At 53.2% G+C, this 137,591-nt stretch overlaps 6 protein-coding genes across 9 annotated transcripts; 2 read left to right on the plus strand and 4 right to left on the minus strand.

Annotated features, from left to right (window-relative positions):
- Positions 1 to 12,409: 12,409 nt before the first annotated feature.
- TOB2 (transducer of ERBB2, 2) lies at positions 12,410 to 28,121 on the minus strand. 3 transcript variants are annotated; one of them, XM_036759871.1, is made up of 2 exons: positions 27,801 to 28,121; positions 12,410 to 16,282 (listed from the first exon to the last, which is right to left on the minus strand). In XM_036759871.1, exon 2 carries the CDS (start codon positions 16,186 to 16,188, stop codon positions 15,151 to 15,153), a length of 1,038 nt encoding a protein of 345 aa, XP_036615766.1. In that variant the 5' UTR covers positions 16,189 to 16,282; positions 27,801 to 28,121; the 3' UTR covers positions 12,410 to 15,150. The 3 variants fall into 3 exon arrangements, with proteins under 3 accessions (XP_036615766.1, XP_036615765.1, XP_036615767.1); XM_036759870.1 differs by lacking the exon at positions 27,801 to 28,121 and adding an exon at positions 25,554 to 26,075; XM_036759872.1 differs by lacking the exon at positions 27,801 to 28,121 and adding an exon at positions 16,700 to 19,643.
- A 5,291-nt stretch (positions 28,122 to 33,412) lies between these two features.
- PHF5A (PHD finger protein 5A) lies at positions 33,413 to 42,366 on the minus strand. Its single transcript, XM_036759007.1, has 4 exons — positions 42,255 to 42,366; positions 41,579 to 41,602; positions 40,903 to 41,069; positions 33,413 to 34,098 (listed from the first exon to the last, which is right to left on the minus strand). Exons 1-4 carry the CDS (start codon positions 42,304 to 42,306, stop codon positions 34,009 to 34,011), a joined length of 333 nt encoding a protein of 110 aa, XP_036614902.1. The 5' UTR covers positions 42,307 to 42,366; the 3' UTR covers positions 33,413 to 34,008.
- On the plus strand, positions 42,091 to 74,644 carry ACO2 (aconitase 2). The gene is made up of 18 exons (XM_036759006.1): positions 42,091 to 42,854; positions 61,549 to 61,691; positions 63,718 to 63,976; positions 64,903 to 64,995; positions 65,390 to 65,548; positions 65,666 to 65,816; positions 66,330 to 66,434; positions 66,940 to 67,031; positions 68,231 to 68,336; positions 69,016 to 69,173; positions 69,315 to 69,388; positions 69,519 to 69,630; positions 70,269 to 70,391; positions 70,634 to 70,789; positions 72,148 to 72,339; positions 73,058 to 73,190; positions 73,635 to 73,756; positions 74,217 to 74,644. The coding sequence occupies exons 1-18, from the start codon at positions 42,819 to 42,821 to the stop codon at positions 74,349 to 74,351; spliced, it is 2,349 nt and encodes a 782-aa protein (XP_036614901.1). The 5' UTR covers positions 42,091 to 42,818; the 3' UTR covers positions 74,352 to 74,644.
- Positions 74,645 to 76,054: 1,410 nt separating this feature from the next.
- POLR3H (RNA polymerase III subunit H) lies at positions 76,055 to 84,854 on the minus strand. 2 transcript variants are annotated; one of them, XR_005010436.1, is made up of 8 exons: positions 84,785 to 84,848; positions 83,935 to 84,066; positions 82,796 to 82,892; positions 79,169 to 79,255; positions 78,566 to 78,629; positions 77,746 to 77,947; positions 76,690 to 76,894; positions 76,055 to 76,520 (listed from the first exon to the last, which is right to left on the minus strand). XR_005010436.1 is itself a non-coding variant. In XM_036758551.1 (7 exons), the coding sequence occupies exons 2-7, from the start codon at positions 84,043 to 84,045 to the stop codon at positions 76,841 to 76,843; spliced, it is 615 nt and encodes a 204-aa protein (XP_036614446.1). In that variant the 5' UTR covers positions 84,046 to 84,066; positions 84,785 to 84,854; the 3' UTR covers positions 76,055 to 76,840. The 2 variants fall into 2 exon arrangements, 1 of the variants encoding a protein (XP_036614446.1); XM_036758551.1 differs by having other exon boundaries at positions 76,055 to 76,894; positions 84,785 to 84,854.
- Positions 84,855 to 103,773: 18,919 nt separating this feature from the next.
- On the plus strand, positions 103,774 to 106,066 carry CSDC2 (cold shock domain containing C2). The gene is made up of 3 exons (XM_036761231.1): positions 103,774 to 103,952; positions 105,391 to 105,513; positions 105,904 to 106,066. The coding sequence occupies exons 1-3, from the start codon at positions 103,774 to 103,776 to the stop codon at positions 106,064 to 106,066; spliced, it is 465 nt and encodes a 154-aa protein (XP_036617126.1).
- Positions 106,067 to 108,902: 2,836 nt separating this feature from the next.
- Positions 108,903 to 122,572, minus strand: PMM1 (phosphomannomutase 1). The gene is made up of 8 exons (XM_036758419.1): positions 122,263 to 122,572; positions 115,609 to 115,726; positions 114,942 to 115,018; positions 114,423 to 114,514; positions 113,495 to 113,594; positions 111,681 to 111,756; positions 111,124 to 111,239; positions 108,903 to 110,166 (listed from the first exon to the last, which is right to left on the minus strand). The coding sequence occupies exons 1-8, from the start codon at positions 122,344 to 122,346 to the stop codon at positions 110,044 to 110,046; spliced, it is 786 nt and encodes a 261-aa protein (XP_036614314.1). The 5' UTR covers positions 122,347 to 122,572; the 3' UTR covers positions 108,903 to 110,043.
- Between the last annotated feature and the right edge of the window lie 15,019 nt (positions 122,573 to 137,591).

A 137,591-nucleotide genomic window follows, 5' to 3' on the forward strand; every position in this document is an offset into this window, starting at 1 on the left:
GCCCCACTCCCAGGCCCACACAGAGGGCAGCTATGTGGCTCAGTGGATGTAGATCTGGGCCCTTAGTCGGGAAGGCCTGAGTTCAAATCCAGCCTCAGACATTTGCTAGCTGTCAAGTCAGCTTCTATCTGCTAGGTCCCAGGGACTTTATAAGGCTCAAATGAAGTAGTTTTTTAAAAATGCCCGGCACACAGTAGGTGTTTAATAAATGTTTGTTTCTTTCTTTCCTTCCAGGCTGGAAGATTATTTAAACCAGAGCTCTTCTTCTTACTTGCTGTGTGACTTTGGCCAAGTCATTTCCCTCTCTGGCCCTTAGCTCTTCTCTCCCTAGGGTGACCTAGCTGATCTCTGGGGCCCCTTCCAGGGCCAGGTCCAAAAGCTCTGACCCTGAGATCTCCTCAATGGACAGATGATGAAACTGAGGCAAACAGGGTAAAGTGACTTGCCCAGGGTCACACAGCTAGTAAATGTTTGAGGCCTGATTTGAGCTCAGGTCTTCCTGTCTCCAGGCCCAGCCCTCTATCCACTGCCCCACCCAGCCCTTCTTCTACCCTATCCCCTTTGCTAACACTCTTCCCTAGCCCAGAATGCCCTCCTCACCCCTACCTCCACTTGTTCACGTCTTTCAAGGCCCATCTCAAATGCCACCTCCTCCGTGAAGCCTCCTGGGCAGAAGGGCCACCTCTCTCCTGGGCCCACCCTCCTTCCTCCTCCTCTTATACTGTGACCGATTTTATTCAATAGTTATTTCAGTGCTAGTCCAAATCTCAGCTTCAGGTGGAGGATAAAGTACCGCATTTAGAGTCAGGGACCAGCCTTTGACACCCCATCTAATAATAATAATGCACATTTATATAGTGCTTAAGGTTTGCAAAGGACTCCACAAACATCATCTCATTTGATCATCACAACAACCCTGGGACATAGTAATACAGAAAAGGAAACTGAGGCAGACAGAGGTTAAGTGACTTGCCCAGGGTCATGTGACCTCTGTTAGACAGCTTCTGAGTACCTGGGGTTGGATTTGAACTCAGGTCTTCCTATTCCCCAGTCTAGCCCTTTTCCCACTTCCCCATCTCCGAGCCACCTTTGCTCTCTTATTTCTGGTTGACACCTCCTGTCTACGTTGTCTTCCTGCCATCGGATCACAGATTTAGACCTGGAAAGAAGCTTGGAAATCAACCAATCAATTGACAAGCATTGATTGGGCACTTGGTCTGTGAGGCCCTTGGATCCCTGGGGATAGAAGGGCCAGAACCAAATGTCACCTCTAGTGGGGTTAGCAGGGGAGCCTCTTCTTGTAGTCTTAAAATGAATGCAAGGTAGGGGGGAAATGGAGGGTGGCGGCAGCAACTGGGACCAGGAAAGGTTTCAAAGAGAAGGGAGCCCTTACTAAGCCCCTTCATTTTAGACAGAGGCAGTGAAGGTGACTTGACTACCTGGGTAGTAAAGGCAGGGTTCGAACCTGCAACCTCTGATTCCAGTCTCCAGCTCTTTTACTTCTCCCTCTTGGGGACTGAGCTAGATTTGTCTCTAAGGTGGCTTCCCACCCTAAAACCTGTCACTGTCCAGGATTAAGTGAACACCAGCCCATCTAGGACAGCTCTCAGATCCCTGGTTCTAGGTTCTGTGGTCTCCCTGACCTCTTTGGGGTTCTTCTGGGGGCACCTCAGAGCAGGGTGGAGGGACATCTTGTGACTGAAGTCTGTTCTACTTCCTGGTCCCAGACCTACTGATGTGCCTCTTCCTTCCCTCAGTCCCAGGCTGCTCTGTCTTCACCTGCTGTGGCCCAACCTGGTCTGGCTTTGAGTCCCTCCCCCCCCATTATAGTAGAGCCTTACTAGATGGGGGTGGGGGCCTTATCTCAATGCCCTCTTGACCCTCAGAGGATGGCTACTTCTCCCCTGGAGGTTCTAGGGGTACCTCTGAGGGGAGGACTGGGGGGGATGTCTTTCTAATGCCATCAGCTCAAGCCCTCATTCCAGTGTTTTCTCCCCCCATATCAATTTCTCAGAACCTATTAATATCACCTTAATATCATCAATACCAGTTAACACTGATTGGCTTTTACAAAGGAATATTTACTTTTTAAAAATTTTTATTAAACAATGATAGCCAGGGAGCAGAGCCAATATGGCAGCTGGAAAGCAGGGACTTGCCTAAAGCTCTCCCCCAGGACCCTCCAAACAATGGCTCTGAACAAATTCTAGAACTGCAGAACCCACGAAATAGCAGAAGGAAGCAGGGTTCCAGCCCAGGACAGCCTGGATGGTCGCTGGGTAAGGTCTATCGCACCGTGCTGGGAGCAGAGTGGAGCAGAGCCCAGCATGGACCTGGACCAACCAGGCTGGGAGCCAGGCGGAACAGGCCCTAGTGCCCTGAATCAGTGAACTGTGGCAGTTACCAGACTTCTCAACCCGCAAACACCAAAGATAACAGAGAAGGTTACTGGGAAAAACTGAGGTGAGAGAACCACAGCTGCAGTTGCTTCCAGCCCCAGGCCCACCTGGTGGGAGGAATTAAGTGGTAGATCAGAGCAGGAGTGCAGACCCTGCTTAGATCTGAGTCACAGTCTGGGTTGGCAGTTCTTGGAGAAGGAGGAGCACTGGTGTGGCAGAGCTTGCTGTGTGGAAATAACTCCGAAAAAAACAGTGCAGCCACTCAAGCTTGGGTCAAAGTACTCTTTACTCTACAAGCAGTCATCCCCCCTGAAAAACTCAAAGGTCAAGTAGTTGGCTGGGAACATGAACAGGCAGCAAAAACAGACTCAGATTCAGACTCAGACTTTAGAATATGTCTTTGGTGACAAGGAAGACCAAAACATACAGCCAGAAGAAGTCAACAAAGTCAAAGAGCCTACATCAAAAGTCTCCAAGAAAAACATGAACTGGTCTCAGGCTATGGAAGAGCTCAAAAAGGATTTGGAAAAGCAAGTAAGAGAAGTAGAGGAAAATTGGGAAGAGAAATGAGAGTGATATGAGAAAATCATGAAAACAAGTCAATGACTTGCTAAAGGAGACCCAAAAAAATACTGAAGAAAATAACACCTTAAAAAATAGCCTAATTCAAATGCAAAAGAACTCCAAAAAGCCAATGAGGAGAAGAATGCCTTGAAAGGCAGAATTAGCCAAATAGAAAAGGAGGTCCAAAAGACCACTGAAGAAAATACTACCTTAAAAATTAGATTGGAGCAAGTGGAAGCTAGTGATTTTATGAGAAATCAAGATATTATAAAACAAAACCAAAGGAATGAAAAAATGGAAGACAATGTGAAATATCGCATTGGAAAAACCACTGACCTGGAAAATAGATCCAGGAGAGATAATTTAAAAATTATTGGACTACCTGAAAGCCATGATCAAAAAAAGAGCCTAGATATCATCTTTCAAGAAATTATCAAGGAGAACTGCCCTGATATTCTAGAGCCAGAGGGTAAAATAGAAATTGAAAGAATCCACTGATCACCTCCTGAAAAAGATCCCAAAAAGAAAACTCCTAGGAATATTGTAGCCAAATTCCAGAGCTCCCAGATCAAGGAGAAAATACTACAAGCAGCCAGAAAGAAACAATTTGAGTATTGTGGAAACTCAATGAGGATAACACAAGATCTAGCAGCTTCTACATTAAGGGATCAAAGGGCTTGGAATATGATATTCTGGAGGTCAATGGAGCTAGGATTAAAATCAAGAATCACCTACCCAGCAAAACTGAGTATCATGCTCCAAGGCAAAATATGGATTTTCAATAAAATAGAGGACTTTCAAGCTTTCTCAGTGAAGAGACCAGAGCTGAATAGAAAATTTGACTTTCAAACACAAGAATCAAGAGAAGCATGAAAAGGGTAAACAAGAAAGAGAAATCAAGGGACTTACTAAAGTTGAACTGTTTTGTTTACATTCCTACATGGAAAGATGATGTGTATGTTTCATGAGACCTCAGTATTAGGGTAGCTGAAGGGAATATACATAGACAGAGGGCACAGGGTAAGTTGAATATGAAGGGATGATATCTAAAAAAATAAAATCAAATTAAGGGATGAGAGAGGAACATATTTAGAGAGGGAGAAAGGAGAGATAGAATGGGGTAAATTGTCTCACATAAAAGTGGCAAGAAAAAGCAGTTCTGTAGGAAGGGAAGAGGGGGCAGGTGAGGGGGAATGAGTGAATCTTGCTCTCATCAGATTTGACCTGAGGAGGGAATAACATACACACTCAGTTGGGTATCTTACCCCACAGGAAAGAAGGAGGAAGGAGAAAAAAAGGGGGGATGATAGAAGGGAGGGCAGATGGGGGAGGAAATAATCAAAAGCAAACACTTTGAAAAGGGACAGGGTCAAGGGAGAAAATTGAATAAAAGGGGATAGGTTAGGAAGGAGCAAAATGTAGTTAATCTTTCACAACATGAGTATTGTGGAAGGGTTTTACATAATGATACGCATGTGGCCTATGTTGAATTGCTTGCCTTCTTAGGGAGGGTGGGTGGGGAGGGAATAAGGGAGAGAATTTGGAACTCAAAGTTTTAAAAGCAGATGTTCCAAAAAGAAGTTTTTGCATGCAACTGGGAAATAAGATATACAGGCAATGAGGCATAGAAATCTATTGTGCCCTACAAGAAAGTAAGGGAAAAGGGGATGGGGGGGAATGGGGTGACAGAAGGGAGGGCTGACTGGGGAATGAGGCAATCAGAATATATGCCATCTTGGAGTAGGGGGAGGGCAGAAATGGGGAGAAAATTTGTAATTCAAAATCTTGTGGAAATCAATGCTGAAATCTAAAAATATTAAATAAATAAATAATAGTTTAAAAAAAATGATAGCCAGGTGGTACAATGCATAGAGCTGTGTGCCTGGAATCAGGAAGATGTGAGTTCCAATCCAGCCTCAGGCTTTTACTAGAAGTCACTGGAATGGTATCTGCCTCAGTTTCCTCATGGGTAGAATGGAGATAATGCTAGCCTCCTCCCCTCCCCGCCTCCAGGGTGACTTGAAGATCAAATGAAATATTTGTAAAGTGCTTTTTGAACCTTAAAGTCTTCTACAAATGCTCTCAAGGACTATTTAAATATCGAGCAAGAAAAGCAAATCTGCCCCCAGATATGACCCAGGGCACGCTCAGTCTCTGTGAGGAGTCAGCCCAAACTTAAAATGGTTTCTTGGGAGCAGTTTGGGCAGCTAGGTGTCACAGGCCTGGAGTCAAGAAGACCTGAGCTCAGACACTAGCTGTGTGACCCTGGGCAAGTCACTTCACCCTGCTTGCCTCAGTTTCCTCACCAGGAAATGGCAAACCGCTGCAGTATCTCTGCCTAGAAAACCCCAAACGGGGTCACAGACAAGACTGACCGACAACAACACAAAGCAGGTGGGCCCCCAGAGTCATTCCCAAATGTGGCGTTACTGATGAATGAGCTCCCTCGATGACAATATCCGCTGCCTCAGCTCCTGGGGGCATCAACTGCCAGGCTGGCTCAGGCTGGTCACTTCTCAAAGCCGATTCCTGCCTAGGCCTGGCACATGGGCCTCTGGTGGCTCCCAGGACCTTTCAAAGACCTCACAAGGCCCCATGCCAAATGAAATAAGACCCTGCAGCAGACACAGGCTGGCCAAAGAAGCTAGATACCCACCATCAGCCCACTTCCAGCCCCTCAAGAGAGCTGGATTAAAGAGAACATGGAAGGGCAAGGAAGGAACAAGGGAACAAGGGCAGGAAGACCAGCGAGGCAGGAAGTGGGCAGGTTAGAAAAAGCTTTAAATGCTGGGGAACAGTGCCACAGTCAGAGCCACATAGCATATATGGGAGAAACCTTAGACCCTAAGAACATGGAATGTCAGAGGTGGAAAGGATCTTAGAATAGGGAATATCAGAGCTGAGAGAGACCTAGAACAGGGAATGTCAGAGCTGAGGGAGACCTAGAACAGGGAATGTCAGGGCTGGGAGGCGCCTGAGAATAGGCGATATCAGAACAGAGGGAGACCTAGAACAGGGAAAGTCTGAGCTGGGAGGGGCCTTAGAACAGGGGATGTCAGAGCTAGGAGGGATCTTAGAATAAGGAATGTCAGAGCTGGGAGAGTCCTGAGAACAGGGAATGTTCAACCTGAGGGAGACCTAGTACAAGGAATGTCAGAGCTGGGGGGGGTGTGGCTTTAGAACAGAGAAGTCAGAATTGGGAGGACCTTAGAAATCATCTAGCCCCGCATTTTACACGTAGGAAAGCTGAGGCCGGACAGGGGAAGAGGCCAGCCACTCCAGGGAAATCAGACTAAAGTTCTCGCTCTTCTCAGAAGGCAGAAGGTTTTAAAGCTATAAACTCTTAATCTCCTACACACCCACTATGTGCCTGCTTTACTCCACAAAGAATGGGTCAGTTGTAGGGGTCCTGATTCTTCTGTGTTTCTGTCTTGAGGCCAGACCTGGGAATGAAACAAGGAGTGAAATTTCTCTGTCAGAATGGGCAGTCATTGGGATCTGACCTGGTTACAAAATGTCCCTTTGTCCCAGGTGGGCCCAGGCTCCACCGCCTGGTGCATGACAAGCCCCCCAGGGGCCCAGGATGTGAGGAGGGCCTGTCCGCCTTCTCCTCCCTCCCAGAAACCTATAAACAGTACAAATTCCCTTCTAAAGCATGGGCAAAACTGTCAAATCCTAGACTGGCAGAGCTGGAAGGGGGCTGGGGAATTGTCTGGCTGAACTTCCTCATTTTCCAGGTGGGAAACTGAGACCCAGAGAGAAGTGAGTGCCTCTCACTCATCAAGCCTATGGTGGGTCTGGGAGCAGAGCTCAGTCTACACAAGCCAGCCAGCTCTGGCTCCCGCTATTCCCCTCTCCCAGTCTCTGCTTCTGGCCAGAGGGTCTTAGCTCTCAGCTTCCCCAGCGGGACCATTCTGCCTGGGCCTGGCCTGGTACCCCTGTGACTGAGACAGCTGCAGCTAAGCCCACAGGCCCCAGGTGAGCAAACTCTCTTCTCAGGGAGAGTCATAAATAAATAAACCTGGATCCCTCTGCTTCCTCCCTAGCCCTGCTGCCCTGTGCCCTTTGCCAGCGAATGTTCTTTGACCACATGCCAAGGAGAGGAGAGACACAGAACACAGTGTCCAGAGCAGGCACAGATGGGCAGTATTGAATGCCTGAGCTGCCCTCCCCTCATCCCTTGCCCTTTGCCTTTGAGATAAGAAAAGAGACCAAGCCCTTGAGGCGCCCACTGGACCCTTCCCCACCATGGTTGCTGGCACCCTGGGCTGCCTACTGCCTCCCCATTCTGTAGAACCCGGCTCCCAGTGGGCCTCCTCCTCCACCGGGAAGTTTTGCTATTCAGTTCGCTCCCATTGGCTCCCTCCCTGACTTAGAATCACAGCACTTTGGAGCTAGGAGAGCCCCTAGAACATGAGGTGTTGGAGCTGGGAGTGGGAGGGCCTTAGAACAGGAGATGTTGGAGCTGGATGGGGTGCCCTTAGAACATGGGATGGCTCTTAGAACAAAAGGAAAAAAGAAAGGGCTGAGGTACCCCTCACTGTCCCTCTGCCCTCAGGGGTGCTCCGCCCATTGTTCCTTCCTCCAGGAGCCACACGAAGAGCAGTAACTGTTAAATCTTCTACCCGTGTGACCTTGGGAAAGTCCTTCATGTCTTTGGGCCTCAGTTTCCTCAGCCAGAAAATGAGACAGTTCATGGGATCGTAGATTTATATTCAAAAGTCTATAGCATTTTACAGATGAGAAACCTGATGCCCACAGGTGAGAAGTCCCTCCAGTGGAAGAGAGAGGACTCGAACCCAGGGCCTTTGGCTCTAAGTGCTCCATGTGAACCATGCTGCTTTGTCTCTATGTTCCCCGTGACTCCCATTGCTAAATCCCACTGGCTCCCGGCCCTGGCCCTTTCTTAGCTGTTGACTGTTTCTGAGCTAAAGGCCAGACGGGGGTAGAAATAGAAAGTCTAATGTGAGAGCTCAGGGACACCCAGCCGAGGCCCAGGGACCTCTCAGATGAGCCGGAGGATCCTGGCGTGGCTCCTGAGACTAACAGGGAACATCCCTCAAGTGGGCCCTTTGGGCTTAGGGCCACTCACCGAGGCTGGAGCTCCCTGTCAGGTCCTGGCTGTCCAGAGGTCCAGCTGTCACTGTCCACAGATGAGTCCGAGATGAAGGCCGGGACCCCCTGAGGGGAGCTAGAGGGGCTACTTGGGGCAGAAGTGACTCTATGCCATGACCGGCCACACATGTTTGGGAGGCCCACTGAGACACTGGGCTTGATGTCTGCTCTGTGTTCAAATCTCGGTTCTGTTGTTTCCTAGGCAGGTGGGCTTGGACAAACTCTTCATTCCCCTTCAGTTTTGGAAGCCTGGGGATATCATAGTTCACAGTTAGGTTGGACCATGGGGCCCCTGGTGTCTGTCTCACCTCTCAGATTAGCCTGGCACTTGGGGCCCTTCCTGACCTGGGAGTTTCCCTCTGTTCTGACCACGTTGTCCTGACTCATTCCCTGCTCCGGTCCTGCCCTTGTGCACAGGCTGGTACCCAGGGCTGGAAGACAGTCCTTCCTCATCCCACCTGCTGAGATCCTTCAAGGCTCCACTCAGGCCACACCCTCTCTAGGGAGCCCTCCCTGGTCTGTGCTAAGTCCTCCAGTTGAACTTGCCTCTCTCACTTCCAGCTCATCCTGTCTCATGCCCTACAGATCTGTAAATGCCATCTCTCCGTCCACCTCGATGGCAGAGTGTTCCCTTGTTGTATGATGTCTAGCACAAAGCAGACGTTTCATAAAAAAAGCCTTGTTGGATGGGCTTGGAGCGGCTTGCCTTCAGCTGGGGGAGTGTTAGGAAAGGGCAGGGGTGGGTGGAGGAGAAGCAGCAGGTCAGCGGTGAAGAGGAGAGAGACCAAAAGGAGGTGAACTCTAGTCCTCTCTCTGACTTACTGGCTCCACCACCAGACGCTTCCTGCCCCAGGTGGCTCTCTAGGACTAAAAACGGTACAGCCGGGTAGCGTTTTTGTAGCCAACATTGTATACTATGGTACACTGTACGGTATAGTATGCTTATGTGTATGCTGTATAATATACACGGCTGTAGAGTCTGTCTCCGCAGAGACAATTCCCTGAATCTAAAAGAAATCCCACCCGAAAGGATCTCACAGACCATGTAGTCCAGGGATTCTTAAACTGGGATCCCCCACGGGGTCAGTGGGAAGAGTTCAAAGCGTCTGTGTTTGCTGGTCTTGAACTGAAACGTAGCCTTTCCAGAACATGATTGTTTGAAGGGTTCCCTAGACTTCCCCAGACTGTCTGACCAAGGGGACCATGACACACAAGAAAGCAACCCTCTCATTTTACAGAATTGGAAACTGAGGTCCAGGGAACAGAAGGGACTTGTCTGAGGTCAGCCAGCCTGGCTCAGGGTCATAAAGATGGTTAGTCAGGGTCACTGACCTGCAGCTGAAAGGATCTTGGTCTAATCTCCTCATTTTAACCTGAGGGCAGTGAGACTTTGCTGCTGACTTGCCCTAAGCCACAGAGGGAGTATCAGGGCGACATTTGAACCCAAAGCCTGTGTTCTTTCTATCATTCCACACTGCCTCTCTGGGTAGGTGGGGAGAGGGCAGAGCCTGGCTTCCAAGACAGGCTGGCACAGGTCCAGAAGAGACAGATGAGGAGGATGGGGCTTCAGCCGCTCCGCTGTCCAAGGTGCTGGGTGAGAAGGCAAACAAAGCGAAATCATCCTTTAAAGGAGACTTGGCAGGGACCAGCCTGAGGAATCTGATGACCTGTCTTTTCTGACCTTTTTGGGGGGAAGGAGTCAGTGGGTGAAGCAGCTGAAACAAAGCCTGGGAGATCATGAGAGGCAGTGTGGGAAGGAGAGGAAAAAGTCTGGGTGAAAAGGGCCCTGTTTGAGCCCTTCTGCTGGCCCAGTAGTAATTATACCAGGTCACACCCTACTCACAAAATTCTCGTGGCTCCCTGTTCGCTCTAGGATCAAAAATAATCCTGACACTTAACACCCTTCACGACTGGGCCCTAACTTCCTTTTCCAGCCTTATTACTTCCGTTTACAAACTCTACAATCCAGACAAACTGGTCTTTCTGTCCCTCCTACCAGACACTCCATCTCCCCCACCTTTGCATTGGCCATCTCCCATGGCTGGAATGTACCCCCCCTTCCTTAGCTCTAGCTTTGAAATCTCTTCAAAGCTCATCCCAAGCACCACCTTGTATGTTAAACCTTTCCTGGTCCATGTGCCTCCCTCCCCTGCCCTCCTACCCCACAGCTGCTGGGGTCTCCTCCTCTAAATTATCTTGTCCTTAAATCATAGTTCATTTTCAAAGAGGACCAAGGACTTCATGGTATGATGTCTTGACTCATGAATGAATTGAATTTAAGAGAGGCAGGGCTGCACAAAGTCATCAGCAAAGTCCAGGGACAGGACAAAAGTCAGGAGGATTGGCAATGGCTGTTGGGTGGCCTTGGTGTCTTCAATGTCTGACCAAGCTCTGAGAGCTCCACAGCCCTGCTCCCACCATTGTGGCCGTTGGGACAAATTGTTTTCATCTGCCCATTCCACTTTGGGAAGTCCTTGCAAGTTTGGGGTAGACATCCCCCTAACTTAAGAATGGGTTTGAGGCCTGTCCGTTATATTCAACCTGGGCTAAACCACCTGCCAAGATGGTTTTATGGACTGTGGTCACTGTGCATACTACAGCTATATTTATATTTGAACATGTCTCCTCAGAAAGACTAAGCCCCTTGAGGGCAGGGACTGTTGGCCTTCTGTCTTTGTATCCTCAGTGCCTCCCCCGCAGTAGATGCTTGTTGGTTGATTGACACTAGCCCTCTCTGAGCTTCAGTTCCTGGTAAATTGGGGATAATCCTCCTCACCCTTCCTATCTCACGGGGAAATGGTTTTGCAAATTGCAAAGAGCTAAATAAATGGAAGTTATTAGCACAAAGAGGAGCCTTCAGTCTGGCAGGGAGAATGGGTTATACACATCTCAGCCAAGTGTGACCATTTGTAACATAAGGGCCTTGAAGGCAACAGATCATCCTTTTTTAAAAATTTCATATTCCCAAAAACTAATACAGTGCCTGCTGCTTAGGAGTCAATTAATAAATGCTTTTTGGTTGATTAATTGTAGAGGAGTTAGGATTTAATGGGAGCAAGACAGCAAGAACTCTGCGATCCTCATTTCTCCTGCTGTGATTCAGAGGAAAGAATACTGGCTTTGGAGTCAGAACACCTGGGTTTGAACCCTGGCTCAGTGAGCCTCAGTTTCCCTACCTGTACATAGGGCCAATAGTACCACGGGATGCCTTGGAAGGTCTTCAGACAAGAGCTGCACGACCACATGCCAGTCAGGTACAAGTTGGACTAAAGGCCTCCTCTTCCCAATGTAGCCCGTGGGTTAGAGGCATCCCCAAGACAGCCTGGGTTCCCAAAGAAAGATGCTACCTTCGGGCTTGAACCTGGTCTCTGCTCTTTACTATGTGACCTTGGTCAACTCACCACCTTTGGACCTCTGTTTGGGATTGGGTAATGTGGGCAATGTCCAAAGGCCAGAGCAGCTCTCAAGCGATCATATCCAACCCCTCCTGCTGAGGGATTAAGCTTAAGCTCTGGATTTAATCGACCCATTCAAGCAGCAGGTATATTTCTGGCAAATGCCCAGCTTAAGAGCTGCCCAGTGATACAAAAGTCACCTGGTTGGGTGGAGGCAGGCTGGATGAAACCGGAGCTGGGAGACCTCAGGGGAGGGGAGGGAGATGGCATGAAATGGAAAGAATTGGAGCCAACTTTCCAAAGACGTAAGGAGAGGACAGGGAGGGAGGGCAGGGTGCCTCACCTTTCCCTGGACCCAAAGGTCTGGCAAAGCAGGGCCTGGGAGGAAGCAGAAAAATCCCTCACCTGGCCCTGGCCACCCAAGCCGAGGGGCACCTACAAAGGGCCACCATCGGGGACAACAGTGCACCTGGCACTGAGCTGTCATACCAGCTGTGTCACTTTGGACACCGGGCTTTGCCAGGCCATCAGCAAGATGGAGGGGAGCCGTAGTATAGCACGGGCATTGGGCCTGTCCTGTCCTGTCTCTGCCACTCACTGCCTGTGGGGACTTGGTGCAGGCCCGACTGAGCCAAATGGAGCCTTAGGAGCCAACTAGTCCAATCATCATAGAACAGGGGAGGAAGTATGAGGTTCCCCCCAGCTCTATACCCATAATCTTAGGATCTGAGTTCACATTCCCAGTGCATTTTTTTTTTTAGCTCTGTGGCCCCGGGCAGGGTCCCTGCCCCTTTCTGGGTCTCAGTAAAATAGGGGCCCTGATTTCCCAGGTCCCTTTGCAGCTTTGAAATTTGACGATGGAGCCCCTTCTCCTGCTTCCTTCCATTGCCCTCAACAAACATCCAGAAAATTTTAAAGAAGACAAGGAGACAGCTATTAGATATCATGCTTTTAATACAAACTTAAAAAAATCTGAAGCAATAGAAACTGTACAGATTTGATCAACCGCGTGTTTTGTTTCCAAACTAAATCTCCAAACACTCCAACGTCCAGTTCCAAAATATTGCACGACAGTCTGAAGACAAAACTCCCCATTGTATTCCTCCTTCACTAAAGAAAAAATAACTACCCTGCTCCCCACGCCCGCCCCCTTCTCCGAGGCTCTCGGCGCCCCTTCCCTGCCCTGGGGGCGAAGCAAGAGAGGATGAGCCCCCGCCTGGGAGAGAAGAAGAGCCGGAATTCTGGCCTGTGCTTCCAAGAACCCCGCCTTTACATTCCTTCTTGGGGAGCGGGGATGGATGGGGAGGGGGACCCAGGGGAGAAAAGGATTCAAGTCTCTCCTTTTTTTTCCCAAAGTTTTTTTTCCTGAAAAAATATTTTTTTGTTTCTCTCCTCTTTTTAAGAAAAAATCTCCAAAAGAAAAAAATTACAATTTTTTACGTTAGAAATATACATATATTATATATACCTCTTACATTTTACAAATGTAGCAAATTATTCATTACAAACGGACACCAAAAAAAATGTAAAAAATAAAAAAAAGCTTTCCTACGAAACCAGGTAAATTAGTGCAGGTCTGTTTTTTGTTTTTGTCTTTAAATAAAAAATAAAAATAAACTTGAAGATGAATGCCTATGTCTGAGATGGGAAAGAGTGAAAGCCCAGAGTTTTTCCTTCGCAGGCCTGGGCCCAGGGCCTGAGCTCCCTTTACTCGGTAGGTTTGAGACAGGGCTGGGATGCTGAGTGGAGTAAGGCAGCACCCCATCTTTCACAAGCAGCATGGAGAGCTAGTGCCATTCCGCCTGGGCCCCTGGCACCCACTGGGGGAGGCAGGTTCGTCAATTTTTTTTTTAGGGTGGAGGGAGAGAAGGGCTGCCCAGCCAGGGCTCAACCCTGAGTACAGTGTGGAGGGCAGGGGTGGGTGGTGCTGGGTCACCAAACCAGGAAGTTACCTGGCTGGGGGAGGTAGAGCTAACCTGCCCGACAGAGCAGGGTGGGAAAGGAGGGTGGCTATGCTGGCAGTGGAGACCTTGGCCAAGATGCCACCAGGGGCACAGCTTCATGTCAGCCTTGGCACCTGGGCAGGGGGCTTTGGTACATCCCAATGACTGAGGCAGGGCCAGGGAGACTCATTAGTGACCACAGGGAGAGGGCCAGCCTTGATGCCCTATGCCTACTAGGCCAAGGCTGGGCAGCGGGAGCTGCCACACATGCCTGCTCTCCTCTCTTGCTCTTAGAGGGCAAAGCAAGCCCTCCATGGGCTGATCTTTACTCCAGAAGAGGCCTGGGAGTGAGCAGGGGAGGGTGGGCTGAGGGCTCCTGTTCAGCCCCATCCTCTCTCCCCAGAAGGCAGCAATGAAGGGCAGGCTCTGAGGGGAAGGTGTAGCCAGCCCCACTGCAGCTTAAGGCCAAGGAAGGGCAGAAATAAACAGGGGGAAGAAGGGGAAGGAAAATGAACTCTGAATTCAAGTCTCAGGACACTCATTTGTCCAAGCCCCCTTGTGCAGGCACTGCTTTGGGACCCCTAAGCATTCTCGAGGGTCAGTCAGGGCCAGCAGTCTGCACCCTTGGCTTAAGGCTGGACCCCACAGGAGGCCATGAAGGCCCAGGCAGGCCGTGTGCTGTGCAGTCCTGACTTACTCACTAGGAGCAGAAAACCTTTGTTTCTTTGTATTTTTGGTCAGAGTCTGAAATAAAAGTGCAGGTAGTCTGGAAACCAGGCAGCTGAGAACCCTAATTCCACTCAGTGTTGCACACCCCAATTGATCTTGGGAGTATTCTAGGACCAACCCCCGCATAGGACGCAGAACCAACCCTCCCCCCCATCCCCGCCCTGCCGACCTCACCCCATCAGGAATACCTCAACATCCAGAAAGACGCTGCCCACCCCAGGATATGGCTTCATGGCCTTTCAATCCCCTGAAACAGGACGCACCCCCCAGCCCAAGAAATGGGGCAAGTGAGACACCAGAGAGATGCCCGAGCTGTGGAAGGCTGAGGGTGGCATAGCTCTCCTAGGGCCCCTGAGATCAAATGCTCAGGCAAGCTGGGAAGGGGTCAGGTGAGGGAGGCCACATGACTGAGGTCTCCTCCCCCCATGGCCTAAGCCTACTGGAGGTGGTGGTGGAGGCGGGGGGGGATAGGGCCCACTGCTGCCCAGCATGCCTCACTGGCCAGACCACAAAGGGTGCATAGCTTTGGAAGGGAAGTAGGGAGAGGCTGTGATCTGACAGGGAGATCCTCCCACCTCTCTCCTCTCCCCCAGGGGCCTAAGAGGTCTCCCCTCCCTTTGGGCCATTCTCTGGACAGCAGAGCCCCCAGACCAGGTGGGTACAAGAAGTGAGGGAGGAAGAGGAGACACCCATCTGGACCACTTTCAGCATGAGAAGCCAGTAACGATGTTAGGGGAAAACAAAAAAACTAAATTAAAAAAGAAAGAAATTCCAAACCCCAAACCAACCAAAAAAATTAGAGACAGGCAGGAAAATAGCAGGGGATGAAGTTAAAATAGGCGTTGGAGCTTCAGGGAGCTCCCAGCCCTGGGCCTGGCCTGTGCCTCTTTTTTCCCAAGAAGCCAGAAGGAAGAAGATCGGAAATCTTTTTGTATATTTCTATTTTTTCCTTTTTTTTTTTCTTTCCTTTCCTTTCTCTTTTCAGTAGCAGCCCCCTGTGGGTGGTCAGTTGGCCAGGACCACAGGCTGGAAGGACTGGCTGGGGTACTGCATGGTGTTCAGGTTGTAGCTGAGGCCCTCCACAAAGGGCGACTTCTCCAGGAAGAGGCCGTTGGAACCGCCTCCAAACACTTGGGTGACATCGAAGCCGCCACCGCTGCCGGAACTGCCGCTGCTGGGGCTGCTGAAGGGGACAGAGGCCAGGCCGTTGCTGGGCGGCCCATCGGCCCCATCGAAGAAGAGGCTGGGGGAGCCACCGTTGTATACAAATTCCTTGGCGTTGGGGGAGAGCTGGGACTGGGGGGCTGACCCCGCCCCGATGAAGTTCAGAGAATGCATAGACAGAGAAAGGCCCTTCTGCCGCAGCAGGGTGTTGGTGGGAGACCTGGCCAGGCGGGGTTGCTGTGGGGGGGGCTGCTGGCCTCCCCCGCCACCCCCGGCCCCACTCGCACCACTGCCACCTTTCTTCATCTTGGTGGAGCCAAACTTGGTGGCAGCAAAGGTGGCGGTGGTGAAGGTGATGGGCTGGGCGGAGCGGGGGATGAAGGTGGGGCTGGGTGACCGGCCCAAAGACGGGGAGGGCGAGTTGGACAAGGAGTTGTCTTGGCTGCCAATGGGGACGAACACCTGGGCCTCTGGGTTGAAGCTGCTCTTGATCTCCTTGTCCAGCTCGGCCGCGGCGCCGCAGCCCTCGCTGTCATCCAGGTACAGGACCTTGACGGTCCCCTTCTCCCCAATCTGGTAGGAGACCTCAAAGGGGTCGATCCAGACGCTCAGCTCCTCAGGCACATTGGCGCGCACGTCCTCCACCGCCAGGCCACTCCGCTTGGCCGCCAGCTCCACCACGGGGTCCACCATCTCCCCGATGTGCACGCAGCGGAAGCCTGAGCCCTTGAGGGGCTTGTCCGGGTACCAGTGACCTTCATACCTCTTCTTCAGGAGGCGCTCTAGCTCTTCGCCAAAGAGGTCCGCGCGGCGCCGGGGCAGCTTGTTGTATAGGTAAGAGATGATGAAGTTGAGGGCGACCTTGATCTCCAGATGCATATTCCTCCCGGCCGTGGGTAGCAGCTGGGAGCAGGGTGTGTCAGGAGCGAGGATGGAAGACACGAACGTGGGCAGGTTCTGGTTCCTGATGACTCTGGGGAAACAAGAAAGAGGAGGTCCCCCTGTAAATACAAGGGAAGCCAGGGGAAAGGAGGGGGTGAGCTCCCTGACCCACCTAAGTCATGCACAGGGGTGTGAGGGTCTGAGGATCAGGGCCAGGTCAGAGCGGCCAAGGGAAGTTAGAAGGCTCATGGAAGACTGTCCAGTACCTGGCCCCAAACAGTCCTGGGCTAAGACACAGGGGACACTGACTAGTTCTGCTCCACTAAGCAGGGCCAGCTTTCCACAGGGGGCTTGGACGGGAGCCTTGACCGATGTGTCACCTCTGATACAGGCCTAAAGGGGACGTGGGCAGGAGCATATCCACATATACACACATGTGTGCATACACGGTCTGGACAATGGACTCCAGAACAGAGAAAAGGCCTAGAATTTACATCCAAAGACACACCAAGTCAGTGGAAGGGGACATGGAGAGAAGCACTGCCCGAGTCACCGGGTGATCTTTATAAGCCAGAGATATCGGGCTGGGAACAGAGCTTGCTGTGTGGGCGGATAAGTATGTTCATGTCAGCACCGAAGCTGGACGAGACTCAGGTAGCATCAGAGGCCCCCCAGCCCTTCCTGGGAATCCTCAGAGGCCGACCGTGGTGATGACCGCAGAGTGCTCCCACCAGCTCTGGGCCTCTGGTTCACCCTCTCTGAGGCCCGTTGGCCACTCTGGCCTGGCATCATTTCCCAGAGAAAAAGGCCGATGCTGAGATGGTTATTTGGGAGTGATTCCCCACTGAAGTTAAAGAAAAAAAAATCAGTTCTCAAGCTTTCCTTATTTCTAGGTCTTATTTCTCAAGTTTTTTGGGGGGGTGACTTTCAATTTCATTGTGTAGGGAGCTGCCTGTGAAGTTAACTCCCTTCACTGGTCAAAATCAATGAATGAGAGGTCACACAGCTGGTCTATATCAGGACTCGAACCCAGGTGTTCCTGGTTCTGAGGCTGGTGGTCTGCCCAGAAGGCCTGTCCACATGGAAGGAAGGCCCGCTATTGGTGAGAGGACCAGGGGGTGTGAACAAGGTGAATGACCAGGAACAAATACCTTCGCTACTCTGGGCCAGTGTCCCCTGTAAAGGAGAGGGTTGGCCTTGGCGGCCTCAAGGGTCTCTCCCAACCCTGGATCTATGATGCCATTATACCTAGGAACCACCCTACCTCTGAGCCGCAGCATATAGCTGAGTCAGTGGGCCACTGGGGGCCCAAGGAGAGTTCTTGAGAAACTGACCTTGGATGGTTCTAGAACTGGCAGGAGACCAAGAGGGGAGACAGAGGCAAGAGGTGCTTCTCAGCAACTCCCTGGGCCATCCATATGCTACTCAGCACAGAGGAAGAGATGTCCCCCACGAATGACAGGTCCCTCAAAGTAGGGGGAATGGAACCATTCTAGGCTAGCTCCAGATGAAGATGCATCAGGGAGGGGGGTAGCCAGACCCCATTACCTTGGACTCTGGTTCCTTGACACTGCCCACTAATGGCCACAGCTTAGGAATATGGACATGGGGTGCTAGGGCAGGGGAGGGACCTTGAGCACCACCTACTTCAATGTGGTCATTTTTCAGATGGGGAAACCAAGGCCCACCCCATGCTCTTTCCAGTGCTCCCAGGCTTCCTGTACAAGGCAACTCGGGGACTAGAAAGCACATGGAATGAGGCCAGGTTAATGGAACTGGGGGTGTTTGCTCTGGAGGAGAGGAGGGTTGGGGGCAGGACGTGTACATGGCTGAGATGATCCCAAGGGATGGGGAGTAGTCATTCAATTATTCAGCATGCATCTACCCAAAGCTGAGGAGCAGCCATGAGTAGCGCGCCAGGGGCTGGGGGACAGAGACAGCCCCACTCCTTGCCCTTGGAGGTGAGGAGGAGAGCAGCAGATACCATGTTCAGAGAGGAGTGCCTAGTAAATGTGCACGGGAGGAGGTGGCATCGGGAAAGGACAAAGGACTGATCACTCTCATTCCAGAAGAAAATGAAGATCGATGGGGAGAAATAGAGGGCAGAGAGGTTACTTTGGACTCCCCTTAAGACCAAACTTCTCAATAATGAAGTGTTGGGGAAAGTTCCCTCAGGAGATGGAGAGCTCTCCATCATTGCCACGTGCTTGGGAGTCACTGTACCAGGGGCCCTTCAAGGTCGTTTCCAGCCTCCGCAACCCCTCGTAGCCTGGCCGCCCACCACCCAACACGATGGATGACAGACAGAACCACAGAGCCCTTGACAGGCTGGATCACATCAGTACTGAGAGGGTGAGATTCAGCAGAGAACAAGGCAAAGGCCTACGTTCAGGTGAATCGGATGCACGAGAATGAGACAGTTAGGCAAGGCTGGAGCTCCCACAGAAAGACCAGGGAGCTTTAGAACACCACAGGCTCAATGAGGTCAAGATAAGTCAGGGTGACACAGCTGTCCCGCCCCCGCAAAAAAAAAGGACGGAAAAAGAGTCTGTCACTCACTAGCTGGCAACCTGGACTTAAGTGATTTCACTTTTCTGGGCCTCTGTCCTTTCTATCAAATGAAGGGAAGGGTCTGCTCAGGTCCCTTCCAGCCCTAGCTCCTATGATGTTGGGCTGCATTAGTGGGAGTTTCCGAGACAAGGGAGATGACAGCTCCACTGCTCCCTGCCCTGGTCGGATCCTATCTGGAACTCTGTGTTCCACGCTGGACAACCAGATCTTGAAAAGCTCGGGTATATCCAGAGGACAGCCAAGATGGCACGGAGCAGGGAGCGGGTAATAGGACAATCATCCCAAGAAGATGGGAGGGATGAGACGGCTGCCTTCAAGTATCTCAGGGCTGCTGTTCAGAAGAGAGGCCTGACCCTGGCTCCATCTGCTTGGCCCAAGGGCAGAATCAGACTCAGTGGGTGGAAGCTGCAGAGGCAGACTGGGGCTGGCTAATAATCGGAGTTGTCTACAGGTAGAATGTGCTGCCTGGGTGACGGGCACCTGAGGAGGTGGCCAGGGAGGCCAGAGACAGACAGGAGGCCCCTTCTCACCTGGAGGCTCTGGGAGCCTTTCTAAGCACCAGCCAGAGGAAAAGATCTCTCTCCAGTGGACAGAACACCAGGTGTGAAGTTGGAAAGCCTGGGTCTGAGTCTTAGCAACGCCGCATGAACTTGGCTGGGCCTCAGTTTCCTTTCCTGTGAAACGGGGAACTAGACTACATGACTGGTTTCTAATTCCCTGACCCGAGGGAAGGACGCAGTCTGCTGGTGCAATGTCTCTGTCGGAGGGCTCTCAGCTGGGTCTGCAACTCTGTGGCTAAGCCCAAAGCCGCTTGAACCTGGGCCCAGGTGTGGGAAGCTACAGCCTCAAGGTCATGTGTGGACTTCTAGGTCCTCGGGTGCAGCCTTTTGACTGAGTCCAGGTTTTACAGACCAATCCTTCTATGAAGGGGATTTGTTCTGTGAAGTTTGGATTCAGTATAAGGGCCGCACTTGAGGACCCAGAGGGCCACATGTGGCCTTGGGGCCTGAGGTTCCACCCCTCTCTGGGGTATGAACAGATCACCACAGACTCAGCTATTCTGAGCCTCTTCCCTGACAGGGAGAGCTTTTGGGCCTGGCCTCTGCCAGCTGGGCCTCTTCGCTCCTCACCTTGGACCCAGGCCATTGCCAGAGCCTCCCAATGGGGCTCCCTGCCTGCCTCCACCCTCCCTCATTTAATCCAGCCCATACTGGTTGCAGCTGTCCTTCTCCCAAGCTCATTAGACAACCTGAGCTGCCCTCAATTGCAGCCAGCAGGACTCCTGCTTGTTCTTGGTACACAACAGTCCATCTCTATGCCCACACTTAGACTGGCCCTCTGTGTCCTCACAGCCATCTCCTCCATGAAGCCTTCTTGATTCCCTCAGCCCCAGCCTGCAGCTGCCACCTCTCCCACACTGAAATGACCATCTTTACTTTCTAACTCTTTCGTATTCACCCCTACGTACCCCAAGCACCAGGCATAGAAGTGGCATTTGGTGCCTCTTTGGAGGCCATAGGCACAGACAAAGCCAGAAGGAACCTCAAGACTGCTCCTCCAGTCCCACTCGGTCTGGAAGCAGGCACCTGTCTTTGTCCCTGCTTTAAACAGAGCCTTGAGAAAGGCAGCAGAGAAGGTGCCAACCTCCATTGGCCCAAAGAGCTCCCTGATCAACCAGATCACAGACCCGACCCTCAGCTTCCTCTCTAAGACAAGCCAAGACAGAGGAGCAGCCAAGGAATCCCAGTGGGAGTCTGCACTTACCAGGAAACAAGGAGACTCCTTTTCTTCCTCGATTTCTCCCCTGAGCAGCTCCCTCCTTGGTTGGAGCCAGAGCGGTTCTGAGATCATCCCTACACTCCTGAAGATGGCAGCCAGCCCCACATTCCATCTGGGGCCCAACTCCTACCTGAGAGAGGAGGCTTCACAAATAAGGAAGTTGACCAGGACACCTCACCCCTCTAATTGGAAAACAGGCCAGGCCAGATGGCTTCAGGGTGGAGCCTTGCAAAAAAAACCAGGGAGGAGAACACAGGGAGAGGAGCAGGCTGAGGAAAACCCAATGGTCTGCCCGCCCTGTTCTCCAGCCTGGCCTCGAGGTTCAGAACTCTAGAAAGGCAGAGGACAGAGGCAGCAGGCCTGTCTGCGCCGTCCCCAGAACTGTGCCATGGAGAAACCAGGTGGCTTTAAGCTGTGGAGGGCAGCTTTAAGCAGAGGAGAGGGCCCCGGGAAGGTTGAAAACAGCTGCCAAATAGTCAGCCGAGGGGCCCTCTCACACAAGAGCTCTGGATCAAGTCTTCGCCAACAACTATCATGGACTAGAGGAAAAAGCATATGGTCTGATTAAAAAATAAAAACAGATCAGGAAGTCAAAGCTGGCTCTGAGACCTTGGCCAAGTCATTTCCTCCATGCCTCTCCCTCTTCACTGTGTAACAGGGAGTTAGCTTAGATGACCTCTAAACTAATATATTCAATTTCAAGGAGATTGATAAAGGCAGAATACAGGGGGAGGGGAGCTTCACAAAGAAGAAGGTTGGGGGTTACATTACAAAAACGAAACGCAGCTTTAGTAGGTGTTTTAGGAAGGCAGGAAATTCTTCCTAAGGCTCATGATGAAGCAAGTCTCCTGGGTGACCTTGGTGACTAACTGGCTTGGACTGGAGGGCCTCTCATAGCCCTTCCAGCTGGAAAATTCTGATCCCAGGGTATTCTCTGGGGAGAAGTGGTGAACTACAGGTGCACACGTTGAGATCCAGCCAATGTACTCATCTACTGTGGTGACTGTGTGTTATTAGGGCGGCTGGGAGCACAATCCCAGATCCAGAAGAGGAAGGACCCTCAGGAGCCATGGTACAAGCCTCTTACTGCACCAAGGAGAAACTGAGGCCCCTCCAAATGACAAGTCTGCCCAAGGTCACCTTGGGGGCCACTGAGCCGGCCCGTGTCCAGGCAGGTACCACAGCCTTTGGGAGCTGGTAAAGAAGAAAAAGAGGATTGGGGGGGGGGGGGCAGGGAACGCAAAAGAGCCCCAGTCACTAGATGAGAGGCCGGATTACAGGCAGGGACCATCCCACTCTGCTTCCCAGCAGACACACATTTTTAAAGAGCCCAACTCCCTGAAAAGGTTTCTGATGTGGGTGAGGAGGGCAGCGAGGAATCTGGGAACAAAGGGAAAAGTCAAGAACAATCCTTAAGAAAGGGAAGGGGAGCAGTGACCAAAGAAACCCAAATCCCATAAAGAGGAGGGAGGCATCTGGCTATCTCAGGATCGAGAGCCCTCCTCCTGGCTTCAATGGGCAGAAGTCTAAGCTTTGTGTTGGCAGCCAGGGTACGGTCAGCCAGTGCCTGCCTCCCTTCGAGCCCGTCCGGAGGGCTGAACCAGGGCTCTGCTTCATCCGACTCCCAAAGGCCACTTTTTATCAAAAACCGAGTGTTTTCACATTCCTACCTTTGAACAGCAGAAATAGGGTGCGAGGGACAAAGTGACAGACACCTCCTGGCCACATGCCCAGACGAAGCAGAGAGGGACAGAGGGGAGAGTGGGGAAACCAGGGTGAGACGCCACCGCCTCCTACCACCTCTTGGGCACAGGCACCCTGTGCCAGCTCATGTGGGCACTGGCTCTGAAAGCCAGGCGAAGGCTCCAGACCCAGCAGCTGGGGAGGCTGCCTCCTAACTGGACCCGAGACAACCGTAGGGCCAAGGGCCAAGGGCCAAAAACCAAGAACCAAGAACCTCTTCCCCCCTTCTACTCACAGAACTGAAATCTCCTCATTTTACAGAGGGGGAAACCAAGTCCATGCCAAGGTCGCCCAACCTATGAGTAATGGAGAAGAGATGCAAGCCTCCATCTTTGATTCCAAGTCTAGTCCTGCCATCTGGGTCCCCAGTGCCTGCTCCTCCCCCTCCCCCTCCTGAGGGGACCTCCAAAACGGTCCAAGGGCAGGTATGGTATTTAATATAATGGCATTCACACAGGCACACACCCAACACCCCAGCAGGATTAGCCTCGCTGTTACTCTACGCCGAAGTGGGTGGCGCAAGTATGCGTGTGCCCATTTCACGGGCCAGGAAATAGAGGCCTGGGAGGGCACGCTCCAGGTCACATAGGCAGGGAGTGTTGAAGCCTGGGTGGGGGCTCACTGACCCTTCAGGCTCCTTCCCCGCCCCCAGCCGGGGCGCCCGGCCTCACTTCCCCAATATCTCCCGGCAGGCACCGGCAAATTTTGTTGAGAGAGATGACACATCTCGGCTTTATTATAATTTGCCTTCTCCTGCCCCTCCCCCACTCCCCTGCACTTCTAAGGGCTGGGGGGCGTGGGTGGGGACCCCAACCCCCACCGTCCCAGCCACCAGGGACCTTCCCCAGAAACCAACCAAACTTCGGCAAACCCCTTAGGTGGAAGACGCGCACATCGAAGTGGGGAACCGAACTGAATTCTGGGAACTGTAGTCCTCGGACGTGCCAAGGACTAGGGCTGGGTCCTTGACCTACTTTTCCTTCGAACTACATTTCCCAACGTGCCTCGCGAAGGCTGAGAGGCTCAAGAACCAGGCACGTCACGCATGCCCAGTGGGAGAGGGGTGGGGCAGGAGTAAGGGAAAAGTTTCCAGGGCACATGCGCAGTGATTGATTTCCCCCTCCATTACTACAAGTCTAAATGGAGACCCCTCTGTTTTATCCCCAGCTTGGCCCAATTACCAAAGAAGAGCCGCCCTCCCTCATCCATGCAGGTCTGACGGTGCCAGTCAACAAGAGGCAGGCTGCCATGCCCAGCGGGGGCAGGGGGCAGTTTCTAAGCAGGTCTGCAGTGCTGGGGGAGGAGTAAGGCTATTGCCCCCAAAGTAAACCTGTCCTCCCCTTGATCTGAAAGCACATACCAGGCCCAGCCTAGTCTGGAGCTCCTGGAAGGAGACAGGCAGTCACATGGGGGAGGAGACGCAAAGGAGAAAACTGGCCCTGTTTTCCCATCCGGAGAAGGGGCAGCCTCTGCACAACGTCTTCGCAGGGGCAGAAGGGAATGCAAGGCACTCCAGGACTGATGGTCGTCCAGAGTACCCCAGCCTGGCTCAGTCAAGTGGGGCAAGGTCCCTGGCACTCCTCAGCTCAGCCCAGCTCTCTCAAGAAGGAAAGGAAATAGGCACTTCGCACCTGCAAGGGCTCTTCCAGCATATAAAATTCCTCCCACCCAGGGGCCTACCCTGCAATCAGAGCGAGATCCCAGCAAAGATCCCTCTTCCCAGGGACTTTGATCTGGTTAATTTTTCCTCCCACACAAGTTTTGTGGGTTTTTTTTCCTTCCTAAGGGGGTGGGGACATAATACTGGGTGGCAGCTTGAAGAAATAAGGAGGTGGGGAGACAGAGGTAGAAGAGAGGTAAACTAGCCCAGTTTCAGGGGGTGGGGAGAGAAGCAAACCTTCCAGGGATGAAGCAATCACTCCAAAGTGCCTACTTTGGCCAAAGGAAGAGAAATCCCTCACGCAAGCCCGCGGGTGAATCTATGCCCCCCTCCTGTTCTGCTCCCTCCATCTGGCCGAAGGCAGTCTCTCCTCTGCCCAGGGCCAGGATCCCAACTCAATGACCTTCGTTGGGGAGAGGGAACAGACACATGGTCTCACCCATTTCTCCACCATCCCAGGCCCCTGATCTCAGCACATAACCACAACCCAGGTAATCAGTCCCATACTGTTGGGTTCCCCACTAGACACTCCAAAAGCTGGAGAGGAATGAACTCAAAATGGTGAGGGGGGGGGGCTGGCCCTGAAGCCAGAGGACCTTAACCAACAGCCACCCCTCCCTCAAAGGGTCTACCTTCAAAAACCAGAGAGTAAAAGAGAATAATAAAATGATGGCCCAGGTGGTGGACAAAAACCCCAAGGCCTCTGGGTCAGTGGGGGAGGGGGGAAGTGGCCCTAGGGACCTCAGAGGTTGGTTAATCAACCCAGAGATTTAAACTTGAGAGATTTCCAGCTATTTAGAGATTACAGGGGATTGGGGTGGGGGGGTGAGGTAAGAGGGAGGACTCCAGCTCTAGCCCTGAGAAAGTTTGGTGGGGGAGGAGTGGGGGGGGGGGGAGTGGAGGAAGGTCAGGTTGGGTCAAAGTGGGGGGACAGAGTTGGGCGAGGAGGAAAAATGGGATCCTGGGGGGGGAGGGAAGGTCAAGGACTCCTGAGGGAGGACTTAAATGTGTGTGTGGGGGGAGGGTCTGGAGAGTCACAAAAGGAGAAAAAGGGAGGTCAGCATGAAAGAGAAAGAGGACAGAGCAGGGAAAGGGCGCTCAAGGGCCGGGACAGGAGGGCAGGGAGCCCAGACAAGGGGGCCAGAAATACTGGGAGACACAACGAGGAAAAGGGGGTGGGGCTGAGAAAAGGGGTGCACAGACCGAGAGGCGCTGGAACCCGGAGGTCTGGAAGGGAGTGGGGGCGACAATCGACAGGCAAACCCGAGGGGGTGGGGGGCACTCAGGAAGAAGGGGGGAGGCCATGGGACGGGAAGGGGACAGAGGGGGGGGGGGGCAAGGCAAGAAGGGAAGAGGTCCGAGAACAGAGTGAGGATGAATGATGGACGGACGGACGGCAGCGAGCAGAGAGGGCAGAGCCCGGGGGGCACAGGGCACCGGGCCGAGCAGACTAGAGGCGGCACGCCGGGGAGGAGAGGGTGCGGGTGGCACACGCAAAGACTGGGCCAGCGAGGGAAGGGGTGCGGGCGGGGGCCGGGGCGCTAAGGGGGACGTTGGTGGGGGGCTGGGCGGAGGACGCGGAAGCCCCCCAAGCCCCCGCCCCACTCACTGGCTGGCTCGCTCTCTCTCGGGCTGGCTCACTCGTCCCTCGGGCCTCCAGAGCTCCGGGGCAGGCGGGAGGGCGGCGGCGGCGGCGGCAGCGGGGGGGCGGCGGCTACTGCTGCGGCTGCCTCCAGGGTGGTGCTGGGGGCCGGGCCGGTCGGGCGGGCTGGGCTAGGTGGGGGTGGGGGGGGTCTCTGTCTCCTCTTCGCCAGGTGCTGCCTGCTCGGGGTCGGGGGGTGGGGGTTAAAACAGACTTTGAGGCCGGCCAGTCGGTGGTGAGCTCCCGGGCCACCGCGGGGTGACAACTAAGCGCTCTTTGTTCCCGGCTCGACGGCAGGGGGAGGGCGGCGATGGCGCTGGAGGGTGGTTTTTGGGGGGCAGGGCGGAGGAGCAGCAGGGAGGAGTCGGGGAGTCCGTGCGTCCCTCCGTCCGTCCGTCGGTGTGTATGCCTGGCCGCCCGCCGCCGCGGCGCCGCAGCCGCCCAGTCCGTCCGACCGCCAGCCCGTCCGTCCCTGCTTCCCTCGCCCGGCCCCGGCCCGCCCCGAGTGAGCGAAGTCAATGAAAAGTTTCACCCTTAGCAACCTCGCGCACGGATTCCGGCTCCCCGACCGGTGATGCGGCCTCCGCGGGGGAGGGGGCAGGAGGAGGGAGGGGGAGGAGTAGGGCCCGAGCCGGGACTACTTCCCCTTTCCAGCCCAGCCCAGCCCATCCCGGAGCCAGCAGCCCCGGCCGCCGCCGCCGCCTTTAACCCACTCTTGCCTGCGCCGCCACCCTGACTGACCGGCAGACCCACGAAGGAGCGGCCCCAGAGCCGCCCAGGCAGGAGCTTCTAGTGGGCTTCGTTCCTCCCCCTCTCCCTTTTCTCTCTTCTCCTCTTTGCCTTCGTTCTTTCTCTCTCTCCTTCCCGTCCAAATCTCCCCTTTCTCCTTTCTTCTCTCACTCCACTCTTTTCCCTCTCCTGGCCTTTCCTTTTTCTCCCCTTCTCTTCTCTCCTCTTCCTTTCCTTCTCATTTCCTCCTTCTCTTCTCTCTTCCTCCTTCCCTTCTCATTTCCTCCTTCCCTTCTCTCTTCCTCCTTCCCTTCTCTCTTCTTCTTCCTTCTCCCTTTCCTCTACTTTTCTCTTGCTTCTTTCTCCTTTTCCTTTCCCCGCCCTCTACTTCTCTTTTCCCCTTTCGTCTTTTGTCCCTTTCTTCTTCCTTCTATTCTTCCTCTCCTAGATTCTCCTCCTTCCTCTTATTTTCCTTTTTACTGTCTCTCTGCTCTTTCTCTGTCTCCTCTGTCCCTCACTTTCTTCTCTCCTCCGCCCCCTTCTTCCCCCCTCACAGAATTCTAGAACGCAGAAGATACCTTATGTCCATCTAACCCAATCCCCCATTATACAGCCGGGGAAACTGAGGCCCAACGAGAGGAAGTGATTCAAAGCGCCCAAGGTCACGTCCCGAGAGTCAGTCAGTGGCACAGCTTAGAATGGTACATCGGGACGGACCGCTCCAAACCTTCGCCCAAAGAGGAGTGGATGACCTACACATTGTTTTCAGGATACTTTTCTCCCCTTGTGCGACACAAGATTCTGCCCTCTTCTCCGCCTCCCGTGGGGTCCTGTCCGTTTCTACGGACCACAAGCTCCCATAGCCCTCAGCTATCCGGAGTCCCCAGGGCAGAAGGGCTAGGAAGGAGAAAGCATCCTTCTCTGGGAGCTTAAGCGATCAATCCCTAAACTCGGCTTGGTTCCAGGTTCCCCCAAGCAGCTTATCTGTTCAGGACTTAGGACAGAACACGAGAATAATTTAATGCTTAAAAGCCGAGGGGGAAAGACTTGAAGGAAAGGAGTCAGGACTAATGGGTGAAGGAGATAAGGTGGGGATGGGGGTGGGGAGAGCTGGAGGACCTTCGGGTGCAAAGTGGGAGAGGGAGGCAAGGGAACCGAAGAGCAGCCTCCACTTAGCTCTTTCTCGCGCAAAGCCCCAGGGAGGAAGGGGTCCCCGGGAGGGCGCAGTGACCAGCAGGGTCACTGCCGCCGCCTTCTCCCCCGCGGGTGCATTTCAGGGACATCCTCGATCTTTTGGCAAACAGAAACACTCTCACTCCCCTTTAAGAGAAGTCCGGATAATCGGGGCGATGGGCTCCCCCAGTGGGGGAGCACCCGGTGGTCCGCGCAACTCGCCTCTCCCCAAGTAGGCATCTCACGGGGCAGGGGATGGGATGGGCACGAGAGGGGTCCTAAGGGCTTCCAAAGCCAGAGCAGGGAGAGTACCTCAAGTTAGCGTGAGGGAGGCTGTCATCGCTGCCGCCGCGGGCGCTGCTGCTACTGCTGCTGGGAGCAAAAATGGGGCATGGTTTATCTCGCGCCCTCCCCCCACCTGCATAATCCGCCCGACGCCCCGGTAGGTCTCTCGGCTCCTGCGCTGGCCCTGCCCCCGCCCCCCCGCCAGAGGCTCCCCGCCCCCGGTTTCTGGCTCTTTATGACTGTACAGGGCGGCGGAGCCCCAGGAGGGTGGGGGGAGGGGGTCCCCATGGCGGGGGAGGGGGAAGGGGGCTTGGTTGTGACGCCAGCAGCAGATTTGTCAGGTGGCTCTAGAGGTCTGCTCCCGAAGCTCTTTCTGCATGTTTCTCCGGGACACGTGCGCCGACGCCCCCTCCCATTCGCTCATCCCCCGGCCTCCACCCCCGCCCCGTCCCTTCCTCTGGAGGGGCGAGCAAGCCTTAGGTAGCCCGCGTGTGTGTGTGCGTGTGCATGTGCGTGTGCGCAAACACTCCACTCGTCCTCTCTCCGGCTCCCTGGGCAGGGGGTCCCAGGCACTGGCCGCCCACTCCTCCACCTTCGACCTTTCTCTCGAATGCCAGCATGCCTGGCCCGCTGGCTGGCAGCCCACGTGGGCAGCGAGATCAGCAAGTTTTCAGCTCGGGGCAAGTTCGGGCTTATTGATTTTTTTTAAATTTTCTTTTCTCGAACACGCTGCTTTTTTGGCCAGGGGACAGGGGACACAGAAGGGACCGGGCTCCAAGCGCTTCCCTTCGCAGCCGCAGCGAAAATGCTGGGGATGCATCTCCCACCGGCAGGGGTGGGGCAGGGGGATAAGGCACGCTCCGCCCCCCTTCACTCGCTAGTCTCAGCGAAAGCTCAGCCCGGCCGGGGCGGACACAGGGGAGGAGGCGCCTCCACGGACTACTTTTCTAGTGCGTAAGAGCGAGGAGGGGCGGCTGTCATCCACACACCTCCCTCCTCCCCCGCCCCTCCCTCTCTCCTCTCGGACTGCGCTCCCCCTCCCCCCTCCTCCCTTCCCCTCCTCCCTCCCCTTCCAATGCCCTCCTTCCAGATGCCTGTCTTCTCTTCTTCCTCCATTATCTCCCGCACCTCCTCTTCTCTTCCCTCTCCTTCCTTTACGCTTCCCCTCTCTACTCCATGTCACTATCTCCCCTCCCCTTCTTCTCCCTCTCCTTCCCTTCCCCCCCTTTTCTCTCCTTTCTCCGTCTCCCCCTCCCTCCTTTCTTTCCCTCCTCCCCTTCTCCTCTCTCCCCCTCCCCTCTCTCCTCCCTTTCTTCTCTGCCCCTCCCTTCCTCTCTTCCTCCTCCCCTTCTATTTCTCCATTCCCCTCACCTTTCCCCTCCCTCCCTGTCTGTTTTCCTCTCCCTCTCCTCCTCCTCCTCTCCCCCTAAACAGACCTGCTAGGTGCACGAGCAGAGAGGAGCTAAAAATATAAGCGACATGTTAGCAACAGCCTTCCCATTGGCCAACAAGTGCGACTGGGGGCGTCTGATTGGCCTTCGAAACTGACCAATAGAGATGAGGCAGGCAGAGAGGGCGGGGGTTGAGTGCGTGGAGCCAATAGAATTACTAGCGTAAAGCAAGGGATGTTGGGAGTTGTAGTCCTTTCTGAACTTTTTTTTCAATCCCCCCTAGCTGGGTGGGATCCAAAGGGTGAAAAGCTTGCTTGGATATGAATGCCTTAACCAGAGGAAATCATGGATAATACAAAAATCTAAGAGCTGTGTTGGGGCCAACAACTACCTAGGATTGCTAGTTTGTGGTCACTGACATGCCTTTCCAGTCTGAGCAATGGATGGGCCGCCTGAGACCATCTGGTCCATCATATTCCACCTAGAGCAGGGCAGCACAATTAGAGACCATCTGGTACAGCCTCCTCATTTTATCGGGGAAGTGACTTAGCCAAGGTCACATGGGTTACAGCGGGTGGCAGAGGGGATTTGAGCCTGGGGTCCTGTGGCTCCCAAGCTTAAATGTTTTCCAACCAGCATTTTCATAAACTTGCCGAATCAGAGTAGGAAGGACCTTCATAATGAGAAATCATCATTGGGCATCTACTTGAAGACCTCCAGTAAGGGGCAACCCACCCACTGTCTCCCTTGATAGCCTGATCTGCTTCTAGGGTTATTAGGCAGCTAGGTCTGCAGTCAGGAGGACCTGAGTTCAAATTCAGACTCAGACCCTCACTGGCTGTGGGACCCTGGACAAGTCATTTAACCAATGTTTACCCCAGTTTCCTCACCTGTAAAACAGGGGTTCATAATGGTACCTTCCTGCCATCTCACCATTGTGAGGATCAAACGATGTGGTGTTTCTAAAGCACAGTGCCTGGCACATGGGAAGAGCTTAATCCATGCTTCCTCCCCCTTTCCCTTCCTTACATTAACTATGTGTCATCCACCGCTCTCAGATTCCTAGTTCTGGCCCTGTAGGTACCTGAAGACAGTTCTTACGAAGCGATCCTTTGACCGCCACATTGGAGCATCTCTACATAACCCGTAACTCCTGTCAATTCCTCCAGATCCTAGCTACCAGTAGTACTGAATTAGAATTATTACATTAGAATTCAATTTTAGAAACAATTATGTTCCCTTCTCTTCCCGATGTTCTCTTCTCCAGGCTAAACAGCTTATACCCTATCAATTTCCTTCCTAAAGGACATGATTGTCAGAGGTCACACTGTTGGGGTGTCTGAATGTGGCTCTGCTGACTTTAACTTCATTTCTCTTCCCGTTCCACCACAGTGGAAGGGAGACTGAATCTCCATCCACATCCACTTGATGGGTCATTAAGCTGGCAAAGGATGTAAGGTTTCCATCTCCTATCCTCGGTGTCAGCTGATGCTGTCCTCCCTCTGCCTGGATGGTTTCAAGTTTCCCTGAGTCTGTGTGTGCCTTTATTCAAATCTCCCTCTGCAGTGCTGAGAACAGCCCTATCCTGAGGTGCGGCAGCCCAGCCAAGCACACGGGAGAGGGCTCTGGGGAAAGGCTAAATAAAGCCCAGTCCATGCATCAAGAGGAAAAGAGGGGATTTTTCAAAGGCAAATTAGCATGCCCCCTTTGGCGACTGCTAAGCCCTTCAGCTCCTATGCCACAAGCACACACACACACACACACACACACACACACACACACACACAATTTTTCCTAATGATCAATTTCCTCCTGCCAGGGCAGGTTAGTAATTGTCCAGAGACAAATTCACACTCAGGCACTTAAGCCCGTCTCCAAATGGTCTTATCCCAAAAGAGGCCCGTGGGCTGCTCCATTTTCTCCACAAGCACTGGGGAGGGGTCACAGCAGCAAACTTTCTCCCCTTTTTGCAGTAGTCAGCTAGTCCTGCCAAATGGCTTAGTGCTCCGGCGGTCAGGCAGGTTATAATTGGCCCCAATTAACTCTCAAAGTGGAGTGATAGCCACACCAGAGTGAGAAATGGCCCTTGAGCTCTTTGAAGTCATTGAATAGTTTGGGGTTTGTTGTTTCTTCCATCTGAATCTCCCGCTGAGCCAAAATCAGCCCGGACAGGAAAAACAACAGAAGGAACTGACTTTGAGGGAGCAAGATTGGATGGTGGTGAGAATGATTTTCTGCTCACCATGAATGATGGCGGCGGTGAATTTAGATGAAAAGGCAAAGTTCACTGAGAAATCCCAGTCCTTCCTCAAAGGAAATCAGATCTGTGCCACAAGCCACCATCACGGGTACAGGTTCAGGAAAACCCTAAGAATGACCATAATGGGATCTCAATATATACTGGGGGTGGGATTATAAAACTCCAACCTCAGAAAAAGAACCTTTAGCATCCACGCTTCAGGCTTCAATCCAAGGAGTTAGAAAACACATTCCTATAAGCTTACTGACTATGGCAGTCTGCAGTTCACCCACTCATCATAATTCAAGCCTTTTACCCACCCACAGTAGGTTTAGTGCTGGAAGAGGTCTCAAAGGCCTTCTGGACCAACCCACCCATTCATTGTATATATGAAGAAACTAAGGCACAGGGATATTAAGTGGTAGTTGGTGGCACAGTATTCAGAGTACTGGGCCTGGAGTCAGAAAGACCTGAGTTCAAATTCAGCTTCACACATTTCCAAGCTGTGTGACCCTGGACAAGTCACTTAATCCATGTCTCAATTTCCCTAGCTGTATCATGGGGACAATGAGATAAGGGTTGTGCTGCAGGGATGTTGTAAGGATCAAGAGATATTGGTAAGAGCGCTTAGCACAGCTCCTGGCTCTATAGAGATGCTTTTTCCTTTTTGACTTTTGAGATCAGTGTTTGGCTTACTAGGGGTGACTGGCTTCCTTTCTGTGGGCCTGACTAGGCAGGTGATTGCAAAGGCCCTTTCTAGCTCGGAATCCTTCCATCCTCTAAGCTTTTTTCAGCCCAATCTGATTTTTCGGCCACACAGATCTCGAGTGCATATTGTGACTGCCACATTCAAGGTTCTCTACGTAAACTGTAACTCCTGCTAATCTATCCAAATCATGATACCGGCATTGATTAGCATTAGTATTCAATTTAGAAATCATTCTTCAATCACTCTTCATGAAAAAAAGAAAATTATTCCGATTCTCATTATTCCCAGACGGTCAGCACTGAAGCCAAGATGTGAACTCCAAGCTCTTGGAATGCAGGCTGGCTCTTAACTTCTTCACTAAATTCCACCATTTGTTGGTCACTGATGGAGAGAAAGTGAGTATAAGGGGCTTGGACTCACGGCTCACCGTCTGCCTCACTTTTCCTATCTGCAAAATGGGACTACTATCTACCTTGGAGAGCTGTTGTAAGCAAAGGGTTTTGTTAACCTTTGAGCCCTGGAGAAACGAAGGTTATTACTCTAAGCCTCTGACCCGGCTCCTCCTTGTCTCTTGAAAGTCCAACTCAATCTTCTGTGAAGCTGACTCCCTCCCCACTGGCCCTCTTTTCTCTGGTGCCACTGCCACATAACATCATGTTCTAGCCTTATTCTGTGCCCAGGCTCTCCCTCTCATCTCTATGCCCACCCCAACATCTGGCTCGGGGGCTCTGCACACACCGAGGAATAACAGCTACATGACAGAAAATGGTGCATACCCTCTCCCACAGAAACTTCTCTCCCAGAGTTGTGAACATGTACTCAAAAAAGAAAAACTCAACCAAACTTTGTTCCTATCTAGTGATGAATTCAACTGAAGTCCTTCTGTCCACTTCCCTCAGAAATCTCTGGCAGCCGCTGAAGTCGCCAAAGGGAAGGCAAAAAGAGCCACCCCCTTTTGAAAGAGAGGCCTGGTAAAACCCTAAGGAATGGAATCAGGCAGTTTTTAAGGACTTTCGGGAGTTACTGGAGGACCAGGGGCTTCACCTTATATTTCTGTACCTACACACTAACACAGCCATTGGTAACACAAAGGAAAACTCGAAGAGCTGTATATAATGGGCCAAGGACTTCCAGCTGCGGCGCTTGCATATCAAAGTGCTCTCTGGAGTTTCTGACCTTTGTGTCAAACGTTAAGGGGTCCAGGAAACCGCCCTGGGCCCCTCAGACAGAATTCTTTGGCTTTTTCCCCTCCTACCCCATGATGCAGAGAGAGACTCACAGAATTCAAGGCACAGAAGACTGCAAGTAGAAAAGAAGCACCAACTTTATTAACACTGGCTACTGCTACAGAGAAGACCTTCGATGGCGAGAGAAGGAAAATGTGATGCCTGTGATCCCAGAGTCCTTCCTGGACTCAGCAGCAGCCACTGTGCTCAGACGCATTTGCCACCCCACCTAAAATGCTGCTGCTGCTAAGGAGGGCGACTCTAGAGGAGCTGCCTGCGAGACCACATTCCTCACTCTGATGCTGCTGCTGGAGTTTCACAGGCAGCTCCCCAAAGCCTGGACTAACATGACACTAGCCTTCTAGAACATATCCATCAGTGCAGAGATGGCAGTGCACAGTGGACCGCGCCCCAGCTTCTCATACAGAAGAATGGTCCAGCTGAGATCCCATTTCCAGCTGTTCCCTGTACCGCCCCGAGGCAGGACCCTGTTCTTTCCTTGGCCACGTTTTTGGGCGAGGGGAGAGGGGGCAGAAGTGGAGTGGGGGAGGAGTCATTGGCAAATCTGGTGATACTTGGGTCCCGTTTTCCCCTTTCTGTGGAGGTGAGGGCGGTGAGGGTGTCTTCTCAAGCTGGGGCAGCAGCATGGTGGTGGGGCAAGAAGGGTCAATCACCTCTTCTTAAAGCCGTACTTCTTTCGTTCGTAGAAAAGGTCAGTCTTGGAACTCCCCAGGTTGACAATCTTGGGGCAACCATCTCGCTGGCAAAACAAAGGAAAGCAGATGAATGTTAAAGGCGGTGCCTGTAAAGCTGAACTCAGTTGCAGTCCTGGGACAGGATTCAAAGCCCTCCAGAACCTGGCTCCATTTCTCTCACTAGGTCATCAGGCACATTGCTAGGCAAGTCTGGTACCACCTGAAGCTGAGCGGGGCAGAGAAACAGAAAGCCCACCGACCTAGACCAACCCATTCCTAAGCAGAAAGTCTCTAAATGGGCAATCCAGCCTGCACCTAAGAGGCTTCAGTGACCAGGTACTCACCACCCCCTCTGAGGAAGAAGACCACCTCACGCATGCTAAGCCAGAATAGCTCTTAGGGGGGTGGTTCTGAAAGAACTTAGGGAGGGTGCTGAAACTGGATGGGGGAAAAACCCTTTTTATTTTTTTTTACTTATCTTTGGTTTCCTTTGTATTTTACTTTATGCATTTGAAAACATTATTCAGAGAAAGGGTTCATGGACTTCAGCCTGCCTAAGGGGACCACGACCCAAAGATATTCAGTTATCCTGTGGCAATGCCCCATGTGCAGGGCAGCTCCTGCCCACAGACTGTGCCTTTCTGGATTCTAAGAACACCAGCAGTTCTCAGCCATGTTCCACCTACATGAGACTGACCTCCAGGCCTTTTTCTTTTTGGTGGGAGGTAGGCAAGGAAGGGGAAAACAGAGAAGTATTTTGAATCACAATTAAAATCAGGCTACAGCAAAACCTCAAGACACAGAATCATACGAAATTGTCTCCTGGGCTACAAGCAAGACTGACTTTGAGGCATCCCCATGCACCCAGTGGGGGCATTCCTGTATTCAGGACTGTCCCCGGACTGCATGATAGTGGGAGCAACATAGTAGCCTAGTCCCTGGGGAGGCCTAAGGAAACATCTGGGCAGCTGTGGCCCCAAATCGGTTGCTCTGGGAAGTTAGGAGGAAAACCAGGGAAGAGGAGACCCAGAGAAGCAGGGCCTGGGGCCTGTCACTGTGGCCCCCTGGGGATGCCCCAGATCCCCAGCAGCTGTACAAAAGGCTCCTTCCCTCCCTGTCTGCACTGAGTCATCCTCCCTCTGCAATGGAAGAAACACTTGCTCTCAGGCTTTCTTGTTTCCCGGTCATGCTGCGCCTCGCTGCACTGCACTACCTTCGCACGGCCTGCCCCGGGCCTCCATGCTGGCCTCTCACTAGCTCGGCCAGCTCAGAGCCAGCCAGGCTGGGAGGCTTCAGGGACGTGCTGCTCTCTGGGGCCTGCTTTCTAACTTGAGCAATTTTTTCCCCACTGACTTGGGGCAGACATGACTCCCTCCAACCTGGGTTTCCTTTCCTGCTTATCTCCCCCAGGGTCCTCACAAGTGTGAGTGCTGCTTTCCACACGGATTTCAAGACACGATGTCACGTCTTTGGTTTTTTCTAAATAACAAATCTGTGAGCACAAGGAAACCCAGGAGCACATCAGGGCTGGCTTTGGGTGCTCGCCCTGACCACTAAGGATCTGGGTGCAAAGTTTCAGGGTCTGAGTACAGAGAAAAGAGCAGCCATACTTTGGAAACACCTCAGATGGCTGCCCTGGGGAAACTGCCATTTTAGGAGGAGCAAACTGGACCTCTCAAACCTTCTTCCTCACTCAAATCCAAAGAGGACCAGTCTGGACTCAGGACAGTCTCAGAGCCCTTTCCACTTCTAGTCCCCAGGGGTCCCTCTCTTGGGAGGGGATGGCTTAGGGTCAGCATTTAACCACAAAGGAAACCATCACACACCCAAACCAGGTCCAGTCTAGTGTTTCTCATCCCAGGTCTGGTAGGCTCGAGTTTGAGCTAGAAATGAAGAGCCTGGTGGCTCTGCTTGGCTGATGCCTTACTCTGCAGGGGTGGGGTGGGGTGGGTATGTGAAGCCCAGGCCGCAGGTCTCACAAGATCCCAGCACTTCTTAGAGATCATTTAGTCACACTTCCCTACTTCCGAGGAGGTGGTCACTGGCTCCAGGTCATATCAGAGCTAGGCCCCCCCAATCTCCCAAATCACTCACCTTTCAGCAACACTGCGTTCAAATTCATTCCTGAACCAGCACCCCCTCTCTCAAATGAGGGAAAAGACTTTGTTACAATTAGTAATGTTAAAAGAAGAATGGCATTGTAAATGCCATCAAAGAAACATGGCATGACTAAAAGTTTATGATGTTATATGTACTGTGTTAAGAATTGGTTATCTAATGTATTTATGTATGTGCTGGAGTCTGCTCTTAATTCCTTAGTGAAATATCATCCTCCTGGTGAGGAAATGTTAATGTAAAGCATGTTAAGTAAAGTATGTAAAGAGTTAATGTAAAGTATGAGAAACTGGGTTCTGATATAAAATTTCTTAAACATGGCAATTGGCCAAAGTTCCAATTTTGAATTTGTAAAAATGATCAGGGTATAAGAATTAGAAAATTGTGCCAGGGTAACTTTTGTAGGAGAATGGAAAGAAAGCTGGTTCCTACAAGAAGGCAAGCAGAGCATGCTGGATATGGCTGGAACAAATACCAAGGACCAGAAGACTTCACTGATGTTCCCTGCCAGACAGCTTATGGGAAGAGACTTTTGAATCTTAAAGGGATAGTTGCATTATCATTTTCTTTTGGGTCTCTGTATCTGTATTTACAAAGGGGACTGCCCCCTTTGATTTGTCAATGCGTCCATCAATCCTTCCCATATTTAAGGGGGTGATGATTAAGGAGAAAAATTCAGATCAGAAAGAGAGTAAGGGAATATTAAAAATGTGGAAACAAAACTTTGAATAAAAGAAGAGGGGGAAATTGTAAGAGATGGGAGGAGGAGTTTTGTTTCCACAGAACTAAAGGTGTGCTTCCCTGCCCTCCCCCACCCCAGCTTTAGCAGAGACCAGGCCTCAAGGTCGGTCAGGTGAGAGGTCAGAGGCTTGTTAAGTATCTGCATGCTTTTTGAGAAGGCAGTCTGGGGAATTAGAGAGGTCAAACCCACTTGAACCAGTTCAAGCTTATCTAGGGTCTGGTCTTGGTCAAGAATCCAGGCCTACTGATTTGCATAATTTGCATATTTAACATAGAGGGAAAGTGGGGGAAGTAAAAGAATATAGTTTAATCCTAAACTAAGACAAGGAAAATCTAATTAACTTCGCTTTTGCTTCCGTATCCTTATTATCCTACCTGTATAAACTGTATAACCTAGGTAAACTATGTAAAAAAATAAAGATTGTAAACTAACCATGACTCTAGCAGGAGTGGAGGGAATGGTTACCCCTGCTCCTGCAGCTGTATCAGTGTCAGTGTTCCCATAAGCACTATACCTGCTCTCTCAAGGAACATAATAAAATGCCTTCCTCTGCCCCACCCCACCCCCCCCAAAAAAAGAGGGAAAAGAAGTCAAAAAAAGAGAATGAACTTAACCAGGTCTTTCCTGTCTTTTCCCCAAAGGACTGTTCACGGTCAGTGACCCCCATTAATGTCTGAATCTGAAGCTAGAACACTGAGGAGACAGCTAACCTCCCCTGACAAACCCTCTCAGCCTCCTGTGTATTCAAGCCCTATTTTTAAAAAATACTAGCCATGTGACCTTGGGCAAGTCACTTAACTCTGGGCACTCCGGGAAATTCTAAAACTGGAACTTCCAGAGAGGATGCCACTCTCCATTGGTGGAGGGAGTTTCCTCATCTGGGACTTCCTCACATCAATGAAATCTACCCCAGGTTGAGCCCCTGTCCTTGTCCTGCCTGCTACAGCCTCCTAAGCAGTGCCCCTCACATCTAATCTTCCTGGATACACCTTTGACAAACCTCCCTCTTATGGCACTGCATCGGTGAGAACCATCTACATGGAAAATGGAGTACAAAATGCATAAAAAGTCATTTCTTGGGGGGGGTGGATCCCTGGACCTCAAAGGAAAATGCTGGAGGCCTTCAGAAGCTACTGGAGCTCTCTGATTGGGAGTGACTCAGTGGGTGGGTCTGGAGGCAGAGGAACCAGTAAGGAGCTTCCGGGAAGGGTCAAGGTGAATGAGGATAAGGACAGCCCGAATGAGGGTGGCGGCTGCACGTGTTGGGCAGATGGCCTGGAGAGGACTCAGCCAGAGGGCACAGGTCCAAGCCTGGCCCACTGGAAGGGTGGGGGGGAAACAGAAGGAGACAGGGGCTTTAGGGGGAAGACAGTGGTCCTGTTTTGAGATCTCTACACACAGTCTAGGTGGGCATGCTCATTGGGCAGCTGGTGAGTGTAGGAGAGAAAACAGGGCTGGATACAGAGGAGTGGGAATTGTCCACAGAGGAATGAGAGTGGAACTCACAGAAGAGAGAAGATGCCCCAGGAGAGAGCCTGGAGGTGTACCTCCACAGATCAGGTGGGACCAAGAAGATGATGACACTCAAGAGACTGGTTGTGAGGGAACTGGGCCAACAACATCAAATACATTAGAGAAGTCAGGAAGGATGAGATGGTGGGGAAAAAAAAAAGCCCACCGGGCCTGGCAATCACCAGCCAATGACAATGCTGGAGAGCACGGCGTCCGCTGAGCAGAAGGGCCTGAAGCCAGACTGCAAGGGGCTGAGAAGGAAGAGGGTGGTGGAAAGTAGAGGTGAGGCGTGTCAAGAGCAGCTCTGGCCAGGGGCCCGGCTGTGAGGGGAAGGAAGCTCGGGTCCTGTGAAAGTGGAGGAGGAAAGCAGGGATGGTGGAAGGTGCCTGATGCTGGAAGAGGCAGAAGCCTCAGGAGAAGAGAGCCTGGCCCCCTCCAGGAAGGCGCACCACCTCCTCTCAGACTGGAGCAAAGGGGGACAGCCTGGTGGATGCCGCTAAGAGATCTGGAGTATACGGTGTCTGTCAAATACTCATCCTCTGCTGAGGGGAAGCAGGGAGGGCGTGCTGTCAATGACCTGAGAAGAGAAGGGACGGGCATGAGGGAGCGAGATGGAGCCTCAATCAGACACGGAAGTAAGGGGCCAGGTAGAAGTCTGTCAGCCTGGCCAGGTGGCTTGAGCATCTAGGGTGGGGTTTGGAAAGAATGAGGTGAGACAAGAGGAAAAGGGCCTTCACGGCAGAGGCCAGGAAAGCAAAGCAGCAGCTGCCCTAGTGCCACGAGGCCTGCCTGCTGCCGCCTAATTTCTTGTTTCTCCATAGCTGTTTAAAAGGAGCTGGGAAGCCTGCTAGCTTACTGCAGCTACTGGGCAGCACCATCAGCTCTCAAACTCCTTTCAATTCCTGCACAGGTGCAAAGGGTGGTGAAGGTAGTGACACCTCAGTGTCAAGAAGCCAGGCCCCCAATGAGGGGCAAAATGAGAAATAAATGCAGGAAGGGCCTACTGGACACCCACTTGGGCCAACACAGGAACATTCCATTCACTGAAAGAAAAGCATCACGAGGTACCATCTTGCCAGAAGCTTGAGCTCAAACGCCGGCACGCTGCTCCCTGGAGGCAGACCCCACCTAATGTCATTACTTCATTATACAGGGGAAACCAAGGAGTGGGCAACAGGCCCCACAACAATGGTGACATAACGTGGGAGAGAAGCTGCTGGGGGGGCCCAAGTCCAGAATATACAAGCCATAAGAACCCGGAACCCTAGAACCTGACTTGTCTGCCAATGTTTTGGGGGTGGGAGATTCTGAGCAATATGGCACCATCTCAGTGGGGTCTTCTTCCACTATGGTGGCATGTGGATGATGTATTCATGACATATCCTGACTGAAAGACGATCAGCTGGGGCGAGTCTGCATTTGCAGGCACTGTAGGGGATCCCCAGAAGCTGAAGGTCCTGACTCTCAGGTAGCTAACCCAGCACAGCCAAAGCTGAAGGGCAATGTGAGCGCTGATAGCACCACACCCAATTAAGAGTGATGAAAGAGGGAGGAAGCTGACTGTGGGGAGAAGAGAGAAATAATGAACTAAATTAGGTTTGTGGACTTCAGGGACCCATCCCCTTCCCAGATACCAAGAATAAGCACCAGGGACAGCTAATTCCATGAGAAATATTCTCTAAGCTAGTCAAAGCCCTTTTCCCCTTTCGGCTCAAACAGCTAAAGGGAGCCTGAGCCATGGACACCAAGCAAGGGCTGGCCCGGGCTGTGGTGCTTCTGCTGCCCCCTCAGCAAGGTGTGTACTATGCTGAGGACTCAGACATGCCTGGAGAGAGGCTCCTGATGCCCTGCTGACCCTGCCATGTGCCACCAGGGGCTCTCTGGGAGAGGAAACCACACAAATACCTTCTTTTATCTACTGTCATAAGAAGGAAGCAAGCTATGAGATTTACGGGGAGAAAGGGGTTTTGGGGGCAGGGGCCTGCCACACAAATGCTGGGAATAGTCAAGCCTTCACCGAGCTCCCTGACTGATAATCACCTTACCTTTGGGACTTCCCACAGTCCGTTATTCTGCAACTCTTCAAAGTATTTGTACCTTAATATTGTATATTATGATTACCTGTACGTCCCCTGACTCTGGAGCTCCATTAGGGGAAGGGCCTTGTCTTTTCTAGCCTCTATCTTCCCCTCAGTGCTCAGCACGTGCCATGTAAGCATTTAAAGGCAAAAGCCTGCCTTTGGCACTGGTCCACATCTGGGCAGCAAGCCTGTGACTCTCCAAAATACAAGGCCAAGGTTATGACACTGTTTTCAATATGCGTTTCCTGCACTTGGCAGCTGGTACAAAGAGCCCCCCAAATCTGGAGACTGGCCTCTCCCAAAGAAAACAACGAAGCCCAGAGTGCCAGAGCACACTCTAGGAGCCTCTGATGTGGGCCGCTAGGTACTACTGTGACAGATGGAAAGGCTACTGAGAAGCGTCATCAAGGTGCACTCACGTCTTTCTCCTGGATGGTACACTCCTTGCAGTAATAGGCGTCTGACACTCCAGGGCCTCCACAGATCACACAGCGGCCCTGGTATGAGCCATAGTTACACTCATCACATATCCGGACCAATGTGCAGGGACGGACGTAGGAGTCACAGATCACACACTTGCCATCACCTGTACGAGTAAGATAGTAAGTTGAGGTTCCCATGCAAACACCCACTGCTTCAACTCCAGTCACTTCTGTCCTGGGGGTAACCGACACGAGATTCTCCTACGTCACATCCACACCTGAATGTTACGGATCCATAACTCGGATATTCTGGAATCCAGCTGGATCATCAGAATCCTGTCTGGGACATTCTTCCCTTCCCCCATCCCCAACAAAGCCCAGGAGCATGAGCATGTCACAAACCTGCTGCCCTTATAAATGGGCCAAAGGTCCTTAACAACTTTTAAAATTCCTCCCGGGAACACCACTGTTGGGTCTCTACCTAAGGAGGCCTTGCTCAAGCACATTTAGAATTGTACTTTTTTCACATCAATAAACACTTTTTGTTTACAAATAGGCAGATGACACCATTAAGAGGACCAACAGCCAGAAAGCACCAAGTCCCTCTCTGGGCATCTCTCATCTCTCGCCCAATATATTAGAGGTACATGGGGGGGGGGCGGTATATACTCACATTTTTCACAGAGCCTCCCGATGGCTGCAGAATGAAGGGAAAAAAACAAAAAATGAAATATGATTATAGCCTACTAACAAACTTACAGCTTAACAAATAATACACGCTGAACACAATCGATCGACTTGGGGAGATGAGGAAGGGGGAGGGAGAAGCCAGGGTTTGGAGCCAGAACAAAAAGCTTCAGCCAGACTTTGGGGAATCAATCATTAGGCATTTACCGAGGTCCTACTATGTGCCAGATGCTTCTGCCCTCAAGGAGCTTACACTCGGCGGTTCAAATCAATCCAAATGGACCAGCATTTACTAAGCGCCTACTGAGGACACCAAGTCTGTCTATGGCCAGATCTGGGCCCATCACCATCTCCACCCCGCCTCCTTCTTCCCCACCCGCAGTGCGCAGGTGCCCAACTGCAGCGGTCTCGCGCGGGGCCCCTGGCTCACTGCGCAGGCGCACCAGATGCGGCCGTTCAGGCAGTCCAGAGCACTTGGACCCAATGCGCAGGCGCCCTGTTCCAACTGAGCCACGCACCGCCCCGCCCCCCGCCCCCGCTCAATCCAAACTGTCACGCGCCGTCTCCCCTTCCCTCCGCAGGCTGAAGGGCAAGAGTACCCAGAGACCCAGCTCCCGCCGCAAAGACGCCTCAGGCCTCAAGACGACCAGGTCCCGACTCACCGACACCGGCCTGCTTGCGACAGAAGATCAAATCCGGGTGATGTTTGGCCATCGCCTTCCCTTAGGCCAGTCGCCGGATGCAGCCTCAGCTTCCGCTCGACCTCTGACCTCCTCCGGGCTCCGCTTCCCCGCCAATCAAGGCTCCGCCCCTGCCCACGTCCCGCCCCCTCACGCAGCCAAGCCGGGGGTGGGCGTGGCCCGATCCCGCCGGGAGTTGAGAATTCGCAATCTCGGGGCTCTCCTCCGTCAGACTGTGACGGGGCTGCCACCGGTGACAGCGATGTCCTGAGCGCGGAGGCTAGCGGGGCTGGTTCCCAGTCCTTTGGCTGGTCCCTTAGTCCCGCCCCTTGCTACTTCTTGGCCTTGCCCAGCCACCCATCCCCCGTTCTCAGGAGGCCCCGCCCCCTGCCCGGGACCTCAGAGTCCTCTCCCCTTCCGGGCTCCTCCTCAGCCTCCGCCCACGAGCCGTGCCGGCGACTCCGAGGCAGGCCCCGCCCCCGGAGCCTTTAAGGGCTCCGGCGCGCGCGTCACTTTCACGCGACCACATCTTTGTCAGTGCACAAAATGGCGCCGTATAGCCTGCTGGTGGCCCGGCTGCAGGTGAGCGCCGGCCGGCCGGCGGGTGGGGAGCGTGCGGGGGCAGCGGGGACCGCGGGAGACTGGTAGCGGGCGTCTGGGCGGGAAGCGGCCCCGCCCCGGGCCCCGCGGGGCGGGCGGGCTGGGCCGGGCAGTGCCGGACCAGCCGCCCGAGGTCAGGGAGGGCGTCCCCGCCTCCGCTCAGCGGAGCCCGCGGCTCGGGCCGGGCCGGGCGGCGCCGCGCCCTGGGCTGGGGCGGCTCCCCCTCCTCCTCCTCCTCCGCCTGCCCTAAGGGCCCGGCCTGCCGGCGCCGCCCGCGGCCTCAAGGTGAGGACAAGGTGACCGGGCGGCGGCCTTGGCCCGCCCAAGGTCACGGGCTCGGGCCGCCTTCCTCCCACCCCTTGGGACGGACGGGAAAACTGAGGCTTTGGGTCAAGCTGCCCCGCAACCCCCTGGCAGGAGATCGGGGCGATCCGAGCCCCCGGGGTGCGAGGCCCTTCCTCTTCTCGGACGCGTCCGGGCTAAGTGTAGACTCGAGATACGCGTGGAGGACACGGCCCGGGGGCCGCTCCTGACCTTTACACGGTGCTTTACGTTCCCCGCATTTAATCGTCGCCCGTGGAGGAAAATACGAGGGCTTCCCATGGGGAAGGGGCCTAGCTCGTGTGTAAGTGACAAAGCCAGAAGGCTGACCAGGGAGTCCCCAGCCAAAGAACGAGGGAGCTTTTAAATGAAGAGGATATCAGCAGTTGGGCCACTAGTGTTTGTTGGTGGAGAGGACGCATGACTGGGTGTGATTACCTTGCAGTAACTTCGAAGGCCCCCGGAGGGTTGATGTTCAGGAATGTGCCCTCAACCTGTCAGTGCAGCCGAGCTAGCGCCCCTTTCCTTTTAGGAAGGGACAGTGGCATTTCAAGTTCCTGTGGGTGATCAGAGCTGGGCCAAGGGATCAGCCTGTTTGACATTGTGCCCCCCCCCTCACTAGCTGCCTCGAATTGGGTAGAATAAAACCAGGGGGATGGGGGGCGGCCATTAAATAGACTGCCCTGGCCAGCGACCACAGGCCACAGTCAGCTTTTCCTTTTTATGTCTGTAAATTTGCTTTTAAAGTGATCTACCTCAACTTACCGAAAAAAGAAGAAAGCTTGTGGGTAATAGACCATATTAGGCATTATTAAAGTTTATTTGGTGACATTCTCAAGTTCTTTTAAGGTGCCTCTGACTTCTCAAATAGTTCCATGTCTGAACAGACTGATCCCATGGGGGAAAAATATCTGATTGTCTTTTCCTGATTCTGCCACCCCATGATACAAGAAAGTCGGATCACTCAGAAAGCTCCATTTTCATTCTTAACCATCCATAGTGTGAGGGACCGGGGCTGTAACGTCAAGAGTCCCAGACTTTGGGCGAGAAACACACACTAGGCACTCAGCCGTTCTGGGCCTCAGCTGTAAAAGGAGAGCCTCTTTATACTACCTGACCTGTATCTCAGGTGTTGAAGAGGAAAATTCTAGTTGCTGATTTTTTTAAAGGTCTCTGAGAACAGTCTGAGTTTGCCTTGCTCTCCCTTTTCTTTTTGTCGTTAGAGAGGTGGCATGATATCCATCAGTCAGAAAGCATTTTAAATAACCTCTGTGTCAGGCAAACAATCTCTGCTCTCAAGAAGCGTGTAGTCTGTGGGGTGGGGGGAGGGGGAGGACAAACACAAAATCGGCCCGTAAATCTGCGTAGAAAGAAACACTTGGCAAGTTTGTGGTGGACGGCACTAGCTTTGGGATCAGGAAGGGCTTTGTGTAGTGGAGGAGGGGGTGCTGAAGGTGAACTTTGGAGATGGGGAATTCTGAGACACAGATGGGGCAGCAGGAGCTCCCTTGGGCCTTTGGGCCCTGCCTGCCTCATGAGGTTTTGGTGACATGGCAGAAGCCCACGTACTTGCGAGTGCCTCCATGATCGTGACGGCCGAGGCCTCTGGAAATCTGTGGTGTTCATTATGGCCAGTTGGGAAGTGGCACCCTCTTCTATTCTGTCCAGACAGTGTCCCCATTCTCCTCCCAAAGTAGGACTAACTTTCCTGCTTATTGGGGATCCTGAAACACACCCCCTGGTACACATGTGTGATGACTCGTTCCTCCTGGCCTTTGGCAGCCTCTGGGACTCTGGCGTGTTCCTTTACCTGCACCAACATGGCGGTGACTTTTGCCCTGGCATCTTTTGCTAAGTGCCTATGCAGCCCTGAAGGTTGGGTTCTTAGCTTGTTCCAGGCTGTGCGTTTGTGCTCCATGTTGTAACACGAGGCCTGTCTAGGTTGCAGGATGGTATTTGAAAGCACTGACTGCAGCAATCACAATAGAGAAATGAGTGATAAAAATGGGACAGCAAAGACAGGAGGTGGGATGGAAGCTTTGCTAGAGCCTTGTGCATAGTCTGAGGCCGGGGCTGGGCTGGGCACATCACACTTTCAGGTCTCCAGTTTTACCAGCAGACTTGGTGCCCGTCCCTCATCTTTTCTGTTCTGGAGGAGCCAGAGTGTCATCCTGTCTCTTAGTCAGTGATGCCGTGACACGTGTCCCTTGATGAAAAGCAAGAATGCATTGCTTTATAAAGACTTTCGCCTTTCTCTGAATGCTGGAGCTGGCCATTCTGGCTGCACGTAGCAGTGGCTTCTCGATGGCAAGTGTTAGGAGATCCCGTGTGGACTGAGTATCACAATGCTGACTGGATGAGGAGGCCTCTGAGATTCCTCCCACCTCAAGAGGTTCTAGATCTTTGTTTCTGGATCATCTTATTTTCTCTCTGTCCAAGTCATCACACGTGTGCACCAGGGGGTGTGTTCCAGGATCCCCAGTGAGCAGGAAAGTTAGTCCTACTTTGGGAGGAGAATGGGGACATTGTCTGGACAGAATAGAAGAGGGTTGGGAAGCCCTCTCCCCAATTGCTTTCACAGCCAGCTCTGAGGCGGATCTGGCCCCCAACTGTGGGGCAAAAAGAGGTTAGAGTCAGGACCCCTGGGTTTGAGTCCTGCCCCATTGTATCCTGGCCATAGCCGTGTCACCTCTTTGGTCCCCAGGGGGCTAGACTAGATCTCTTAAGGCATCTTCCAACTAAAACATTTTATGGCTTTGTGATGACATCTTGTGATACTCTGGCCATGCTGGAGACAAGCTGGAGGAGATCAGGAACCTTGTGTTCCAGACTTGTCTCCAACACTGACTTAGGGTGTGGCCTTGGTTAAAATGCTAGTTACCCTGTACTCAGTTGTGGCACCTGTGAAAATGAAATAATAACTACTCGCACCTAATGTAAATGTTAGACTTAATTTAGAATGTGCTTGTAGTTTAATAGAACATTGTTATAAAAGGTTAGATGTTACTTCTGCTCTTGTTTCCTTTAACTTTATTTTCCACCTCTCCCTCCAACTCCCCCCCCAAATTTGGATAGTCAAGCAAAACAAATTCCCCCGTTGTCCGTGCGGCCCCCCCCCCCCCCCCCCCGGTAAAATGTGTCTCCATCTGCACGCCAGGTCCTGGCAGGAGGGTCCTCAGGAATCACCGCTGATCAGAGTTTTGAGTGTTTCAGAGCTCAGAGCTGTTTGTCTCTATGGCGTTGCTCTTACTGTAGTGTCTGCTTCCTTAGCTCTGTGTCAGTTCATACAAGTCTTCCCAGGTTTCTTTGAAACCATCCCCTTCAACGCTTCTTTACGGCCCAGGACAGACCGTAACTTTTTTCAGCTTTTTTTCAGCTTTTCCCCACTTGATGGGTGCTCCTTCCGTTTCTAATTCTTCGCCGCCCCAAAAAGAGCTGCTATCAGTATGGTTGTACATAATGTGCATCTTCTTTCTTGGATCTCTAGTAATGTTATCATTGGGTCTGAAGACAGGCACAGTTGAGTAGGGATGCTGTTCTTTGTTTAGGAGTCCCTTCTAGATTCCATGAAGGGGAGACACTTTTGATTCTAGACTTGTGTCAGAATGGGCTCCTGGCTTCGGAAGAGCCTCATTTTCTTAGAGCTGCTCATTCTACAAGTCAGGCATCCAGCAGCGGACGTCACCTGCCATGGAGAGGGTCTGCTCCTTGCTCCTCCGCTCCCTCCCTGGCCCAGGGACCCACTGGAGCCAAGTCCGAGGTCCTGATCTGGGCAGAGCCCTGTGTTCTGGACTGGGGGGATTGGAAGCTCCGTGGAGGACTTGTCCTTTCTGATAGAGAAGGCGGCACCAATGGAGATCTCAGGAAGAAGTTACTGGACAGAGGGTGGGGGGTGGGGGGAGTGCCAGGGAAGGCTCAGAGGAGGAGGGAGAGGGGAAGAGGAAGTAGCATTTGAGATGCCCTTTATGTATATGGAAACACCTTGTTAGTGGTGACCAGGCTATTCAGTATAAAGAATGATTAATGAATGACATCCCAGCACCCCCTTCCTTCTCCAGCGTTGACCTGCATCTTTTTTTAAAGGTCAGAAAAGACAGTCTTAGGTAGGTCTCCCATTTCCCTCACTGAGAGAAGGAGCAGGAGCTCTCCTTAATCCTTTTTCAGTGACTGGGGGCTTGCTCAGATCGGGGCTTTTTCTGTCTCTGGCACTGTTTCCAGCAATACTCAGGCCCTGCCCCCTCCCGTTTCTATTTAAATACGTTTGGTTTTCCCTCAATGTCCCTCCCAGAGAGCTATCCCACATAACAAATAGTATTTTTAAGGACAAAAAAAGGAAAAGGAAAAAAAGGCTAAGTGATACAGGGAAGAAATCAGGCCATCCCATCCCAGCAGTGGGCCTCACTTGTGTCCCTCCCTGCTCTGCCTACCGCAGGGCGTGATGGCTGGGGAGGCCAAGGCTGAGCTGGCATGTGCCCTCGCCAGAGAGGATCTCAGGGTCCCTAGGAATGAGGGCCTTGGCCCGAAGCTCCCCGGGGCACCCCACCTCAGCACATGCTATCATTAGCCCCCATCTAAATGTTAGGAGCCGCCCCACTCCTAACCACAATCACAGGCTGCTCTTTGTGTGCACACACAGATCTCGTCCTTGGCGGTGCCCCCTTCCCCACTGAGTCAAGTCCAGATTCTCCTGCTCGTGAGCCATGCCACTCCACCCTCTGTCTGGACCACTATCTCACTGCACTGTGTGCTTTTCAGGAGCTGTCCCCCTCTGCCCATCTTTGAAAGCCCACCTCAGATTGTGCCTCCTTCAGGATGTTTTCCCTAACTGACCCCTCCCCCCTTAGCCTCTCTCTTTCCTGTACCACGTATTATTTGCTTTATAGCTGTGTGTATATCTATTGGGGGGGGCCGTGGGGGGGCAGTGTTGGATGTTCCCTTTCCCTGCTGTCAGCTCCAGGAGGTCTGGAGGGAACCGTGTTTTTGCTACACCTTGTACCTCCTTCCCAGTGCTCTGCCCACACTAAATAAATGTGGCTTTAGTTGAATGAGGACTATTAGGATCTCAGTAAAATTCCGTGTATAAAACCCTGCCCCTGCAGAATTGGGTTGTCTTGGTTTCACTTCTCTTGGCTCATTCAGAGCTCTTTGGGAAGATGTGACTCGCAGGCAGATCATCCTGTGGCCCTCCCCAGCCCCCCTGAAGATGCCCAACCAGCTCTGGCCTCTGCTTGTTGCTTAGCCACCGAGGCTAACAGCTCTGTTTCCTGCTGGGAGGAGATTATTAAAGTCCCCAGCCCCAGGAGAAAACCTCAGTGTTGCCACATTGGGGTTTCAGGTTGGATTGTGGGGGTGGGAGGATATTGCCCATTGGAGATGAGGAAGAGTTACAGTCGCTGCAGTGCCAATTGAGGTTGGAGCTGGCCGGGCCTGAACAGCCAGGAAAGTCCCCAGGCCTGCTGGCTGCTCTGTTATACACCTCCCCCTCCCCCAGCCCCACACTCAGCTAGCTTTGGATGCCGGGGAGGACAAAGCAGGTGGGACCTTGGCGGGAGAAGACAAAAATGGGCCAGGATGGCTGCCGGAAGTCAGGTTGGTCCGGGTGCCCTCGGCAGCAGCTCCATGGTAAAACATGGCATCTGTGAACCGATAAGAGATTGATAGCAAAGTACCAGCGACTTGGGTGTGGCGCTGTTCCCAACACTGTCAAACCCCTTCACCCACTGACTGCTGGTTTTACGTGATTTCGCCTAATAGACTCTGAGCTCTGAAGTCTTCTCCAGACCTGACATGCCATCTCCCTGTGTCCCTGCTCATGGACCATCCCCTGGGCCTGGCATGGACCCCCTCCTCGTCCCCACCTTGCCCCAAGAGGCTTCCTTCAAGGCTCAGGTCGGGGGACTCTTCCCATGTGACTCTCTCCAGCTCCTTGGGTCCCCGGCTCCCCCTCCCCAGCCCACCCATGTGTTCTCTCCATCTGTGTGGAGCACAGAGCACTTCCACCAGCCTCTTGGGCCTTGTTACCTCCTGCCCTTGCCTGCTTTTCCAGCAGACTCTCAGCTCCCTGAGGCAGAGCCTGTGCCCTGTGCCCATTTTCTCTTTGTATAGCAGGAAGTCCTGCTAACCTCAGGACAGCTGTTCCATTCTTGGACCATGTGACTGTTTAGGAACTTTTCTGTAGGTGGAGACAATGTCTTTAATTTACCACTTAGCTCTTGACTTCTCTTCTGCGCTCTGAGGCAGGCAGAGCAAGGGCAAGCCCCTTCTCCACATACTGGATCACAGCCTTGGGGTTGTTCCAAGGTGGCAGAACTGGGCTGTGAGAGCCCAAGCCCCCTGCCTCTCGTGGCACATGACCTTGGGCCCGTCGGACATTTCGCTCTTCTCTGCTGCCTGCCTTATGTGGCGACTGGCCCATGCTCACATTCCTTGGACAGCTGGTAAAAGTTAAAAATGGCTCCCTACAAGTTGGGCACAGGCCAGAAGACTGCTCTTTCCTTTGGCCTTTACCACGCTTGGGCTGAGAGCAGGCAGAGGGCAAGTTGTCCGAGCGACAGGACTGAGAGGCTGCTGGATTGGCTGGCCTTGTCCAACTGGGAAGCGCTGCTGGTGGGCCAGAGTGGTGGGGGAGGCCCTCTGCAGGGGGAATCCCCTTTTCCTCCTGGGTGAAAGTTCTCTATAAAGGAGGACCCTCCTTGCCCATCCAGATGTAGATTAAGCACCTGTTAAATTTAACAAGCATTTATTAAGGGTCAGACTTTCTGGAAGTGTAAGAGCCAAAGCGGACTGCTCTCAAGAGCTTTACTGGCGGGGGGGGGAGGGACGGAGACAGAGGAGTAATTCCTGTGTAGCCAAGTAAATGAAAAATATGGCCAAAGTACAAACGAAATAATGGGAGGAAGGGGGTCGGTGATGCTTTCAGGGCCTTGAAGCCACACGTGGCCCTCTAGGTCCTTGGGTGCAGCCTTTTGACTTGTTTTACAGAACAAATCCTTTTATGAAGGACATTTGTTCTGTGAAGTTTGGATTCAGGCAAAGGGCTGTGTTTGAGGACCTAGAAGGCCATATGTGGCCTTAAGGCTGCACGTTCCCCACCCCTGGCCTGGGAGGATCAAGGAAGGCTGCTTGGAGGAGGTGTCACTTGTGATGAGTCTTGAATGGTGCTGGGAATCACTAGAGACAGAAGTGAGGAAGGACAGGATTTTAGACTTTGTGTATGTGGGGCACCTCACATAGGCCAGTCTGGTTGGTGAGTGGAATTAGGGATAACCTGACCCTAACCCAGCTGTCATCAGCCTGGAAAGACAGTCTGGGAAGGGCTTGAGGAGCTGGGAGGGACCTTGGGCAGGGATTTCCGGGCTCAAGGACTTGGCCAAGGTCATCCAGGAAGGCAGCAGTGCTTGGTGCCAGCCAGCATGCCCTTTCTACTCTGCTGCTGCCCCTCTGCATCTCCTCACAGGTGGAACACTGCACTGGGGGCTTGGTAGAAGTGTAGACATGACCAAGCTGCTGTCCCCTCTCCTGTTTCATCTGCATCCAGCTGTGGAGCCCTGCCACACAGGATCTGGCTTCCAGGAACTTCCAGAGATCTGTGGTTGGGTCGGTGTGGGCAGTGCCTCCACCGGGGCACATGGCAGCCGCCGAGGATAAGAAGTTCATCCCTTCTGCTCAGCTGTCTCAAGCCTCTGAGTTACTCTGGTCTTTGACAGGTCACAGTGTCTGTACTTAGAGGCTGACCTAGCACATAGCCCTGTCTGAATGCATGCTCCTTGGCCTGGCTTCCCAGCCTCCAGGCTCCATTGCAAGGAAAGCTCCTTCCCAGCGAGGCAGATGAGCAAAGGCTAGGTAGAAGACATGACACTGGAGCTGTAGGCCCTTTGGGACAGAAGACATGTCAGCAAGCAGGGGGTGCCTTAAACCAGAGGGGGTAAGCAGAGGCACCAAGGTTAACTTGAACCGAAATATTGAGCGAGGAAAAGAATGGGAATCTTCTGGAAGGCTGGGGCCAGCCATCAAGGGCTTTGAATGCCAGGCTGTGGGTTGAAGCTTCAGGTTAAATGGCTGTCATCTGTTTGTAAGCTTGTTCTCCGAGGGCTTGCCCCCAAAGTCACCAGCTGACAGATGTCAGAAACCCACTCGTTGTGGGAAGGGCCCCCAGGAGCCGCTGGTCCCACTCTTTGCTAGGAGGCCGTGGGCAGGAAGGGCCTGGCAAGCTTTGTTGTGAGAGCCAGCGCCAGGGGCCCAGCCCCTGATTGCTCAGATGGGTGCTTTTCACTGAAGTACTCCACCAGCACAATATGGCAGAGAAGAGGATAGACCCATCTTGCTACTTGTCTGTTCACTTAAATCAGGGCGTTTCACCTGTTTTGTGTTGTAGACCCCCTTTGGTTAGTCTATAGGGACCCTTTCTCAGAATCATGTTTTTAAATGCATAAGATAAAAAGCACAGAATTATAGAGGAAGCCAATTAATATTGAAATATAGTTATCAAAAAAATTTTTTTAAAGTTCCCAGACCCCAGGTTAAAACCCCCAACTGAAGGAGTAACACCATATAGTGGGGAAGGCGTGCCAGAACTAGCTTCTGAGTGGCCAGCCCCCTCCTGGCTCGGGGGTGGGGGGGGGGTGGGGGGGGGTGGGGTGTGAGGGAGGTAGCCTAGCCCTCTGAAGGCCCTCCCAGCTCTGACACTGTGGTTCTGGGAGATGATCGTTTCCTGCTGACACAGACAACATGCTCGCATGGCCTTGGTCAGTTGTCTTTCCTTCCCCATGTGACTGCATGCCCCCGATGCCATTCATAACCAGAATCCTTTGGACTGTGGACATACTTTTTTCCCCCATACTTCCCATTGCCCAAGACAGACTCACTCTGCAGTAACGGAAGGTAATGAGTTACTAAGTGAAGTCCAGCCTCCCAGAGTGTGCCCTTCTGCAAGATTGGAGATGCCACAGCTGCTCTTCTCCTGGGGTGGATGCCCGTGGTGAACTCTGACAGACGAGTAGCCTCCATAACTTATATTTGTCGGTGAGTTAAGGGGTTTCCGAAGCTCTTTCCTGAGACCTCTGAGCAGAGGAGAGAGAAAGTGAGCCCCTCTCCTGTCCACACTCACACTCTGCTATTTGTGGGCAGGGTTGGAGCCAGGATTCTGAACCGGGACCTTGAATGTGAGGCCAGACTGGGGGCCAGTGTCAGAAACCTGACAGATGAAGAGCTGCCTCCTCGTCAGTAAAAAAGAGAATTGACCTTTGATACCGTTTCCCAGCTCTAGAGTAACAAGCCTCTGCCTCTTCTCAATTAATCAGGCAGCAGTGCCATTGCTGGGCCCAGATCCCAAAAGAGATCAGAGGAAGAGGAGCAGGGCCCATGCGTACAAACATTTGTAGCCACTCTGTCTGTGATGGCAAGACTGGAAACTAAGGAGAGGATGGCTGAAGACAATGGCGGATGAACAGAACGAGCAGAAGTTAGGGAAGAGGTGGTTTCAGAGAGACCCAGAACCAGAACAGGGTCTGCATTGACTTTAGCACTGGAAAGACTTCAGATCCTGACCAGTGATGGAGAGCACGGCCAGCCTGCACCGTGACCCGTGGCTGATATAACACATTCGAGCCAGGGAGGGTGGGAGTGGGGCGTTGCGATATTGATGTGGAGAAAAGAGCATCAGTGGAACCTTTAAAAATATGTAGAAGAGTTCAGGCAAGAGAATGTTGGTCCTGTCATGTGAACTTTAATATCTCTGGGTAATATATAAAGCTCTATGGAATGGAGTCATGGTTTCTTATATAGGCCTCTTTTGGGGGGCCCTCTTTGCTGATTTCTAATTAATAATTTTTTTAATTGCAAAAACACCCCAGAAATGGAGGGTTGCAGGGGCTAGGGGCCTGCATCAAAGGTCCCTTTGGGAGCCCTGGTTTTACTTCCTTGGCCCCAGGCCATAGCAGGTCCTTTGGGTTAGTCCTTAGGGCCAGTGGTTAGTGAGCACCCAGGGTGTTTATGGGGTTGTATTTGGCACTTCATGAATTTCTTGAAGCATGAGGAAGTCGTTGGTGTCCTCCCTCTGGGAACTAATAAGGAACACTGTGCCCTTCTATGTGTCTGGTTGGCAGCTGGCCCAGCAGGCATGTGATTCAAGGGGGTTTCTCTGAAGTTAAAATCAATTCGAATGGCCCCCTTGGGGCCCAGATTGGTGAGGCCCCTGGCTCTGGTCAGGACTGAGGTCAGTAACCTTGGAACTGAATAAACTCACTGACCTGTCTATGCCAGCAACAAACCCAGAATTTTGGCCAGAACTCAGCCCTGGGTGGAGCCTCAGTAAGTGTAACTTTCTCCTCACCTTAGCACAGTTAGGCTCTGGGCCCTTACTGCAAAGACGATGAAGTTTGTCTTGGGCTTCCTCTCATTCAGCTGTTCTCCCAGCCCTAGACAGTCCTCCCTCGGGCCCCCCTCTGTGCGTCTAAGGCTCTTCAGAATTGCTTTTGACCTTGGCCTGATCCTAGTAGTTCCTTTTCCCCCATTCAGAATTCCTGGACCCTCCTGGGATTCACCTCAGCCAGGTATTAGGATATATTATCCAGTCAAAGTAGTTCATACAAAAGTGTGAAGGGTTGATTTCACCCTTCAGGATGGCTGCACTCTGGAAAGAGCTTGTTAGTCCTAGTCTCCATTTAGTGGAATAGGGAGCTGAAAAGTCCTTCCACAAGGGCTTCTCTGGGCACCTTTAATCTGTGACATCCCAGTGACCCAGAGCCTCTCCTCGTCATGGCTCCAGTGGCCTGCCAATCAGCCCACTCCATTATTGGGCGGCCCCAATTGCCAGCAAGTTCTTCCTTCCATTGGCTCCACATCTGTCTCCTTAAGGGTGACTCTATTGGTCCTCCTGGCTTCCTGCAGCCAAGCAGTTATAACAAACCTTCAAATCTTGGGACGCTTCATATCCCCTCTGTGCCTTCCTAGGTTATTGTTTAGTTGTGTCCAGCTCTTCATGACTCCAGGTGGGGGTTTTCTTGGCAGAGATACTGCAGTGGTTTGCCATTTCCTTCTCCAGTTGTGTAAGGCAAACCAATTAAGTGGCTTGCCCAGGGTCACACAGCTAGTGACTGTCTGAGGCTGCATTTGAACTCAGGTCTTCCTAACTCCAGGCCTAGCGGCCTATCCACTATAACACCACCTAGCTGCCTCCACTAATAGGTTAGACATCCTTAATTCTCTGAACTGTTGGACTGAAGCCTGGAGGAAGTGGTGAGGAAGGAGAAGGGATGCTTCTGTGGTCTGAGGGAAGGAGGAGGAGGTGAGGGATGCTGCTGAGGAGGCTTGAGGAATGGGAGAGGTGAGTTCAGGCTCATGGGGAGTGGGCAGCGCCATGTGACTCCATGTGTCCAGCCAAGTCAGCGGGGGGGGGGGGGGGGGGGGGGGGGTTCATTTGGGATTCTGGACTCGAGTTGGTTGTGGGTGAGATTAGCTCAGTGCTGAAATAGGAATGGAGAAGTTGGATATCGGGAGGGACCCAGGGGTGAGGAAGGCATGAGGTTGGAGAGCGATCGGCTCTGATGTGGTCACTCAACCCTCAGGTCAAGGGGGCACGAAGGCAGATAGAGCCAGGGTGGTCCCACATCTGCCTCCCTGTAGCTAGGAGAGGAGGAGAAGAAGCCCGGGTCAAGGGACTGAGTTTAAGGTGGTGACACAGGCTGTGATGAGAGTGGAATCCAACATCCGGGAACCTGAAGGTGATGTCCTGCCAAGAGACCATGAGGTCTGAGGTGTGGCCATGCTGTGGGGGAGGGAGAGGCCAGTATGAACATGGAAGTGCCTGAGGATGTCAGGGTGTGAATTGGACAAGATGCCCCAGAAAGTTGGGACGGTGATGGCTCCTGCCGTTGGGGGATGGAAGGTGTTGGACTTTGAGCCGAGAGTGGGGAGCTGGCTTCTTCCCTTCTCTGCCATTTACTGGCTTGATAAGTTACTTCATTTCTCTGAGCCTCAGTTTCCTCATCTGTAAAATGAAGGTGTTTAGAACTGGCCCTACCTATGTACCCTCATTGTGTCAGCTGGGACATAGAGGCCCTGCGTAGGTGTGGGGAAGGTGGCCTAAAAGCCACAAGTGTTATTACTGTTATCGTAAGAATTGCTGTCTTACTCTTTAGGGATTTTGTAAATAAGCTGTTTAAGGGCACACCCCCACACACACCCCAGCTGTGCTCATGGTAAAGACTTTAAAAAAGAAGTTTTTAATTACTGCCTTGTTTTTTACATTGCCAGAGTTTCCCCCAGAATTCCTCCTCCTCCCCCTCCCAGAGAGCTCTCCTGTATAACTAATAGTTTTTTTTAAGTCAAAAGAAGAATGAAAGTTGAAAAAAATCAACATTGGAAAAGCCTGAAAATCTCTGCATGTCGAAGTGTCGCGCACCGGTGGCCCTCACCGAGGGTGGGGGTCTTCTCATCTTTTTTTGGAGCCAGGCTGGTTCTTTATAATTTCGCCACACCGATTCTTGCTTTTCGTGCAGGGGCTTTTTCCCTTAAGCTTGTTGAGGTCCTCGGGTTCCGTTTTCCCGGCTCTGCTGATTTCTGTTTGTATCTGTTCGTGTCGATCCTCCCGTGCTTCTTGGAAGTCGTCCCATTTGTCCTTGTTCCCAGGACAGTTCTGTCCATTCCAGTACGTTCTTGCCTCGTGTGCTAGACTTCGTTATCAGTGTTTCTTGTGGGCGTGGCCCCAGAGCAGAGATAAGGGAAGACAATCCAAGGGTCACATCTCACATCACATTTTTTTTTCAATGTATTAGTTAATTTTACTGATTTTTTTTTCCTTTCTTAAAAAAAAAACCAAACTTATCATTGGACTGGCTGTCTGGGAGGGATAGGGCTGTATGGGAAGGACATCCTAAGCCTGATTTCAAGGTAAAACCATCTTTTATCAATAAGATCTATTGTTGTAAAGGCGTCTGGGCAGTGTTTGAACCTGCCCTGGCTGCTGAGTTCAGGAGAGATGCTGGGGTGCAGTCCTGGCAGCAAGGCCTTATTGGGCAGTGCCAAGGTCAAGGCTGAGGTTTCCTTTTGTCCACCGGGAGGGTCTGTACAAAGTTAGTGGGAAACTCGGGGTCCTCCTGCCCTATGCTCCCACTTGCCTGGCCTGTCACCTCCCTGAGCCATGGTAGCCCCCCATGGGACTGGTGCTTTCCTTGCCAGGCTTCATGGAATGAGGCTGGGCCAGGCCCCGTCTTGCAGGCCTCACTACCATGAAGATACATAATTATGGTAAATGACTTCGTGGTTGGTTTAAATGAGTTTGCACTCTGGCACTTGGAATTCCGAGTTCTTGCTGGGGAGTGTGACTGCAGTTGAGGGAATTGTGACAATTGAGTGCCCCCCCCCCTCCCTGTGCTCTGGTCTGGGCATCACATCGAGGAGGGTTATTGATGAGCTTGGTTGAATTCAGAGAAGGGCAACTGAGGCATTCTACAGCCTTGCCCAAGATGCAGGGGGTGCGTACATGAAGGGCTCTCATGGGGAAGATGGATCTGTCTCCTTCTGCATGACCCAGAGCGCAGAATCACAGCCTGCAGCCCACACAAATGGAGGGTATGAACACAAAGGGGTGTGTGCTGGGGGTGCTGGTGAGTTAGCCTTGGCATCACACCGAGGAGAGGGAGCAGGGCAGGATCAGACGTAGAATACAACAGTCTAGGTGGTTTGGTGTGAGCTCCAGACCTGCTTTTTCTGCTTGAAGACAAGGACGCTAGGCTGGGTCAGGTGATATTTGGGGCTTCCTTCCTTCCAAAGTTCATGATTTCGTGATAAGATCTCATCTCTGTCAGTGTTCCTGGGTCCAGTAAGGTACATTTGTACCTCGACTCTTGGAGATACCAAGACAGACGTTTTTGCTGAGGCATGTGTCTTGTTCTCTGGCCTGTGATCTGCAGCTGAGATCTGCCCCCTCCCTCTGAAGTAAAGGAGGGTGGTGTCACTGGGCCTGGTGGAGGTGCAGGGGGAAGGGCGTGAGGACACAGGCTGCCTTCCTTCAAAGGGCAAAATGCCGGAACCCCCCAGGCATAGGGGTCCTGGGCTGAGCTTGTGTTCTCCAAGGGTCCTGGGTGCAGTCTGAAGACTTTGTCCCTGCCTCCATTGTTCTTCCTCACCTCTGCCCACAACGTGGCTGTTGGTGGGCCCCTTGCTCCGCTTTGATTAGCTTTCTGTGTTAAAAATAGGAACTGGCATTTACATAGTTATTTATAGTTACAATATGCCATCTTAGAATCATTGACGTGGGATCATTTGACCTTTCCTACCTCCCAGGGCTGTTGGGAGGATGACTCGAAAAGCTGCATGTCCAGCTTGCCAGTACTCGTAGGCTCTGGGAGTCCATTGGTATGGATCCTCCCAGGTGTGTGCAGCCCCTCCTGTTTGTCCTCAGCCTTCCTGTGTTGCTGTGGCCAAAGAAATACCAGTTGGTTGGGAGCTTCTCCAGGTTGGGTTGTAGACATCAAGCACCCAGGGTCCCTTAATGGGCCTTTCCACAATCCACCAGAGCTTATGCTGGGGAGCAGCATGGTAGAAGGGAAGGCTTGTTGGAGTCCAAGGACCTGGGTACAAATCCTGGTTCTGCCACCTATCACCTGTGCCTTTGGCAAGTCACTCAACCTCCCCAGACCCCAGGTTCCTCAGCCTCTTAGGTCCCTGCCAGACCCTGTAAAGAACCCTGGGTTCCCTCTCTTGAGTGAGGCCTGAGAGATGGACTGTAATGGAGGCTCTCGAAACTGATCTAACTGAAGCCCCTAGCACCTCCTGGTCCTGCCCCAGGCTTCCTGGATCCTGGCCTTTGCCTCAGGAGCATGCTCTTAGCAGCTCCTTAGTGGCTTAGTGTGTTGTCAACAGTGGATGGAACTTACCTTTTCAAAAAGGAACAAAGTTGCTGATACAAAGGAGGCAATTTCTAATGGTGGAATTCTAGGTATGGTTGGAGGAGCTATTCTTGGACAGTTCTAGTTCATAACAGGAAACCTGCCTGCTCCGTCTGTGTGTCCTCTTGTTTTGAACGTCAGTATTTTAGGCAAGTTACTATCGCTCGAGGTGGGGCAGCTCTCTTTGCTTCTGAATGCCCGTGGGTCCCTGGCCTTTGGCTCTGACAGGCCGTGCTCGGGGTGGGGGGGAGAAGTGATCTCTCGAGCCTCTTCCCAAGGAAGCCAAATCAGGAAAGCAGGGGAGGCTGAGAAGAGGCAGCACCCCAGTGGGGACAGGCCTCTGGCCTCGAGCCTGAGGTTATCCTCCCTGTACTGGTAAGAAAACAAGGCTCTCAAAGGCTGGCTTGCATTTCCTTCAGTTAGTAAGTATTTATTCCTCCCTCCCCCCCATCCACCAAGTGAATAAAACAAAACAAAACAAAACTCTGGTAACAAGTGTCCATCTCCTCAAGCAAAGCAAGTCCCTGCCTTGAACCCATCCCAGACCTGGACTGGCCAACCTGCCCGTGGGCCGTGGCCTCCGTCAAGAGCAGGGCGGCTGCACCGAAGGGACCAGAGAGAGGCAGAGTCACTCGTCAGGGCTGTGGGACTCGGGCTCGGACGCAGTCTGTCCTTTGTGAACTGCACGGTTCTTCCTCGCCGTGGGCCGCTTTGCCCATCTCCAGCATTTCCGTGGCAAGCTGCAGTCACCTGCTGCTTCATCAACCTTAGCTCCTTTGCCCTTCCCAACAGTCCCCTGAGGGAGGTTGAGGCAGATGAGGAAACTGAAGCCAGAGAGGCAGCACCACACAGCCAGCTGGTGACGCATCATTAGGGTCTTAGGAGTTTGCAATGGAATGCACTCGGCTGTTCCCTCAATTTCCTCTTGACTCTTTACAGGTGAGGAAAGTGTTTGCCCAGGGTCATACAAGTAGCAGTGAGGAACAGAGGGCTTGGGGTCCGAGGTGGAGAGGATCAGGGAAGTCTTCATGGAGGAGGTGACCGTTGGGTTGGGCCAGAAAGAATCTGAATTTCTAGGAGGTGGGACTGGAATGCATTCTAAGCATAGAGAAAGATGTGAGCAAAGGCACCGAGGTATCGCCCAATTTGGCTGGAAACATAATGTTTGTTGATTGAGTTTGTATAGTTGTGTTGGCTGTTGTGTAGTTGTTCTGCTCTCCTAGGAGTTGGCTTTCTATTTTTATTCCTAGAAACCAGCTGGTGACAGGAGATTGGTCCAACCATCTATACTGGAGAAACAAAGTGGATGAAAACCCCTATCACTCCATCAGTATTGCAGGCAGACACATCTTAGATGGGGTGTGAGCTAATCTGGACAGCTCGGGGTACGATGGTACCTTTTAAGAGAAGGAGCACGAGGAGTTCCATCAGTATGCTGGGCAGGGGTGATACAGGATGGGAAGGTGTGGAGGGATTTTCTGGTGCACTTCCCTTTCCCCTGCCCCAGCCTGATGATAGGAGAAGTGCTTTGTGGCACAGCGGATGGAGTGGAGGCCTAGAGTCAGGAAGAGTTATCTTCCTGAGTTCAAATCCGGCCTCAGACACTTACTAGGCATGTGACCCTGGACAAGTCACTTCACCCTGTTTGCCTCAGTTTCCTCATCTGTAAAATGAGCTGGAGAAGGAAATGGTGAACGCCTCCAGCACCATGAAGACGCGGATGTGACCCAGTGACTGAGCAACAACAGACGTGTTTGAGTGTGATGCCTGGGCACTTGCTTTGGGTGTACATGCAGATGTATTTTTCCCTTAAAGAAGTCCAGCTAGGTCAATAGAGTGCCAGGCCTGGAGTCAGGAAGACCTGAGTTCAAATCCAGCCTCAGACACTTCCTAGCTGTGTGACCCTGGCCAAGTCACTTCTCTGCCTCAGTTTCTTCAGCTGTAAGAGGAGGAGGATGATAGCACCTCCCCCCAGGGCCATGATGAGAATAAAAGGAGCCGATGTTTGCCAGGTGCTTTGGACACCTTAGAGCGCTGTCTCAGTGCAAGCGGCTGCTGTCCCGCATTGGCGGTAGGAGGCCTGGGGTCAGACTAGTCATGTGGAAGGGCACTGGATCTGGAGTTAGGGAGGCCTGGGTTTGACTCCTTCCTCTGACCCTGAGCCTTAATTTTATCATCTGTAAGATGGGGGAGATGTTGCCTGGAGTGCCGACTTCACAGAATGTTTAAAGGTGTTGGGGAGGGAACATCTTTAAATGCTTCGGAAGATCCCTAGTCCTCTGTAAATTCCCGGGCGGTGTGGCCCAGTGGATAGAGAGCTGCCTCCCAGGCTGGCCTCTGGCCCACAGTAGCTGTGGGATCCTGGGCAAGTCTCTTAGCTCTCTGTCTCCCCTAGCAGTTTGCTTTGGTAGTGGGAGTTTCCTCACCCAGGATTCCCTCAACCTATGAAATCCCAGGTCCTTGTCCCCACCTAAGTGTCATTTAATACTGTCATCATTGTCCGGTCTACCTCTTCCACCTTCTAGGGGAGGAAGCTAAGAGCCAGAGAGGCCCATGGGTGGCTTGTTTACAGTCCCCTGGGGCTTACTCTGTGCCCTGCTGGCATTGGGGGAGGAAGCACTGGAGACTTCCACAGCCTGTTCACTGGCAGGTGGCAGGGCCAGGATTCCTACCTGGGTCCCGTCCCCGGGCCTGCCCATCTCACGGTCTTGGTTCAGCCTTTAGGTTTACTTCCTCTGTCCATACGGTGCCACTCTCGGACATGAGGCATGGACAGCATCCCCCTCGCAGATGGCCTCAGAGGCCAGTGAGAGAAAGAGGGGGCTTGGCAGCCCCTCAGAGCTGGCCTACTCGAGTGTGGTTCTAGAGGCCGACATTTCTCGATCACTGGAGGGTTGATGTCTGGCCCAACAGTACCCCCGGAGTGTCAGTATTACATTTGTCTAGGTAGGGAAGGAGGCTGAGGTCCAGAGAGGCCGCAACCAGCCTCTGGTAGCTAGTTAGTGTCCAAGCAAGGACTTGAACCCAGGCCCCCGACTCCTAGGTGAGTACTCTTCCCACAGCACTGTCCCCACTCTTCTTCTAGGTAGCCAGTGAGTGGGGGCTCCCAAAGCATCCCTGCTCTGCCTGCCCCTCATGGCACGTGGGCAGCAGGGAGTTCAGAGGCCTGGCGTGCCATCGGCTTGTGTAGAATGAAGCCTGGGCACATCACGGGAAGAGGCAGTCGTGCCGCGTCGTCAGAAGCACTCGGCAGACCTCAGAGGGGTCGCCCTGGCGAGACTGCTGTGGGTTGTGGGTACAAGGGCCTTTGCCACCGGAACCCTGCCCCCGGGGATTCTTTCCCCCTCCGCTCCTCCCGGTCAGTCCTAAAACTACCTTCCCCGAGGCCTGCGCAGGCAGCGTTTTATCCAAACCTGCGGCTCTGTGTGCCGGGCACCACTTACTCCCTGTCCCCTCTCTCCTTGCAGAAAACACTGGGCAGTGGGTTCCGAAGGTACCATGTGGCTTCCGTCCTGTGCCAGCGGGCCAAGGTGTCCATGAGCCACTTTGAGCCTCAGAGTTACATCCAGTATGAACTTCTGGAGAAGAACATTAACATAGTCCGGAAGAGGTAGGAAAGGAGCTTCCGGGACTGATGGGACAAGTGGAGGGAGGCTGGGCCCTGCAGGGCGCCAGGTCCCTTTGGAGCTGATCCTTCCGGAGCCCCGGCCAAGTGGCCTCGCTCCTTTTCGTCCCTAATTATTTTCTCTGTAAAGAACCTGGTAACATCCTCAAGGGTCCCCTCTTGGGTGGATGTGCTTTGGGGTGCTGGACTTTATTCAGCACATGTCCCCATGGCAGGAGGGTGGGTTTGGCCCGGGTTGGGGGCTTCCATTTTTCAGGCCAGGAGGGAACCCAGGAGGAAAGCCCATTGCACCCTTCATCCCCTCCAGTCCCCATTCTGTTGGCCTTTCCCAGATGGCCCTTGGCCGCTAGGGTGGGTCCAAGGGCTCAGAGGGGCAACGTGGCCCAGAGAAGTCTCTGTTCCACCACCCTGCCTGCCCTGGGGCTCGGCAACAAGGAGGAGGAACGTGTGGCTGACAACCCAGGTGGATGTGGTGCTGTTTGGGGTTCCCCCAAGAAACCCTGGAGAGAGCTCTGGGTTCCGTGTCAGGGACTTGGCCGCCGAGTGGCCTTGGCCAAGTCACATGGGGCCCGGTCCTCTGTGGGTGTTGGAGAGCCAGGTGGGAGAGGATGTGGAAGCTCCCCAAGGGTAGCTCGTGGGCATCCTTCAGGGTTGGAGGAGGGTGCCAGGGGCAGTGAAAGACTTGTTCTGGGCCTTCCCTCCAGGAAGCCCCCTTAAAGCTTAGTTCACCTCCCCACCTCCCATTTCATCTTGGATCCTGAAGCACCTGCTGCCCCACCCCCAGGGGAAGACAGTGGGGCCCTAGCACAGGGTCCCCAGGTGAGGCGCAGCAGCTGGCCTCAGGGCCCCCAGGGAGAAGGCCCTGCCTTGGGCCTAGCGTTGGGGGCCCAGGGCTGGCTCCTGACGGTATGCCCCAGAGAGAGGTGCCTGTGGGTGTTGTGTGTGTGTGTTGGGGGGGGGGGTCTTCACACGTACCACATGGTGGTCATTGCCTGGGGTTAGATCCATTCCCTTTGGCCCCCCCAACCCCTCTCATGACAGCCTGGGACTGCTTGAGGCAGCAGGGGTGGGAGGGGCCTCTGCTTTCGGGGAGGCTGTGCCAGGCACATGACAGATCTTATCTCATTTGATCCTTACAACAACCCTAGGAGGCAAACAGTGTAAGTGACTTGAGCAGGGTCCCACAGCTAGGACAATCTGAAGTCAGATTTGAACTTGGGTCTCCCTGACACCAGGCCTGGCACTCTTTTCACCGTGGCAGCCTCTCAATGCCCCCCAAAAAGGGCAACTATGAAGAGTTCAGAGTAGAAATGAATGGTGATGAGTGGACTGAGCAGAACCAGGAAAATCCTTTTCACGGTGGTGACTCCACCCCTCCATCCAGAGCCGCCCAGACCTCCCCAAATGCCCTAAGGGCCCAGCTCAGCCCTAGGAAGTCAGCTCATCAGTGAGGCCAGGCAGGAAAGGCCTCTCCTGGACTGGAGGTGCCAAGACAAGTGGAGCGGCCCCTGCCCTCCGTGAGTTTCCTCTCCAAGGAAACAAAGTGCTCCCCCCCCCCCCCCCCCGGCTAAGTCTGTATAGAATCCATACAAAATAATTATGAGGCAGCTTGGGAGGGCTGGGCCCCTTTAAAGGAGGGCATTCCAGGCCCAGGCTGCAGCCAGGGCAAAGGCCTGGAGGTGGGCAATAAGTGTCTTCATGAGGAAAAGCACCTCCCTCTATGGCTGAGGTGGGTGAGGTGGGGACTACAGGTGTGAAATACCACATACACTTTCAGATGAGGCCCATGCGTCACATAGGTTTAAGGGACTGTGTTTTCCCCTTTATCCGAGAGATGGATCACTGGGTGGGGGAGAGAGAAGGGATGTACTCAGAAATCAGTGTGATTATAAAATTAAAGGCATCAGTGAAAATGAGAAACAATTTAAAAAACCCAAGGTGGGGGGGGCGGGAATTGGGGGCTGGCACTGCCGAGTGGCCTCTGCCCCACCCACCTCCTGCTTCTACGCAGGTTGAACCGGCCGCTGACCTTGTCAGAGAAGATCGTGTACGGCCACCTGGATGACCCTTCCAAACAGGAAATCGAGCGGGGCAAGTCATACCTGCGGCTTCGGCCGGACCGTGTGGCCATGCAGGATGCCACAGCACAGATGGCCATGCTGCAGTTCATCAGCAGCGGGCTGCCCAAGGTGGCCGTGCCATCCACCATCCACTGTGACCACTTGATTGAAGCCCAGGTCGGTGGCGAGAAGGATCTCCGGCGGGCCAAGGTGAGTGGGCAGCAGCATTGAGGGCTGTGGGAAGCTAGGCTTCCCCTAGGCCAGCCTCCGAGGTCTAGAAGGTCAGACGTCCGCACTGGGTCCGGCCCAGCTCCATTCCCCAGCCGAGACCCCTGAACAGCCCAGGGAAACACACAAAGGAGAGAGTCAGAAAACCCTCAGGCCTTTCAGTCGCTGAAATCAGGATTTCAGAACTTTGACATGGCTTCTAGGCTCCCTTTGGTTTCTAGCCTCCTCTCAGTTGGTGGACCCTTCTCACAAACATTTGACTGCATGAAAGGGGCCTGGAGGGGCTGCCCAGGTCACTCTGGGGCCCCGACGTGCATCCCTCTCCAAAACGCTGGCCCATGGAGGGCCTCTTCTCAATCTCCCTGCCCCAGGTCCCCCTCCACTACCTTTGCTCCAACTCTCCTCCACCAGCACCTGTTTCGGGAGTGGATTTGACTCCCTGGACCCCATGGCACAGACACTTCTACAGGGTTGTGGCAGAGAACTGCCTGGGGCCCTGTTCCTTCCCCCCATGCACATGTACACAGCTTGGGAATGCTGCCAAGCGCCCTCATTGAAGGACCCTCTGTCCAGGGCAAGCTCAGCCCCCATGGGAAGCGTGAAGAGCTTCCTCCTGTTGGAGGCCCCTCCTTTCACCCCGCTTTGCCCCCCTTTCCTCTTCCCCCATGGCCAGGGGCTGGGGATGTCCCAAGCAGCTCAGGTCCTGAACAGTAGCATGGGTCAGCTGGCTTTTCTAGGCTTAATCTGTGCCTTGCCAGGCTGTCTGTCTCTTTGCCTCTCTTGGCCTGTTTTCTCTCTTGGGCCAGAGGTCTATCACCCCTTGGGGCCCAAGGTCAGAAGCCCAGGACCTGGCCTCCAGCCAGAGCACACTGTTGCTAATGACTTTTCTTTCTCACTTGTGTTAATAGGACATTAATCAGGAGGTCTATAGCTTCCTAGCAACAGCAAGCGCCAAGTACGGGGTGGGCTTCTGGAAGCCAGGCTCAGGAATCATTCACCAGGTAAAGGGGCTGGGCAAGGGCTGAACGCAGGGTGCCTGTCCGGAGGGGGATGGCGGGGGTGGAGGGAGGTCCCACCTCTTCAGGAGCGGCTGGGAAGAAGGGGTTGTGTCTTAGCTTCTCCTGGGTGGCAGAGGTCAGACTGTAACGCAGTGGCGGTCACTATCGCCCTGCCACCATCTGATGCATCTGGTGGTCCCTCACAGGGCTGGTTTGCAGCTCCACCCAGGTGTGTGGATCTTTGTAGACCTGGAGAGGCTTCATAAATGTCAGTTGTACAAATGAAATAAATGAAAGGCTTCTTGAGGTCCTGAGTGTCTGGGGAGGTGACTTGCTTGGCTCCCCTCCTCCACCGAGCGATCAGCATCTCAGCTCCTGCCCTTGACACCTTTCCTAGATCATCCTTGAGAACTACTCATACCCAGGGGTGCTGCTGATTGGCACCGACTCCCACACCCCAAATGGGGGCGGCCTGGGGGGCATCTGCATCGGGGTTGGCGGAGCTGATGCTGTGGACGTTATGGCCGGCATCCCCTGGGAGCTGAAGTGCCCCAAGGTGAGATGCTGAGGGCAGTGTCCGGGGAGGCAAGGTGGGGTACTGTTGGGGCACATCCCAGGCTGGCTCCCAGGCTCCTTCTGCCCTCACCGCATTTTCTTCCCGGTTCCCGGTAAGGTGATTGGCGTGAAGCTGACCGGCACGTTGTCCGGTTGGTCCTCTCCCAAAGATGTGATTCTGAAGGTGGCTGGCATCCTCACGGTGAAAGGTGGCACCGGGGCCATTGTTGAGTACCACGGGCCTGGCGTGGACTCCATCTCCTGCACTGGTGAGGGGGTGTCTTGGTCAGTGGTCTGAGCCAGAGGTAGATAGAGGGTGGGCACGTACCAGGCAACCACATCCCATCTAGGAGATGGGGGTGTGTATGAAAGGCTGGGCCTGGCTCTCAGTGTCCAACAGCAGCAGAGTAGGCCTTCCATGTCCTCCAGCCCTGGCACGCCCACCCCAATGGTCATGGACTGCCCCCTCCAGCATAGCCTGCAGAAACCTCTGCAGCAAGCCTTCTCAGGAATATGATGGAAGCCCCCTTCACCTAGTTGGAGCCTGTGCACATTCAGGGGGCTGGGGCTGAGCCTCCAGGCCGCCACTCTCCAGCTGTGGCCTTGGCCTGGCGGTTCCTCCCTGGGGTGGAGGGATCGTAGCAGAGCTGTGGGTCCTGCATGGTGGTGGAGGGGGAAAAGGGTAAGGGGCAGCTCTGGAGCTGCTGGCAGAGCCCCCAGGGCCCAGATGTGCACGTACACCATCCCGTACTCAGCCCCTCTGGGTGTCTGTCTCCCTACAGGCATGGCGACAATCTGTAATATGGGTGCAGAGATAGGAGCCACCACCTCTGTGTTCCCCTACAACCAGAGGATGAAGACATATCTGAGCAAGACTGGCCGGGGCGGTGAGAGCAGAAGGCGGTGGGGGGAGACGCTTCTCATCCCGCACATGGAGGGGGAGCCCTCTGAGTCAGGAAGGCCCTTAGAACAGGGGATATCAGGGCTGGGGAAGTGCATTCATGGCCCAGAGACAGGGGTGGGGGGATGGAACAGAAGACTGGATCGTTGTCGGGTGTGGTCACCATTTTTGCTTAAGCATTTCTTGCTCTGTGAAAAGTGAGAGTTCTGTCAGGAAAGTGTGGCTGGGGGCTCAGAATGGCAGACACTGTCAGGTCACTGGTCAGTGCTCGGGCCCTGCCCGGGAAGCTGCCATGGATCTGTGGCAGGGCCTTCCACTCACCACTTTGGGTCTCCACGATGTACTGGGCACATGTTAGTTCACATTCTGTCCCCTGCCATCCACGTCTTGTCCCCTCATTAGACTGGGAGCTCCCTGAGAGATGGGGACCCTCACGCATCCTGTGCGCACGGTGGGGGGAATGGTTGACCTGGCTCCTTGGCTGTTTTCAGACATTGCTAAATTGGCTGATGAATTCAAGGACCACTTGGTGCCTGACCCTGGCTGCCACTATGACCAGCTGATTGAAATTAACCTCAACGAGGTAAAGGGTGACCCTGAGCCCCGGGTGCTGGGAGGCAGGAAGTGGAGCAGGCTGTGCGTGGTCCATGCTGGGCTGGGGGTCTTGTCTGGGTGGCTCCCGTGGCATCACAGCAGTGGCCTGTCGGGTCCCCAAGTGCACCTCAGACGGGCTGGCAGCCCAGCGTCTTTTTGGGTGTGGGGAAGACGTATGGGGCTGGTGCGGCAGGGCCTGGAATGCTTGGGGCGCTTCAAGGACGGTTCTGATGCCAAACTTTTGTATTTCTGGCTCGGCTCAGATTTCTGGTTCATTGGCCCCATCCAGAGCAGGGGGGGGGGTGGGGAGGTGGTGGCAGGAGGGAGGTGGCCTCTGAAATGTCAGATAGAGGCTGGTTCAGCAGCTCTGGCCAGTCTGCCCAAAATGGAGGCGGCTCATGGGTCGAAGGCCGAATCTTCCGTTCTCTTGCCGGCCATCTGTGCCCCCTTGTCTCCCCAGCTGGGTCTTCCTGAACTTTGGGGAGTGTGTCCTTGCCCCTGTTCTCTGCCCTTGCATCCTCACGTCTAAAAGCACTTGAGCAGTAAAGACTGGGCATGCCCCTCGGGGAAAGCTGCTGAGCAGCCCCGGGCACCCTGCTCAAGAGCTGCTCTGCTTTCCCTCTTTCCCTTCCTGTGGGGTCAGGGTCAGGCAGTGCAGGGCCTGCCTCTCCTAACACAGCCCAGAGCCTTCGGAGGACGTGGGCAGCTCCTGGCCTTTCCCCTTGGCCTGGTTCTCTTGCCGTTGGCCAGGAGTCTGGTCCCGGGTTCTAGCCCCACCCTGCTCAAGCCCCTGTCTAGGCCTCTTAACTCTCAGGGCCCTTTCAGTTCTAGCCTCGTAGGGTTCTTTGGGTCGCTGCCTGTCTGGACCTGACCCCAGCCTCGTGTTGGCCTCCTCCTTTCTGTGTTCTGGAGCGAGTGAGTGTGGCTCTAGTGGAATGAGGCCACGGCTAGGTTCAGCTTCCATGCATGGCTTCACCAGGCACTTACTGTGACACAGAGCACTTGCATTCATGTGCCTCAGTTTCCCCGTCTCAAACAGGAATGTGCAGCCAATCCTGTTAGGAGGAATTTCAGGGAAGCTCTGGGGTTTTTCCTTTATAACAATTGTCCTGGAATAGCCAATAGTTTAGCCGCCTTCCCCTTCCCTTCCTGTCTCCCAAATCAAAACTGGTGTCTTCTCTCCTACAGCTCAAACCCCACATCAATGGGCCCTTCACCCCAGACCTGGCACACCCAGTGGCTGATGTTGGAGCTGTGGCAGAAAAGGAAGGCTGGCCGCTGGACATCCGTGTGGGTGAGCACACCACGCAGGTGTGAGGGCTGAGGAGCATGGAGGCCATGGCACAGGCTCTCCTACCATAAAGCCCAAGTGGGCTCTCCCAGCTGGCTCTTAGGGCCCACGGCGGGTTAGGGAGACCCTTTGGAGACAGTTCTTATGCCCCCTTGGAAAGGCAGGCCGGCAGGCACCTGGGGGTGCATAGCAGGGGAGCAGAAGAGACTGCTACCCTGAGGAGCAAGTATTGTCTCCTCTGCAGTCTGTGAGCCTAGCAGAGATGCTGGCAAGGAAGGTGCGTGTGCATCCATCCCCCAGTTGGCCTGGAGGCCCCCATCCCCCTATGGCCAGAGATCTCAGCCTTGGCCACTGGCTGTCATCTTGGAACAAACAGAACTCCTCCATGACAGAAGGGTCTCTTCTGTGCGGCTTCTCTGAGAAGGAGCTCCTGTAGACCTGGCTCTTCCTCTTCCTCCTCCTCCTCCTCCTCCTCTTCTTCCCCCACTTCCCCCTCTCCCGGGGCTGGACTGAGCTGGGCAGGTTCAGCAGTAGCGTTGGCCATCCTGCGCCCCCTGGCTCCAGAATGTTTTTCTGGTGGCCTGAGATGGTCAGGCCCAGAACTTGGTCTCCCATTCTGGGCTGGAGAACAAGCCCCTGTTTCTCCACGGGCTTTCCTGATCCTCCTTCCCCTGCCCCCCAGGGCTGATCGGCAGCTGCACCAACTCCAGCTATGAGGACATGGGGCGCTCGGCGGCTGTGGCCAAGCAGGCCCTGGCCCACGGGCTGAAATGCAAGTCTCAGTTTACCATCACCCCTGGCTCTGAGCAGATCCGGGCCACCATCGAGAGAGATGGCTACGTGAGTGTACCCTCCCCTTCTCAGCCCACCCAGGCTCTGGGAGCCCCTGGGGCCGCCCGCAGGTGCCCAGTCACATCTGACCCCCAGGCCAGAACCCAATGAGGCCTGGCCTCGGGTGACACTCCGCCTTCCTTCTTGCAGGCGCAGATCCTACGGGATGTGGGCGGCATTGTCTTAGCCAACGCCTGTGGCCCTTGCATTGGCCAATGGGACAGGTAAGGAGTGTGGCCCCAGACCCTGTAGAGCTGGCCGGGGCTGCTCCCCTGGGGGGTCAGGCAGGATGCCTCTGGCCCAGCCCAGGGGCGGGGCTCAAGGCCAGGGCCCTGTCTTCTTGTGCTCCTGCAGGAAAGACATCAAGAAGGGGGAGAAGAACACCATCGTCACCTCCTACAACAGGAACTTCACAGGTCGCAATGATGCCAACCCTGAGACCCATGCCTTTGTCACCTCCCCGGAGGTGAGCTTCCTGAGCCGGGGGGCTGCAAGCTCCTCCTCGGCCTCTCCCACAGTGGCGGCCTTGCCCTGCTCTGGGCTGTCCTCACAGAAAGGAAAGGAAGCCCTTAGTAAGCTCCTACTGTGCACCAGGCCCGGGCTTGACCATGTCTGTCTCATGTGATCCTTACAGTGGCTGTAGGGGGGAGATGCTGTAGCTCTCTCCATTTAACAGTTAGGGGAACTGAGGCAGACGGCACGAGGAAGTATCTGAGGTCCGATTTGAACTCCTGTCTTCCTGAGGCCAGGCCCCAAGCTCTGTCCATGGTGGTGCCCCCAGCTGAGTAGCCTCTGAGGACCATGTGCCCTGTAGTTCTGCTGTATGCATGGCCTTGGGTGACAGGAGCTCGGCTTCCAGCACAGATACAGTATTTCACTTGACCTCGGCAGCCCCAGGAGGCAGCGAGACTGGCAGTGTAGATGGCACACAGTGGGGGCTTCATAGCGGCTTCCCCCCAGGAATCCCAGAGCCAGACTTGGCTGTGTGCACACGGGCAGCTCTGATCTCTTCCTGGTGGCCCTGGGGCCTCGGCTCCTTTGAGGGCAGACTTGAGGTTCTGAAATGGAGAGATGTGGAACGTTCGAGGCTTCTCTCCATTGCAGATCGTCACTGCCTTGTCCATCGCTGGTACCCTCAAATTCAACCCAGAGACAGATATGCTGACTGGCAAAGACGGCAAAAAGTTTAAGTTACAGCCTCCTGATGCAGATGAACTTCCCAGAGCGGTAATGTCCCCTTCCCTATGTCCTGTGCTTGGGGTGGGGGGTGGGGGTGCAGCCCAGAGCCCTGGAGCCACAGGCTGCCCCCCTCACAGGCTGCTCCCCCAGACACCCTGGGCCCCGGAGCCACAGGCTGCCACCCTCACAGGCTGCTCCCCTAGACACCCTGGGCCTTGGCTGTTGTTGGCACAAGGCGTGGCCACTCTCCCACAACTGATGTCTCTCCTCTTTCCTTCCCCACCGGACAGGACTTTGACCCTGGACAGGACACCTACCAGCACCCTCCAAAAGACGGCAGTGCCATGCGTGTGGACGTGAGCCCTACCAGCCAACGCCTGCAGCTCCTGGAGCCCTTTGACAAGTGGGATGGCAAAGACCTGGAGGACCTACAGATCCTCATCAAGGTCAGCCCTGGGAGGCAAAGGGTGCTGCCTGCCAAGCTTCCGGGCAGGATGGAGCATCATTGTCCTGCCCGGTATCTGTCCTTTGTCTTGCCTGTGGTCTGTCTTTTGTCCTGGTCTCAGCCTCCACATCTCCCTCCAGAAAGAGCAGCCATTTTGTTCCCCATCTCTGTCCCAGAGCAGGCAGTCAGTACAGGCCTCCTAGGTCGCTGACAGAGTGGACGTCCCACTTGGCATGGGCTTGTGCCCTGCTCTTGGGCCTGCTGTCACCCTCAGATCATCTGGTCTGGGTGCTCTTCTTTTCCCCCCTCCTCAGGGCCACAGCTCAGTCTCAGCCACCCCTAGGACTGGGCCAGGGAGCTTGAAGAACTCAGCACCTGCCCCTGTCCACACCCCATCCCTTGTTTGGGGTTGGGGGGGTGGGGCTTGGCCATTTTTGTCATTCCCACCCCCCCCAATCATGAGGTGACACCCAAATGTTCCTCCAACTCCCAACAAAAGGACACTTCCTGTCCCTTCCTCAAGGGCCTTGCCTCGTGTCCGTTTGTCCCCTGCTGCCCCTCCCTCTCTGTAACCTTGATGCCGCTGGTCACCAGGCCCCGATTTAGTTGTGAAACCATCTTGGGACTCCGTCTCTCATGATGCCCACCTACTGTGTGCATGCCCCGAGTGCATGCGGCCCCTCCCTCAGGCTCGCCTCTGGACAGGCCAGGGCTGCTGCCCCGCTGGCTGCTCACGTGTAGTAGAGGCTGCCTGTTTGCTGAGCCTGCCTGCAGGGAGCTCACCCTCCCCCCAGGCATCTCGTGGCTCAGTGGTCACCTTGCTGGCCACGAGTCAAACCCCTTGGCCTGACCAGGACAGTCCTCCGGGCTCTTGCTCTGTGCCCTCCCCTGCCCCCACCGTGCCCTGTGCTTTCTCCTCCCTGGTCTCGCTAATGCTCTGCCTGAAATGGTCCCTCTCCTCTTTGCTGAATTCCCACCCATCTCTTCCGTGTGGTCTTCTCAAAGCCCCCTCCCCCAACCAAGGCCCCCCCAAAGCTGGTCGTTCCTCCCAGATGTCCTTGGCCCATGGGTATGCTCTTTTAGTCGCCTCTGTCTGTATCGTATGCCCTCGTGAGGTCGATCAGAAGCCCCTGAGGTCAGGGGCTGTGTCCTGTCTTTGTCCCCCACCCTGAGGCTGGCACAGTCACGTGGCTGGCAAATGCTGTTCCCTCACACGTCCCTGAGTAACTCAGAAACCCACCCTCCAGGACATTGAGTCACTCTCACCCGTGTAGCGTAGACCCCTCTGGGCCGTCTAGAAGCCTCCACACCTCACTTGGGGGTGGGTGTCTGACCTCTGCTCTCCCTGCCCCCACCCAGGTCAAGGGGAAGTGTACCACCGACCACATCTCGGCTGCCGGCCCATGGCTCAAGTTCCGAGGCCACCTGGACAACATTTCCAACAATCTGCTGATCGGCGCCATCAACGTAGAAAATGGGAAAGCCAATTCAGTGAGAAACGTCGTGACCCAGGAGTTTGGGCCCGTCCCAGACACAGCCCGCCATTATAAGGTGGGCCGGGGGGATGGTGCGCAGGGCAGGTCTGAGGATCAGCTGTCACAGCTGAGAACAGGCAGGGATTGGGCAGGGGTGCTGGGGGAGGGGCTGGAGGCAGAGCCCCTTGGCAGGCACTGTGAGGAGAAGCAGCCCAGAGAGGAGGCAGCTTGGGGTCTGGGGCAGGTGGGAGGCAGGAGCCGGAGGAGGAAAAGGAGGAGGGGCACTGCATTAGAATTCTGTCCCTGCCAGTGTGAGTTTCCTCCTCTGTCGGCTGAGGGCTAGGACTAGAGGAAGTCCAAGGACCCAGAACCTAGAGGTTCCCCGGCACCCGCCCCACTCCTTATCCATCTGGAGGCTTGTGAAGGGCCTGTGGGGACCCCAGCCGGGCTTTGGGGAGCTGCCTCCTCTCTGTGCAGATGAGTGAACTGAGGCAGAGGGAGGGTTACTAGTGAGTGGCAGAGCCAGGATGCAAACCCAGAAACTGTGACCCAGCCGCTCTCATCCCAGCACAAAAGCCAGGCGGCTCTTTGGTGCTGGTGGCACTCCTCTGCTGGGCTGGCCCCCAGTGCCTTGACCCTCCCTGCCCCCCCTGGGGACCCAGGTCCCTTAGATCTCCTGGGTTCTCAACCCCTAAGGCTGAAGCCCCCTGCCGTCTCTGGAAGCCCGAGGTCGGGGGCCAGGGACAGCTTCTGCTCCCAGCCCTTCACAACTCATACCCACTCCCCTCAAACAGAAAAGTGGCATCAAGTGGGTGGTGATCGGAGATGAAAACTATGGGGAAGGGTCCAGCCGGGAGCACGCAGCCCTGGAACCCCGGCATCTGGGTGGCCGAGCCATCATCACCAAGAGCTTTGCCAGGATCCACGGTAGGCTGGGAGGTCTGCTGGGTGGCGCTCCTCCCCAAGGAATGTCAGGCTGCTGCTGGCCCCACCCCAAAGGGTCTGAGACCTCCCTCCACAATGCAGGGTCAGCCCTTGAGGCCCCAGGGGATAAGTGGAGGCCACATTCACTGTCCCTCCTGCTCTGGGTCCCAGTGCCTGGACCAGGGTCAGCTTCATGTGGGAAAAGCCTCAGCAGACACAACTTGCCCTCTGATCCAAGCAGGGATGCCCCCAACTGCCTCAGTGTCCCTGTTGGCCTGTGGGTGTCTGTACTCTGGCCCCTCACTCCTCCTTAGGTGGGGGCTGGGGCAGCACCCCTCTTCCTGCCCTGGCTCTTTGCTGGGAAGCAGCCAGAAGCCCCAAGGGCCTCCAGGGCCGTGTGTGTCCTGGGCCGCAGTGCTGAGACGTCCCTCATTCTCTGACCTCTAGAAACCAACTTAAAGAAACAAGGTCTGCTGCCTCTGACATTCGCTGACCCTGAGGACTACAACAAGATCCACCCTGTGGACAAACTGACCATCCAGGGACTGAAAGACTTTGCTCCTGGCAAGGTAACCCCTGATGGAGCCAAGGGCTGTGAGTCTCCCCCAAAGGGGATTGTCCTGGAGGGAAGCCAGAGGGGCTGGGAGGGTCCCCAGAAGCCATCCAGCCCACTCTTTGGAGGAGGAGACTGAGGCCAGTGACTGCCTTATGGTCAGCTTCTGAGCAGAGCTGAGATGGGAACCCAGATCTCCTTATCCTTGTCCAGCTATCTGGGCCGTGTGGCTGTAATCCCCAGGTCCCGTTCATCTCATGTGGGCCAGGAGCAGAGGCCAGTCCAGGCCTAGCAATGGACAGCCAATGCTGGGGTCCTGGGGAGCACTGGGCAGCTGGGGGAAGCAGTCACCCCCTGGACAGTGGTATCTCAGGGGGTGTCAGCTGGGACCCTGGGGGTGAGGGCAGGAGCAGGGAGGTCCACGTGGTCCCTCAGGCCAGGGGAGTGAGGCCCGCCTCCTGCTCTGTTCCCGGCAGCCCCTGAAGTGCATCATCAAGCACCCCAACGGCAACCAAGAAACCATCTTTCTGAACCACACCTTCAATGAGACACAGATAGAGTGGTTCCGGGCAGGCAGCGCCCTGAACCGCATGAAGGAGCTACAGCAGTGACTGCCCCTTCCCCACTCCGCCCCTCCCTCGGACTCAGCTCTGGCATCATCTACGAAGGAGCGCTTCCATCTTCATGTGTGTCAGAAACACGTAACCCCCTCGTGGTCCCCGACACTCCCAGGGCCCGGCCTGGAGCGGCCTCACGGCCCCTGAGCGCTGATGGGCTGCCCTGCCCAGCTAACTGCTTTTACCTTGGACCATCAGACTCCATCTGAAGAGGTCTTTCCTCCCTGATCATTTCACTGGTGGCTGGAGGTTTTAAAAGAAAGAAAATCTTTTTTTGTTCTTCCAGTTCAGTGACTGCTTTCTTGTCCAGGGTGTGTCTGTGCCCCCTTAGTGACTGCGGGCTGTAGTGGGCCACCAGGCAGAGCAGGGCCGGCTGGGGCCCAGAAATAAAGGCCAGCAGAGCCAAGCACCTGCCCCTGCCCATCCCTCAGGTTGCCTGACTTCCTGCTGTGCGCGCATGCACGCACGCACACACACACTCGTGCTCTCTCGCTCTCGCTCTGTCTCCCGAGATGACCATGGCCGCGCCCTTGGCACCCATTCACCCATCCCATTGTTCCAGGGTCAGGCCCCTCCTTGGGCATCTCTTCCAAAGTCACCCCAGGCCTCTCCTCAGGAAGGGTGAAGGGCAGAGCACCTGCTAGTCTGAGAGACTCTTGTCCTGCTTGGTCCCTGGGTAAGCCCCAGCCCTCACAGCCACCCACTGATCCCTGGACTCAGGCAGGTATATGCTGAGCCTCACCACAACAATGTCAGTGAGGGTTTAAGAAGCACCTACTACGAGCCAAACTATGCCAGGCATATGGGATAGAAACAGATGATGTAAGGGGGAAGCAGGGCTCTCTGGGTAAGTTTGGGGAGGGGCAGTTAGTAAAGAATCCTGAGACCAAGGTGAGGAGTGGAGAGGCTGGCCTGGAGATCCAGAAGGCCAGACTGGGGGGTGAACTCTAGAAAGCTGATGGGGCCCAGGGTGAGAAGGCTTTTCAAAGCTAGGCAAGTCTGTTCCCTGGGGGTAAGAGGGAGCCCTGCCCCGACCTGAGCCTGGCAGCTCTGTGGAGGACAAACATTCAGCTGAGAGGTGACTGGCTGAGTGAGTGGAGAAGGGCTGGATGCTGGAGATGGGGAGACACACGGAGAGAGCTGGAAACTCATGGGCTCCGTAGGGTGAGGGAACGGAGCTGAGGCCTATGGCAGGAAGGGCAGTTTGGGCGGCCGACCTTTGTCTGTCTCCAGGATATTCCTTTTGAAATGGACACGAGGTGGTCAGGGATGTGGGACTGGAGCTGAGGTGAGGCCACACAGGTCTTCTCCCCCTTTTACTGACTGATTCACTGAGGACACCCAGTGGGTGACAGGGCCAGCGAGCCTCCCTCCATTGGGGAAACTGGCCAAGCTGCTGAGCGTGAGGTGCTTCTCTGGCCCTGGGTCCAGCCTGCCTCACCTGGCCTGTTAGAGGCAGAGGTGCTGGCAGCAGACCTTCAGTCCCGGGGCGGGCCATGCCCATGCCCCCTACTGTGATTGTGCAAAGTCCAAGCAGGCCTGCCCTTCTAGCTATCTATTCCCATTTCAGGTGAGGGGGCTGAAGGCTGGGCAGGGCCACCTTGTACAACCTTTAACTTTGTGATGCCAGTTCTGTCCCAAAACGTCCTGGGAAAGAGCCTCAACATCCACTTCTGCCAAGTAAGACACGAGCCAGCTTTTTACCAGCAAAGGCCATTTTATTGTCCGGGGAGGCAGGCAGCATGAACAGGGACTTGTGGGAGTCTCCCCACCTGCCCCTACCCATGAGGTGTGAACCCTGTTTGACACTCCCCCAGCAGGCTTCAAGGACAGTCCTAAACATCGAGGGAGCTCCCTGGGGGGGAGATTCAGGGTGCAGCTACAGAAACCGAGGCAGGGGCCACCCTTTCCTTGGAGGGGATGGGCTGAAACTGAGCCAGCTCTGGCTTGGTGACTGACCAACCAGAATGTCTCAGCCCTACTCAGGGTGCTCCGGCTGCTGCAGGCCAGAGGCCAGACAGCTCAGAGAAAGGTGGCAGCCGCTGGACAGGTCAGTCGGCTTCGGGCAGGACCAGGGGATTCTGAGCTGAGAGGAACTGAGGCCCATGGCAGGAAGGGACATTCCCAGGGTCACCAAGTCAAATCCAAAGCCACTGTTCTTTCCTGTAGACGAGAGTGGGTCCACGCAGAGGCAGAGGACACTGTGAAGCTGCCAGCAGTCCCAAGGCTCTCCCCTAATCTTGGTTTGGGGTGGGAGCCACCCCCCCACTGGCACAGGGCTGGGGGTGGAGAATGGGGTTTGAGGGGTCTTCTCAGTCCCCACTGGTCATACCTTGACTGATGAGAGGAGGCCAGGGTGCAGCAGGGGCCAAAGGGCTCCTGGGGAAGCTGAGGCCAGCAGCCCAGCCTCTCTAGCACTCCATACTTGGGCCTTGGCCTCTTGGGCCTTGGCTGTCAGCACACGGAGTGTCCTCTGACCATTATTAACTGCTAGTCCACCAAGACAGAAGCCCCAAGCCTGGTTCACTGATGGATCCCTGTCAGGGGGAGAAAACGGGCACATTCAGCCTAGACTTTGGTGTCTGCTCTGACTTGGCTCTAAGGAAGGGGCCCTCTTCTCAAAATCCCAGCTAGCAAACCAGACCTCCCACCAGTGGGCATCAGGGGAGCCCAGCTCCAGGCTGGCCTTGATCAGGAGGGGCCAGTTGGACGCCAGTGCCCAGTGAGAGTGGCACAGAACAGACATGAGTCCTCACCGACGGGCAGTGTGCATGGTGGAGCCTGGATAGCTTGTGGGCCTCGATGGGCCTCACCGGGTAGGCAGTGAGGGAGTCACAAACCAGGACTCCCAAAGCTTCTAATTAGCTGCCACTCCGTGCCCTCCCGCCTAACATGCTCTCCACTCTTCCTTCCTCACAAGCCAGATATCCAGGGTAGACGCCCCATGCCAGCTTCCTCTGCCTTGTGCTTGTCGCCCTCCAGCTGTTCCCATCGCCCTTCCCCCATGCCCCCAATTCAGGGCCCCAAATGCCCATTATTCTCTGGGATATCCAGGCCCCCCAGGAGAACATGACTGGAATCTCATTCCAGGGCCTCAGAGTGGCCACTTTTCTCACATGGGAATGAGCTTGGTCCTACCATGCTGGGGAAGAAAAGAGCCAACATCATTCTTGTCTGGACCCAATGACTTGGCCTTCGTGTTGGTGTATGGTGAATGACAACCGGCTCCTCCCTCGAGGGAGGAGGGGTCTCCCGGCCCTCTTTGGGTTGGGCATGGCCAGTCACTCTCACCCCTGCCCCCCTTGGCAGTTCCTGAGGGCCCCCTGTCCCCGACCCACAGCTCACAAGCTGTTCCCTAGACACCCAGGGCCTGGCAGCCCACACTTACCACGAGGGTGTAAGGGGCTTCTTTTTTGGGGGTCTCTTCACTGGATGTAGAAGCCTCAGCAGAACTGGGCCCTGTTGGGGATGTGTCAACAAAGCTCTCGTCCACTACACGAAAGCGGATCTCCTCCCCAGTGTCCATGTACAGGTCGTGGGCTCCTTCTTCTGTCTCATACTCCCAAACCCACACCTGTTCTGCCTCATCACTGATCAGGTCCAAGGGTTAAGGGGCTCAACCAGCAGGAAGTAGGCCTACAAATTCCATTAGCCCCAAGACTGCTCTGTAACCCCGATGCATGAGCACAAAGCTGGTGCCCAGGCCAAACAGGCCTAGGGTCAAAGTCCTCCCCCCAAATGTAAATGTGAGACCCTGGGAGCCAGTGAATGTTGGAGCTGAAGGAGGGCGTGGAGGTCACCTCCATCCAGACTCCTCATTTACAGGTGAGGAAACTGATCCACAGAGGCACCTGAGCTGCCCGAGGTCATCGGTGTCCTCCAGTCAAGTCCTTCTCCTCAGCAGCCACCCCTGGAGCTTCGTGGGAGGCCTGGCCAGCACCACAAGGGGAGGGGGCCCAGCTCCCAGGCCAGGGAGCTACTGCTGATGTGGGTTCCAGCTGTGACCCGGAGCACATTGACAACAGGGGCCCCCATTAGGAAGGCTACCCCACCACACCAGAGCCCCTTGTCATGTGGCCCCCAAGCCAACCTGGAGCAAGAGGGCCCGCCTAGCCCTGGGAGCCCCCAGAATCCCTGTGGCCATGCTGCCCCCTGGTGGCAGCCCTGGCCTCCTCTAGAGAGGCTCCCAGTGAGAGCAGGAAGGATACAACTTGGCAGGCTGCTGCAAAGATTCCGGGGGAATAAGGATGTCATCAAAGAACCCAAGAGAGACTGAAAGGAATGTAACTTATATGACGTATGAGGAGAGGCCTTTGAGAGCCCAGCAGAGACCCCAGTCCCCTGCCTGGAAAGTCTCCCTGGGCCTGCAGGAAGCACCCCCCTGGCCTGGCCTGGCTGGGCCTCACGCCCCCTCCCCAGATCTGTCTCCCTCCTCTGCCACCGCCGGATTGGGACACGGACCTAGGCGAGCATCTCCCCACCCCCCTCCCCCCACTGGGTAAACGTTCTCCAACTGACCTCACCCAGCAGTACCCACCTGCCCCCAGCTCTGGCACAACCCCACCTTCCCGTCTACCTGCAGTCCGTCTCGAGGTCCCCACTTTATGGGGGACTCCCCTAGACCAGTCTCTGGCCAGCTACCCTGACCACAGACAAGGCTCACTCTCATCTATCTGATCCACTGACAGCTTTTCAGGATCCATCCATGGCAGCAGTGACAGCCATAATCACTGGTCCAGCCCATCCACGACCTCCCAACCTGAGCTCTTCCCACAGGACAACTGTCCCACATGGGCCAGGGAGCCACCTACCACGAACTCCATCTGGGCTGCAGCCTTTGATCACGCCAATGAGGATCTCGTCCAAGAAGGGGTGGAACACCACGTAGCGGAAATGGACTGCAAAGAAACAGAGTCAGCTTTGCCCCAGGCTCCGAAGGATTCTTCCGTCTGTCCCTCCTTCCTCCCATCTGTCCATCCATGGCCGACATCACAAAGGACGAACTGCTAGCCCACAGCAGGGCCACTGGCTGACACTTCCGGCCTCCAGCCCAACTCCCACAGGAAGAGAATCCCTGAGCCCATCAGATGTAGACTCCAGACTCTGAATGAGAGTCATGTGTGTCAGGATTCCAGAGCCAGAAGAGAACTCAGGGGGCATCCAGCTGACGGTGCCACAAGAACCCCATCTAGAAGCGCCCGACCATGGGCCCCCTGGCCTCAGCCTGGAGGCCTCTGGAGATGCCCAGTCTCACTGCTGGACTCTGATCCAGCCTCTCAGACACCGGCTCTTGGCTAAGATGCTGACTCTGTCCACTCTGGTCCACTCTCCGTAATCCACTGAATGGAGAGCCAAGAGCCGCAGGCCATCTATCTGCCCGCCCTGGGGATGACCACGCTACCCGGTTGCAGCAGGGCTACCCTTCTGCTCCCTGTTCAGAGTGCCTGGGACCCCACAGAACCTGGATGCTTGGAGAAGCCATGAGAGTTATCACAGGGGAGAAGGATTAGATTTATTCTCCTTGGTGCAACCTAGGAGGCAGATTCACCTCAAAGAAAGAAGTCCCCACTCAACAGAGATGGCTCCAAGTGGGGTGGGTTGCCTCAACAGCTAGTGAGCTCCCCGTCACTCAAGGTGCCCAAATAAGAGCTGAGAGGCCACGTGTGAGATAAATGGCCGAGGAGGCCCCTCGGATCTCAGAGGAGGGCCATTGGGCTCTTTGCCCTGCTCGGCCAGGCTGGGGAAGCTGTGACGCCTTCCCAGAATGCATGAAGTAAGATATGGAGGACGAAAAAGGGACCAATGATATGGAAATACAGCTACCAAATATTGGAAGAACCAGTTCATGGAACCTGGATCGAGAACCCCAATCTCAACCATCTCTTCCAACAACCCAAGGCCTATCTACAATCCACCCAACAAATGGTCAGGCAGCCTGTGCTCCCACAGCTTAAATGCCGGGGAACTCCCTCCCTCATGAGGCAGCCAAGCTCTTTCTCAGACCAATCGGAACACAAGTAAGTTCTTCCTTTCACTGAATCCCCAGAACGCCTCCCCTATCCCAGCCAGTTACTCTGGTTGGGGGTTCTTGGAGCCTCCTCACAGCCCATCAGGTACTGGGCACCCTCACAGGTCCCCTCCCCAGCTGCCTGAGGCTTTGGTGGAACACAGGTCACTCAGAGAAGGCCACGGTCTCCACTGGGATCCTCTGCACCAAAGTCAAGTCTGACCTTCCCTGAAGGCCCATCTCTTTTAGAATCTGGAAAGGGCAGATCAGCTCAAAAGGAATCTAGATTAAAAAACAAAATCCTTCCTTTAGACTGTTGGCCAGTGTGCCTGAGGCACAGCTCTGACCTGGAAAGGAAGGCCTGCCATTGGCATGGGGGGGGGGGGGCGGTGTAGGACAGGACCCCCTGGGTCTCTGTGCCTCCTTCAAACAGTGGCTCCTGAAACCAGAGACCCAGGGTGTTCAGTCTGCATGGGAAGATCGGTATGAACTGGTGTGGACAGAAGGGAGTGGGAAGCAGGAACAGAAGACGGTGGGCCCAGCGACTCCAGCCATGTGAAGGGAAAGGCCACAAACAAACAGAACCGAGCGGAGCCCCATAAAGGAAAGGAGAAAGTGCACCTCTCTCCCTTCTGAGCAAAGGCGGGGGACCATGGGTGCCAAGCCCTGCATACAGTGTCAGACAAAGTTAACATGTTGGTGAAGTTAAAAAAAAAAAGCTATGAATAAAAATGTTTTTAAAAAGCTGTGCTGGACACCCTCACTTCAGCAGTGGGCCGGCCAACAGAGAGAGAACTCTGCAGGGCAGCTCAGGAGGCCAATGCAGAGGCAGGCAGGGCCGCCACAGCTCCTGAGCTGGAGGAGGGGGTGCGTGCGGGGAGACCCCCATCAGTAAGCAGGAAGCGCTTTCTGCTACCGCAGTGGGAAGCCTGTTTGCTGCGGAGAGGGCATTCACCTCCCAGGGAGCCGAGGAGATGCCAGGCTTGGCAAAGAGGGGACGTGGGAGGTCATTCACTCACAAGATGGAAAAATCCTCCAGCCTCCCGTGTCCTGGGAATTTGGAGGGCACAGAGAACACAAGGCATTCAAAGCCTGCCCTGCCGATCAAAGGCCCTTTGCGGGGGTGACTTCCAGGCCAGCTTCTGATACTTGGCCTCTGGCATCGGCAAAGGGGGGAGGTGGATCCCAAAGCACAAGGCTGGGGGTGGATCTCAAAACACAAGGCTGGGGGACAGTGATCCCCAAAGTACAGGGCTGGGGAGGAGGTGGACCCCAAAGTACAAGTCCAGGGGGTGGGGCTGTCCAGGAATCCCCCACAAGAGGAAAGCACCCTAGAAATAAAAGGATGAATGCTAAGGTTTGGTGCTCCCCAAACCAACCAATGCACTGGATCCTGGATTTCCACTGAGGAGTTAGGAGGAAGCGAGCGCCCCAAGCCCTCCCTTTCACCAAGGTCACTCAAGCCCCAGAACCAGCTCCTCAGTGGCAGGGAAGCAGCAGACCCTCGTGCCCAGCTCTGCCCACAGCTGCTGCAGGGCCAGAGCATGTCCCCGCCCTTCTCCGGGCCTCAGTTTCCTCTGCTGTGATATGACAGGTTGTGCTACTTTCTGGCTCATACTTGAGGCCTAAACCAGAACCAGAGGCGCTGGGGGCCTGATGAGGCTGTGTCCAGCATCTGGCCTATTTTCCCCTAAGGACAACTGTTCCCCCCTCGCCCCCAAATCTGTTCCCTGAAAGACCAACCGAGCCAAGGAGCCTCCACATGGACCAGGCCCAGGCCCACCTGTGGGAGAGCAGGCAGGGGTGGGGGGTGTGGGGGTGTGTGTGTCCGTGTACAGGGGTGGGGCTGTAGAAACCAAAGACACAGATAAAATACTGATTTTTAAAAGTAAAGAAAAGGAGGCAGTGTGGCAGGGAGGAGGGGGCACAGCGGGGGAGGGGGCTGGGTCCCCTGGTCCCGGGCCTGGTCAGGGCACACATGCAGCCTGGGGCCCACTTCTGACCATCACCCTGCCCTACTGGGGCATGGCCAGAGGAAGGTGACCGGGAGGAGACACCTCCAAGGACCTGCCAAGGGAAGCTCGAGCTTTGGGATGAGACACGGGGGTCCCATGAGCCTGGACCAGAGCTGGAGAAGAGCTCAGAGATGCCTGAGTCCAACTCCTCCTTTTACAGAAGAGGAAACTGAGGCAGGGGGAGAGGGGAGGACCCAGTTCCTCAGTGGCAGAGCCAGGCCTCACACCTGGGCCTTCCCACGATGCCTCTGGGACCTGCCTCCAACACCCCGCAGGCCGCCCTAGGCTGGGGTCATGGGAGGGCAGCCAGGACATCCCAGAGGAGAAGGGGACCCAGCCCAGGGCAAAGGCTCGGTGGGTGGACGTGGTCCCAGCCTTGGAGAGCCCAGTGTGAAGAGGGGAATGTGGATGCCCACCTTTGGTATGGGACGCACCATCCCCCGGGAACACATAGGCGTCCTCTAACTTGGTGATGTCATACAGGCAGATGCAAAGCCCCACGTTGTACACGACCTGTGGAGACACGCCGACTCAGCCACGGGCCCCCAGCGTCCTGGGTCCTTGGCCATGCCCGTCTGGGACCGCCCTGCCTGCCTGCGTGGGCTGGCTCTGCTGGGCCCCCAGCCAGCCACAGACAGGACCAATGAGACACTCACCCAAGAGGCCCCGTTCAGGAGGGTCAAGCCAGGGCAGGCGCCGTGCTGGGCCTGGGAGCAGGAGGGCAGTCACCCTGAGGCCTGCTGTCATGCCCTCCTGGGTCTGTGCAGGGACCACGGAAGGAAGACTGTGCAGAGGGCTCCGCAGCCTCCCCGGGACAGGCCCAGGCCATACATGCAAGTCAGGGCCCCTCTGCGCCTCAGTTTCTACATCTGGAAAACGAGGGCGATGGTCTTGCCGGCCTCTCGGGCGCCCTCCAGCACCCCAGCCAGCCCCACTTCACCACCAATCCATAAGAGCCGATAAGCATCTACTACGTGCCAGGCTTCATGCTCCGCCTGGGAACGCTGTCCTTGCTCCGTCCTCCCCACCCTGGTCCTCATGGCCTCTCACCCAGCCTCCAGCCTCTCCCATTCCACACCTCCCTCCCGTCGCCAGCCACCAATGGGATTGCCCCTGTCAGGCCTGACTCTACAGTTCAAGAACCACATGGGCTCCCTAACGCCTCCGAGGTCCAGCGGAAAACCCTCGATTGGCGCCTGATGGCCCTCTGTGCGGTGCGGGCCCTTCTCGACCCCCAGGACACGTTCGTTCCCTCTCAGAAGGCCTTCTGTTTACTCTGTGTGCGGCTCGGAGTGCCCCGCTCCCCCTGCTCCCCCTGCCCCCATCAGAGTACGAGCCCTGGGAGGCCAGGGCCTGGCACACAGTAGGTGTTCACTGACTAGGATGGTTCCTGAACACAGCGGGGCCTCCAACTACCAGGATGACTGGGGGAGGGGGGCCGGCTGCGTGGGAAGCTGAGCCTCGAATGCAGAGTCCAAGCGGCAGAGGGGAGGAAGGTGTGGGAGGCCACGAGACCGGAGACCGCCTGCCCACACGCCCACGGATGGAGCCTCACCTTGTTGGCCAGTTTCTTGTTGAGCTCCTCTGCGATGGAATCATTGAGCTTCCTTTCAAACTGCCACGGCGGGATTCGCACCGTGTCCACCATCTCCACCAGGACAAACATCCTGGATGCCCGAGCCAGGCCCTGGAGGAGAGGAACGGGGGAGGCAGGCCGGGCTCAGAGGGAAGGAGCAGCCCCGGACGGCCACCCTGGGGGCCTCAGAGCCAGGAGGGACGCGACTCATCTCACAGATGGGGAAACTGAGACCTGCCCAAGGCCCTGGGGGTCAGGGAGGCCGAGGCAGAGGGGCGCTGGAGTTGGGGGGGCACAAGGAGGAAAGTGGCGGGCGAGAACCCCAAGAAGCCAGGAGGAGACCTTGGAGATCACCTACTCCAATCTCCTCCTCTAGCAGAGGGGGAAACTGAGGCCCAGAGGAAGAAAGGCACCTGCCCCAGGCCACGCAGCAGCTCAGTAACATATCACCGAATCAGAGATGGGGGAGGGGGGAGTCATCCAGTCCGAGCTTTTACAGATGGGGAAACTGAGTCCCGGGAGAAGTGACTTGCCCAAGGCTACAAACAGTAATAGAAGGTGGTAGATGGGGGGGGGGTCCTAGTCCAATCTCCCTTTACAGAAGGGGAAACTGAGCCCTGGAAGAGGACAGGGGCTGGCCCGAGGTCACGGGACAAGTCTGGCAGGGGTCATAGTGAAGACGATAGGTCTAGGGCTAGGAGGGGCCCGATGCTCTCTCTTTACAGGTGGGGAGACAGGCACGGGGCAGGTGGGTGGTTCGGGGTTCCGGGGTGCGGCCTCCCGCACCAGCACCGCGGGCAGGGGTCCCGCGACCATACAGGACACGCACCAGAGGCCCACGAGCCCAGGTCGCTCTCCACCGCAGCCGCTGCTGCTGCCGCCGCCACGCGCCGTCTCCAGGAAACAAGAGCACTTCCGCATTTCGAACCAATCAGAGCAGGCTCAGCCTCTCAATCCCGCCCCCCAGCTTCCGCCGCCTGCTCGAGGCGGCTGGGAGGAGAAGGGAGAATATCCAGACTCCTCCCCCTTTCCCAGAAGCCCCTTCCACCACCGGGCTTCGCTCGTTGCTCGCAGATCACGCCTCCAGCCACCTCCTCTCCTAGAGCCCCGCCCACCGCCCTCAGGCTCCGCCCCCTTCCCCTCATCTCTCTCTCTCTCTCTCCCGCCCTGCCCTCCACTCCTCGGCATCTATTAAGCGCCCCCTAGGGGCCAGGCCTTGGGTAGGTGCTGGGGGCGGGCCTTCCAGCCTGAAACTGACGTGGGCGTCTGAGTGACGCCAGATCCGAGCCTAAGGACGCCTTTGAAGAACTCCTATTTTAAGAATGTGGACAAACATGAAAATGATCGATCCTTTGCATTTTGGGGGTCAGGTTAAATAGAGCGTGGCCTGTACTCGGTAGAGGCCTGAAGGTCCTCCCCAGGCACCACCATGCTCCCAGCCCAGGGCTTTGGACCCAGGATGCCAGCCCTGGGTAGCTGGGAGCATTGCTAGGCACCGGAAGCCTGTAGTGCAGGGATGGGAATCCAGTCTCTTTAGGTGTAGAGTTTGGGGCCAGCCCAGCAGCCATAATGGAGTGGGGGGGAGGGTCCACACAAACCTGGGCTTGTACCTTGCCTGATAGGAGACGGTGCATTCCATGCACCTTGCTCCCCTCAGGCTACAATCCCTTCCTTCATCCTGCACCTTCCCGGAGCATCCTGGTGTAGAGAGGAGCCCTGGATTTGGACCCAGAAAATTCATGGTTCCAATTCCCACGTCTTTAGCTGAGGCATCTTGTCCTGAATCACTCTGGGTCCCCATTTCCCCATGTGTAAAAAGGGCGTTGGGTCAAATGACCTCCAGCCCTGAGCCCTGGCATCCCATGGCACAGCTTCAAACGCTTGGCGTCCTCCTCCTGTCCTTCCCGCACCCCCACTTCCCTCACCATACACTCACAGCTTGATGAAAGAATCCAGCCCAGTGAGTTTGGCGTCACCTCAAAGATGACTCAGGGTGTTTGAGTTAGCATTGGGGTATTTGTTTTGCATTGTCCTTGAAAGGCACTTGGAGGGGAGGGGACAGGTAGAATAAGGAAGGGCAAGACATGAGCTCCTTCCTTTCTAGTTGGGGAACCAAGGCCAGCACACTCAGAAATAATAGGGGATATAAAAGTCAGAGTATTGTGAAATGCTAATTTATTTGGTTCAGAGGGTAAGTGCTGTAGAAGTCCAGGGGGTAGCAGAAAGCTTCGCGGAGGACCTCAGCCAAACCATGAAGGATGAGGAAGACTCGGAAAGGGGGAGACCGTCCTGGGAGGCTGGGTAGCATTATGGGCCTCAGACTCAAATCAGATTGCCTGCGCTGCGCAGGAGCTTTGCGAGCTTTCACACTCTATAGAAGCGCTATTATTTTAAATTCATTATTATTAGTAGTGAAGGACAACATAAAGTCCGGACAGAAGGGCAGATGATGTCTGAGCATGATTAGACCTGAGCCCGTGGCAGCTGGCCTCTATTTTAGGGGGGACGTTTCCTTTCCTACTACATTGTCACCCATCATATTCCTCTTGCCCTTTGCCTAACTAGATCCCTTCTTCATGAGCTTGAAGGCCACGTTCTGCACCACCAATTCAGGAAGAAAAGGAGACGCTGGTAGGCCATTTAATAAAAAAAGAAGTTTATTTAGTGGTAGCCTGGACAGGATATTCAACAAGAAGGCAGTGTGAGGTCAGCTAGGCACAGCCTCCCTGCCCCCAAGTTTTCCACGGAGGCGTGACCTGCCTGGTCAGCTGGCCAGGCCAACCCCAGGAGCCCCAACTCTTTGTGTGCTGAGGCCTCTCAGATGGCAGGATCGCAAAGTCAGGACACTTCTAAGCTATGAAAACTTATGTGAGTAGAATCCCATCAATTGTTCCGGTCCGAGCCCCGTTAATTCCTGAGGATGCTTTCTTTGCTTTGGGGGAAAAGAAAAGGGAATAAGTATTTGTACAGCACCTACTCTGTGCCAGGCACTGGCACAACCTTACAATTACAGTGGTATTTGATCCCCACAACCCAATGAAGCAGGGGCTGTTATCCCCATTTTAAAGTTGAGGAAGTTCGACTTTGTGAAGCAGGTGTTATTCACACCCCAGTGCGTGTAAATTTGTCTGAATCAAAACAAAAAATCAGCAACTTTTGACCCGCAGAGCAATGGCAAGAGCTGGGGGTCTGGGAGAGAGAAGATGTGGACTTTAGTCTCTGCTCCCACCCAGCATGTGATCTCAGTGAGGTACAGTAGCCCCTCTCTGGGCCTCAGTTTGTCCATCTGTGAAGCAGCAGGGTTGGCTGGAACACACGGAGTCCGAGGCCCTGGACTCACGCGCCGGCTCTGCCCTTCCAACACATTCCAGTGACCTTGGAGAGGTCACCTCCCTTCACTGGGCCTCCATTTCCCCATCTGTACGTGAGGGGCAGGTGGCTATGACCTCTAAGGTTCCTTCCAGCTCTGATGATTTCCATGAATCCATGACCTGCCTTTTTAGCGACTGCTGAAAATTCCTGTTCCTGTTCCTGTGAGACAGAGCTTTTGCTCAATGGGAAGGCCTGCCCTAGAGACAAGGTCTCTGCTCATTTCTAGGTCTTTAAACCGAAGGGGGAGGGCCTTTTCTGCCATCAACTGCAGCTGCTGAGAACCTGACAAAGAAGGAAACACGTAGCTATCGATCAGTCCCATTTAGGGCAAGATTTCTTTCTTGGCCTTGAAGGGTGAAATTCAGGACCCCTCTCTCCTGCTCCCTATGGAGGGAGAGAAGGGACCTTGGAATCTGGCTAGAAGTACATAGGGTCTTCAGGGAACTGAGCCAGGAAAAGTCAAAGAGGAAGGAAAACTGAATGCAGTAGATGAACCACAAGGAATGAAGCAGGTGAGGAGTGGGAGGCAGATAAGGCTGGAGATGCAGCCCAAGAGTCCAGGGTCAGACACGGAACCTGCCTCCTCCATCCACCCTGGAGGCCAGGCCAGCATCCCTCCGGAAGCAGCCTGGGTGGCGAGGTCTGAATCGACTCATAGAAAACCAGGACTTGACTGCACCGGAGGGGAGGGATCTGGGCTCTGGCCCCAGGCCAACTCCTACCTCTCTGGGGCCCCCCCCCCAACAGATCACAGCTCCAGCCCTCCCTTGTCTCATCTCTAAATTGAGAGACTTGGGCTTCTTACCCCGGGCCTGTGAACTTGTTTTTTTGTTTGTTTTCAGACATCCATGTTTCAAATGTTTTGGTTTTCTTGAAATCCTAATATTTTATTTGGTACATTTCAAACCACGATTCTAACGAGGGGTTCCTAGGTCTCACCAGACATTTCCAGGGGTTCCCTGACACAGAGAAACAAACCCCTACCAGGACCTGGCTAAGGTCCCTTCCAGCTCTGTCTAGAGCCCACACTGTATCTGCTAAATATCCCTTCTTCCACCCCCCCCCACTCCTCAGATGAGAGATGGAGCCAGACAGGCTGGACTAGGCCTTCCTCTCCAGGCTTAGATACAAAGAAATGCTGGCCACGGCCGTGGCAGAATGTTGACATTTAACCAGCTAGAGACAAATTGGGACCCTGTTGGAGGAGCGTGGGCAGTGGCCACTTGGGTGTGACAGCTTGAGGTTAGGGACCAGTGATTTCACTCATATAGTGAACTACCAAGTGGGGAAAGTCCCTCTGTGGAGGGGGTCAGTGCCCACTGTGCAGTGTAGGGCCTTAAAAAGTTGCTTCTGCTCTCAAGGGACGTAAGGCATTTTACAAACCTTGAGCCACTGCTGAATGTCAGTCAGCTCATTGTTATCATCATTATTATAGCAAAGGGGTATAGAGCCAGCCCGTGCCTTACTGGCATCAGATAGATCGCATAAACATAATATTGGCGTTAAAAAGCCAGACTGGTGCCCACAGGATTTTGGGGACCTCTATTTGGCAAATGAATGAAGGAGACAGTGAGGCCTTCAGCCCATGGCCAATGCAAGGGTTCTAAACCAAAGAGGAGTGACCCAAGAGCATATCTAGGCTTTTCCCAGGCTTCCCAGCTTTCTACAGGACTGGCAACCTGCAGCCCCTGTTATCGAGTCTCTGCTTCTCACTGAGAGCCCTTCCCTTCAAGCCCCCTGGTTTCCAGGCAGAGCACCTTGCTGCTCAGACTGCCTGATGCGTGGGTGCTGGCCGCTAGCTGATTTCCTGAATGAACAGACAAGTGAGCTGCTTTCTTCTGTACTCAACCTTGGAATACTCCGACTCACTCAGCAACCTTCATTCATGGCTCTGACACACAGGAGCTCCATCACCTTAGCCGTGGCCCTCAAAGAAATGTCTGCATTGAGTACCTGGGGTGTGGACAGAGGCTGGATGTGGAGAGGGGCTACTGTTAACCCACCTGTAGGGTGGGTTAGCCGGAGTGGAGCTGAGGGAAGGCCCTTGGGCCTGGGCTTTCTGTGAGTCCTGAGTGAAGGATCCTGGGGGCAGGGCAGTCCAGAACAAGGACGGGGCACAGCCCCCCTGGCCTCTGCCCTGGTCGGGCATACAGGGAGCACTACTCTCCATTCTGGGTACCAGACATGACAAAGTGGAGAGCATCCAGAGTTGGGTGACCAGTGGTGAAGGAACTCAAACCATGTCCTGTGAGGAGCATTTGGAGGAACTGAGGGAAGAGAGAAGACTTTAGGGAGGGGTGAATAATTACTGGCTTCAAGTCAGGAAAGGGCTGTCCTATGGAAGAAGGATTAGTCAGTCAATAAGCATTTCTTAGGCACTGTGCTATGCCCTGCCTAGACCAAGACAGGCAAAAAATAGTCAGTGCCTGCTCTCAAGCGGGAGACAACATGCAAACAACTGTGTACAAACAAATTGTATAGAAGATGAACAGGGACTAATCGACAGAGGGAAGACTAGAATGAGGAGGCTTGGCAGGGGCTTCCTGCAGAAGGTGGAATTTTGGCAGGGACTTACAGGAAGCCAGGGATGCCAGGATGGGGAGGAGAGGACTAAGAACATTCCAGACCAGGGGATGGCCAGGGAACAGGCCCTGAGCCAACAGATGGAGGGTCTTAGAGCACTCTTTCAGGTAGCAACCAATCAGTAAGTGCTTATTGAGCTCTCACTGTGTGCAGACACTGTGCTAAGCACTGGAGATACAAATTAAAAATGAGACAGTCTCTGTGCTCAAAGAGCTCACGTCCTACTAGAAGGATACCGGAGGTTCCTAAATACATGCACACAATCCATTAGAGTGATCTCCAGGGGGGTGTGAACAATTTGTGGGTGATCAGGAAAGGGAACAGTCCTGGAAGGTTGGGGTTTCAAGGTCTGGGGAAGGTCTGGGGGTTCTAAGAAGTGGAGGTGAGGAGGGGGAGTGTGTCAAGCATGGGGATGGACAGAGACCCCTGAGGGAGAAAGGAGGGGATGGGATATTGGGGGGAAGGTGGGGAAGAAGACGGGGGGCAAGTTTGGTCCAAATGGAGAATGTATGAGGGAGAGAAAGTTGGGAGCTAACCACAAAGGGGGCTGAGGCCAACCTGGGAAGGGCTTTAGAAGCCTAGAGAAGCAATCCATAGGGGCAATAGGGAGACACGGGAGCTTTTAGAGCTGAAGGATGACTTGGTTAGACCTATGCCAAGGGAGAGTAATCTGACAATTTTGTGGAGGAAGAATTGGAGACCAAGGGGAGGGGGGGAGACTGCAAGAGTCCAATTGAGGGGTGATGGGCACCTGGACTAGGCAGGGAGCCAATGTCAGTAGAGAGAAAGGGACAGAGAGGAGAGATGTTGTAGAAGAATGGCACGGATATAGAGGATGGCTTTGGCCTGGGAAAATGGGGATACCCTGGACAGAATAAGGAAGCTCGCTACAAAGAGGGGTGGGAGCAGGGTTGAAGGGACAGGGGAACACATCCCAGCCCAATGTAAAGGGGAATTCCCTAGAACTGAGGTTGCACCCAAATGTCCTGGGCTTCTTTGGGAACCAAGCAGGTCCTTGTAGTGGGGCCTGCTTGGTCCCTTATCAGGAACGTCAAAGAAGAGGTTCCTATTTGGGAACAGGTCGGCCTGCATGTCCTCGGAGGCCTTTTTCAGCTCAGGGCATCTTTGACTCCCAGATGTGGTACCCCAGATAAGTAAATACAGGCTACTGAACAAAACAAACACAAGGTAATTTCAGAGTTGTAGGCATGAACCATTAGCAGAGGCCTCTTGAAGGAGTTTTCTCCCTGAAGGAAGTTCTTGGGGTCTCCTTAGACCCAATGGTCTACCCTCATGATACTCTTTCAGAGCATATGACGAGCAGGCTCCGCCTCATCGGGGTGAGGGTTTCTGAACATTCTGGTACAACAGCCCCCAACCCCAGGCTTCTCCCCTCCCACTGCAGTTAATTAGCACAAAGGTGGTGAGTGCTTTTCAGCGTCTTCCTTCATCTGACCTGTCAGATGGATTATACACGACTCGTGCAATAAAAGCCACTTTCCAAAAAAAGCCATCTCAGAGTCCAGAAGATGCTCCTTGCATGTGTCACTGGTGGCCAGGTCACTGAGTGGCCCTGTCATGCTGCCACAGGGGCCTGAGGGTGCCCCAGAGGCTTCTGGGGCGGCTCCTTCCCTGGCTCCACCAGCAGCCTGGAGTGGAGGACAAGAAAGGCCCTGATGTCTCTTTAAGCCGGAGTCCAAGTTTGCATCCTAATCCCTCCCACCTGCTCTCTACTCGGCCCCCTGACGTCAGGAGGAAGGAGTGGATGTGTGTGAGTGTGAGTTCACGCTCTGGGGTGCTGCATGCTATCTCACACACACACACCAAATAGCTTAAGTCCATCTTTGCCTGCTGGCTTTCAGAAACGGGGTACAAAAGAGGAGGAAGGGGAAGCTTCCCGAGTCAGGCTGACACCACGGCCCAAGGTAAGGCAGCGGCCAGTGGATGGATGACCATTAGGCACTGATTTGGGGGGGGGGCTGGGTCCTTGATGGGAGCTGGGAAGGAATGTCTGTGGGGCTAGCCCCCAGGGGGCAAGGATCGTGCCCGGTTTTGATGAAGAGGCTAAAGATAGGAATGAAAACCCCTCCTCACCTCACCCCCTGCCCCCACCCCCACCCCAGGTTTCCTTTAGAAGGATAATTTTGTGTGTCTGTCTGGGGTGGATGCTGGGCGGCTGGATGGAGGGCTGGAATGGAAGCTTGACATGAGTCAGGAGTGCCCTTCTCCCTGAGGAAGGAGGAAGCAAATCCCCTGAAAAAAACTACTAGAGCAAGCATCGATGCTAAAAATCATGGGGAGCGGGGACAGGGGGGATGGAGGAGGGAAGGGCAGTAATTGTTCTTTTCTACTGAGAGTGAATTCAGTGCTCCTGAATTTGGGGCTTGGGGGGAGGGGCAGATGGGGAGGCTGCCGAGGCACAGGACCAAGGACTGTGGCACTTATATCATTGCTTCTATTTTGCGCTTGTGTGTGATGGGGATAATTGGGGTAATTAGCAGAGAGGAGAGATGACTCCATATTATTCTGTCCTTGTAACCCCCACCCCCAGCCTTGTAGAGGTGGCCTCTTTCCTAATCTGATACAGTGGTCTCCAAGGACCTTTTTTGATGCTTTCTACCTTGACAACCCCAGGGGTTCAGCTCTCTGGAGACCAGACTGAGCCCCCGGTGGTCCCAAGAACAACCCCCAGGGGGGTAAGACTCTGAGGCCAAGTCTCTGTTTAGTTCGGAGCTGAGCATCTGACTCTCAGGGAGGAAGGATGCTCTTGTCTAACCTGACTATGTGAAGCCGGTGCAGGCAAGGCAGGCAGAGAAAGAAAGGGGCATTTATCGGTATCCACTGAGGAGAGGGCATTTCTAGAAAGCTTCAAGACTGCAGAGCTCTCTAATCTTCATAGAAAAAAAGGAGGAGAAAATGGAGAGAGAGAGAGAGAGAGAGAGAGAGAGAGACAGAGAGAGAGAAAGAGACAGAGAGAGAGAAAGAGACAGAGAGACAGACGGAAGAGAGAGACAGAGAGAGAGAAGGAGAGAGAGAGAGACAGAGAGAGAGGGAGGGAGGAGAGGGAGAGACAGAGAGAGTCAGACAGAGAGAGGAGAGACAGAGACAGAGAGAGAGAGAGGGAGAGAGAAAGGGAGGGAGGGAGGGAGAGAGGAGCAAGGAGAGGGGAGAGGGGAGAGAAGAGGCAGACAAGCGAGCAGGCAGAGAGAACAATAATAAGTCTAGTCTGGCTATTGATGTGACAGATTTGTCGGGGGGGTGGGAGGAGGAGGAAGTGGGATGTGGGGGGAGGGCAACCTCTTTATTTAATCCTATAAATTTGCAGCTCATTGCATCACCCCAGACTGGTTACGATCTATTAGGGTAATCACCCTGGGAAACAGCGAGCTCCGACTCTGAGCGGGGATGGAGAAGCTTTTCCCCAGACCAGGCTCCCTCCATCTCAGCTTATTTCCTTCTCCCAAATTCTGGCCATTTGTACTTCCTTCCCAATACCCCCTTACCCTGCCTCCTCCCATATCAAGAGCATCTAACCCCCTCCCAACTATTTTCAATCCCTTTCTCCCTTCTCCACCCCTCAACCTAACAAATTAAACGGCATAAAGCAGTGGCTGAGGCTGGGCTTGGGGGGCGGGGGCATGATGGCTGTGCCTCCCTTTACAACGAATGGTAGAGGCCAGGACGGTCTTCTCTAGGCTAAAGCCAGGCTGTACCAAGTAGATTTAGGAGGAGGACCCTAACCAGAAGCATTTGTTGGGCTCTGTGGAATGTTCCACGGATGCTCATTCTGAGGGGAGAAGGAGATCCCTAGGGGTGGTTATGGGGGTGGGGACTTGAAGTGTATCCTCACACACTAGCAGAAAGGCTTGGGAATGCCGATCTCTCGGGGAGATCTGAATCAGAGATGGGGGGCCAAGCAGCCGTAGAAGAGGACAAGCCTTAGATGCGGTCTGCTGGGGTAGGGCCACCCAGCCTCCCCAAAGATGAGAGTTGGGTAGAGGTGGGCGGGCCTCGTGGAAGGGTGAGGACACCAGAGGGCCATGTTTGTCCGGCAGCCGAGAGCACAAAAGTGGTCCAGGAGAGCCGGTGGGGGCCGTTCTCCCTCTCCATAACTCTAGACCAGGAAATGGGCTCCCAACTGGAGTTCCAGAGACTAGCAACAAGGGCTGCACTCAGCACAGACAGCGATAGGAGTCAGGATACCTGAGTTCCAGTTCTGATTGTGACATTAACTCTGTGTGCCCCGGCGCCCCTCATTTCTCCCCTCTGGGTCTCAGCCTCCTCATCCCTGAAATGATGGGGTTGGACCCGCTGACGTCTGTGGTCCCTCCCAGCTCGAAGGCCCTGCAGCCTAGAGAGTACAAGGTGAGATCAGAAGCAGAGATCCCAGAGTTGGGCGAGCTCGCCTCTCGTCTTTCTGGCCCGCGCTGGAGAGCTCCCGTAGCCAAAGGAGCGGAATAGGGTCTGTCCTGTGAATGGCAAAGAGCTGCATTTTCCGGGTCTCTCTATTATAGCACATATTGCTGTCATGATAGGGTGATCCCTCCCAGGGTCCTTGTGAGCATCAGATGTTTATAGAGTGCATGTGAGCTTTTATCCTAGAATGCCAAGAGAGTATGTATTGTTATTGAATGTTCCTGATTCTAGCGTTCTTCGGATTATTATGAATTGATAATAACGGTTCGTTTTTCTATGGACAGAGCAAGGCGATGTCTTAATGCACAGAGGATGGGCCTGAAGTCAAGACTGGAGATCAAATCAGGCCATAGCTATTTCCTAGCTGGGTCATCCTGAGCAAGCCGTTTAACCTCATCTGTCAGCCTCAGTCTCCTCCTCCATAAAATGGGGGTGAAAACAGCAGCTCCCCCCCAGGTCGTTATGAGGATCAGATGATAGAACATTTGTAAATTTTCGCTTTGCAAACCTTAGAGGGTCACATAAATGCTATTAGTGCCTCGAGGTTTGCAAAGATGGAAGCTCAGAAAGGGTTACATAGCCAGTACGTGCTAGGGCTAGGATTTGAACTCAGGTCTCCTAGCTCCACAGCTCTCATTATCCTGATAGTCCCTTCCCAGCCTCTATTGGCCAGGGCGCAGAAGAAGCCAAGGTGCTGAGCCCAGAGGATGAACACGGGGTCCTGGGGCAGGAGGGAACTTGACTGTAACTAGGTCACCTTCAGCGCCAGGAGATGCATCTGCCTCCGATTATATTCTTAAGATGAAACTGTGGGGCTGGGCCTGCCAGGAGGTGGGATAGAAAGCCAGGGCGCCTGCTGCTCCCCTGGGCCAGCCCGAGGGCAGACCTGGGAAAGCCCCTTTCCCTGCCCTGGGTCCTTATCTCTTATTCTTTTTGCCCAAGCCTGGTAATTACCCTCCAATTAAGTCAGCACTAGGTTGAGACCTTCTTATCATGGAGGGGTATTTGTTTTCTTATTTATGTTATTTTTAAGGTGCAGAGATGGCTAGTGACTCATTCAAAGTTCCTGCCTGAGTCACTGGAATAGAACCCAGGAGTCCTGACTCTCCAGTCCACCTGTAATGGTGCTGCAGTGCACATGGATGGAAGTCCTGGGTCCGAAACATTGCTGTGTGTGACCTTGGGCAGGTCACCTCCCCTCTAGTCTCTGGCCCTCACTTTCCCTCTCCATGCAATGAAGAAGTCAAATTAGGCTGTCTCTAAGATCCCTTTCTGGTCTGTTCACTAATCCTTCCTATATCTGAGCCAAAGGACTTTTGACACCTGCCCAGAGGTTGTATCTCCAGCTAAAGTCCCCTTTCTAGCCCCGATCTCAATTTATATGGGTTTATATGTGTGTATGTGTATATGCCTCTATATCTATCTGTCTATAGTCATTCATTAGTGTCCGACTAGACAGGCCTGGTGTGCCATGGTTCATGGGGTCACAAATACATATACACACATATGTCCATATATGTGTACATACAGAGAGATATATAGAGACACATACATGAATGTGTATATATACCTTTCTCTCTCCATATATATGTACACACACACACACACAAATTTGTGTGTCTATATCTATCTATAAACACACATGCACACATATCCATACACACGCTTTGTTGTTGTCGTTCAGCCATTCAGTCACATGTGACTCTTTGTGACCCCATGGACCCCAGCACTCCAGGCCCTTCTGTCCTCGCCTGTCTCTCGAAGTCTGCCCAAGCTCCCATCTGCTGCTTCCATGACACCATCCATCCATGTCATCCTCTGCCCTCTCCTTTTCCTTTTGCTGTCAATCTTTCCCAAGATGAGAGTCTGTTCTAATGAGTCCTATCTTCTCATCGTGTGGCCAAAGTATTTAAGCTTCACCTTCAGAATTTATCCTTCTATCTATATATGTACATATATACATGCACATATAATATATATACACACATACATACATATATCTCCATATGGCTCCGCCTCTCAGTGCATTAGAAAGAGCACCAGATTTGCAGAGGACCCAGAAAACCTGGGTTCCATTCCTGGCCCTATCACTTACCAGGCTTGTGACTTTGGGCAAAGCCCTTAGCCTCTCCGGGCCTCAGTTTCCTCCTCTCTAAGATGAAGGGGCTGGATGAGTTGGCCTTTGAGGTCTCCTTTGGTCTGACTCTAGGGTCCCGTAATCCGTGCCCTTCTCCAGGGCTAGAGAAGGACCGCCACGCGGGAAACTCGCGTTCCCTAGGAAAAGCGATAGAAGCCACCTGGCATTTCTTATTGTAGCTTTCCTATTCAGCCTACAATAGGCTGAAGTCACCCAGTGAGATCAGTGACACACCTGATCTCAGACCCACTGGGAAGCTTTTCCATCCCTGTTGGGTCCCATGACAATGGGACTGACTTAGCCTGGCCAAGCCCACACAAGAAGGGCTATATCACCTCCCCTCCCCTCTGATCAGGCCTGGGGGCCAGGGCAGTGACTGGCCAGGGAATCCAGCATGGAGAGGAGCCCTTTATCTCCTAGCTCCGTCCTCATCACATCATAATAAACACTCAGATTTCTAGTCTGCTTTATAGCTTGCAAAACTGTCTTTGCAATAATCCTATGGAATATCTAGTCTATATTTTAAAAATCATGAGACTTGGGCTCAGAGAGGTTGAGGAACTAGCCCATGGCCACACAGCTAGAGTCATGGGGTAGAGGGATGGAAGGAACCCTTGGGGTTCTTTACGAGACAACCTCTGCCATTTTATAGATGAGAAAATGTGACTGAGCTGGTCTTCTGACTCCCAGTCCAGCCCTGTTTCCCTTGTGATATGCTGCCTCTGTTTACCCAAATGTCCCCCAGCAGGATGGATTCTGTGTGTTGGAGGTGGCTCCCATGCTTTCCTGGGACCCCGTTCTCTGGGACCTTGAGCTCAGTACCCAAACAGCCCCTCCCTGCCTGATATCCCCTCCTAGCTAACCCATCCTGCTAAAGGGAACTCGTCCATCTCCAGCCCCTCAGGCATCACTGGCACCAGTGGCTTTTCTGTGTTGACACTTTGGAAAAGGAAGGGATGGTTCTGTCCACTTCCTTTCTCCATCAGTCCCTCCATCTATGAGAAGTTTGTTGAACATGTGTTTGCTCTTGGCTCCGCAAACGAATATGAAGACAAGACCAGATCCTGAGCTTCTGGCCTTCAGGCTTATGCTGATTCAGAGCTAGAAACAGCCCCAGGGGTCATCTGGTGCAATGCCTTTGTTTTTACAGAGAAAGAAGCTGAGGCTTGGGCAGGGTAAGTCCTTTGTTAGGCAGAGCCTGAATTGTTAATGAGGGCAATGCTCGTTCCCTTACATGGGGCTGTCTCTTACCTTCTTACCCCCAATCACAGGCCACTTTCCTGGACTGCAGAGGTACCAAAGTCCTAACTTGTACCCTTCACAAGGAGGCTGGGCACCAGAAGGGCCGACCCAATAGCAGTGAGGACAGGCTGGGTAAAGCCTTGTCCTTAGAACCAGAGGACCTGGGTGCAGATTCTGAGTAGCCATGTGACCCAGGGCAAGCTGTTTAATCCTTCTGGACCTCAGTTTTCTCATCTGTACAATGGGGACAAGAATATGTGTACTACCTAGTGCACAGAAAGGTCATAAACCAGAAAATGCTGTAGAAATGGGAGTGTATGATGATAAACTGTAATTGTGTCTTTCTTCAGCTGGAGAACAACCCAGTCATCTGTTGTTCTGCCTACCCGAGGGATGGGTACAAACCTCTTATGACAGGTTCTTTCCTGGAGAGGAGAAAAAAGGTGCCCCAAAACTGAGCCCCAGTGGACTTTATTTTAATAGGTGTTCCCCAAGTGAGGAGAAGGGAAGAGCACTGAACTTTCATCTGTCCTCTTCGATCTCGACATTTTTATGCCCTGTGTAATTCCTTAGCTTCTTATCAAAACTTCCTTTGGAAAACTCCAATCTCGTAAAGTAGGATGAAGCATTTCAATTCTTATTTGGTTTGATTTGATTTCTCTGAAGTATCGAGCAGGGTATCATGGCCCTCCTGTAGGCCAGTTCTATACCCAGGGGAGAACCAGGAGCTCTAGGACAGAGAGTGGGCACTCAGGAGGCTAGGATAGTATTAGCTACCAGCGCTCCTTCCTGCCTGGACCTGCCCATCAAAGCAAGGGTTCTTAACTTGGGCTCTAGGAAATATGTATATATGATATATATGACATACATACGATATATGATATATTATTGTGTTATATAACATTCTTTTCTATATAATATATTGTCTGTATGTGTATATACATATATAACTGTACCTCAACCTAATGGATCTGTTTGTAATCTTCTGTGTTTTATTTCGAGGATTTGCAAAGTAGATTTGGAGAATCATTGGTCTGTAGGCTCCATCGGCTTTCCAAAGGGGTCTGTGACACACAAACAGAAGTGTCTGCTGCAGGATGACCCCTGCATTCGAATCTCAAATCAGCCCCCTAAGTTCTAGCCCAAGCCAAGACCTCCAGCCTCCTTCCTACCCTATTCTAGAGTCCTAGAGTCTGGGCTGGGAGGCATTGAGAACTCACCCGGTCCAGCCCCCTGCCTTCTGTTCAGCCGCTCCCCCTCCTGTCTTGTATCCTCAGTGGTTCCTACCTGCTTTACAAAGCATTTGCCTCACTCTAGTGCTGTGAGGTTGCTCTGCAAGTATTATTACTGCCTCCCCCCGAACCAAGGCACTTCACCAACGTAAAATAATATGCCCACAGTCACGCGCCAGCTCTAAAGCCCAGCTCTTGTGACTCCAAATCTGGAGCTCTTTCCATTAAAACAGGTGCCTCTCCAGGGCAGCTGCCCTGCTGACTCTACCCTGGTCTCATCATTGGCCACAGCGTTTCCTGTAGGGAGACAAAGGAGTCTTGGTAAATGGCCCTCTGATCTGGCGATTTAATGGCAGCCATAGCATGAGGGCAGCAGAGGCAGTCCATGGAGAAATCTGGAGGTTTCAGATGACCTGAGCTAGAACATCATCTGTCAGATCTCAAAGCACTCGTCAAAGCTGCATCCCAGTCCAACCCTCCTTCTCAGCCTCACCTGCTAGATGCAGAACCCAATGCTGCATTGCAGGGGAAGGGGGTGGGGTGATGAGAAAGGCAAATCAGTGGGTGAGAGCCCTTGGGGGAACATGTTGAAGGGTAGATTTAGGCAAGGAGCTGTCCCTGGTTCTGGTCTAGCCCTGCCCGAATCCCTAAGATTACAGAGCTGAACCAGCCATCTTTATGGTCCATGAGATTCAGGTCAGGACCAGAGCCTCCAGAGCCCTTCAGTTTATGGTCTCGGACCTGTCCGGGTGGCCACTGCAGAGAGTTGAAGACATTGGAAAGAGGGGCAGGGTGGAAGGGTATGTGTGTTTGAGCCTAATGTCTAGCTCCCTCTGCCTTTAGCTACCTCACAGAAGCACTTATGGGGGAAGGCGGTCAACCAAGGCCATTGTCTGCTTTGTAGAGCAATGAGGAGGTTATTGGCTGTCCCTTGCTCCCTATGGTGGCCCTTTCATCACCTCCCTGGGGGAAAGATGGCAAACCAACTGTATCCACTCACCCCTCCCCTGTACTTTCACCCCTACCAACTTCAGGAGATGAGACCATCCTCCCCAAGCAGTCTTATTATTTTCTGTTCTCCTTGGAGGAATATAGTCAGAGAAGGGAGTTGGGAAGTTGGAGAAAAACTGAGTGGTGCTGTGGTTGTTTGGGGCTTTTCCCCTCTGGGGAAGTGGAAGGGGGAAAGTGGTGATGAATCATTCAATGTAGTCTTTGCACCCAACCCAGACAGAGGGAAATAGGGACCAAGGAAGATTCTAAGGGTCTGACCCTGTCTCCCACTGTCCTGTTCCACCCAGGTGGGGGGTAGTGCTGAAGACTGTTCTCACCACCCTGACCTTTGGAAGTTCAGTAAGGAGCAAAGGGGACAAGTATTGAGGAGGAAAAAAAAAAAACCCAAGTGGAAAGCTTTTCAGGCAAAAGAGACAGGAAGGGCTACACAGGACAGAGTGCCAGGACGACCAGGCAGGAGGCACTGCCCGCCGGGGACAGCAAGGATCTGTGAACCCCATTCTAAAAAGCTCCAGGAGCCCTACTTTACTTTGTCAGCAACCAAGGCAGAGGGGTAGGACCCTAAAGGCTAAAGCAGGCCAAGTGATTTGCCCAAAGGTACAGAGCTAGGCTTCAAACCTGGGTTTTCTCATTCCAAATCCAGGGTTCTTTTCTCATTTAACCCTCAGCCTCTAACAGAATTGCTTCCCCCTGGCCCTCTCCTAAACTCCTGTTGCTTACAGACTTTGCTAAGGGGAAAAGTGAGAGGAGGAGAGGAAAAGAGGAAAAAGAGGGGAGGAGAAGAGAGGAAAAAAAGAGGGGAGGAGAGTGGAGAGGAGAAGAGGGGAAGTAAGGAGAGGAGAGAAAAAAGGGGAGGAGAGTGGAGAAGAGAGGAGAGAAGAAAAAATGTGGAGGGTAGTAGAGAGGAGAAAAAAGAGCGGGGAGTGGAGAAGAGAAGAGGGGAGAAAAAAGAGAGGAGGAGAGTGGAGAAGAGAAGAGGGAAAGTAAGGAGAGGAGAAAAAAGAGGGAAGGAGAGTGGAGAGAGAGAAGAGAGGAGAAAAAGGAGGGGAGGAGAATGGAGAAGAGAAGAGGAAGTAAGGAGAGGAGAGAAAAAAGAGGGAAGGAGAGTGGAGAGAGAGGAGAGGAGAAAAAATGTGGAGGGTAGTAGAGAGGAGAAAAAAGAGCGGGGAGTGGAGAAGAGAAGAGGGGAGAAAAAAGAGAGGAGGAGAGTGGAGAAGAGAAGAGGGAAAGTAAGGAGAGGAGAAAAAAGAGGGGAGGAGAATGGAGAAGAGAAGAGGAAGTAAGGAGAGGAGAGAAAAAAGAGGGAAGGAGAGTGGAGAGAAGAGGGGAAGTAAGGAGAGGGGAAGAAAAGAGGACAAGAGAGAAGAGGCATGGGGAGGGCGAGAACAGGAGGAAAGGACAAGAGAGCAGAGAAGAGGGGAGAAAAAGAAGAAAGAAGAGAGGAAGGAAGGGGAGGGGATAAGGAGGGCAATAAGGAGGGGAGGAAAAGGGAAAGGAGGAGAAGAGGGGAGGCAAGGCAGCTGCTGGCTGCTTCTCCCTGGAGCGTCTGTCACATCTTTCACTGCTGACAACCCCCGTGGGGTCCCCAGTGAGGGCAGAAATCTGGCAGCAGAAATAGCATCTTCTCTCTCCTGGTGGCAAGGGGTGGGAGGGGTGGGGGCTGAGCTCAAAAACATCTGAGAGTCCTCCAGCCCCACTGGTGCATGCTGTTCCCCCCACCTCCCTTGGGGAGAGTGCTGCCTCCTGGCACTGTCTGTCACTGCCTGGCACATGGCTGGTGCCGGGGAATAACAGCGGTAGGGGCTGGCAAGGTGGGGTCGGAGACAGCAGGGGGTGGGGGGAGGGAGAAAGAAGCAGATCACATTTCCTAGAAGAGAAGGTGAATCCAGCTTCAGCCAGGAACCTTCCCCATCTTATCGCTCATCTCCATAAACATTCGATTTAGTGTTGTGAGGAAGAAAGGAGGTTCAGACCGGGAGAAAAATGACTGTTATTGGCAGTGGAGAGACAAAGCTGGAACAAAGCCCAAACTGGGCAGCCCTCCAGTGTCAGGGGGCTGGTGGGTAGGCTGAGGGCAGGCCAGAGCCGGTGAATGACAGGTTGCTGTGGTCCCTGAATCTTTTATGGAGGCAGCTGTGGGACCTTAAACCAAGTCTCCAGCCCAGCTCTCTTCTTCCAAGCCTTCTCCCATCTGGCTTCCTAGTCATATCTGTGTCTCTCAAGTGCTCTGCATGTAATAGGCACCTTAAATTGTTGAGTGAATGAACACACCCTTGCATCCTCTTCCTGCCCAGTCCATCTCCAGACCTTGGCTCTCCACTCCCTGGTGTCAGGGGTTGGGGGTCAGGGCTGTCTTCCTCTCCATGTCTGATGAAGTCCTACCTTCCTTCCAAGACTCAGCCCAGGTACCATCTTGTCTGGGAAAGGGAAGGCTTGACCTCTCCCTCCTCCAATGTCCCTGAGCACCTTCCTGAACTGATCTCCCTCACCCTCGGATGGCCATTACTGAATTGTCTTTCCCCCCATTAGATTGTAAGGTTCTTGCATACAGGCCTTGTCTACACTGAGCCCAAGGTTTGCAGGCAGTTGACGTGTAACAGTGACTGACCTAGACTCCATTTGTACTTCCTTGGGCCCAGGGGAAGAGAGGGCCTTGATTTAGAATTAACGTGCAGGGGATGGAGTCCTGGCTTGAGAGTCGGAGGATTTGGGTCCAAATGGCAGCTCCGCCACTACCTGGGTGACCTTAACCTCCTCAACCTCAGTCTCTCCGTCTGTGACTCCCTGGCCTCTCAAGCTCCTTCTAGCTATAAGGCTGTGTACCAATAATTAATAATATGAATGTGTTCTTACAAATAATCGCTGGCATTTCTGCATAGCACTTCAAGGTTTAGTAAGCATTTTACACATGTTATTTTACTTGAGCTTCCCCTGTAGGTGACATGGGTACACAAATCTGCCCATTTCACAGAGGAAAATTAAGGCTTGAGGATTCAGCGACTTACCCAAGGCCACATAGAGAATAAGTAAACTGCAGAGCTGCTCATCAAACACAGGTCCCCTGAGTGCTTGTCTCTTGTCCACAGCTGCCTGGTTGGCTCCTTGTCCTTCAGGAGGATCAAATCAGCTAGCTGCCCAGGCTGAGACCATGGCCCCAGGGTCCCAAGATGGTGACTGCCATCTTTCCCTGGAAGCTGGCATCCTCTGCCACCCTGCTTGGGCATCCCTGGAGCTGGAGGGCAGAAGGACTGCTGATTTTCTCCCTCTGGGAACAGGGGGATTGCTGGGTTCCTCCCCATGGAGGCACCTTCACCGCTGGTGGCAGAGCCCAGCTTTGGTGGCCATCCAGCGACACCGTGTGGCCAGCTGACAGCAGTGCCCACCTCTGGCCATCTGTGGGTGGTGTCCCTGGGAGGTGGGTGGCTGGGTGGCAGGTGTGTTTATGTAAGGAGCTGGACAAGGTCATGGTTAATGGCTGATGCCAACCTCTCCTCCCTTCCTCCCAGCCCAATAACAGCTTAGCCCTTCAGCTTCTTCCAGGCTTGGTGCTGACTCAGGAGATGAAGTATCACCTCCTGACTCACCCTGTCCCTGAGGAATCCAGCATAAGGACTCTGTCAGCCCAGTCTATCCCTTCTGGCTTGGCAAGGTCCAATTGTTGCATATTCCTTTGACTTTGTGTGTCTCTTCCCTTCCAGACTGAAGAAGGCATCTCCAGGAAGCTTTTGGGGGCCCATCCATACTCTGCATAGCTCTGTTTTACCGAGTTTCATCCCTGTCCACTCCTTGCCCTGAAGACGCTCCTGCCCACTGAGCTTCTCCACCATGTCCTCTGAGCCCACCTCGCCCCCAGTAGTGCCACCTCTGCACTCCCCCAAGTCCCCTGTCTGGCCCACCTTCCCCTTCCATCGTGAGGGGAGCCGGATCTGGGACCGGGGCAGCAGCCTCCTGCTCAGAGACCTGCCCAGCCCGCTCCCCACCAAGAGAACCAGGACCTATTCTGCGTGAGTACACAGACTGGCCAACCCTGGTTCTTCTCTCTCCCCAGAGCCCCATTCCCCCTGGAAGCCTGGGAAAAAGCATTGGGTCTGCCCAGCAGAGTTGTGGTCCATCCCAGGACTCCCTGCATGGGATGGGGTAGAGGAATCCTCCACCTTCCAGTCTGGAAGATTTCTTGGGAACTGGTCAGACTCCAGATGAAGTCACTGCTGGGGCTCTGCAGAAAGGCCCAGGTGGAGGAAGGGGCTAGGAGGGGACACCAGGAAGGGCCTTGAAGGAAGCTAGGGATTCCTGGAGTCTGAGGTCGGGAGGGAGAGCCCACCACTAATGCCAATGAAAATGCAGAGAGCACGGGGTTCAAGAGGCACCAACAGGTCAGCATGGAGGCTGTGAAGGGGAATAAACTTGAGAAGACTGGAGAGGTAGGAAGAGGCATTTTAAAGAGCTTTAAATGCCAGATAAAAGCCTTTCTATTTGATTTTGTGGATAATGGGAATCATTATGGTTTATGGTGGGGAGGGGGGGGATAACATGGTCAGACCCAGACATTAGAAAAATCTCATCTTGGCAGGTGAGTGGAGGGTGGGTGGAGTGGGGAGTACCTGGAAGCAGGAAGGCCGATTAGAAGTCCATTCCAACAGTAGACCCTAAAGGTGATGATCTCTGTGGTGGCTGTGTGAGTGGAGAGGTTATAGAAGAAGAAATTACAAGATTTGGCAATTTACTGGATCCACGGGCTGGGCAAGAGAGAGGAGCTGAGGATGACGGAAAGGTTGGGAACCTAGAGGACCAGGGGGATGATGATGCCCTGGTCAGTAACAAGGAAACTGGGGAGCGGGAAGGGTTTGGCGGGGAGGGAGATGATCCAGTTCCAAAGGTCTGTGAGGTACTGGCCATGCAGGGTTGTCTAGAGCTCAGGAGAGAGGTCAGGGCTGGATAAATTGAGCTGGGGATCATCTTCATAGAGACGATAATTGGATTCGAGGTCACTAAATGAAATAACAGAGAGAGAAAAGAAAAGCGCCCCAGAACAGAACCTGAGCGGACAAAGACCATTGACCTGACGCACACGCGGGGTTTGGAGGTAGAAGGAAGGGGCCTCATCTGGTTCAGTCACCTCCTTTTCCGGGGGCTTAGCACCCCCTGCCCACCCCACCCCGAGATCACAAAGCTAGCTGATAGGTTTCAAAACCAGATTTTCCGGGTGCTCCTCTTCCCAGCTGGTTTTCACCCGGCTGCTGCGCGCCTGGCTCCTTCCCTCTCTGCTCCAGTTTCCACACATGGGGACACCATGGGATCCGTGGCCTATTCGCTCCCTCAGTCTCTCTCTGCCGCCAGGGGCCCCCATCTGGTTTCTCCGGCCTTGGCTCTGGGGGGCCCTCTCAGGTTTCTCTCCCACCCTTCTCTCCCTGGTCTCCCCTTCTTCTCTCTTTGTCCCCCTAGCACTGCTCGGGCGTCGGCTGGGCCTGTGTTCAAGGGTGTCTGCAAGCAGTTTTCGCGTTCCCAGGGCCATGGCTTCATCACCCCAGAGAATGGCACAGAGGACATATTCGTCCACGTGTCTGAGTGAGTTCTGGGAGGCAGAGGCGGTGGGCTCATCCCCTTAGCTGCAGTTTCTGCTTTAGAAACGCCTAAGCAAGGCATTACTGTTATTCAAGTGTAATGGATCCTTTCCCCAAAAGCATTACTTTTTAAAGAAGGGACCTATTTTGTAGTGAATTTACACGTTATTTTTAGTGTCTGAGTGCTCTAAAATCCCCACCCCTTGGCACTGGCAGATATGACCGTTAAGCCCGGGTGGTGGCTGTGTTCTTCCTACTGGGCCTTGGGGGTGGGTTCGAGGCTGAGAAGCTGCCCTCCCTCAGCACCCGCCAGGTGCCCTGCAGGGCCACTCCCTCCCCGCCCCCCATTGGTCTCAGGATCTCATGCCTTTCTTTTCTCCTGTTTGAACCACAGCATCGAAGGGGAGTATGTGCCCGTGGAGGGAGACGAGGTGACCTACAAGATGTGCCCCATCCCGCCGAAAAACCAGAAGTTCCAGGCGGTGGAGGTGGTCCTGACCCATCTGGCCCCCCACACTAAGCACGAGACATGGTCTGGCCAGATCATTGGCTCCTAGGCCACAGCATCGGGGTGGGGAGGGGGGAAGAAGGGGGCCCCCCAGTTCGAGCCCACCTGCCCTGAGTTGGGGGAGGTGGGGCCAGTGCCGGGAAGCCCATCTGGGGTTGGGGAAGAACTCAGAGAGAAGGGAGAAAGCAGGGGGAGAGCCCAGGGGCAGCCCACTACCAGGCTCTGGCATTTTTTTGCTGCACGGACCAAGCTCGGCCCCCTCCCAGTCCTGTGTAGCTTTTTTATGTATGTGTGTACGTGGTGTTATTTTTTCCCGTTTGTACTGTTGTCTAAGCTGTGCGGAGAGGTCCAGACTGAGGCGACAGGCTCAGAGCTTCCCTCTTCTCCCCAGCCCCACCCTCCTCTGGTCCCTGGATGTCTAGGGCCACTGGGACCAGAGGAAGGTGTTAGCCAGAAGACCGACTGTCCTTCCCACCCCTCTCCCCCTCAGAATAGAGCAAAAGCATGGCATCATTGTGAGTCCTTTGGGTAGAGGATCACAAAGGGAGCCTCGTCCTCCCTCCGTCCCTTCCGCCTTTCTATCCTTCCTTCACTCTAGGAGAATCAGTCCCTGGAGAATGGCAGGATCTGAGCCCCTGCCTCCTTCACGGATCTTCCCTTGTCTCCCTAACCATGCCTGGGGGTGGCAAGGACCTCAGTTGTTTTTGTGGACACCCCGCACCTCCCACCTAGCACGGGGGAGGGAGGGAGAAACCATGAGCAGCATCTCTTCCTCCCCCACCTCCTACCCCCTTCTGTCTGGGGGCTGGGCTGGGGTGGCAGAGGGGGGGGGGGAGAACGGGGGAATGCCTACTTGTCTTTCCACCCTGGGCTGCCTCTATCTGGGAAGACACCTTGCCTGCTCTCCTTGATGACTTTTTACTGATCTGGGACTTGATTATGAGTGTATTTCACCCTGGGGGAGAGCCCCACTCAGCACTGTGCCATACCACCTTCACATGGGCCCCCCCCAAAACTGAGTGCTGGTGGTTCCTGTGTCCCCCAGACTCTGTCTCTGTAGCACTAACACTGACCTTGTCTCTTCCGTCTCCCCCACGTTGCCCAAATGTCACCCCCTTTCCTTCAACTGCCACACTAATGTAATGCATCGTAGATACTGGCCAGACTTAGTGAGGCCAGGAGGGTTAGAGGGGTGGGGATGGGGTTTGCAGTTGGTGTCCTCATGCCAGGAAAGGGGCAGAGTGGACCACCTAAGCCGGGGCAGGGGGCCTTCCCTCAGGACTCAGGCTCCTGTTGGGGTCCATCAGATAAGGTAGGATGGGTGGAGGGAGGGTAGGCCTCAGTGGGAAGGGCACCAACTGATTCTAGATCAGCTGGGGGTGGTGGTGGAGGAAGCTGACTGTTCTGAATTCAGGACAAATGGTGACACAGGGTAATTTTTTTATTTGGAGGGGAGGGCACCAGAAAGCAGGGGCAATGACAGAGAAGGGTATAGCACCTTACAGTTTATAAAAGCCCATGCCTTCTCATTTTGATCCTCAGAAGGTCCCCCTGGGAGGTAAGTGAGGTAGAACTGTCCCCACTGGACAAAGTCGTGCAGCTCTCAAATGGACCTGGAACCATAAGTCTGAGAACTGGTCCAGCATCTGCTCACTAAGCTGAGCCGTCTTCCTTCAGGGCCCGTTGGCTTCTCCAATCAGGGATTTTGTGGGTGGTGGAAGTGAGCCACCCCTACTCCTAGTCTGGGGACTCCAGAAGCGGAAAAACCTCCCTCCACCCCCAGCCCCAATTGAGAGGGACCCCAGGGATTCCCATCGTTGCTCACCTAAAAAAGCACCCGATGGAGGGTCTGTGTGGGATCGCTTTGGGGCTGGTGCCTGAGGAGAGGTCATAGGCCAGTCATCCCTTCACGTGAGCTCTCGAGGCTTCTATGTTTGTGGAACTTCCCAGGCTTAGGTTGTACCAATCCTCCAGTTTTCTTGCCCTCCCCTCTGGGCCTGTGGGTACTCCTCTCGGCCTAGGTTGGTCTGGTTGGGCAGGATATGTGGAATGGAAAGAGGGGGTGGCTGCAGCCCTTTGAGGGCCCTCCTATCCTAGCCCATGCCCCCTTCAGGGGTGTAGGGACAATAGTAGCACCTCCCTTCTCTCTTATCCCCCTAGAAACTGTCGTGTGTCTGAAACTTCTGTGTGGTTCCCACCCAGCGGACCTGGTGTCCACCTTTGTAACACTGGCAATAAACCATTAGGAGTGGCCTTTGTCTCCAGGTTTCTTCAGGCTGTTGGAGGAAAGGAGTGGGAGAAGCTGGGGTGGAGGTGGGGGTGGGGCGGTGCTTAGGAAGAAGGGAACCACCCTCCTCATCCTAGGACAATGCAAACTCCCACGGATTTAGGAGCCCTCTGCGTTTGTCATACTCCTACAGGGTAGGCCATCCTACCAAGACTGGGGCAGAGACCACCCCTCCCTATCCCAGAGCACTCCAAGGACTTCTTTGCACACCAGCGTTCCACACTTAGGGGCCACCTCCCTTTGGCACCCCATGGTCTTCCTCAAACTTGGGAACCAGTGATACAGTTTTTGGGGGAGGAGTCCTCATTCTTCATGGCTGCCCCACTGTGGCTATGGGCCAACAGATGTTACTGACCTAATCTCCCTTCACTTTGGTTCCTTCATCTACAAAAAGAGGGAGTCAGTATAGATGGTTTCAGGGGTTCCTTTGAGAAGGAGTCAGTATAGATGGTTTCAGGGATCTCTGAGAGGGAGTCAGTGTAGGTTTCTGGGGTCCCTTTGAGAGGGAGTCAGTGTAGATGGTTTCTGGGGTCCCTTTGAACTGAAGACCCATGTTCCTATGGATCCCTTCTACTGGAAAGGAAACAAGGGCCAGGCGGAGACAGATTTCTGCTGTTTAATAGAATTTGTGACATAATAAAGCTCTCTGTTGTTCAGAGCTGTGCCCTTCACCCCTAAGCAGAGCTTTTTCTTCCATACATACACTCTCTCCAACGTAAAAATCTTTTTTTGCACAGAAGAACAAACACTGATTCATTCTAGGTGAGGATGGACAGTGTCCTAGCACAAGGGTCAGAGGTCAGCTGGGATAAGACCCAGAGGGAACAGGCCATATTGTGTGTGGGAGGGTGTAGAGGCAAAAAGGGCCTAGGATGGTACCTCTGCCAGGCAGCCGCAAGGCTGGGGGGTGTGGAGGGAGGAGGCGACATGGCCATCCACTAGCCCACCGCTGTGTATCTTAGTTGAATGGCATGCCAGGGGGTCCAATAGTGGCTCTGGGTGGGGGGAGAGATAAAGGGTGACCAGGGCATCACATCCCTGCCTCTTAGGGCTTTACCTCTTGGGAGAGATGGGGTTTAAGCTCTTAGGCATGCAAGAATGAGGCTAGCACCCACCTTCTGGGTTACCCCTGGTGTGCAGCTGGCTTGTCCCTAATCCAAGGTGGGGCAGAGGCTGGAAGGGTCCTGGCCCATAGCCAGCACTTCCTGAAGGCTTACTGATGGATTCCCCCCACAACGCCCCTCACCCACTTACTCTCCAGGCCCTAAAAGAAGCTTAAAAGGGTGGCAGAAGAAAGAGAAACCTATCCCTTCCTGGATGCCTGTTGTCCCACCCACTCTGGCAACCTTGGAACTATAGGGAAGTGCATGGAAACCTGGGGCCAGAGATCAGTAACCCAGACTATAAACACCCTGAGGGAGGCCTTGGGCCATCAGCCACATTTTCTATCTGCCTGTCCATTCATCTGTCTGTCCATCTGCCCCCATGACAAAGCTTGGTTGGGCCCCTTCCAACCCAAGACCTTTGCTCTGAGTCCTTTCCAGCAGACAGGCAGGGGATGCTCTTCCTCTGTGGGGAAGGGGAAAAAAGACGGGAGCAGGGAGAAGGGCCAGGGCTGCTGCAAGGCTCCCCTCCCTCCCCCACTGCAGCCAGTTGGGGCTCTTCTCCACATGCCCTGGGGGTGTTTCGACAAACCCCAGGTGAAGACACCTTGGTCCCTGAGCCCTAGGGACACAGCCTCATGCTTCATGGGCGCTCTCTGGGAAGAAGAGCTCCCGGCACCTCTGCACGGTGTCCTGGGGAGAGACCACACTGTGCCCCACCGTGCGGGGGTCATCGTAGATCTCATGGTCATTCCCGCCCTGCGGAAGGAAGAATAGAGAAGTGACTTTCGCTTTCAAGCTCCAGGCCTTCTCCTGCTCAAATCACCTGGTATTTACCTGTTTACTTACCCTATGGATTCCTCTCCCCTCCCCCAGCAATGTAAGGTCCTTGAGGGAAGGACCAGGTTGGTTTGGAGTTTGTTTTGTTTTGTTTTGTTGATTTTTGTGACCCTGAGCGCCCAATGGTGCTGCCTGGCATACAGTAGGTATCTAATATTTATTAAACTGAATGACCATCCCCACAGTGCAGCCCTCTCTGGGGGGGGAGCAGAAAGGCCACTCTGAGACCCTAAGGCTGAGGGCATAAGTGGAGAGCACAAAAGAGCAGGGAGCTGATGGGATCCATTGGAAAAAACAGGGATGCCAGGAAGAGCAGGCTGGGGCAGAGGGGAGGGGGAGGACCTGAGCACGGCTTCAGAGCCGAAGGGCTGGCCTGTGGAGGAGCGATGAGTTTTATTCTGCAGGTCCCCAAACGGCCGAGCTCAGGACAATGGGACCTCTCTAAAGCTCTCTAGGCTTGGTTTCATTTATAAAATGGGGGCTCTGTCTCCAAACCTCACAGCCCTACCACCTAAGAAGGACGAAAACGTCCTAGTAGTGAGAACTATCCAAAGGTGGAGGGACTGGCCACCCCTAGAGAAGTCCAAGCGGGATGACGCTTGGGGAGATGTCATACTTAGGGCCTAGGCTTCAGTCCCAGGTCTGCTGGTATAGCACCCGTGTGGCCTTGGGTAAGTCACTGTTCTGGGCCTCAGTTTTCATGGAATGGAGCAGATGAGCCCTCTCCCAGCATCCCCCCCATAGCACCTAATTAGGGGCTGAGCCCCCACGAGATGCTCAAGACTAACCATGGCTTCACCCACAGCATTGGGGGGGCGCTCCAGATGGATCAGGCCTCCTCCTCCCTTCCCAAAGTAGCATGAGCCCTGAACTCACGGGGCTGGTCTCATTCCCAAAGAAGTGGATGGTGTCAAAGCTCTCCTGGTCCAGACGATCTAGGCAGTAGCGCTTGTCCCAGCCTTCAGGGAAGACGTCGAAGCTTATCATGCCCCCTGAGGGGCCAAGGAGAAAGGGGATGAGGGGCGGGGCAGAGCAGCACAAGAAAGAGTGCCCTAGGCAGAGAGCTGGAGTTATTTAAACACGAACTCCAGAAGGCAGGGAGACCTCGCTTTTCTTTAACTGCCCAGGGCTCAGGAGCACAGCACAGGGCACAAGCAAAGGCTTAATACATGCTAATTGAGTGAGTGAGTGAGAGAGTGAGAACTGAGATCTGCCCCAAGCTAGCTGTGTGACCTGGAGGAAGGAGCTTACCCTCTAGGAGCCAGTTTCCCCAACATTAAACAAGGGGTGGGACCGGGTGGTCTCTAAGGCTCCTTTTGGTTCTGACTGGGGATCTGGGAATGAATGCAGCCCAGGGGTACCCTGGGTCGAAATGGTCCTTAAGGGGTAAGTGGAAGGGAGAGATCTTCCCGGCCACTTTCCAAACCACACACCTCGGGAGAACCTCAGCCCTTTGCCCGCAAACTCTGCCTTCAAGGCCTCCACGAATTTCTCCCGGATCTTTTCTTTCTGTAAGAGGGGAGTGAACAGGGAAAAGAATTGTTACAATAGACATTTCTGTGGAGCATTAGGGTGTGTAGGGTTTTACTCACATTGTCTCATGTATTATTTACTTACCATACTGAGTCTCTCAATAACCTTATGAGTTGAGTGGGGCTATTACTACCACCCCCATTTTCAGAGGGTCATGGTTTTAAATCTGGAAGGGGCCTTAAGGTCACTGAGTCCACCCCTCCCCCAATTTTAAAGAGGGAGAAACTGAGGCCCAGAGGGACTAAGTGAACTGACCGGGGTCAGGGCCTGATTTAGGACGGGAACTCAGCCCTCCCGGGCCCTCTGGCCTCGACAAGAGGCTCATCTGGATTGAGCCTGAGAGGGAGAAGCTTGGCCTTGCCCCAGGTCAGTGAAAGGCAGGAAGGAGGGAGGGCAGGCCCCAAGTTCCCACTAATTCCCAAATCCTTGTACTGGTCCAAACTTCTCATCAGGCAGATCCCCCGCCCTTTGGGTTTGGGCTTTTCTTTCTGGGTTGACCAAAGTCCATAAAGACCACTCCAGGCCCAGGGAACATTCTTTCTTTTGAATTCCTAAACTCATCACAGAATTCCATCACTCTGTGCCTGCAACTGTTTGCTTCCTTATGTGGGCAGCGAGGTGATGCAATGGATAGAGCACCAGCCTTGGAGTCAGGAGGACCTGAGTTCAAATCCAGCCTCAAACTATTCATTAGCTGTGCGACTTAACCCTGCCTCAAAAAGAAAAAAAATTAAATATCCCAATCCGGGTCTGACTTTTCACACTAGAAGCCATTCTTCATTCCCCAACAAAGGAGGTGCTGAGTTAATAAGCACTTGTGGGTGGATTATGTCCTTCAGAGCACAGATCTGGGAGCCAGGTGATGGGCTCAGAGCCTGCCTCTGACTCAAGCCTGGTGACCTTAGGAAAGTCATTGGCCTCTGAGCCTCCTCTGTAAAACAGGGGTCACAAAAGCCTCTACCCCCCTGAGTTATTGTGAGGACAAGATGATATGATAGATGTAAAGCATCTACAAACCTGAAATGAAATTATATAGAAATGCTGGCTGTTGTAATAATAACATTTTATTATTTATTATTTACTATTACTATATTCGATTAGATATATTACATGTAATATATGGCATACAATAGTATATAATAATTATTAATGTAATAATATTATACATTACTTATTATTATAATCTCCCAGCTTGAAGTAATCTCTCATTTCTGCCCTATTGCCTCTCCGTGCTGTTTATAAGGAAAGTGCTTCTTGAGCCCTAAAAATGTATGGAAATACATAAAAATATGGAAATGTAACTGCTTATGGGACATTAGAAAGAGCCTGGGATTTGGACCCCAGGGACTTGGGTTCAAATTCTGATTCCTTTATTTACTGTAAGATCCTTTGTGATCTGGAACAAGTTCCCTCTCCTCCCCAGGCTCCACCTGACTCAGTAAAATGATGGCCTTGGAGCCACCAATGAGGAAAGGTAGAAGAGCAAAAAGAATGCTGGATTTGGAGAACCTCTGATGTCGGGAAAGGAGACTGACCTCTCTGGGCCACGCTTCCCTCCTCCGTAAAATGAGGGGGTTGGACCATGACCCGCAAGGTCCACGAGCTCAGGATCATTTTCTGGTCTTCGAGGGAGGCCCAGGCACCAAAAAGAGCCATTTGCTCTCCTCCTCCCACCTCCCCAGACTGGGACGGCATCGGCATCCCCTCCCGTTACCTTGTCCAGCTCCGAGAATTCAATCCTCTCCTCCAGGGTACAGCTGCGGCCAATGGGGGAGACGTTCAGCATCCCGTTTCGGAATTCGATGAAGGTCCCGCTGTGGACAGAGGACAGAAAGTCTGGAGCTGGGGGTGGGGAGAAAGCCCAGAAGCTCTGAGTGTCTCCTCTAGTGCAGCTGGCCAAGCAACTCACCCCAGTGGGTAGTGCACTGGACCTGGAGCCAGGAAGACCTGGGTTAAAATCCTGTTTCAGGCACTTAAGCTGTGTGACCCTGGACAAGTCACTTAACCTCTGTTTGCCTTCTCTATAAAATGGGAATAGCACCTGGCCCCCAAGGGTGTGGTGAGGATTAGCTAACTAACTGTAAGTCAAGTGCTTTGTATAATTTAATATACTAGATAAATTCTGACTATTGTTATTATATTCTGGGCCCTAAGGGCCCCCCTCAGCCCTGCCTGACATTCCCTGTTCTAAGCTCCCTCCCAGCCCTGATGTTCCAGGTCCCAAATTCCCTCCTCAGCCCCGCCCCTCCCCCCCCCCCCCCAGCTTCAGCAGAATGTAAGTCAGGTTCTAATCAGAGCTCTGATCTAGCAGAGACCAGGCCTCTGGTCTGGTGAAAGGTCAGAGGCTTGTACCCATGCTTAAAGGAGCCATTTGAGGAGGGCATGATGTAGGCAGTCAAGGGGTTGCATCTGGCCAATGAAGAGCCTGGCAGGGGATTCGAAGTGGCGGGGGGGGGGGGGGGGGGGTCTAATAAAAGAACTGGCACCCGTCTGAGTCCTTGTACTCTTCTGTACTCTGTTCAGGGGATGTACGCATTTATTCAGACCGAATAAATGTAAAATATAATTGAAACGTTCCTGGCTTCCCAACAAGTATTGTTCACTCCTAGGCGATGTAAGTATGTTTCTGACAATGGCCTCACCGCTTCTTGGGCAGCTTCAGCAAGGCCATGTAGCTGAGGCAGAAGTTGATGAGGTCCTGTAGAAGCTCCTCTCCGAGGTGGTTCTGGATGGTCTGAGGCCCGAGCAGGAGGGGAGAGAGATGAGGAAACGCAGCAGAGAGGAGACTGCCCCTCTCCTTGGCTGGGGGGGGGGGGGCGGTGGGGGGGTTGCCAGGACTATGAGGGACAGATGGTTCTAGCCCCGTGCCCCCCAATGTCCCCGGGTCCTAGCCCCTCACCCAGCTGGGAGCAGACCCTCTGGTGAGAAGCCCCTGGGGCCTCAGTTAACTTATCTGGAGCATGGGATCATCTCTGCCTCAGACTGCACTGAGGTCAGGAAGTATCAGGGCATCAATATGGACCCCCTCTCATATGGGGAAGGGGCAGAGATGGAGGGGGAAAAGCAGGGCTGGGGCCAACCAGGAAGTAAATTGAGAACCGATAGAATAAAGGCAAGAGGGGAGAGGCCCAGGAGCCGGGGAGGTGGGGAGAGAGGACAACCTGCTTGGAGAGCAGCCTTCCATTTTTGTATTGCACCGTCCCATTCTCTGCAAAGACGTAGTCAAACTTTTCTATGACTTTGGGTGAGGAATGAGGCACAGCAGCAGGGAGGCCAGTCAGGGTCCGAGGCAGATGGAGACCAGGAAGGAGTGAAAGGTGGCAGAAGTGACCCCAGCAGCTCCGCCCCCCCATCCTGACCCGAGCGCCCTCCATCCAATCTAACCAGAATTTCTGAGCTTGTTTCCTCCCTTTCATGAGGCGGGCACTTGCCCTTCCCAAAGGTGAGCCCCACTTTAGAATCCATGCAGAGCTGGGATTCGTCATCCACACGACAACCCCCTGCCACCCACCCCCACAAGTCATTTCTCCCTAGTTTAAACACCTCCACTTCCTTCTTTGACTCAAATTGATTTTGTTTGGCCCAGGAACGCAGACGCTGGTTTGGGGAGGCTTGGGTGCCTCCCTGCCTCCCCACTCTGCTCCTGCCTTTCCCTAACTCTGTTTCATGAAGAGGGGCGTTCCCCTAATTCCCTCACCCCCTGCCCCCACATGCATGACTTCAGCTCTAGCCTCCTCATGGTCTGGAAGCACAAACCAAGGGAGAGAAGGGAGGAGAAAATGTCCCCATATCTACCCCCCCACACACCTAGGAAGTGAAAATTCTCACCTTCGTCCCCCTCTCCCAGCTGTTCCGCGATCTTGGAGTAATCGGAGCCTCCCACCACCCCAATCTTCACCCGTCCCCGAAGCTCCTGGAGGAAGGCTGCTACTTCGGGGTCGATTTTCTAGGGGAGCGGGAGAGAGCCCCAGTCAATACACCATTCCCCTTTCCTCTTTCACAGATGTTCTCCTGAGACCCCTCCAGCCAGACTGCAGGGTCCTCAAGGCCCCAGGGGACCTTCTTTTCTCCTTAGGGCAAAGCCAGGCAATTCAACCCAGCCATGATTAAAGCCTTTCTTACAGTCCAGGCAGAAATGAAAAAAGATCCAGTCCCTGCCTTCAAGAGACTTATCTAGAGAACAGAGGCAGTGTGGTCCAGTGGAGAGGATGCTGGATTCAGAGACACAGGAGCTGGATTCAAATGCTGCCTCTGACACTATGTGCTTATGTGGCACTATTGGGCAAGGCACTTCCCCATCTTTGGGACTCAGTTTCTCCATCTGTAAAATGAGGGGGTTGTACATGATGGCCTGAGGTCCCTGCCATCTCCAGTGCTATGAATAAGAGGATTGTGACGTGTACACAAATAACTCTAAGGGGGAGATAGGAGTGATGGGGCCAAGGTGAGATCTGACACAGGGGGATTTGAGGAAGAGGTCACTTTCAAATGAAGCACCCAGGGAGGATTTCCAGAGGAGCCTTGTTCAGCAACCTTGGAAAGATACTGAAGAACAGGGGAGGTGCTGATGATTGGGGGACACACGGCACCCTTGATCTCAAAAAACAGAAAACAGATGGAGTCTACAGACTATAGGTCTGTGAACTCACCTTGAGTTCCTGGAAAGATTTCGGTGGCATCAGAGGACACAGGTGAGAAAAGGTAAAATAGAACATACTGGAAGGGCTGGAAGGCGAACTGTGAAGCCGAGAAGCATCAACAGCCTTCCTTTTCTGAGTGGGTCGCTAGACTGGCAGGTCAGGGGAACACTAGAGATGGCATTTTCCTGGGTTTTTTTCTTTGTTTTCATTTTAACAAAGTATTCAACAAAATATCTCATGGTATTCTTGGGTGGAAAATGGTGGAGAGGTGTGGCTGAACTATAGTACAATTAGGTGGATTTAGGACTGGTTGGTTGAAAGACTAGACCCAGAAGTAGGCATTAATAGACAACTCATCTTAACCTCTCTGGGCCCCAGTGACCTCATCTATACAATGAAAGGGTTGGGTTAGATGAGCTAAGGGAACACTAAGGAATGAGCTAAATTAAAGCTCCATATAGAACCAGTGGATAGAGCACCGGGCCTGGAGTCGGAAGATTCATCTTTGTGAGTTCAAATCTAGCCTCAGACACTTCCTAACTGTGTGACCCTGGGCAAGTCACCTAACCCTATTTGCCTCAGCTTCCTCATCTGTAAAATGAGCTGGAAGAGGAAATGGCAAGCCATTCCAGTGTCTTTGCCGAGAAAACCCCAAGGATTGGACATGACTGAACAACAACAAACAATCACATAGGACCAGAGAGTTGGTCCTCCTAACTGTATGTTGCCAAGGCTTCCTGGCCAAGGAAAGGGAGAAGGTTACGGGGTTCTGTCTGCCAGGAATTCAATGCAACAAATGTCAACCCTCTATTCTGTGTTGACCACTGGGGTCTCAAAGATGGATCGGCCAGGTTCCCAGAACTCAAGGAAGTGGGGAAGCGATAATGACTTTAGAAATAATTAGAACATGAGTAGGGGTTGATCGTCACAAGATTTAGGGTTGTGGAATGTATGGAAGAGGCAACATGGCAGATCAGGTTGAAGGGTGATAGGTTTGGGAATCAGGGACACCTGGCTTCAGATTCCATCTCTGACACTCACTGTGCAGCTGAGGACAAGTTACAATTTCTCAGAGGTTCGTTTTCCATGAGTGAGAGCAAAGCCCTTCATCCCCTCTTTTGTTATTATTATTAATGTTACCCAACCTGAAGCCTTTGGACTAGGGTGAAAGAGAAACCTCAGTGTCAGACTGATCCATTCTGAAGCAATGCTCTGCTCCCCTCTCTCCAAATCAGCAATCCTCTCTTAAAGTCTGTAGAAAGGTGAGGAAAGTAAGTGCAAAAGTCCTTAATGGATCCTCTGGAAGCCATTAGGGTCAGGGCCCCTAAGAACAGGACTAGCTTCCTCCATCCTCCAAAGGTACTGAGGTATGTATGGACCAGAGAGAAGAAGTCTCTAACGTTACTTCTGGTCACTGTTTACGAACAAGATGTAGACAGGATAAATTAGAAATAACGTCGAGAGGGAAGGTGCTAGAATTAAGGGGGCTTACTTTAGGCTTCTTGCAGAAGGTGGAATTTCAGCTGAGATCTAAAGGAACCCAGGGAATTTAGGAAGCAGAGATAAGGCAAAAGGCTTTTAACGTAGAGTCCACCGAACTTCAAAGAGTCTGTGGACAAGGATGGGGGGTGAGGGGTGGGGAAATGACTTTTATGTTCATTAACCTCTAATGGAAATTTACTAGCAAGTCTTTCAAATGATTTTTAAAAAAATGATTCATACCAAAAAAAGGCTACAAGCTCCTGTATCGAGCAAAGCAGAGAAAGCTAACAGCAAACGGCTAGCTTGGGAGATTTTCCTTAAGTTTCTCATAAACGTCACTTCAGAAATGCCTTGGGTTCTTAAACAAACCATTAGGATTGAAACAGAAGCATGATTTGTGAATTTCCACATGGTCCTTCCCTGCAGGGACATGGTCAACATTTGGTCTCTAGGGGGTGACCCATCTCCCCTTCCCTATTTGCCAGGTCATTGCCATTCTCTGTATGTAGAAATATGAACATATGTGCCCCAAAAAGTGCATTAAGGACATGTCTGAGGGCATGAAGGCAACCCTGCCTCTTAAACGGGACCTGCTTGAGTTTAATGATAAATTAATACAAATTATTTCCGTCAGACCTGTGCCTAAAGAGCACAGTTTTCATGCTTTTCTTTGATGCGTAAGATGAGGATAATAACTGCCTGATCTCCCCTAGCCCAGCCCAGCCCAGCCCCCCCCACCCCCAGCTGCAGCATGGCTGTGAAGCCGGAAGGAGATGCTGCTGGGAAAGCCCTTTGCCAACTCTAAAGCGCTGCCTAGAAGTCATTTCTGATTGGCATCCAGCTGAGGGGGAGGCAGGGAGACTTCCAGGAGGTTTGGGTAATGAGTTCATCCACATTTTAGAGGAAGCCTAGGGTGTCAAAATGGATGGAGGAACTGGGGAGATCTTATATGTTCAGAGAAAAAGAGAGATGTAAAGGTGGGGAAGGGCAGAATGAGTCTGGGGATCCTTTTTGATGAGTGGGGAGAGAATAATAGGGATCAAGACTGGAAAGAGCCTTGAATGCCAGAAGAAGAAATCTGGGATTTTGTTCAGTGGGTAATGGGGAGCCTCAGAAAACTCTACCTCCCAACCGTGCTTTTACAAAAACCTTCTCTGTGTGTTTGGGTAAGTAGGGTAAAGTTTATCTTTACTTCTCCTGGTCTTTGAGATAAGGACTTCGAGGAAGCCTAGGGAGGTTTAGGGCATGCTGCCTTGACCTAGCCTCAGACAGCCCCAGACTCCCCCAGCGGGCTTTCACGTACATATCTGCATAAGGGTGACCAGAGTTTTAGCAGGGGGAGGTGAGCCAGGATAAAGGCGGCCAGTCTGCAGAGGAGGATCTGTCCTCTATGGGGAGATGGGCTTGTCTCCATGGAACACAGCTGTGTGTTTGCCCACATCCTGGAACTTCCATGCTGGACCATCTGCTCTGTGGCTTGGGGACCCCCTCCCCCGCCCCCTCTCAGGGTCTGAATCATTGGCTGGCCTGGTATAAGAAAGCAGGAGAACGGAGGACAACAACAGGATTCGCAAACTGTGTTATAAATATTATCTTATCTGATCCTCAAGAAAACCCTATGAGGTGCTCTTCTTAACCCCTTTTTATAGATGAGAAAACTGAGGCAGACATGCCCAGAGTCCCACTGGACTTCCCTACTCCAGCTCTCACCACAACCCATCAAATCTTGTTATTGTCTTCACTTTACAAATTAAGGAAATAGAGGCACGGAGAATTTAAGTGACTTACTGACAAACCTCCCTCTCAGTTCTAGGTCTATGAGCCAATAAATATTGGGGTGCTAATAAGCAGTTCCTTCTCCCACTTCTGGAATGGGACCTTCAGGTTCTTTAATCTATCATACCCTGTAATATTAATTAAGGTGGGACTTTTTTTTTTTTACTGTTTTCTCTTTTAGCACCTATTTAATCAAGTGCCCTCGATGACTCTGGCCTTTGTTTCTTTGATTAAATTGGGAGTCTTTGACAACCTCCTAGCCTCAAGGGAAAGCCTGGTTTGCATGGGTTTGAGAAGCATGTTTGTGATGCCAGAGGCTTTTAGGCCACGTGGGTTTGAGTCTCAGGTTTGTGACATTTGCATGGGTTTGAGTCGTACATTGTGACACCCTTTGATCCTGAACAAGATATATATACCCAGGGTTTGGTGCTCTCCCTCAGGGCTCTCAGTCACGCAGCAGTTTTAAGAGCCCTCTGGCTTGTGAACCCAGATGTTGGTACTTTCCTGGTAACTATGAATCATGGTTTGAATCAGACAAGGCCTGTCAGTCAATGTTTGTATCTGCTCTGAAATTCAGGTTGCTGGCTTTTCCTCCTGAACTAAGTGAATTATATTTGTATGTTGGATTAAAGTGGGATTGTTAATCCCTTAAAGTGCCTTTCCTTAGTAAGGTAGATCAAAAGAACCTGCGTTAGCTGGGTTCTTGTTGTCAGGCTTCTGTTGGTCTTTCACCCCCACAACGGCTGCTAGCTGAATTGTTGCTATGTAGCCATAACTCTGCTCTGGCTCTTACGATCCTGGCTTTCTCAACAAAGCCCAGATCACATGTTCCCTCCAAGGGCCACCTCCAGCTATCTCCCCTAACTCTAGGGTGCCCCCACCTCAATTAATAGCATACACTCTCTCTTAAAATCAAATTTTCCAGCCCCGGGGAAGGAGCTCTATCATTTCTGGCTTTTTGCTCCCAGGACATAGTTAGTTGGGCCAGGCAACAATCATTTGTTAAAGCCTACTATGTGCCAGGCCCTGGAAATACAGCGACAGAAGTGAGAGAGTCCCAGAGGAGCAGAATGTCTACATTATTCCAGGAATCAACAAATCCACAGATGACTAGACACTAACCTAGCCGCTGAGTTAATCGGTGTTCCTCTAGACTGGCACTCCTCTGCCATTTTATAATCTTCAGGAGATGCCAGGGAAGGGAAGTGACTTGTCTCGGATTGGAAAGCCTGAGTGTGTTGGAGATGAGAGGAACCTTCTACACTCATGTCAGTTCAGACGTCCATGCTCAGCCAAGCCAAGGAAGAGAGGCCACTATTCAAAGTACATAGGCCTCAGGAAGGGTGGGGGGCAGGTGGGCACTTAGGCAGAGGTGAAGACAATCAGATAAAATAATGTCGATAAAAAGCTGGCTATAGAAATGAGATTGTTTATCCCGGGGCTGAGAATTAGAATGGCCAGGGTAGGGAGGCAGGGCATAGGAGGGGAGCCATGGCAGGTGCAGAAGCTGGATTAGGGGGTCTAAGTGGACCAAAGGGAGTATGGGAAGACTAGGAAGTGTGTGTGTGTTGGGGGGGGAAATGGGGGCTGCTGGTGAAGATTAGGGGAGCCACAGAAGGGATTAGAGAGGGATTTACACCTACTCTGGACTCTGAACTTGTTTTTTTTTAAATATCTATTTTGATAAGTATATTTTTAGAGAATTAGTTTCCTTTGTAATCCTTTATGCTCTATGCATTTAAAAACACGATTATAATTTAGAAATGAAAATGAAAAACTTTTTAAAAAATTGGGTTAGGAAAAAAATTAAAACACAATTCTGGAAAAGTGGGTGCACCAGACTCAGAGGGATCTGGACACAAATAGGGGTTATGGTGAAGACCCCTTGGGTTATTGGGGGGGTCGGTAGGGAGGGGAGTCACATGGGGGGCAGAGAAGTTTAGGATGGAGGGAGGTGGCAGCAGAGTAAGGTCTCTGCGGAGGGAAGTAGGGTGGTCTCCCCGTGTTGGGGTCAGGCGGAGGTGGGGTATGGCTGGGCACCAAGTGAAGGCCAGGATGGGGGGCAGTCCTAGGGAAGTAAGGGATGGAATTAGGGGGTCCCCGGGGGCAGTCCTCAGGAAGTAAGAGATGGAATTAGGGGGTCCCCTGGAGGTGGTGAGAGGCTGTCGTTCCTGGGCAGGCTTGGGTGGGCGGTACATCCAAGGTGAGGAAGTGGGAGAGCGGGTAGTTAGGTGAGGGCAGCGTGACGAGTGGGAGGGAGCGCGCTGGGCTGCTCAGGGGAGTCAGGCGGGCTTTGGGGTGCAGGCTGGGGACGGAGCCCCAGGGAGGTGCCTGCACTCACCGTTTCCTTGGCATCAGGCTTCTAAGCCAAGTTCTCTCGGCCTCCCCACCCAGAAGCGCGCGCACACGCTCCCCACCCCAGCCTCGGCTCCCAGCCCCCCATTTCTCGCCCCTGCCCCTCCCTGCGCTGACCCCGCGTCTGCCTCCCGCCCCGGCGTCCATCCATTCATCTTCCGAGCCCTAGTCCAAGGGCGGCAGGCAGAGGCCGTGGACAGGGGCCCGGGAGTCCGCCGGGCGGCCGTACCTGGCGAGCCGGGGTGAGGGTCCCGTCCACATCGAACAGGCAGAGGACGCGCTCCTTCCTCCGGGACGTCTCCCCGTTGGCCATGACCTAGGCGCGGGCGAGCGGCGGAGGCTGCGTGGTTGGCGGGAGTGACCCAGGCTTGGCCTGAGCAGGAGGAGGAAGGAGACAGGAGCGAGGGAGGGGGAGACAGAGGGGAGGAGGTGGAGCCCAGCCCTGGACCTCCGCGGCTCACGGGGCGGCGAACACGTTCCCTTTCCCCGCCCAGGGTGACAGCCGGGAGGGGAGGGACCTGGACCGGCACTGTCAGACCTGGCCCCGCCCCGCCCCTCCACCAGGCCCCAGGCTTCTGATTGATTAACCAGACCCCAGGACCCCACCTCTTCTGCGACGCAATGTCAGAGCTAGGAGGCAGCTTAGAACCAGCTGGGAGGGAGCTTAGCACCGGGGCTGTCAGAGCCGGGAAGGGGCTTAGAATTGGGGATGTCAGAGCTGGAAGGGAGCTTAGACGGGGGATGTCAGAGCCGGGGATGGACTTAGGACGGGGGATGTCAATGTTGGGGGTTTCTAAGTGTAGGGAGAATCCCTGCGTCAAGGCAGGAAGATGGCCCCAGTGACCTCACGAGATGCCCTGAAAGTCTACACTGGGGTGATCTCCACCTTTGAGAGAGAAAGTGGTATGGGAAGGAGGGGAGGGGGAGAGGTCTACCCGAAAAACTTGGGTCCAAACCAACCCAAGGTAGCTAGATGACCCTTGCCCCCAAGGAGCTTCCATCCTCTTAGGGTAGGGGGAATGATGTCCAGGGAGTTCAGAACACAGAAGTCAGAAGGCATGGTGCTTGGAGTTTTAGGCTCGATGGACAGGTTCTTTGCCGTTTCTAAGTCCTCCACCTGGTTCGCTCATGTCCCCTGAGTTCCAAGCCTGCAGGACTCAAGCTACTCAGCTCCCCTGGGCTCGGGCAGACAGGAGTGCTGGAAGGCATCGGTCTTCAGGAATGCCCTGGATGGGGAAGCGGGCTTCCCAGAGCTCTGTTGTGGACCACGGTGTGCAAGGAGCTGGGAGGGCCTGTGTTCCCTGCCTGCCCTTTCCCCACCATGCCACTCAGTGGACTCTCCAAGCCTAATTTTAGCCTCTGGCTGCCCTTGGTCCCTGTTGTCATGGGCACAGCAGTCCCAGGAGCTTGTTATTTTCCCCTTCTAATAGGCCAGATGCTCTGTCCTGGAAAAAAAAAAACAAAACAACCCAACAAGGACTTCTGTGCCCTCAGCCACCTCCCCCCACTGCCCCACCCCCACTCTGGAGAGTTCCAACATGGGTGCCCAGGAAAGGGGGTGAGAGTGGGGAAGGAAAGGACAGAGTGGTGCTGTGAGAAAGGTTCCAGACCAGGAGGCTGAAGAACCCTGCTCCACCTGGGGCTCTGCTGCTCAACCACTAGATGAGCTTTTCTGAGTGCCCTCATCTCTCCGGGTCTCAGTTTCTTCATCTGTAAAATGACTGGGCTGGCCAATCTACAGGGTCCCTTGCAGCCCTAAGGCTATTAACTATTTTTGTTCCAACCACCCTTGGAGATAGCGCATACATATATCATCACCTCCACTTTACAGCCCACCAGAAATGGTCTCTGAGGGGTTAAGGCACTGCTCCCATTCACACAGCTTGGATGGATCTGTCTCCTGATCCTCTCCTTTTGCCTCTGGAGAATGGCAGCCCTGAGGAGGAGTCTCTGGGCACACCTGGGGAAGTTACTCTTCCACCCCCGGCGTCTGGTGGGGTGGGGGGCGAGGGCTTTCCTTCCAAACTGTGGCACTAGACACAACCCACTCTGCTTACTTAGCCACCTCCTATCTCCCACAGATTCTCCCCCTCTTCTCCCTCCCCCTCAGCTCCCCACTCCCCCAGCCTCACTTAGCTACTGTGTGACTCTGAGCCCCCAGCCTGTCTATACTGGGAATATCCAAACTGGGTTTACTGACCAAGGAATTCAGATCCCCTCCTTTGCAATCTTCCCGCACACAGCCAAGTCAAGTAAGGAGAGTTAGCACTGACTCGACAGTTATCTTCTTTAATGCAATTTTAAAAATAGATCATGTTAATATCATTGCTTTTACATTGCTTAGATTTTCCCTGAGTGTCTCTCCACCCTCTGTCCCAGAAAGTCATCCTTTGTAACGAGTAATTTTTTTTAAAAAAAGGGGGAAAAAAGAAGAAAAGTCACTAATACTGATCATCACATCAAAAAGACAAAAAGCCTGCTGTTGTCTGCAGGTTCCCCTGGACCTGCGTCTCCTCGTATCTTTTCTTTGGGGCTAAACTTGTTCTTTGTAATGGTAAGAATTGCTTTAATTGTTTCATGGTGGTTGCTCTTTCCAGTTACATTGTGGCCATCATAGTTTTCTTAGTTCTGCCTGCTTTGCCTTGCATCAGATCACGGAAGCCTTCCCATGCTTTGCTGTGTTTCTCATTCTCATTTATGAGTTTTAAATTCACATCGAGAAAATCTAAAATGCAGGTCGAGGTGGCAGTCACCTAGTCGGCAGCTGGGGGGATGTTCTCCCTGCTCCCCAACCCTCCCCCTCCATGGCCCAAGCTCCCTCTTGCCTCATCCTTTTCTATCCTGTGGGTTACAAGTAGGAAGTCCATGAAGCAGAGGAGATAAACAGGTCTCACCAACACACCCTCCTCCTCTTGGTTTCTTGCCTAATGGGCACCACCAGACCCTTTCCCGAATCATATGCTTTTGGCCCTGGGTCTCCTCTGGCCATGGAGCGGAGGAGATGGATGACAGATACTTACCTGGTGTTTGAGCTGCTATCAGTAATTAAGGTGGGACTTTCTTTGTTTTCTCTTTTAGCACTTCTTTAATCGGAACGCCCTTGAAAAGTCTGGCCTTTGTTTCTTTGCTTGAGTCAGGAGTCTTTGATGACCTCCTTGCCGCAAGGGAAAGCCTGGTTTGCACGGGTTTGAGTCACATGTTTTTGACGCCAGAGGCTTTTAGGCTAGGTGGGTTTGAGTTGAATGTTGTGATGCCCTTTGACCCTGAACAGGAGATATAAACCCAGAGGTTGGCATTTTCCCTTGGGGCTCTCACTGCAGGAGTGTTGATGTGGAGACTCTGGGTAGCCGCTGGAGCGCCCCATCGCCTTTGAAGAAACCCAGGAGTTTCGTTTTGGGGCTCTCAGTCACTGGAAGAGTGGCTTTGGGCAAGCTGTTGAAGCTGCCATCTGGCTTTGCTGGTCTGTTTATAATGTATGCTTGTAATTTGTTTATATTTGCTCTGAAGTTCAGGTTGCTGGCTTTTCCTCCTAAACCAAGTGAGTTAGGTGTGTATGTGTGATTAAAGTAAGATTGTTAACCCCTTAAAATTACTTTCCTTATGTTAGAAATACACTTGACACTGAAATTCAGGTAGCAAGGGCAATTTATTATTATTGAGGAATTCAAAGGAATTGGTAAACATTCCTGGCCAGGAGCGGACTCCAATCTTCTTTAGGAAGGGGGAGTGGGGAGTACAGGAGTGAGACCAACTTTATTCTGTTAGACTGACATAGATAGATGCACCATTGGCTCAGTACCTCCCTTCAGAGAACAGACTGTGCTCCCTTCTAGGTCATAATCTTCCATATATGCCCCCAACACGCAGCTCCTTGGCATGTTCCCCCATCTTCAACATACGTCCCATGTTAAAAAATGGTGGAAAATTCCTCCCTGTGGGTGTATGAGGTAATATTCAATTAGCCAATTAAGCATGTGTGGTAGCCATTTGACCCAGTTCTTTCTTCAACCCTGACCGTTATCTGGCCAGTTTAGACCAGTTCTCCTACATCCTGGGTCTGAGGCTTCCATCAAGACCACAAAGTTAATTTGGATTGGTTGAGGACTCTCATCCTGGATAATTTTTACTCCTTCTTTGTTCAAGCTGACACTTCATTAATTATTCTGTGAAACTCAATTAACTCTTCTGTGGAAACCTAACTTTCCCTAACTTTTACCCATCTCTCACACTTAGTAAAGCAGATCAAAGAACCTGTGCTGGAAGCTCTTGTTGCTGGTTTTGTTGGGTCTTATACCTCAGCAATAGCTGCTAGCCAAATTGTTGTTACAGACCCAAGCTGCAAAAGGTTAGCTTAAGGACCTGGGCTAGGGTTCTGTCCTGGCCTTCCAGCCCCTACATGTGTAGCCTCCTTTAAGTTTCTTAAATGCAACAATCACCTCCCACCTGCAAGCCTTTGCACATGCTGTTCCCTCCTCCTCCCCCAACACCCCCTCCCCCCAATGTCTGGAATACATTTCCTCCTCACTTCTTCCTCTTAGAATCCCTAATTTCCTTTGAAGCTCAGCACAAATGATACCTTCTGTATGAAGTCATTCCTGATTCTTCCCACCATGAAATTGTCTTGTATAGGGTTTTGTTTTTTGGTTTTGGTTTTTGTTTTTGTTTTTTTTTTACAGAAGGCAGTGTGGTCAAAGGGTTAGAGAATTGGTCTTGGGGTCAGGAAGACTAGGTTCAAACCAAACTGGCTGGGACAAGTCCGTTGACCTCTCAGAATTCCAGGGAATTCTCTGAGACCAGAAGCTGTTTCCAGAGGGAGTGTCCTGACTGGTCTACCAATCCCTCTAGCAATGAAATCAGCTAAGGGAATGGTTAAGCAATTGATTGACTGAGGGGGCAAACTGTTCTTGGTAACTCTGGAAAGGAAGAATTTCAGAGCTTTAGTGATGGGGAAGCCAGATGGCTGCAGGGCAAAGTGTCTGATCAGTCTTTGCCTTTAACCCGGTTGGCCTGGGCTGGAAGAAGTTCCAGCCTCTCTTGTTCTGAATTGGCCTGGGTACAGAGGTTGGAGAAAAGGAAGAGGCTGGCTTTGGGTGCTTTCTCTGTTACAGGCAGACTGAGGGCATTCCTAAGCAGCATTGGAGCTCTGAGATACTGGTCACTGGGCAGGGGGAACTGAAAGGGCTGGGGAGGGCAAGGCTCCCATGGAGGCAAGTGACCTTTTGAGGCGACAGCAAGCAAGGATTCTGAAGTTCATTTTACAGAGGTGGAAACTGAGGCCTAGAGAGGTTAGGTGAATGCTCTCATAGATTTAGAGCTAGAAGAGACCTGGGAAACCATCATGTTTAACCCCATCATTTAACAGATGACAGTGACCAGATCACACCGGGAGCCTCAGAGTCAGAGGGCACTTCGAGGCCAGGAAAGACTCTGGGGGGCAGCTAAGGATTCCTAGGAAGTCACACGGTGGTCCTCCTGGCAACCCCAACTGCAGCTCTGGAGGGGAACTGATAACAGTACCTGCCTCGCAGGGTGCTGGTGACCTTGGCTACTGGACCCGGAACTCACAAGCCTTGGCAATAACAGTGTCCCAACCCACTAGACTTGCTTTCAGCAGCCAGGTGGCCCAATGGATAGAGCACAGGGCCTGGGATCAGGAAGACCTGAATTCAAATCCAGCCTCAGATCCTTAGTAGCTGTGTGACCCTGGGCAAGTCACTTAACCACAATTTGTCTCAGTTTCCTGGAAGGTATAATTGAGGGAACTGAGTTGATTGGGACAGTAAGTGGTTAATTTGAGTTGGTTGACTTGAGTGAACCCCACTGCTTCCGGAGATCTTGGGACTCAATGCTAGAGCCAGCTCAGCTGCATTTCTATTCAATTTTGGGTCTACTCCAAACTCTTTCTTGGGAGAAAACTTTATTCAATTAAGGGAATTGGGAGAAAACCTGATTGTATTGTTTGAACCTAGCCCTGCATGGCTGGGAAGGGGGACTGCCTCTCCCTGCTGCTGAGAGACCCTTCACTAAGGACCTTGGTTCTTCTGACCAGCGACCGGTCAGGCCCAGAGATTGATGCAAGAATTTATTCACAGTTATACATCTCAAGCCACCCCTGGGTCTTATCTGAAAACCAGCCCAGTCCTGATCAATAGCTTACCTTGATTGAATAGACGCTTGGGGGGAGGGGGACACCTCTTTTTCAGGGAATCGCACCTGCTCACTCCCCCCTCCCTGAAGAGGTAAAAGGTTGAAAGGTGCTCGGCACCCCGAAATATTGACACACCGGGTCCTGCCGAAAGAATTCGACTCAAGCCTTCTCAGCCAAGGGAAAAGACAAAGTTTATTAGGGATTCACCACAATGGGCTGTCTTAGGAAATCCCCCCACCTTGTGATGCCTGTTTCCACAAGCGGGCCAGATTCAACCTACTGAATTAGATTGAATCTGAGCCCCTTCATGGAGGCAAGATGGAGATTATATACACAAAGATTGTAGGAGGGATTGAGGGATGGTCTGGGGTGACTAGAGGAGGGGTTTAGGGAGGGTCTTGAGGGGAAGTCCAAGGAGGGCAAGGTGAGGTAATGGGATTAAGGGTGGGAAGTAGCTGAACAACAAAGGGCAAGGGTAGGTAGAGATTTGGGCCTAATGATAATGTGAGGCTTGTGGCTTTAGGGGAAGGCCAGATCCAGTTGGAAGATTCAAGGACAGTTCAAGGGGGCTCCCAGAGACTGTGCCCTCATCATCCCAACCTGGAGAGTCCCCAACCTCTTCTCCAATTAGATATCAGGTTTCTTGATGTTGTATTGTTTTCTTTTAATTCATCAGTTTTATTGAATTATTTCTAGTGTACAAAAGTCTGTCTCCTCCTGCATTTGGGGTCCAGGCCTAAGCTGAGGAGGTCTGGTCCTGTTTGTTGGGCAATTGCCCTGCATCCTTTAATAAATCAATCCACTCTGAAGATCAGACCTTTGTTTCCTTGGTCATTCATCTCTCACCCGCCAGATAACAGGGCTGATAAGTGAGGACCAAAGGAGGACTACGGTGCCCGACTCACAGCAGGTGCTGTAGAAGTGCTAGCTATGATTAAGACGATATCAAAATTAGAATGTTATTACAATTATAATATTTAATATAATCTAATCAATAATGTAATTATTACAATATTATTAATGCATAATTATCATGCATGATAATACATTTATAATAAATTATAAGATAATAATTTATAATAGATTATAATAATTTATGATACATTATAATAAAAATACTAATTTATAATAATAAATCATTGCAAAGGGGGCCCCACCTTTCTTATCACAGCCAGCAACAATTGCTGAACAACTGGCACCAACAGGCCCACAGGCCCAGGAGCCCTGGGGTGGGGTGGAGGACGCTTCCAGCCCAGGGGTCACCTCAGGAAGTCACTGCTGCAGACTTCCCCACCCCTAACTGCCAAACAACCGTCACCAAAGGGCAGGCTGCCGACCTAGCCGAAGAAGCCTCAGCAGCCTGAGGGCCAAACGGGAGGCAGCTCAAACCACCCCCACCACCTTGACCACCATCTCTGACCCTGACTCCGAACCCCAGAGCCTTGGGAACAGTGACATACATTCAAGAAAAGACATTCCGAATTGCTCTGCCCCTGCACCCTGGGCAATCTTTACGTCTGACTTGCACATCTAAAATTAGCAGGAAGGAGGCAAGAAAGTGGAGAGATAGCAGGGTGTTTTGAGAATGACTCCCCTCCTCCCCCTGCCATATCTGGCCCCTCCCAGCCCCAACCTTCCCTGTTCTAAGGCCCCTCCCAGCCCTGGCCTTCCCTGTTCTGAGGCCCCTCCCAGCCCTGACATCCCCTATTCTAAGGCCCTTTCAGCTCTGACATTACATATATGACTCTGTGCTTAGATAACGGTGAAAAGTGGGTGTTTGAACCCACATACACTGAGGGATTGCTTGGTGGGGCAGAGGAAGAGGCAGGAGCCCTGGTCATGCTGGAGAAGAAGAGTTTCTGGGGAGCAGTCATGGGGAGGCCAGATTGCTGCAGGGGAGAGCACCCGATTCTGTTTCCCTTTAACCCAGTTGGCCTGGGCTGGCAGAACTTCCAGTCTCAACTGTTCTGTCCTGTCCTAGGTGTTGGCAGAGGAAGAGGCCATGGGCACTGATTGCTTCCTTAGCTCCACGGCTGCAGAGGGAAGATCCCTCCCCATGGTGAGGATTCATTGACAGCCCAGGGGACGTTTGCTCTGGGAAGAAAAGGCCTGGATGTGGGGTCCTAGATTTAGGACTGGAACAGACCTCTGAGATCATCCGACACAACTTCCTCATTTCACATGGAAGTTAAGGTTACACAGGTAGTCAGGGTCAGAGGCAGGATTTGAACCCAGATCCTGTGACTCCAAAGCTGGTGGCATCCTGCCTGCCTTGATCACTGCCTTCCCCTCCTTGGACCCCGATAGTAGATAGGGTCAACTTTGGAAGCTGGAGGTGGGGACCAGAGGCTGACCCCTTCTGCTCCCCTCATTAGACTCATTAACCATCAGTCTGGGGTTAATAGGGAAGTATGTCTTGTATGACTTCACATGTATAATGGTATCATATTGCTTGTCTTTTCAATGAGTGGGGGATGGGCCGGAGGGAGGGACAGAATTTGTACCTCAAAAAATGAATGTATAAAAAATACATTATTAGTCTGGGTGAAGTGACTTTAAGGTTGAAGCTAAGCTCCCAATTCCTATTTCATCAAGTGCCAATTCCACAATGAATACACATAGCAAATAGCAAAGAAACCCATTTATCCAAGTCCATGGCAAACACCAGAAAGCAGAGAAAGCATACATATGAAAACATATAGTTTGTTCTCTCTCTCCTTTTGGGAGAGCTCAGCTCAATGCAGTTGAACCTCCCAGTTCAACTAAGAAAGAGAGTCCCAGACGTCACCCAAAGGGGAAGCTTCCCCAAAGTCTCTAGTAGAGCAAGGGGGGACATGAAAGAGACTGCCAACTCCTCACATGTTAATGTCTTTCCAGAGTCTTTCTCTCCCTTCAGTGACCTGAAGAGAGGTTGGCATTGTACATCTTCTCTCTCTCTCTCTCTCTCTCTCTCTCTCTCTCAGTTGGATGCTAGAAGAATGCTGAGTTTCTTTTTCTTTCTTTTCTTCCTCTCCACAGCCCCAGCCTGGCTCTCCCCTAAGTGTGGGTGAAAGTCTCACACCGCTGGCCTTTAGGGCTCATGTTACAGTAGAATGTAAGGACCTTGAGGACAGGTTTTTTTCTTCATGTCTCCAGTGCCTAGCATGGTACCTTCTATATTGTAGGTCCTAATGAACACCTGCTGAATTTGAATATTACCTGGAAAGAGTCACTGTTATTGTGGCAATTGGATGGGTGATGGTGCTGGGAAAAAGGACTGACTTTGGAGTGCTCAAAAAACCTGGGTTTTCAGAGAAATTATTATTAATAACCCATTAATATGGGAGGGGGAATCAGGTTTTTCCCCTATTTCCTCATTTAGTTACTAGGTCAAGGTAGCCTCTGAGGGACATGGATGATGATGAGATTGGGTTCAATCTTGGCCCACCCAACTGGGAAAGTTTAGTTCTGACTAAAGGGTAAAGGGCATCTTATCTAGGTGAATGCCACATAACTGGTCTGGATGGAGAGGAATCTCATTGTCCAAGAGTGATATAATTAGAGTCAAGTCCCGCAGCCCCTCATTACAATATGCATCCTTTCATTAATTGGTAACCAATCAGAGCTGATTTCCACCTGCAGGGAACACCCAGTCTTCCAAGGGTATTTAGGCATTCAGCGGACCGCAAGATTCGTCTTTGGTTTATGAGAGAAAGCCCCTGACCTCAATCTATTAATTATTTGCTAGTCATAATTGATAAATTGATTATTAATTATCCCCAAGTGATGTCTCTTAGACTTTTCATTCAAAAGTTTCTGATTTTTGCAAATTTTGGTTCTTTTTTTTTTTCCATTTTCTCTTTTAAAAATAATTCTTTGCTAAAAGGGATGGCTTTAGAGATTGGGGAGGGAATGGATGGCAAGAAAAATCGAAGTGACATAAAGAGATATACATATATATGCATGTATACGTGTGTATACACATGTCCATGTGTGCATATATGTGCATGCATTTATATGAGTGTGCATGCATGTACATACATATACACATGTGCATATATACATGTATGTATATACACACAACACACACACACACACACACACACACACATATATATATATATGAGTGTATATATGTATGTGAATGTTTTTAAATTTTAAAAGGAGACCTGGGTTTTGAATCTGCTACTCACTCTGTGTGACCTTGGAAAAGTCCTTTTCCCTCCCAGGTCCCTCATCTGAGGGAGGTACCTAGATCAGTGTCCTCCAAACTTTTTTCATCTCATGCCCTTGTCATGGAAACATTTTTGAGAACGGATTCCCAACGGATTTTGAGAACGGATTCTGAGAGGAGGAATTTCCCAACAATACCTACATAGCTACTGCTGGAGGTACCCAGATTGGAGTCAGGTTCTAGCTGCCCTAAGGGGCTCAGGGCAGGAAGAGATTGGGAGCTTGCACAGAGTGGGCAGGGGCAGGGGTCCCCACTTTGGAGCTGTTCGGTTAAGCTAAGTTAGATTTGGATTCGGATTCATGCTGGCAATAAAGCACACTCCTGAGAGAACATGGTTTTTATTGAAAGACAGGGGAGATACTCTGACAAACACAGTTAACACAACAAAGACAAAGACACAAACAACATAGATTCATCACCTCTTGGGGGAACTCCGCACTTGATGGTCTCAAAGCTGAGGGGGGGGGTCCAGGTTTACACAGCCCAACTCCATCAAGGCCCGAAAGGGAAACTGATCCCAGGAAGCTTCCTCTCCATAGTGAGATCCCACTAGCTTGTTCCACGTGGGGACTTTCATAGCTTCCTGAACAAGGAGGGCCTACTTCTAACTGTCTCAGATGTTCCCCTCCAGAAGGGGCAGCCACTCCCCTCGGGAGGGGAAGATCTTGTCAATCATTTTGTTTTTGAGAACTGGCTAGGTCCTCAAGAAGCAGTTTCAGAATTTCCTGTCCTTTGTCTTAAGAGTTACCTGTTCTTTGTTCGGGCCTGTCTCCTAGTGTATTCCATTTTTTGGGCCCATCAGCCAGGGAAGAATGTCTGAGGTTAATGTCTGAAAGGTCTTTGCAAGAAAGAAAGGAGGAAAGGAATGTCTGATATTCCAAACCAGAGAGTCTTGCGGGGCAGGGATGGGGAGAAGGAAGAAAAGCTGGGCTTACACTATAATATGGAAGATCTTCTATAATGATTTATCATTCAGGAGCCCACTGGCCTAACCATCTCTCAGGTTTCGCCCAGCCCCAAGTTCCATGACCAAACTTTGCCTTGGTTCTTAGGAAGCTGATGACCTGAAACATCCCAGCCAATCGTGCCTGTGGCCACCAGCCTGCATCCTCAGGCAGCCTTAGTTCCTATCGCACAGGGGCTTGGTAATAACGAGGTCTGGAAGTCAGGAGTCCTGTTTCGGCTGCTTGTTAGCTCTGGGATGATGGACAAGTCTTCTGCTCTCTCTGAGCTTGTTTCATTTATGAAATGCAGAGGATGATGCTCTTTCTCCCCCCATCACAGGGTTGTTGTGAGGGAAATGCAGTATGTTTTAAAAGAACCTCCTGGTTTGTAGAATCTGAAGCAGTATACCAACGGGAGCCTGGAGAATATGAGCAGGTTTCTGGGAGTAACAGACATTTTCTCAGCTGGAGCCTCTATTGTGCAGCAGGTCTATTAAAATACTCACCTGATTCTGTTTCTTCTTTCTCATGATTCATTCCATTGGTCAAAATTCTTCTCCACAACTTGACTAGTGCATAAATTAATTCAATGCGAAGTTATACATGACAGTTATATGAGACTTCATGCCGTCTTGGGGAGGGAGGGGGGAGGGAGGGGAGAAAAACTGGAACTCAAAACTATATAGAACCGTGCGTGGTAAACTAAAAATAAATAAAGAAATTTATAAAAAAAAAATACTCACCTGACTGGCTGATTCACTTGGTTTCTAGTTGTCAAAATGCTAGAATTTTGGATTCATTTTGGTGGTTTATGGGGCAGTAAGAGAGGTTACATGGTGAGGTAAGCAGAGAAGGGACCCTGAGGCCAGGAGGGCCTGGATTCAGGTCCCTCCTTCGATCCACCCTGGCTGGGTGAGCAGCTCTGTGCTCCAGGGAGCTCTCAGACTGGAAGTGAGCTTCTGAGTAGGTGCAGGCCAGCATTCAGATGGGGAGATCCTGTAACAGATGGAGAGACTGCAGGGCCAGGCCTTCCTTCTCCCCATCCCCCAAACAACCCAGCACCGAGCACATCTAGCATGTAGAAAATGCTCCAGAAATTCTTGGTGAATTGAAGCAGGATGGACTATCCGAGTAGCGAGGGACCCTCATTTTACCAAGGAGGAAACAGGCCCAGAGAAGGGAAGAGGCCTGGCCAGACCTGAGCTTCGAGGCTGATCTATTTGAACAGAGGATGAAAGAGGCTGGGGAGAGAGCCCTGCTCTCCCAATTCCCATCTGCTGTTCTTTCTGCTACTAAGAAGGAAAAGGGGAGGCTGGAGCCCGCCCCAAGGGGATACCCTTTGTGTGAGGCCAGGAGAGGCCTGGCCAAGTCATCCACTTCCCATTCCCCTGCCCTGAGAGTATGCCCTTTGTGGGAGGCCAGGACAGGCCAGGCCAACTCATCCCACTTCCCATTCCCCCGCCCCACCAAAGCCTGGAATGGGGCAGCTGGGGCAAGCAGGGGCTTTACCCCAAGGATCAGCATGGAGTGTGTGTGGGATGCTTGCTCCCCTCAGGCATCTTCTGGCTTGTCATTCCTGTGTCTCCTCATGCCTAGTCCTGCTCCCTGGACAGACAAGCTGAAGGCTCCATCGCCATGGTACCCCTCTCCTGGGCCCCTCCTTCCTCTGCCATGGCATCCTGCAGCCTGCTGCCTCCGACTGGCCAGGCTCTCTAGGGCTCTCCCCATGCCCCAGGCCCCCAGGTCCCAAGACAGAGCTGGGCCTGGCCCTTTAAGGCAGAGCTGGTATCATAGCAACCTGTGCTCAGGCCCAGTCCCTAGGTGGCTCAGGAAGAGATTGGGGACCTGGGGTTGGGCAGAGAGACACCCCAAACACACAAGGAAGGCAGCAAGTAGAGGGACAGTGCAAAGACACCCCAAGGTGGAGGAGATGCTAGAGACTCACTCTAAGAGATGCCCCCAGCGGGGAGGCAAACCCCCTCTCTGGGACTCAGTTTCCTTCTCTGTGAAAGTGAGATGGCTGAACAGGAGGACCTGGAAGCATTTGCTGCTCAGTCCCAGACCCTCTATGGACAGAGGACCTTGGGCTTCCTGGAGACTGGGATGAAGGAGCCTGAAAGGTAGGCAAGCTCCTGCTGGCAGCCTCTCCGCTGCTGGCCTCCATTGAAGGCTAAGGGGGATGATGCCAGACCTAAGCCTCTGAGGTGGGGGTGTAGCCTGGGAGCATCCCTGGGATGGGCCTGGTCATCAACAGGCATCCATTAAGTGCTTTCTGTGACCCAGGCACCATTTGCAAAGAAAGGCAGAAACAGTCCCTGCCCTCAAGGAGCCCCCATTCTAAAGGGGGAAACGTAAATACTATCCAAACAGATGAGTCTCCAAAGCAATGGCACCAGCGGCTGGGGGGACACGAGGAAGGGCCTTGGGCAGAAGGCAGCATTTGAGCTGGGCTGGGAAGGAAAGCTGGAGGCAGAGGGGAGACCAGAGGGCATTCTGGGTACGGGGGAACAGACAATGTCCGGGTCCTGGGACAGAGATGGAGTGCAGATGGCAGAGCTGGATCAGAGAGGATGCAGAGAGAAGATGTGGAAAGGTAGCAAAGGGCCGGATGATAGTCAGGAAGACCCGAGTTCAACTCTGACCTGACACTTGCTAGCTGCGTGACCCCAGACAGTCCCTTAACTTCTGCTTGCCTCAGTTTCCTCAACTGTAGAATGGAGATAACACCCCCTCCCTCCCTCCCTCCCAGGGTTGTGGTGAGGGTGAGAGATTTGTAAATGGCTCAGGTACAGCGCCTGGCACCTAGTTGGCTCTCTAGAAAGACGTCATTCCCTTCCTTCACCATTTAAAAGCCAAACGGGCTTTACATTTGATCCTGGAGACAACAGGAAGCCCCTCGGGTGCCTGGGTGGGAGTCAGGGGTGCAGAGAGGGCTGTCTCCTCCATCCCTTCCCCCCACTCAGGGGATCCCCAGGCCTGCAGCCCAGCAAGGCTTGACAGATCTTCCCAATGCAATGGCTCTGGACACTCTGTCAAGGGAATCTCTCCTGTCTGAACCCCACCTCTCCCATCCCAGTCATACACACTCTCCTCTGACCATCTCCACTTGGGATCGAGGGAGTGGCTCCATGCTTCTGTCCCCTCCATGCTTCTGTCCTCACGCCATCAGTCTTCCCCCAACATTTCCCTCTCCCACCTGGCTGTATTCTCATTCAAGGCCTTGCTCCCAAGAGGCTTTGCCAGAACTCAGGAGGGCTCTTTGCCCCTGGGGCACTTGGCTCAGATGGCCTGGCTTGTCTCATTTATCTCTTATTGGAAGTGCCTTTCTCCCCACCTAGACTGTAAGCCCCTGGAAGGCAGGGGCCTGATCTCACTCAGCTTTATATTCCCTGTCACACCCAGCGTTGAGCACAGACAAAGCAGGCCTCCCCAAGTCAAGTCACCAAATATGTAACAAGAGCCTACTGCACGCAGGGCCCCGTGCTGGGGACTGGAGTGGAGGAAACGAGGCAAAGTCTAAATAAGGCGGGTTATCTGCCTTCAAAGGGAATCTATTCTAGACAGGCCAGGGAGAGAGAGTAGATAACCACAAAACATGTACCGCAGGGCCTCAGTGTTAGGGAGGGCCCCAGGGGGCCAATGAGGGAAGGCTTCCTGGAGGTGGTGGGCTTCATGGGGAGAGCACATTGTTGTGTTTGGGCTTTGGTCTTGAAGAGGACCAACCACAACATCGGGGAGATGATGACTTGGATGTGAGTGAGGGAGGGCTGCGCAAGGTCACCGGCCTCACTCTCTCCTCCAGAGAGGAGGCAGGACATTAGACAGAGACATAAAGGACACAAGGAGAGGACATTAAGACATGAGTGGAAGCATGAAGGATGACTTCCATTTGATTGGAAGCTCCTTGAGGCAAGGACTCGCTTAGCACAGGGCCTAGCACATAGTAGGTGCTTATTAAATGTCTGCTGACTGACTTCACTTCTACATGTCCCTGCTTTACCCTGGCAGTAAAGACACCAGTAGAGAGATCAGCCATTACTGAGGTGTCTTCCTTCCCTGGGGATAATGCTGAGGTCTGAACAATGGGGATGGGGTAGTGAAGGAGCAGTTAGATGGCCTCAATCTCACCAGTGAAGCAGAAGGCTAAGTCAGCTGGCGAGGGCTGGACGACAGAAGCAAAGGTCGGCGCGGTTAGGGTGGGGAAAGAGACCCGCCAAGTTTCACACATGGGGTGTCTGGGAATCGGGGGCCTG

The sequence above is a fragment of the Trichosurus vulpecula genome, chromosome 5 (genome assembly GCF_011100635.1).
Source record: "Trichosurus vulpecula isolate mTriVul1 chromosome 5, mTriVul1.pri, whole genome shotgun sequence".
In the NCBI taxonomy this organism is placed as follows: Eukaryota; Metazoa; Chordata; class Mammalia; order Diprotodontia; family Phalangeridae; genus Trichosurus; species Trichosurus vulpecula.

Coding starts and splice junctions, on each gene's coding strand:
- TOB2 (XM_036759871.1), bottom strand. CDS start 16,188: ATGCATCTGGAGATCAAGGTCGCCCTCAACTTCATCATCTCTTACCTA.
- PHF5A (XM_036759007.1), bottom strand. CDS start 42,306: ATGGCCAAACATCACCCGGATTTGATCTTCTGTCGCAAGCAGGCCGGT. Junction 41,603..42,254: donor TCGCAAGCAGGCCGGTGTCG/GTGAGTCGGGAC, acceptor TTCATTCTGCAG/CCATCGGGAGGCTCTGTGAA. Junction 41,070..41,578: donor CGGGAGGCTCTGTGAAAAAT/GTGAGTATATAC, acceptor TTACTCGTACAG/GTGATGGCAAGTGTGTGATC.
- CSDC2 (XM_036761231.1), top strand. CDS start 103,774: ATGTCCTCTGAGCCCACCTCGCCCCCAGTAGTGCCACCTCTGCACTCC. Junction 103,953..105,390: donor AGAACCAGGACCTATTCTGC/GTGAGTACACAG, acceptor TTGTCCCCCTAG/CACTGCTCGGGCGTCGGCTG. Junction 105,514..105,903: donor ATATTCGTCCACGTGTCTGA/GTGAGTTCTGGG, acceptor TTTGAACCACAG/CATCGAAGGGGAGTATGTGC.
- PMM1 (XM_036758419.1), bottom strand. CDS start 122,346: ATGGCCAACGGGGAGACGTCCCGGAGGAAGGAGCGCGTCCTCTGCCTG. Junction 111,240..111,680: donor AGGGCTGAGGTTCTCCCGAG/GTGTGTGGTTTG, acceptor TTGGCCCCTCAG/GGGGCATGATAAGCTTCGAC. Junction 110,167..111,123: donor TTGGGAATGAGACCAGCCCC/GTGAGTTCAGGG, acceptor TTCCTTCCGCAG/GGCGGGAATGACCATGAGAT.
- POLR3H (XM_036758551.1), bottom strand. CDS start 84,045: ATGTTTGTCCTGGTGGAGATGGTGGACACGGTGCGAATCCCGCCGTGG. Junction 82,893..83,934: donor ACAAGAAACTGGCCAACAAG/GTGAGGCTCCAT, acceptor GTGTCTCCACAG/GTCGTGTACAACGTGGGGCT. Junction 76,895..77,745: donor AAGCCCCTTACACCCTCGTG/GTAAGTGTGGGC, acceptor TCCCCCTGACAG/GGATCCATCAGTGAACCAGG.
- ACO2 (XM_036759006.1), top strand. CDS start 42,819: ATGGCGCCGTATAGCCTGCTGGTGGCCCGGCTGCAG. Junction 66,435..66,939: donor GAGCAAGACTGGCCGGGGCG/GTGAGAGCAGAA, acceptor GGCTGTTTTCAG/ACATTGCTAAATTGGCTGAT. Junction 70,392..70,633: donor CAGATGAACTTCCCAGAGCG/GTAATGTCCCCT, acceptor CCCACCGGACAG/GACTTTGACCCTGGACAGGA.